Source organism: Rhodamnia argentea, chromosome 6 (genome assembly GCF_020921035.1).
Source record: "Rhodamnia argentea isolate NSW1041297 chromosome 6, ASM2092103v1, whole genome shotgun sequence".
Taxonomy (NCBI): domain Eukaryota; kingdom Viridiplantae; phylum Streptophyta; class Magnoliopsida; order Myrtales; family Myrtaceae; genus Rhodamnia; species Rhodamnia argentea.
In genome coordinates, this window is record NC_063155.1 from 16304052 (window position 1) to 16426520 (window position 122469).

General features: G+C 40.9%; 11 protein-coding genes and 2 long non-coding RNA genes across 13 annotated transcripts; 2 read left to right on the forward strand and 11 right to left on the reverse strand.

The window, feature by feature from the left end:
* Positions 1-17425: 17425 nt before the first annotated feature.
* Positions 17426-17727, reverse strand: LOC115733365. The gene is made up of 2 exons (XR_004014492.2): positions 17554-17727; positions 17426-17461 (listed from the first exon to the last, which is right to left on the reverse strand). It is a non-coding gene; the product is annotated as an uncharacterized LOC115733365 (long non-coding RNA).
* Positions 17728-18350: 623 nt separating this feature from the next.
* LOC115733476 (disease resistance protein RUN1-like) lies at positions 18351-22469 on the reverse strand. The gene is made up of 3 exons (XM_048280669.1): positions 22015-22469; positions 20600-21737; positions 18351-20075 (listed from the first exon to the last, which is right to left on the reverse strand). The coding sequence occupies exons 1-3, from the start codon at positions 22389-22391 to the stop codon at positions 18351-18353; spliced, it is 3240 nt and encodes a 1079-aa protein (XP_048136626.1). The 5' UTR covers positions 22392-22469.
* A 5582-nt stretch (positions 22470-28051) lies between these two features.
* LOC115733021 lies at positions 28052-29056 on the reverse strand. The gene has a single exon (XM_030663697.2). The coding sequence runs from the start codon at positions 29054-29056 to the stop codon at positions 28052-28054; it is 1005 nt and encodes a 334-aa protein (XP_030519557.2).
* A 1101-nt stretch (positions 29057-30157) lies between these two features.
* Positions 30158-31834, forward strand: LOC125315507 (glycine-rich cell wall structural protein-like). Its single transcript, XM_048280670.1, has 2 exons — positions 30158-30214; positions 31055-31834. The coding sequence occupies exons 1-2, from the start codon at positions 30158-30160 to the stop codon at positions 31832-31834; spliced, it is 837 nt and encodes a 278-aa protein (XP_048136627.1).
* Positions 31835-34450: 2616 nt separating this feature from the next.
* On the forward strand, positions 34451-45076 carry LOC125315384. Its single transcript, XR_007198624.1, has 3 exons — positions 34451-34476; positions 34568-34615; positions 45059-45076. It is a non-coding gene; the product is annotated as an uncharacterized LOC125315384 (long non-coding RNA).
* Positions 45077-46514: 1438 nt separating this feature from the next.
* On the reverse strand, positions 46515-48398 carry LOC115733471 (universal stress protein A-like protein). The gene is made up of 4 exons (XM_048280012.1): positions 47957-48398; positions 47740-47846; positions 47512-47630; positions 46515-46660 (listed from the first exon to the last, which is right to left on the reverse strand). The coding sequence occupies exons 1-4, from the start codon at positions 48132-48134 to the stop codon at positions 46567-46569; spliced, it is 498 nt and encodes a 165-aa protein (XP_048135969.1). The 5' UTR covers positions 48135-48398; the 3' UTR covers positions 46515-46566.
* Positions 48399-50009: 1611 nt separating this feature from the next.
* Positions 50010-54689, reverse strand: LOC115733868 (TMV resistance protein N-like). The gene is made up of 7 exons (XM_048280671.1): positions 54574-54689; positions 53913-54426; positions 52576-53713; positions 52189-52464; positions 50822-52089; positions 50650-50722; positions 50010-50129 (listed from the first exon to the last, which is right to left on the reverse strand). The coding sequence occupies exons 1-7, from the start codon at positions 54584-54586 to the stop codon at positions 50010-50012; spliced, it is 3402 nt and encodes a 1133-aa protein (XP_048136628.1). The 5' UTR covers positions 54587-54689.
* Positions 54690-78842: 24153 nt separating this feature from the next.
* LOC125315381 (putative adenylate cyclase regulatory protein) lies at positions 78843-79819 on the reverse strand. Its single transcript, XM_048280010.1, has 2 exons — positions 79060-79819; positions 78843-78964 (listed from the first exon to the last, which is right to left on the reverse strand). Exons 1-2 carry the CDS (start codon positions 79674-79676, stop codon positions 78961-78963), a joined length of 621 nt encoding a protein of 206 aa, XP_048135967.1. The 5' UTR covers positions 79677-79819; the 3' UTR covers positions 78843-78960.
* Positions 78895-109343, reverse strand: LOC125315378 (disease resistance protein RPV1-like). The gene is made up of 2 exons (XM_048280004.1): positions 107335-109343; positions 78895-78943 (listed from the first exon to the last, which is right to left on the reverse strand). Exon 1 carries the CDS (start codon positions 109095-109097, stop codon positions 107373-107375), a length of 1725 nt encoding a protein of 574 aa, XP_048135961.1. The 5' UTR covers positions 109098-109343; the 3' UTR covers positions 78895-78943; positions 107335-107372.
* Positions 79735-81823, reverse strand: LOC125315508 (disease resistance protein RPV1-like). Its single transcript, XM_048280672.1, has 4 exons — positions 81209-81823; positions 80792-81067; positions 79983-80687; positions 79735-79833 (listed from the first exon to the last, which is right to left on the reverse strand). The coding sequence occupies exons 1-4, from the start codon at positions 81821-81823 to the stop codon at positions 79735-79737; spliced, it is 1695 nt and encodes a 564-aa protein (XP_048136629.1).
* Positions 80928-83143, reverse strand: LOC125315379 (disease resistance protein L6-like). The gene is made up of 3 exons (XM_048280007.1): positions 82714-83143; positions 81209-82343; positions 80928-81067 (listed from the first exon to the last, which is right to left on the reverse strand). Exons 1-2 carry the CDS (start codon positions 83088-83090, stop codon positions 81953-81955), a joined length of 768 nt encoding a protein of 255 aa, XP_048135964.1. The 5' UTR covers positions 83091-83143; the 3' UTR covers positions 80928-81067; positions 81209-81952.
* On the reverse strand, positions 89408-94170 carry LOC115727853 (disease resistance protein L6-like). Its single transcript, XM_048280673.1, has 5 exons — positions 93479-94170; positions 92141-93278; positions 91754-92029; positions 90390-91654; positions 89408-89681 (listed from the first exon to the last, which is right to left on the reverse strand). The coding sequence occupies exons 1-5, from the start codon at positions 94150-94152 to the stop codon at positions 89408-89410; spliced, it is 3627 nt and encodes a 1208-aa protein (XP_048136630.1). The 5' UTR covers positions 94153-94170.
* A 150-nt stretch (positions 109344-109493) lies between the features above and the next one.
* LOC115727849 (disease resistance protein L6-like) lies at positions 109494-111558 on the reverse strand. The gene is made up of 2 exons (XM_048280006.1): positions 110995-111558; positions 109494-110624 (listed from the first exon to the last, which is right to left on the reverse strand). The coding sequence occupies exons 1-2, from the start codon at positions 111480-111482 to the stop codon at positions 110300-110302; spliced, it is 813 nt and encodes a 270-aa protein (XP_048135963.1). The 5' UTR covers positions 111483-111558; the 3' UTR covers positions 109494-110299.
* Between the last annotated feature and the right edge of the window lie 10911 nt (positions 111559-122469).

Below are 122469 nucleotides of genomic sequence, written 5' to 3' on the forward strand. Positions count from 1 at the left end.
CTTTAATTTGTCTATTGACATTAAAGAGCTCATATTGATCTGATGGCGCAGTGATAATGTTAATGTCCTATAATTCTCAAGGACTCATAAGTCAACAACAAACATGTTGTTGCCGCAGTGAAGCGCAACGTCAATTTGGGGTTCGTGGGATATTTCTCTTTACGTGGCATGCTCATGCTAGTATCTACATTTTGCAGGAAAAAAGGTCAACATCTATCATGATGTGCCCCCCAAAGAAAAAGGAAGGGAGGGAGAATAATTAGTTAAAACACGTAAGTTATGTAGTGCATGTTAGGTTTGAACTCAAAAAAAAAAAAAAACTTATATGATGGTGAGATTCTGTGAAATCATCTCTAACTGTTTTAAAAACTTAAATCATTCGATAAATGTGTGATGTTATATTTGAATATTATAACGATATTCCTCACGCATATGCTCCAATTTGGCATGTGCCTAAAATGTGAAAATATTTACTTGGGAGGCAGATATAAACTTGAAACATTTAAAATTAGGACCTTTTTTGCTTTGATACCATGTGAAATTTTGCCAAATATATTGTTAACTATTTTAAAAACTTAAGCTGTTAGATGAAGATATAATTTTTTTTTTTGGTAAATGTAAGTATTGTATTAGCTTTAACCAAACGCAGCTTTACAAAAGCGAAACCCGACACCAACAAGGAAACTTGCACTCAATGTGACACTATACAATGTCACTAAGTGTGCAAGGGTGTCGTGGGTTCAAAAGCACAGGTATATATACCCTAGTACAGCAAAAAGAAAGGCCAAAACAGTCAGCCAAATAAGCATCTAGGACGAACCTCCGATCACAAAAAAATAGTCGGATCGATGCCCCGACTAGCTTGCATCCTCCAGTTCCTAGAGGTGTCTTCAACATGCTCATACGTGAGTGCCTTGTCCCTAACCACCTTCTCAAGGTGTTTCTTGATAGCCGGCACAAACAGAGTTTGATTCCGAAAAAGAAAATGATTCCTTTCCTTCCATATAACGTGGCACAAGGCTCCAAAGGCGAAGCGGGCAATACACTGGTGAAAGCTCCGACCGGAGATGTATTTCATGACCCATTCTAGGTTTTCCTACCACGACCTATTGTACCAAGCAAGGTTACACTTCGCTGCCCAAAAAAGAGCAAGGCTTACGGTGGACCGGCAGCCAAAGAAAAGGTGGTCGATGGAGTCTGGTCTACATGAACAGAACGCACAAGTAGCATCTACAATTCGGCCATAGTTTAGTAGTAATACCTGGGTTGGTAGCCTATTCCGTGTGATCAGCCATAGATGAAAAGAGTGACGAGGCGCAAGGGCACGGTCCCATATAAAGGAATGCCAAGGCACTGTTTGCCCTCGAGGACGTATGTTATCCCAGGCTGATGCAATGGAAAATACTCCTAAGGGATGATCGATCCAAGTGAAGCGATCGTTGCTACGAGAGAACACGGGGAGAGGCTCCGGCCAAGCTGTAATAGTGGCCGAGACATAAGAGGGAGGGCCAGAATAAGACATGAAGTCTGCCACCGTAGCAAGTCGGGATATGCCTGATCGATAGATGTCTCTATCCGGGAAGATCTTATTGAGTGGTCCTCTAGGGTGCCAAGAGTCAAACCGGAAGGACACTTCACGACCATCGCCAATCCGCCATTTAAAGGATTGTTGGAAGTCCGCACGAAGGTGTAAGATCTTCTTCCATGCCCATGAACAAAAGGTTGGCTGCTTGGCAATCCAGAAATTTTTGTTCTTTAAAAAGGTAGAATGAATCCGTTTGGACCATAGGGACTCCTTGTCTGTAAATAGGACCCAATTATGTTTGAGCATGGTTGCCTTATTGCAATCCCGCAACCTGCGAATGCCAAGGCCCCCTTCCTTTTTTGGGAGACAAACATCGTCCCAAGAAACTTTCGCCCCACCTCTTCCGAGACCCGAGCCTCTCCACAAGAATTACCTAAGGATGCGCTCGATGCGGTCTAAGATCGATCTAGGTAAGATGAAAACACTTGCCCAATATACATGGATAGCATGAAGGATCGATCTTATGAGCTGCAGCCGTCCGGCCAAAGAGAGACAGCGTTGCGTCCAAGAGCGTGCTCGGGCCGTGATTGAGTTCACCAACATATTACAATCTGCTTTGCCAAGTCGTGATGCAATGACAGGCACCCCCAAGTACCGGAAGGGCAAGATGCCTTCATGAAAGCCAAGGATACCCATAATTTGATCCCGAGTATCAATAGACCCCCCGAGAAGAACGTCTCACTCTTGTTCATGTTCGGTTTCAAGCCCGACCAACTAGAGAACCTATCAATTCCAACCTTCAAAAGCATGATAGAGGCTACATTTGCCTTCGCAAAAAGAAGTACATCATCGGCGAAGAAAATGTGTGAGAGCCGAGTAGCCTTGCATCGCCGGAAGAACTTAAATTCCGGCTGCCGGGTCCGCACATTTAAGATGCTCGTGAATACCTCCATAACCAATGTGAATATATACGAGGACATAGGATCACCTTGCCGAATGCCTCTCCAACTAGAGAAAAAGCCGTGCAATTCCCCATTGATAGAGATGGAGAACTTGGGAGTGCGGATGCATACCATAACGAGTTTAATAAACTCTCCGGGAAAACCAAAGGCTACGAGGGTTAGCTCCACGAAATCCCAATCCACCGTATCGTATGCCTTTTGGAAATCAACTTTGATAGCATATTTGGGTAAGTAGGGCTCATGCTGAAAGCTACAAAAAAGTTCTTGGGCTAGCAGTATATTATCGCTAATACGACGACCTTTCACGAATGCATTTTGTGGGATGCTAATGAGGGTAGGCAGAACACTAGCCAACCGATTAGCTAAAATCTTCGTGATACACTTATAAATAGTATTGCAACATGCAATGGGTCTATAGTCATTCATGGTCGAAGCATTAGGAACCTTTGGCACAAGTGCTAAGATCGTGGTATTAATCTCACGAAGTAGCCTCCCCGACACAAAGAAATCCTTTACCGCCATTATAACCGACGGGCCCACAATATCCCACGTATTTTTGAAGAACTCAACATTAAAACAGTCCGGTCCAGGGGCTTTTCCAAAGGCAAGTGAAAACATAGTATTACGAATCTTCAAATCAGACACGGGCCGAGAGAGGAACGTTACCCGGTCATCATTGAGGAATCTCTCCATAACCGATTGGAGCTCCTGCACCGTAGGCCTAGCCGGAGGAGTCGTGTGTGAGAGCAAGCCTTCGAAGTGGGAGGTGATATGCCGCCGCACCAGAGTCGGGTCGGTGATAAGAGCACCCGAGCCGTCCGCCACGTAGAGTATTCCGTTTCGAAGGTTCCTCTTGTTAACCGAGAGGTGGAAGTATTTAGTGTTGATGTCTCCCTCCTTAAGCCATTACACCCGAGACTTTTGTTTATAAAATGATTCCTCTTGAAGACGGAGATCCGAGAAGTCACGTAGAAGGTCCCTCTCCCGATTGGCCAGAGATTGGTTATGAGGATCCAACACCAAGGCATTCTAGACAGCCATCAAGGCACTCCTAGCTTGAGCAGTTCTAGCTGAAATGTCCGAGAATGAGTCCTTGTTGAGCTGTTTAAGTCGTCCCTTCAGCATCTTTAACTTCCGGCACGGGGAGAACATAGGCATGCCGTCAATCCTTGTATCCCAAACCCGAGCCACCATTGTCAAGAATGATGGGTGAGTCATCCAAAAGTTGAAGAACTTGAAAGGCCTTCTAGATCTTGTCGGATTCAAAATCTTGATAACCATTGGAGTATGGTCGGATACTCCGGGAGCCAAAAATGTTGCCTCCGAGTAAGAGAACTTAACGCCCCATTTAGCATTTATAAGGACTCTATCAATCTTCCTCTGTTTCCGATTTTCCCCCGAGGAGGTAGCCCACGTGAATCTGTGCCCGACATACCTAAGATCCTCTAAACCTGGTTGAGCAAGGCATTGTCCGAATTCATCAAAAGCCGGGATCCAGTTGTTTGAACTCCCCAATCTATCCGTGGGGTCCCGAATGGCATTGAAGTCCCCAGCAACAAGCCGGGGTGAATCCACTAGAAGTCCACTATTACGGACCGGATCTATCCATAGGGACCGCCTCAATACAAAGGTATGCTCTGCATATATAACCGATAAGTAGCAGCTCTTATCAATAGCCATGAGTGTTAGGCGTCCATGTATAACCCGAGAAGAGGAGGACACCAAAACAAAATCTGCATGCACCGGGTTCCACCCAACCCATATTCTCCCACGGTGAGAATGATCATAGTTGGCATACCACTCCCAACCCGGCAAGAGGGTAGCCGTAATGATAGGAAATAAGGTAGCCGGTACTTTTGTTTCTAGTATGCCAATACAACAAAGATCGTTGGATCTAACCAAATTCCGAATTTCAGCCTGTTTAAGGGAGTCAACAAGACCCCTTATATTCCAAACACCTATATACATATGTACAAAGAGGGAACAGAGTTACCACTTTCGAGAGCCACCCCGCCTTTTCTTCTTAGCGGTCGGCTTAGCTTTCTTCACGATCTTTGGGGACCGCTATCCGAGATGGTATCCTGGTGAACAGTGTCGGTGGAGCCGGGGCTTGCATGTCTGCAGCTTTCTCCGGCCGATGAGGAGTTTCCATCTGCATATGAATGTTCGTGGTGGTTGGGGGGGCATGATCCTCATCATCGCTACCCATATTACTCACCTCATCATCAAGACCATCCTCCGAGTCGGATGAGGTTGTTAAGACATCCCGAGGTGCCACCCTAGTCTCATGGTTTGTAGGGGCCGGAGCAGAGGAGATTGTCAAGGCCCCTATCTTCTCGGTAGACTCAGCTACCTTCTCGGTTGTCATAGGCACATTGGAAACAACATTCATCGATTCACCAAGCCTAGTCAAGGCCGATTGAGCTGCCCGGTCCAGTATCTTAGAAATCATGGGCGTTCCCACGAGGTTGTCTTCGATCGCCAGCCACCTCATTTCCTCCGGACCCTAGTCGGGCGTGTTGACGTCCCTGCTTTTTCCCAACTTCCTCCCATCCATCAAGGGATTGAGCGGCTTGAGTGCTCACCGTGTCCGATGGGTTAGACGATGGCATAGCAGAGTTGATGGTAGTGACGCACTTATGCCCAAAGGTGCCACAAGATGGGCACGGGTTAGGCTTCTACTCATATTCCACTTTCATAGAATGAGCTTCATCATTAACGACAACATCAACCGATTCACACCGAGGCTGCTTTCCATTGATCTCTACACATACACGAGTATACGATATCATCTTCATTTGCTCTGTTTGGTGATCTACGTAAAGTGGTTTACCAATGCAACTTGCCACAGCACTAATTCACGGAGCGGACCACAAGGAGTAGGAGATATTCCTCAACCTCACCTACACCAGGATGGATTCATGACTATCTTTCTTAAGTTTCATTGATGGAAACCACTGTTGTAGGATTAGTAGCACTTTGGCAGCTGTTATAGGCCCCCCATCCAGCACCTTATGTCGAAATTCCGCATTAGGGATGTGAAAGAAATAGAACCCATCGTCATTAGCCATGACTTTCGACAAATGGGGACCCCATACATTTTTTACAGCCGCCTCGGTAAGCTTGAAAGGAAGCTTCTTTCCAATATAATACCCAACAAGGCACTCCGACCATTTCGGGTTAGTAGTTTCTAATATCTCATTCGGAATATGTGTTACCCCTTTTGTACCAATAGCGGAAGGAGGGATAAAAGTGAGGTCGTACCCCTTCACGGCCGACTTAGCAACTGCGCCGGGAACGACTTGGGGGTCGATTTGCTTCCTTGGAAGCACGGTTGGATGGCTGTGGAGTCTTGGGGAGCTCCTACTACGCTTCGCCCACGCCCCCGGTTTGCTAATCTTGGGTGGCTCGGCTCGATTCAACCCCAGGAGCATGTACCGCTTCGCAGCTTTTACCTTTCTCGGATGGGAGCATCACACCATTTGCCAACACCGGATTATCACTCACAACGTGCTTGGGAATCGGGGTTTTTCTCCCCCGGGACCGTCCCCATCTCTTCACGCGCGAGACTTGTGGCCCTTGGCTTGACTCAACACGAGTCGCAGCAGCCCCATGGATGCTTGCAGATTTTCCTTCCGGACGAACAGAAATTGCGGGCTGGTGCACAGCACCTTCGGCGAACACCAACCGAACGCCCTCACCTTAGTCGGAGGGTGTAGGAAGCATCGAACTCTTAGCCTTTGCCGCATCAGAAGGCTTAGCCGGGAGAGAATCCTCCCAGTTCAACATTTGGGCGGCCATGAAAACAACCTACCGTAGATCCGACATAGAGGCAACGGCTTCGATCCAACCGAAGATCCCAATGGTGAGGAAAGAGAGGATGGTGGGGCGACCTTTGACACCAAAGATCAGCTGAAATCGACGGTCGGATCGCCGGGAAACACCGAAATCCGAAACCGTGAACAGTAATAGTCGGGCAGAGGCTTGAGAGAAATCGATGAACAGTAACCCGCGAGAGGAAAACGCTTTTTTCCACTTTTCGATATGATTTAATATTTACATATTCCAACAATGACAAACGACTCTTTTTTCTCTTACCTTCTTTCCCGTAAGTCCGGTTTTATATCATTCTCCTTACTTTCTAAAGTGTTCATTTCTAGGCCAAGGATCATCTCTTTCCACACAGTTCAGAAAATAAAAGTCGATGATAACACTATTGTTCCTATCGCTATTCCATTGCGGTATGTGAGATGTTCACCTTATAAATGTTTTGGATGTCATTTACATATTCGTCTCAATTTTTGGAGGCATGTAAATGCGAATAATTTAGATTATCATTTAGATTAAATGTGTTGATAATTTGATTAAAGTTCCCACTACATCGGATATATTTGCCACATTTATTCGGACTTACGTACATCTTACTATTGTGCCTTATAATTTCCTCCAAACCAAAGACAAATAATAAAATTGTCAAATAATTGTCAAATAAATAGTTGTAACTCTATGGATGAATGATATTCTACATGTTATGTATAATTTCTCTTCAAATAGTTTAATGAATAGTTTTCGAATTTCACCCCGCTACCACCCAATAATGAATTGATTTGCAAAATTCTTGATAGAAACTACTTTACATAATTGTGATTTATCCGTAAGCAGCACCATATATTTTATCTGCCTGTGTACGCAATCCAAGACATACTCACCATAGAATGATTCGACGAAGGTATTCCACATCGAGACTGTACCTTCAGGGAAAATCTTTCCTTGTACGACTTCCCACCATGAACTAGCATCACCTTGTAGTTGGTGAGTGGCCAGCATCACTTTGTCCACTTCTGAGCATTTGAAGGAGGTGAATGTCTTTTCCATTTCCCTAATCCACATGGTTGCAGCCTCGGGATCTCCAACTTCCGTAAACTTCGGTGGACGGAGCCTCGAAAACTGCTTCACCAACTCAAGCATCGATGGCCCACTACTCCCGTTCCCAACCGATGGGCCTTTGCGGGAAGTGGCGGCGGCACTAGCAGCTTGATTCCCCCGTTAATGTATATCTATTTCCGAAGTTTCCAACATCGGTGGGGTCTCATCCACTCTGGGACCTTTTTGAATGGACCTCTCAAGAGGCAGCATCTCATTACTATTGCTCATTATACATGTGATTTACGGAGTCCTGTTCACCCCAAGCAACACGTAATGAAAACTCGGGCATATAGCCTTAAATCCCAAGCAACAAACACATGCATGGAATTTCAATTTTACTAACTATTCCAAAAACCCAATGCTCCTTATCGGGCCAATCTTGCTTTGATACCACTTTGGGCGGGGATGTTACGCCTCGATCCTCGAGCACGCAGCATCCCTACCTACTCATCCCTCGAGTTAAAAGGATAGCGTTCCGGGCACACTACCAACCCTTGATAGTAACTACGCATGCGTAAACGTATAATACTCTAGAACAATAATAGAAGATAGGGATAGGCAAGTAGGAAAACACATCAATTCAAAAACACAATTTCACTTACAAACACATCATAGGCCAATTGAGATGACATGCTAATCAGCCCCTCGGGCAAGGGAGGATCAACTTCGTATTTACTCCAAATAAGGCTACATCACCCTCGTCCTTATTAGTTTTTCAAAGAACTACTAGCTCTATCACTTAGAACCCGAAAATGGTTTAACAATGATGGAGTGAGATATAAATCTCAGTGGGTCAACGCCTAAACTTAGCTATGGCGTTGATTTGCTCAGAACCCCTACTAAGTAGTAATAGAATCATAGTATAAATTTTTGAGTTACATGCGAGCTTACCTACCGGAAGTCACATATAATATAATGCAAAACATGATGTAACAGTGATATCAATCAATTCACAGCCAAGCATCACATCAACTTGTCTAGAACGTCTTATCAACCAATCGCATACCTCAATGCGGATACCTTAACCACCCGCAACTCATTTACCAGATTACCACACAAAATGTAATGATAACTCGAACATGTGCAAATATGTGCCTTCGTCGTTCTACTCAATCCGTCCCATACCGGATTTCATAATTAAGATGCACACACAATCACCCATGAACAAGTCACAATTGCATACAGTTCAATTATTAATGGCCGTTTGGCCTTGCACACTAGGCGGTTGGTGCATAACACACTAGATAGTTGGTGCTCTACTAGTAGGATCAGGCTTTGTTCCTTATTTCTGGCGACGGCATCTAATAGTCCGTGTGATTCCGATCGACACGACACGGAATTACCATGAATCATTGTAAGGGCTTCGGTCCGTCATAAGCCGCGACGAGAATCCGCTCAATCCGACAAAACGGAAAGGCGTGCATTTAACAAGTTGTGAAACTCCATTCGACGCGGCATGATATTGTCGGGGAAAATCCATTATATGACCATTCAAACACACTTAGCAATTCATCGGTTCATAATTCTATTTTTAGCCATATGTTCATAAGATATATTCGTGACTCGGCCTATGATTGTTTTCATGCCAATACATGCAATTGATATCGGATGTGGTCATACGAATGCACAAAATTATCCACTCAACTCTGCGTGCGCAACGAGACGATTAACCCCCAAAATCGAACATCCAATCAATCGCCAGATAATCAATCTATTCAATCGGACAATCGATATGGACGATCGATTCAAGCAAAGCCAAGCATCTTCATATGAGAATTCAACCCAATCTCGCTTATTTAGGCTCTATTCATACATCAATTCATTATTAACCAATCCAATTCGTCAATTGAATGTACGCTCGTCCCTAACCTATTGCTCACTCGTAATCAAGCAATAATAATCATTAAATCAATCAAATTAATTCAGTCGACCATATAATCCTAGCTAACCAAGCTAGCCTAACCAATTAGGGCCATTTAACCTAAACCAAATTTCTAATCTAAACCGGTCCAATCGAACTAGCTAAACATCCAATAATCTAATTAAGCTAATCTATACGTAATTAGCGACCTAACCAAGGATTAGGGTCGACTCATAGTCAAATAGGCGAGGTTGGTGTGACAGCGATTCTTGAAAGCCTTCGGCCCGAACCTCGGGTTCGATTGGATCGTGGGCCTAAAACCTCGGATAATGGGTCTAAACTTTTGATCTACTAAACCTACGAGCCTAAGAAAAGGCCCAAGCTCTTAGCCCAACACCTTAGATCACGGCTCAAGTCGATTTGGGCCATGGCCCAACCCTTAAACCCACAAATCGGACCCAAAAACAGGGCAGGCCGGGTAAATAGGGCACGGCAAGGGGAGTCCAAGGTTGTGGTGGCTCTTTCGGTGGCCTATGAGCCGATGGCGGGTGGTGGGAGGCTTGGGGGACCTTTACGGATGTCGGGGGAGATGGTCGGAGGTTCACGGTGGTCGAAGTTATTGCGGCAAGGGCGGAATAAGCATGGCCGGAGCAGGGAAACAGAGAAGAGGCTATTCGAGGTTTTGGGCTGCCGCTTGGGACTCCACCGGTGTCGAGGCTTCGTGGGGTTGATGGTGGAGGTCTGTGGATGTGTGAGGGTCGTTAGAGACCGGCCGAGCTGGCCGGTAGGGGCCGGAGCAGCAAGCAACAACGGTAGGGGCGTAACCGGCATGAAACAGGGCGGACGGAGCGATGTCTTGGGTTTGAGCTATTCGGGTTCTCCGGCGGCTGCCAAAGGTCGACGGTGGTAGCTAGAGGTTGATGGAGGGGCTGAGGTGGTATCTGAGGTGGTGTTGGTGGTCGAGAGCCACTGCAGCAGTAGACGCAAAACAGGGGACTTCACTTGTGCGGCTGTCTAGCGGTTGTTCCGGGTTGCTACGGTGGCGACAGCAGTGGTGGTGATGGTCGTGAGGGGCCGATGGAATGGTGGCTGATGGCTGGAGGTGATGGCGGTGGCTGTGGTCGTACGAAGTAAAGGCGTAAGAAGAAAAGAAGAGAAGGAAGAAGAAAAAGAAGACCCGTCAGAGTAGTTAACATGAGAGAGAGAGAGAGAGAGAGAGAGAGAGAGAGAGAGAGAGAGAGCCAACATATTTGACTTGGGGGTCTCGGAGATAGATTGGGTCCCACCTTCATCAATGCACTTATCTTGTAGTTCATAAATCGTAGGGGCAAAATGGTAATTTTACAATTTGGCCGGGGGCATTTTGGTCATTTTGCAACCAAGGCTAATGCGAACATCCGACAATCCGACGGAGGGTAATTTAGTCCAATTTCAAGTCGTGTTGATCATAACGAGGCCCGGGCGCGAGAATTCTAATTCCAAGGCATGCGACTAATCGAACGAATCACAATCCAATTCGATCGACGATTTGAGGAAATTCCCAATTTTCGATTCCTAATTTATTGAAATTCAATTTCGAGCAATAAATTGGAATTCATAGTCATTTCATAAACCGAATTTTACTATTAAATAGAGGTTGAGTTTTTAGGGCGTCACAATATTAGTACAAATGAACTTCTAAGAATAAACCACAAATGCATAGTGTCGATAACTTCCATCAATAAATCCATAATTGTTGTACGATCTAAATATTAAAATAGCAAAGGAGCTCATGCAGCATTTCAAAGCCACATATTCGACTTTGACGGGAAATGTAGACAAGCTCATCAACGAGATAGATCAATCAGTGAATGTTGAATCGTTAGAGAGAAACCATTGTGATTCACCTTTGAAATTCTGAGAAGTATAATGCTTTGACACTCTCACCTACTTCATTTTATTAATTTTTTCTTTTTATTTCTTCTTTATTCCTTTCCATCATCCCTTAATAGTATTTATTAATTAATTAACTCTATTAATATACCTAAAATATGTAATACATATTCTAATTGTATATATAAAATATATAGTTTAGAATAGAAAGAAATTCAAATATATAAATAAAATAGGAATAAACAAAAATGAAAATTTTCGTTTTTTTTTCCCATACCCAAAAAAAAATTAGTTTTTTTTGTTATTTTGAATTTTCTTCTCTATATTAGAATTCAAATAACATTTAGATTTAATTATTACACTAATTTTATTAATTATTTTGAAAATATTTTTTTTATTAATTTTATTAATTGAAGAAGTTCATTATTGGAGAGAAATAGTTCTTATACAATGGATATGAAAAATCGTATCCACTATTATCCCACCTCCTCAATGGGATGTCTTTATATGGGTATACCCCTATTTTATTAGACTTTCATAAGATAAGATAAATTCTAGATTATTCTATCTAATCTAGAATTTTATCATGACTACTAAGCGTGACCCTAAGAGACAAGTAAGTTTTCTTTGATCTTTTACCTCAAAAAGTTGAACGAGAACCGCTTAAGTAAGGTATGATCATGTCAGTTTCATAGATTAGTAGCGAGATAATACCTTGATCAGACTATCGCAAAATGATGCAAAGTCATGAAAGTTGAATAGAGAACCAACTCTTCAATAGTTTACACAAAATGGCGTCGGTTTCAAACCGTATTAGACCTTGTGTAATGTCAGCCTTTCTTTCTGACCAGGTCAAAAGTGGTGGGACCTGTAAAAAAGGCAAACGTTACAATGGACCCGTCAAAGGCTAAAACATTACAATGGACGCTTCAATTAAAAGAGGTCGAAATGCCCGCATAAACAGAAAGGGAAAAGACGAGAAATATAAAAGAAATGAAAAATAATGGAAAGCTTGTAAGGAAACAAAATAACATAGCCAATTTGGACGCCCTGGAAAGCCGAATCAATTGCGCATTGCAACGCCGGGTAAGTAATCAAAGCCTCCATTCATTTGTTCAAAGGAATTTCCAAAATTAGAGCGTAAATTTAGATCTGTAGCGATTCTGAGTTGCTACGTCTAATTTAGGGGTTGCCGGGCTATGTATATTTATAGAAATGATAACTTAGGGTGCTGTGAAGGTATAACATTTTATTGAACTCAATTTGGGCTCACTATTTGTTTGGAAAGAATTTTATATCGGATGCACATGTTGCGACCAGCAACTTTTTGGGCTGAATTTCGTTAGTTTTCAACTTGATTTTGGGTCGGCCAAGCTGAAGATTTTGTAGTACGTCGAAGGAGCTTTAAATTGACTATAAGTTTGCTTGAATTGAAGTTTGGCGAAAGAAGTTACCGCACAAACAGATTTAGTGCCCGAGCTGTGCATTGCGATCATCAATGTGTGTCCGCTATGGGCAAGTCTTTCGTTAGCATGTAAGTATCGTTTTATCGATGAATAGGCACACTTTACGGAGTCTGCTTAGCAGGAAGTAAGCGGAGAAAAGCCTGAACCTGAAGCAAGTATGCTATCCCCAACGCCAGGTTCTCTTGGCCAATTTCAAGGGACTGTCTTTTAACTTTCAGGCTCAATCTTGAAGTTCAACCCTCAAGGTGTCAAAAATTTAATCGACGAGAAAGCTTGAAAAAACTAAAGTATTACGCTGAAATTTAATCGATGAGAAAGCTTGAAAAAACTAAAGTATTACACCGAAATTTAATCGACGACGCAACACCTAGGATAAAGACACTCACCAAAATATTATCGACTATGTAGATCTAGAAACTACAACTAAGAATCACCTCAGAATTTAGTCAACGACACGAATCTATAAAAGATAAAACTACAATGCAAGAAAGTAAAGATACTAAAAGATAGTGAATTTGTTTGATCTATGCGGGTTGGGGCTCCTCAGTAGATAAGCAATGGTATTTATTGTGATTGTGCCATAGCTGCTCCGCGAGCGGTTTCCAATTGTTGTGTCAATGTTCTTCTATCTTCGAAAATACCGTGACCATATTTTTATGATGCTATGATCCCGTTCCCAAAATAGTTGTTCCTCTAAAAACACACATCAGTTGTCCCACAATTGCAACTACTCTTGCTCTTTAGTGGCTTCAAACTTATAACCGTAACTTGATGCTCTCACCTCCCTTCTGGTACCTTGATTAACATGAACTGATTACCTCGAGGGCCAAGAAACAAAAGTTGTGTAACTAAAAAGATCATCCCATCTATTCTGGAATCTCGCAAGAGTCAATGGCCAAGCAACTACACCCTCAGCTTGACGTGATGGAACTTGAGCCCCCAATCGGCACTGCAGTGAAGTCCATTGTTGCCATGGCTTCCAACTCTTGAATTGCATCAACGAGGATATCAAACTAGTCAAGTGGGGCCTCAATACACCAACTGCTTCCTTGATCTTCGATTGCTACATAAAACATACATAATTAGAAGCAAAGGGTAGGGAAAGATTGTACAATGAACCTTTGTACAAAGCTACAAGCAGGTAATGCGCCCCCAACTACTCATCACAGTCAATTCATAGCATTCAAACAACTGACTCATATTTGCATTAGAAGCTATTGTTTCAATGTTAGAACACGAAACACTCATCATCAATAACCTTCCATTTTTGCGGTGTAGAAATAGCAATCGATTTCCATGTAATGCCCAAAACATAATCACAAGAACATGCATACTTCAGGCGTCAAATGCCCACACATGCCCCTGTATACTTCGTGTACTCTTACTCTTTGTTTGGTCGTACACAGAGTCAAACAAACTGTTAATCGATTGTTACATAACATCAATTTTTTTCTTTACATCGTTTGAGTTCTAAATGCAATAGCGAGCAAAGTTGAGCTTTTGATTAGGATTTTGCAATGACTGAGCTCGCCTCTTACTGAACTCAGTCTCATTGCATAATCCCAGTCAAACTCAGCCAAAACAAGAGACGTAGACTTTCACCTTCTTTTCAAAACCTCCATTGCAAATCCTGCAACTTGCGAGGGAAAACACACATGAAACAAAAGAGACGCATGTTCAAGTGATTCGGGTTTCTCTCTCTCTGTCGTCGCCCCCTCACACCGTCACAAACTTCCTACGTTAAACTCTTTTTATCTCCAGGAATTTCCTCTGTCCTCTCTGTGAACGCAAACCATCCAATTTTCTCATGCAATCCACTCTCTACACAACGCCCAACCCATGCCACTTCCGTTTCCTCGCCAGCTCAAGGAACCCGGAACACCCTTTTCGAAAAAACCCAGCATTGTCATCAACTCTCTGAGAACTCCCCTTCACTCCGACCAAGCGGGAGATATACTCCACGAAGAAGGCTTCGGAGCCAGCTCAAAGCCCTAGCTTCTACCCGAAAAATTTAAAAATAAAAAGAAACGAGCTCGCTCGACAAGCAAATTCATAGTGGGAAAAGGATATATCCAATTTGGCACAAATCCAAGCAATCGAACGCAGATCCACCAGAGAGAGGGAAACCTCCGGAGAGATGCGAAGATTGGAGGCGAGCGAAGCAACAAAGATCAGTCGAGCAGGAGCAAGGGAGAGCGAAGCAGTAAGGAGAAGTCAAGCAGGACAGAGGGAGAGCCAAGTGCGGGGTATATTCAAGAGGGGCAAATGTACACCTCTTGGGAAAGCTCAACGAAGCGTACTAACTTACAAATATCTTAAAATATAAGTAACCTCTTGTAAATTTTACAAGAAAGATAACAATATTTTAGAATGTCAACATTGTAAAGAATTAATTAATAACTTTAAGGAGTTATGAAGTCAAAATGCTGGAACTTTTCTTCGATTAAGTATACCAATTGCTTTTTCAATTATATACCCACATATACTGTTCGTTGTGAAATTACCAACCTAAATTTTTGGAATATATAAGTAACTTTGACTATTGAAGAAATTCCAACTCTAACTTGACTGAATCATTAACCTTTTTCCTGTAAGTTTCGAGTTTGTAGATCAATTCTTATTTGACTTCGCAATTACGAATTTATGTTAACAACTTTGGGGTGACCCTCCCGAAGGTGGTCTAGAGGAGCGGGGTTTAATGGTTTTTTCAATAGGACCGGGTGGTTTCTCTACTCAAGGTGCTTGCCCTTGTTTGGCACGGGTCCCCCCAACCTGTACCGCGTGTTGTGTTGAAATTAGATTTGACTAAACGATGAAGTTTCATCTAAATGGAGTCGTCACTAATTTATTAGTGAAAAGACATTTCACTTGCTATGTATGAGAGATTTAGGGTTGAGGACTTAGTTTTGCTACAGTTTAATTAGCACCTTTTCGGTTTTGAAACGTGTTTTGTTATGAAAGACATGAATCTTGCGGTTTGTCAAGTTTTAATCCTTTAAGTACGTTCTACTAAGTCACAATGCGTGATCTTTTTGCCGGAAAAAAAATGCACTTACATCAAGCACAACAGAAAAACGACGTAATATTAGACAAAGCATATGGCCTCATTATTGAGCTCGGGACATGAACCCCAAGAGCTAATTCAAAATTAAATCTGACTCTAAACAGAACTATTTATCATCTGCAAGCTTATCCGTTATTGAAAGTAAACTATGCTAAGCTATGCTAGAATGACATGGATTCAAACCTATGGTTAAGTAAGCTTAAGAACGATCCAATTAACATCTAAATCAGCCGAAGAGCCCCCAAAAATCACACTCAATCGTCTCTTACCAGCAATTTATGTCACGCGTTGCAGTTGATGATTAGCTATGTCATAAATTTCTAGGGAATCAACTGTGTTTTAGCACTTCATTACGGGCAACTGACAAGGTTCAAATGAGCCTGGGATCAATTGAAGTTATGTCCCAAAAATGACCTGCAAAGAAAGGGTAACAACGGCCCATGTCCCACAAATAAAGAGCACGCAGATACATCGCACAGCAAGATTTGGACATGGGCAAGATCGGACACACTCAATTAAGTCCAAATGCATTGACCGAAAAACTGAAGGTATTAAAACCCTAATCGAAGTCATACAATGTAAGCTCGACACACACATGCCTATCTTATCATGCAAATAGATGTGATAAGGTCAGCAAATTGAGTAGGAGAAGGCTCTTAGGCAAGCAAAATAACATGAACCAATCAAATGCAAATCCAAACTACATAGGAAACTCTCGGCCTACAATCAACATATCGGTACACCGATGCAAAACACTGAACGATTCGGTTCAGCTACATATATGCCATTTGCACAGATAACTATGACACTTCCCTAGGAAGCGAGAGCACACTAACAAGACTCAAAAGATGCCAAAATGATGTGCGAGAAAATTTAGAAATTCCATGTTCCGTCAATAGAATGGACATGATCAGTACGGGGCTTTAGCAAATTTTACAAAACCTTGGAATCAACTCAAGAACGTCTAAACAGAATCAGCTCAAAATTAAGCAAACAAATACAGGAATCAATTCAGTTTCATATGAACTCGGCAGAACACGCATATCAGGATCGATTCAATTTTATACAGGAGATTCTCGGCCAGTATTACACAATCGAACACACATGGATCTAGCTCAGAAATTTTATCAAACAAATGATAGGTACCTCGGCCAACATGATTTTTGATGAAGAACATCCTTCAAAATAGGCCTATAAGACAAAATTCAGTCGACAATTTAGTAGGGAAAGAAATTCTCCATCAAGGCCTGCATAGAAATACCCACTGACCTCGTTCAGGCATTTCATCAAACACATGATATACGGAAGAGGAGCTTAGATGCAACAGTAAAGCAATGATTCACACCCAGATTGTCACAAAGGAAACGCAGCAAGTTCAGATCATTAATAGAGCCTCATTCGCAGCCAATTTTCACACAAGCAGTAGCTAGAGCTCTCGGCCTCTGCATATGCTTTGTAATTGGGTGTAAAGCAATGATTCACACCCAGATTATCACAAAGGAAACGCAGCAAGTTCAGATCATTAATAGAGCCTCATTCGCAGCCAATTTTCACACAAGCAGTAGCTAGAGCTCTCGGCCTCTGCTTCATATAGAAAGTAAAACGAAAAAAACGCATATGTTTTGTAATTGAAGAGAGACTGATTACCTATGGTTATAACAAAGTCGTATCCATCCAGTTACGAGAATACTGTTGCAAATGGGCTTCCAACCTTCAAGGGTCGTACTTGTTAGTTGTTACCACCATTTGTCATGGGAAAACCTTCTTCAGACCCTCTGAATTCAACTTCAAAGGAAAAACAAACAAACAAACAGAATGAGCACAATAAGCCCAACAATCAAGTCTTGTTCTGACTCCCCTACAGACAAGATACGTACTTGCCAGACTTTCATCGGCTCAAAAATACCCAGCGTGGTCGAGTTCATTAACCACCGAATCTCTGTTATCATGACATCTACAATAACTTTTACGGTTGGGCAACCGCTCGCAATGTTCAATCGTGGAACATTCTAAATGCAAATCCGAAGTGTCGGCCAAACTCTCCAACTACCTGCAATGTTGAGTCCACGACTTCCGTAAAGATTCCATGTGGTTCACACCTCCCACTCTTCTTAGCTCTGGACATCTCCAACTCTGAGCTTCCTTAGCTTTCTCTATTTCTGGATAAATGGAATGCCACTGGCTCTTCGACTCGTCCGATACTTTGCTGTCAATATTAGAGAAAACGTGGATGGGCATCATTTCTCATAGGGGAGACATACTTACGTAAAGCAGGCACGTATTTCATTTCCTCCCAAACGTGAGAAAAATAGAAAGAAATGCAAATGCTGCCCTTTGTTTTTTTTGGGGGGGTGTGTGGAGAAGATTGTCCTTAGTTTCCTTTCAAGTGCTAATTGAACAAAGGATAATAAAGGTATTCACGAAACTTCCCCACAGGTCATTTACGTTCAACATGCATCCAATCACACGAAAAAAAAAAAAAATCTTTTTTCATCTCATTATTTACTTTCTCTCCTTTTAAATTCATTCCTTTCCATTATTAGATAACTAAAAAAAGTGGTCAGGAATGAACTGCTAAACAGCTTGTGCTTCGTTACCCAACTGTGACACACCTTATGTGGAGAGACTTCTTGGTTGCATCTTGGTGGGGCTGAAGTGACGAATTCACCACTCTCTAACTTTCAGGACATAATGCGTTGATTCCGTGAAACATATCATACGCGTGATTGCATCTACCATAGCTATCCTGGTTGTTCAACTGCTCGCTCAACTGCTCGCAACCGTAAACTGTGGAAAATTCTAAATCCAAATTTGAGGTGTCAGCCAAACTCTCCAACGAGCAGCAATCGTGAATCCACAACCCCTTTAAAGATTTCAAGTGGTTTAGACCTTCCACGCTTCTTAGCTTTGGACATTTTCCTATTCTGAGCTTCCTTAACTTTCTCAATTTCGATAGGTCTAGCATCCTTTCCATGGACTTGCAAGCCACGACCTCTAGGGAGCAAAGGGATCCCAATTCTTCAAGGCCTCGAATCTCGACTAACAACTTGCATCCATACAAATCTAACCTTTGCATATTCTTCATGCGCGACAGATCAAGCACTTTTGGGAGGAAGAACTCGCACCAAAGAATCTTTAAAGTTGTCAATCTTTTCATTTCCAACTGAAACAGGGGGTCCAATTTGCCGAACGAGCACCTCCGCATATGGAGGACCTCCAACTCCGCATCATGTATACCAGAAAATTCTGACAACGAACAACTGTAGAATTCCAGGGTAGACAAGCTTTTCAAATTGGAAAAATCCAGTGATTGCGTGGTCGTCAGATTTCGAAGTTCTAACTCTCTTACACTAGACGGAAGTTGGGGAAGGAATTTCACCCTTTCGCAGGACAATTTTAGTAATTTCAGCTGCTTCAGATTTCCTATTGAATCAGGTAGGTGATCGATGCTTGTCCCTAACAAATTCAACTCGACTAGTGATTGTAATTTCCCAATCGAGTCTGGAAGCTCCTTTATCTGCTCACAATTCGATAAATCCAACCGCCTAATTTTCACCAGCCCTCCAATTGAATATGGCAATTTGCTGATCTGCCTATTTGGTACATCAAAGGTCAACAATGACTTCAAATTACCAAATATCTCCGGAAGTTCATGTAGCGTATTAGGTAGGACAATTTTTGTCAAAGCTTGTAGACATCCTATTTCTTCAGGCAACTCTTGAAGAGATGTGCATCCGCCCAAGTTCAAAGCAATTAGGAGCTTTAATTTACCGATGGATGGGTCAATTTCAATTAACTTGGAACAGTCATGAGCGTCTAACTCTTCAAGCTTCTCCACCAGCCCAATCGCAGTTGGTATATTAGTTATCCCACTGTTACTCATCCTAAGTAATTTCAGCTGCTTCAAATTTCCTATTGAATCGGGTAGGTGATCGATGCTTGTCCCCGACAAATCCAACTCGACTAGTGATTGTAATTTCCCAACCGAGTCCGGAAGCTCCTTTATCTGCGCACAATTCGATAAATCCAATTGCCTAATTTTCACCAACCCTCCAATTGAATATGGCAATTTGCTGATCCGCCTATTTGGTACATCAAAGGTCAACAATGACTTCAAATTACCAAATATCTCCGGAAGTTCATGTAGCGTATTAGGTAGGTCAATTTTTGTCAAAGCTTGTAGACATCCTATTTCTTCAGGCAACTCTTGAAGAGATGTGCATCCGTCCAAGTTCAAAGCAATTAGGAGCTTTAATTTACCAATGGATGGGTCAATTTCAATTAACTCGGAACAACCACAAAGAATCAATATCTCTAAGGACACAAGCGTAGAAAATTCAGGTGTTCTCCTTAAGTTGTCGCAGTGGTTGAGATTTAGTACTTTTAGTTTCTTTGCCGCCTGCAAAACCATTTGATAAAATATTTATTTAGAAATGACCTACGAAAAAATGAAAAGAAATAATTTACCAATAAAAGGAGTGGGACTCGTATCGTACTCTCATCCATCCAATCGTTTCATCCGGAATGAGGGTCCATGAAAGGTCCAAAACGACTAATTTAGTCGGATGAAAGTTTGTTGCCTCTAACTCGGCAAAGCATTCTTCCAAAGAAAGCCATCTTAAACCGGAGAGAAGATTACTGAAGTCTCCAAAGAGGGACACCCTTTCCGCTTCAAAGAACCTCGGGTTTCGCAAATTAGGAAATTCCTCATCGTATAGGGTAATGAGTTCACTAAAAATTCCACGATCTCGCTACGACAATGCTTCTATTTTCCTATTTCCACGACAATGGGAACACCAAGAAGTCAACATGTGATGATCCAAAGCAAACAATTTCAAGCGCTAAAAGCAATTAATATTTTTCTTTCACAAGAATAGTCTATAACAAATCATAGGAAAATAAATTGTTGTTCCCTTTTTATACCTCTTTCGACTTCAAAATGCTCAGGGCTTCCTCACAATTCCATACTCTGCTACGCTCGCGAGGATCTTTGAGATTCTCTTGACGGACAATTTCCCTTCCAAGATGCTGCACTTGATCATGCATCCAAAATGTGTTGTTATCTCTAATTTTTACCAAGGACATGAGAAAGAGGACCTCGATGGCATTGTGTGGGCAGTATCCACAGTTATCCCACATGTAGAAAGGGTATGTTTTGTCGCGATTAACAAAAAAACAAGCTATGTCCAGAAATACTTGCCTTTGTGCATGATCTAACCTTTCAAAAGTCACCATCAATTTTCTTTGGACTTCCTTAGGAGGAGCTTCTTTTAGCTTCTTCAATGTGTCTTCCCAAAATGCTTCGGATTTGCCATTAAGAGATGAACCAGTAATCTCAACAGCTAAAGGAAGATTTCCCAACGTAGAGACAACTTCTGTTGAAAGGGAGAGATAATGACTTGGTGGAGACTCTCTTCTAAAGGCATGCCTACTGAAAAGATTAAGAGCATGGCTAAATTTCATCTCACCAACTTCGTAAGTTGAGATTTTTGTAGATTTTTCTACAAGACCTTCACCCGTTGCTTCTCCCTCAATCATTAGGACACTTTGGTCCCTGGTAGTTATGATAATCCTACTACCGGAACCGAACCAATTACCTTTTCCTGCTAAACCTTTGAGTTGCTCTTTCTCATCCACGTCGTCAAGAACAATTAGAACTTTTTTTTTGCTAAGTACTCTCTTAATCATGTTGGTCCCATCATCCACATCATCAATTTGGTCGAGAATAGAACGAGCATCGGGGAACTTGGATAGCAATTTTTTTTGCAAATGTACCATACCATGGCGTCGCGATGTCTCTCCAATGTCCGATAGGAAATTGCAACCTTCGAAGTGAGAAGACAATTGATTGAACATGACCTTGGCAAGTGTGGTTTTGCCAATCCCGCCCATTCCGTGGATCCCTAGAAATCGTACGTTATCGGATTCCACATGCAACATTTCGATCATAGCTTCTACCCGAGCATCAACTCCGACTAAATCTTCGGTCACATTCTTTTTAAATCCGACATTCAGCTTAGCCAACACAGTTTGAATTACGGATTGTACCACATCTACTTGGCTGCAACAACATAATAACCATGTTAGGGATATACAAGTTATTGTTAAACTACTCCCTAAGTTACAGAAAATCAAGCAACATAATCTAGACGACGAACCAATCGGGATTTTTCCCAATCTATCTCCGCTCCCCCAATTTGAGTCACTACACCGTCGGCCGCTACGGCCACGGCCACAATTTACACTACATAGGATCCAGCAATGCAGCAATTAAACGGAATAGGGAGGAAAAGGATATCTACATATAGACTTGTGAAAAGTTTAAGACATCTTATTACCTTTCATCTTTCTTCCAATTCCATCCCTTTATCCCATCCACCTCAAAAAGAGCTTTTTTCCATGATCCAACTTCAGTGTAAAACTTCTTCCGGTGCTTCGAAAGTGCTTTGTTGTATAAGTTTGTTTTGAGCTTGACATCATCGGGCTCCACATCCAAGAAAATGGGCAAAATCTCTTTATTCCCGTTCGATTTGGAGGTGCACTCAACCATGTGTCCGAGCTCTCGGAGGCACCAGTGACTTGAAGCATAATTCTTCGAGAAGATGGGAATGTAGATCTTGGAGCTCTCAATTGCTCGTAGAAGTTCATCGCCAATCCTTTTGCCGACATGGAGGGATTCACTGTCCCCGAAGACAAGTATCCCGGCCTCAATCATGCCACGGTAAAGAAAATCGGTGAACTCGTGACGGGTGTCTGCTCCTCGAAAACTCAGGAAAACCTCGTAGGAAGGCCCGGATTGTCACGCCCCGACTCTCGAGCTCGCGACATCCCTACCTTACTCGCCTCGGGTCATGAATGATAGCGTCCCGGGTAAGCTATCGACCTACGAAATTACGACGCATGTGGAACGTGCAAATCTCCCCAAACAATCAAAACAACGGGATAGCATAGTAGGAAACTCAACACCGTCAATTCACAAAAACAGTTTCATTAAACAATCAAAGCGGACGAATTTTAACCCTACTGAGCTACGTAAAATATATACAACCCCATACTTCGGGGCGGCTCACTAAGACCTCAAAAGACACGGGGTCGGGTAAGGTTAATCCTTCGTCTACTCCCAAAAATCCTACCACACTCCTCCAAGATCGGCGTCCACGGCTTCCATCACCGCCTGAAAATTGTTACCACGACGGGGTGAGAAATTAATCTCGGTGAGCCAACGCCTAAGCTCGGTTAGGACGTTGATTCGCTCGTACACCCTAATAAGCAGCCACATCAACACGGAATAGATATTTCAACCACATGCAAGCTTACCCTCCGGGCCACACATAATGCAATGCGGACTTGACTTAACAGTCAACCAACCAAACCGATTCAACACACTGCAAAGCATTACAGCACTTGCATGCACGGGACACCACACGTAGTCCATTTATTAATCAGTGACCCACGCGAATGGCGTGGTTGGCGCACACGACCGGTGTGGCCCCAACACTACGACCGGCAGTGTCTACCGCGGGGACCGTGCATCGTCCCTTACTTCCGGCGACGGCGACCGAAAGCTATGTATCCTGTGCAACCGGCACGGCATAGCAGACGTGCATTCCAAAAAGGAGCGTCGGTCCGTCACAAGCCGCGACCGGCATCCGAAAATTCGTGTGATCCGTACGACCGGCACGGGCACGAATTGACGTGCTTCTGACAAGTCGTGTGGTTCCGTACGACCGGCACGGTACGAACTTGTCGGGATCCCGTACGATCGGCACGGTTTACACCCATCATATGACCACTCAAGCACATCCGACAACCAGCCAGTTCATTTCTTGGATTTAGGTCGAATGCTCATACTCGCATGTTCAAATACTTGGCCCGAGGCCGTTTTCGTGCAAAAACATGCAATTTTATCTCATACGTGGTCACATGAATGTGCAATTTAAATCGACCGACACACCAGGCAATTTGGGGCGATTAACTTCTAATCGGACCCCCACGGCAATCAACAACCAAACCGGCACTCACGGCCAATAATTCAATAATTAAATTAATCAATTGCAGCCCGTCGATTATTAATCCCAATTTCAATTCCAATTGCGCACTCGTCTCTGACCTATCGCTCGCTCGCGATCAATCAATGCAAACGATCGGATCAATCAATCAATCTAATATAATTAGACATAGAATCCTAACTAATTAGACTAACTTAACCAATTAGGGCCATCGAACCTAAACCAAGTTTCTAACCTATACCGGCCCTAATCGAGCTACCTAAATACCTAATAATCTAATTAATCTAATCCGAACGCAATTAGCGTCCTAACCAAGAGTTAGAGGCTAACTCACAAATTTAAAAGCTCGGGCAGTCTCAACTCGAGTGGCGGCGACGCGAACTCGGCCCGGCCCGACGGCGACGACGAAACACGGCCCGATCCACTTAACTCCGGGCTTCTAATTTGGTCAAAGGCGGGCCAAAGACTTGGCGACACCTCGGGACAGCGGCACGGGGCTCGGGGTTGGCGGCCGGTTGCCGGAGCTGGCCGGAACAGTGACCGGCCGGCGTGAACAGTACCCGGGCAGAAAAAGGGCAGCAGTAACAACAGGGGAAACGGGCTGTTCCGAGGGGTTCCGGGCGTCCAAAGTTGGGGAAAAGCTTGGCCAACGTCGGGGGTCTCCGGGGGGAGCTGTGGGTGGCGCTGGTGGCGGCGATAGGTGGCCGGAGGCGGCGGTTCCAAGCTGCACAAAACCGGTGCAGTAAAACAAGGGCGGTCTCAAAAACAAGGGAGGTGATCTCCGGGCTGTTCGGAGCTCTACGGGCTGCGACCAACCTCCGGTGGCCTTGGGGGAAGATGTGGGGTCGAGGGTGGTCGCTCGGGGTGGTTTGGGGTGGCCGGAATCGGCCGGAGGGCGCCGGAACAGAGGCGGTGGTTGGGCGACGCAAAAACAGGGCAGGTGGGTCGCCGGGGCTGTTCTGGGGCTGAATCGCGGCTCTGCGGCGGCTCATGGCGGTGGGGTGGCTTCTGGAGGTAGAGAGGGAGATGGGATGGTGGTAGGTGGCGGTCGGAAGCGGCTCGGGGCGGCCGGCGCAGCTTGGGCAGCCCTGAACCCGAAACAGAGCAGGGACGCCGGGGGCTTCTGCTGGCTGCTCGCGGCGGCGAACGGCGGCTGAGGCGGAGGCGGAGCGGCGGGCGGAGGTGGCTGGAGGTCTGTGGTGGTGGTTGGGGTGTTGGTCGCACAAAAATGACCAAGGAAGAAGAGGATGTCTTCGGTTCTGGAGGGGGTCGCGCACAACACAGAGGAGAGAGAGGCAGACGGGAAAGAGAGGAGGGGAGGAGAGAGAGAAAAAGTCACGTGGGTTTGACTAGGGGCTGATCAGGTTTGAATGGGTGGGGCCCACATGTCACTCAAAATTAATGGTTTTTGGCTTATATGTATAATATCCAAGGGCGGTTCTGTATTTTGGCAAATCGGGACTGGTTGGATTTTTGGCTCAATCGATTAGGACTGAAATTTGGATTTTCACGGGCTAGGTTCGGTCCGGAAAATTTTAGGCGCGAGGATTAAAAATCCTAAGTCGCGGCGACCACGGTTTCGAGACCCAATCGAAACCGAACGACATTTCGGGACTCGTCCAAATTTGTCGTTTACGTCCTTGCGATCCAAAAATTTGCACCGACTAAAATTCAATTCTCTCCCTTTTTATTGAATTCGGGCAAATTTACATAGGCCAAATTTCCCGGGCGTCACAACTCTCCCCACCTTAGGAAATTTCGTCCCCGAAATTCAAGTACGATTACAACTCTTCAAAAAGATATAGATAGCTACTCTTCATAACTTCTTCGTTCTCCCATGTAGCTCCTTCGGTTCCATGGTGTTGTCAAACCACTTTGACTAGCGGAATAGTTTTACTCCGGAGCACTTGTTCTTTCCTATCCATGATCCCGATTGGCTGTTCCACGTACCCGGCTCGCTCATCTAGCTCGATTTCCTCATAACTCAGCACATGAGCAAGGTCCGGTTCATACTTTCTTAACATTGACACGTGTAATACCTTACGTACTTGAGCCGGTCTTGACGGCGGTGCAAAACGACATGCCAGATTTCCAATCCGCTCCAAAATCTTGAAAGGCCCAATATACCTAGGGCTCAACTTTCCTTTCTCGTTCCACGGATGCCAATTTCAATCAACACTAATGGCAATTTGAGCATTCTATTTAAATGGGCAAGGTCAAATACTAATTGGTTCTTTGTTAACACTCCAAGATTGGAACTGTCACTGGCAACCACTGGGATATTCATAGAATCATTGACTTCAGGTACCCATTTGAACCGAGGGTCGGACCACTCATTCTGCCATGACAGTTCGGCTCACGGACAATCGATGAGTCGAGGGCCACCTTGATTATCTCGATTTAGGGTTGGAATCACCCGTTCCTAGACCGATGGTAAAGTCGAGTACTATCGAGATCACCTCTCATGACCAATTCAAATTGATGCGGGATTGGTTTGTCTCGACCCGTATTCTTCCAACACGCGTCACTCGATCCAGGGTGATCAGTCCTTGACCGGTGCGCGGCTGGTACGGGGTTCTAGTACAATTCGTCCCTCACTGGATCAATGGTCTACTTGTCTGTCAATCAATGTTAGCTCGTAGCTCACACCACGGATCAATCCCTAGTGACTTCGGGGTGATCCTATGGGTGACTTACGCCTAAACAAGATTAACTCAAATCGATCCATGCTCGATTCAAGGTCGTCACACGGTCGAACCTCAATCAACGGCGCAACCGACTAGCACATTAAGCCATGATCCATGCCGAAGGTGACTTCTAACCTCTCGGTGGCCTCCCTCACTCTTGGCTGTCACTCGTGAATGGTCCGAGTGTATAGCAAAACTCTTGTAATCATCATCTCGTTCAGCTCCATGGTTTCACCTGACTTTCGCTGCGTATTCCAATCGGTTGTCTTCCCGAATTGTCACATCTCGCAATCTTAACCTTTTATCAGGTTGGCACCGATCCTAACGACTTATAGAGCTAGTTGGCAAATCTCATCCTACCGTCAACTCATAACTTGCCATTACGAACCTTTCCCGTTCGTTTCTACAATTTCTCATTCCTCATATTGCCCGAGGCTCCATTAGTTAAGGCATGCACGTAAAGCGGTTTGCAACATCTATAAAGCATAAGAAATATTTTCTCTTCGGCGACAACGGGGAATCGGTTACTAGTTGCAGACTTAGATTGTCACCATGTGAGCTCAACAACCGCATTTCTTACTGAAAAGAGTTTTACTATCTTGGCCTTTGCAGGTGCTGACTTGGGATAGAACGGGTGGATACAATCGCCGTCGAAGTCAATACTAAGAGCTGCACGGACCAAGGGATTTATCTTCACAGTATGATCATCGTGTACATAAACCAATATTGCTTGTAAAATGTACTTATGTGTGGCTGGCGGCCTATTGATAAACCCGATGTTCCCATCCATAATCCCGCAATGGACAGCTTGGCCAAGCCTCAAAGAGGTATGCCCTTTGGAATCCTCTCTAAGTGGATACATGGTTGAACCATCTTTGTGTGCTCGACATAGCTTCTTGTTGGCCAGATTCTGCATATAATTCATGTTACAAATAGTGACCTTCTTCTCAAATGTCATTCTCTGCGCCATCTTAGTAAGAACGCCTACTTCATTGACCTTCTTAAGGGCGTCACTAATGACCACCTTGCGAGAGAAAAATCCCGAGCCTTCTCTCGATCAATAGTGTCCTCATTTGCCAAGCCCCCGCTATGGTAGCGTAGTTATTAGCTCATTACCAATCCTATAACGTGTATCGATATCTCGAGATGCCCTCGCACTACTTACCTCATCAATCGAGGCTATCAACCAAAATCAATAACTTAAACTTATGGAGATGCCGCACCAATTTCGGACTCATACTCTACGAGTATCGGTTACTCCAATTCCATATCCATAATCCCTTCAAATGGGATACTCATTGATTCCCACGACTCAAGCTGAATCTTTGCCTTCCAAGGCTTGATCTATAACAACCCAAAATTTCAATCATAAAGTCCCGCTATTTTCCCATCCTTAAAAGAACTGTTCATCCCACTACTTCTATCGGCTTTAATTCAAGCTTAAAACTTCATGATTCTCGCTAGCTTTCTTGCGTAGCTTAATCATTTTACCAACCAGAAGTATTGACGGAAGTTGATAGCTGAAACCATCAAGATACAGCACGAGTTCAAACTTTCGTAATCCATAAAAGTACCAGTCACCTTATTACAACTCATATGCGTAAGTCGAGTTTAACAAAAGTTCTTCTTATCTCGACTAGTCCTAGCTAACCTATAGCCAGGATATTCTACCACGAACGTCATCCTATCTCTATGCTTGGGACCGATTCTGAAGATCCCGTGATACGTTTTCCTCCAGGCTGTTCCCCTTGTGGCCTATTCCGCTGTCTCTGCGGGCAGTCTCTCACTTGATGACCAAACCGGCCACATCCAAAACATGCCCCTCCTCTAAACGGGCACGGACCAGGTCCATGCCTTTGGCGGCATAAGTGACATGCTCCATCTTGGCGGAACATCGGCTTGCTGATCGCCCCTCTTCTGTTGGGCGGGATGTGGTGTCTACCACTAGGCATCGGCCTCTTTCCTTGCCGAATGTCCCTTCTGTGCGAGGGTACAAACCGCGATCCAGTTGCAGCAGCCCTTTCAGCCAGATCACGTTCTACCATCTGCGCCCTCTCATACAGGTCGTCATAATCCTTCGGGTTGAGCGGCACCAACACGCTCTTGATCTCCGGTTTCAGCCCATCCCGGAATCTTCTTGCCCTATCCACAGGGTCCTCTATCATTCTTGGGGTATACTTTGACAGCTCAGCAAATCTCGCCTCATATTCATCCACCGACAGGTGATTTCGACGCGGGCGAAGGAACTCAACCATCTTCTGTTCCCTCGCATTGTCCGAGAAGTACTTTCCGTTAAAGGTCTCCACGAAGGCATTCCACGCCGGAACCGTACCTTCGGGAAAGACTCTATCCTTAGAAGCTCTCCACCATGTACTCGCATTCCCCCGCAATTGATAAACGGCCAAAGTGACCTTATCCTCCTCGGTACACCTCGACGAGGCAAACGCCTTCTCTAACTCCTCGATCCACGAGGTAGCAGCTTCTGGGTCTCCGCTCCCAGAGAACTTGGGCGGCTTCAATTTCAGAAATTGTTCCACTAACTTATGTGCTTGATGTCCAACATTTGCTGCTCCAGCTGGCACGTTTCCCCGTGGTACTTCAGCAGCGGCGGTAGCATTCTGGTTTCTTACTTGCTGCCCCATAAGGTCTCCAATGGCTCCCAGTGCTTGGAGAATCCCAGCCATAGTCGGCTCTTGCCCAACCGGCTCTGCAGCGCGCGGCGCTCTTTCTTCCTCTAGAATCTCCCCTATCGGCCCGACGGGCCTAGTCCGGGGTCCTCGGGGTGCTCTTCTACCACGTGCGCTCATTTTGCAGGCAAATTACGGAGTCCCGCATACCCCAGAGCAAAGCGCGGTCGGAAGGCAGCCCCACAACTTAAATCCGTAAATCAACAATCACATGCACAACGTTTATTAACCCACTAACTATCCCAATCTCAATCGCTCCTTATCACTCCGGGCCAATGACCGGATGGATCAGGCCGACCTTGCTACGATACCACCTTGGGCGGGGATGTCACGCCCCGACTCTCGAGCTCGCGACATCCCTACCTTACTCGCCTCGGGTCATGAATGATAGCGTCCCGGGTAAGCTATCGACCTACGAAATTACGACGCATGCGGAACGTGCAAATCTCCCCAAACAATCAAAACAGCGGGATAGCATAGTAGGAAACTCAACACCGTCAATTCACAAAAACAGTTTCATTAAACAATCAAAGCGGACTAATTTTAACCCTACCGAGCTACGGAAAATATATACAACCCCATACTTAGGGGCGGCTCACTAAGACCTCAAAAGACACGGGGTCGGGTAAGGTTAATCCTTCGTCTACTCCCAAAAATCCTACCACACTCCTCCAAGATCGGCGTCCACGGCCTCCATCATCGCCCGAAAATTGTTACCACGACGGGGTGAGAAATTAATCTCGGTGAGCCAACGCCTAAGCTCGGTTAGGACGTTGATTCGCTCGTACACCCTAATAAGCAGCCACATCAACACGTAACGGATATTTCAACCACATGCAAGCTTACCCTCCAGGCCACACATAATGCAATGCAGACTTGACTTAACAATCAACCAACCAAACCGATTCAACACACTGCAAAGCATTACAAAGCACTTGCATGCACAGGACACCACACGTAGTCCATTTATTAATCAGTGACCCACGCGAATGGCGTGGTTGGCGCACACGACCGGTGTGGCCCCAACACTACGACCGGCAGTGTCTACCGGCGGGACCGTGCATCGTCCCTTACTTCCGGCGACGGCGACCGAAAGCTATGTATCCTGTGCAGCGGCACGGCATAGCAGACATGTGCATTCCAAAAGGAGCGTCGGTCCGTCACAAGCTGCGACCGGCATCCGAAAATTCGTGTGATCTCGTACGACCGGCACGGGCACGAAGTGACGTGCTTCTGACAAGTCGTGTGGTTCCGTACGACCGGCACGGTACGAACTTGTCGGGATCCCGTACGGCGGGCACGGTTTACACCCATCATATGACCACTCAAGCACATCCGACAACCGGCCGGTTCATTTCTTGGATTTAGGTCGAATGCTCATACTCGCATGTTCAAATACTTGGCCCAAGGCCGTTTTCGTGCAAAAACATGCAATTTTATCTCATACGTGGTCACATGAATGCGCAATTTAAATCGACCGACACACCAGGCAATTTGGGGCGATTAACTTCTAATCGGACCCCCACGGCAATCAACAGCCAAACCGGCACTCACGGCCAATAATTCAATAATTAAATTAATCAATTGCAGCCCGTCGATTATTAATCCCAATTTCAATTCCAATTGCGCACTCGTCTCTGACCTATCGCTCGCTCGCGATCAATCAATGCAAACGATCGGATCAATCAATCAATCTAATATAATTAGACATAGAATCCTAACTAATTAGACTAACTTAACCAATTAGGGCCATCGAACCTAAACCAAGTTTCTAACCTATACCGGCCCTAATCGAGCTACCTAAATACCTAATAATCTAATTAATCTAATCCGAACGCAATTAGCGTCCTAACCAAGAGTTAGAGGCTAACTCACAAATTTAAAAGCTCGGGCGGTCTCAACTCGAGCGGCGGCGACGCGAACTCGGCCCGGCCCGACGGCGACGACGAAACACGGCCCGATCCACTTAACTCCGGGCTTCTAATTTGGTCAAAGGCGGGCCAAAGACTTGGCGACACCTCGGGACAGCGGCACGGGGCTCGGGGTTGGCGGCCGGTTCCGGAGCTGGCCGGAACAGTGACCGGCCGGCGTGAATGCAGTACCTCGGCGGAAAAAGGGCAGCAAGTAACAACGGGGAAACGGGCTGTTCCGAGGGGTTCCGGGCGTCCCAAGTTGGGGAAAAGCTTGGCCAACGTCGGGGGTCTCCGGGGAGCTGTGGGTGGCGCTGGTGGCGGCGATAGGTGGCCGGAGGCGGCGGTTCCAAGCTGCACAAAACCGGTGCAAGAAAAACGGGGCGGTTTCAAAAACAGGGGAGGTGATCTCTCGGGCTGTTCGGAGCTCTACGGGCTGCGACCAACCTCCGGTGGCCTTGGGGGAAGATGTGTGGTCGAGGGTGGTCGCTCGGGGTGGTTTGGGGTGGCCGGAATCGGCGGAGGGCGCCGGAACAGAGGCGGTGGTTGGGCGACGCAAAAACAGGGCGGGTGGGTCGCCGGGGCTGTTCTGGGGCTGAATCGCGGCTCTGCGGCGGCTCACGGCGGTGGGGTGGCTTTCGGAGGTAGAGAGGGAGATGGGATGGTGGTAGGTGGCGGTCGGAAGCGGCTCGGGGCGGCCGGCGCAGCCTTGGGCAGCCCGAACCCGAAACAGAGCGGGGACGCGGGGGCTTCTGGTGGCTGCTCGCGGCGGCGAACGGCGGCGGGCGAGGCGGAGGCGGAGCGGCGGGCGGAGGTGGCTGGAGGTCTCGTGGTGGTGGTTGGGGTGTTGGTCGCACAAAAATGACCAAGGAAGAAGAGGATGTCTTCGGTTCGGAGGGGGTCGCGCACAACACGAGAGGAGAGAGAGGCGGACGGGAAAGAGAGGAGGGGAGGAGAGAGAGAAAAGTCACGTGGGTTTGACTAGGGGCTGATCGGGTTTGAATGGGTGGGGCCCACATATCACTCAAAATTAATGGTTTTTGGCTTATATGTATAATATCCAAGGGCGGTTACGTATTTTGACAAATCGGGACTGGTTGGATTTTTGGCTCAATCGATTAGGACTGAAATTTGGATTTTCACGGGCTAGGTTCGGTCCGGAAAATTTTAGGCGCGAGGATTAAAAATCCTAAGTCGCGGCGACCACGGTTTCGAGACCCAATCGAAACCGAACGACATTTCGGGACTCGTCCAAATTTGTCGTTTACGTCCTTGCGATCCAAAAATTTGCACCGACTAAAATTCAATTCTCTCCCTTTTTATTGAATTCGGGCAAATTTACATAGGCCAAATTTCCCGGGCGTCACACGGATGATGCCAGCGAGGTCGTCTCTTCCGCTAGCGTTTTGCGCCTCTCCATGGTCCGGGTGGCACGAAGGCGGCGTCGTGCGAAGAGAGCGACGGAGAGCGTGGAGAGGGTGAGGATTCCAACGAGGAGGTAGAGCTCGAGGCCGAGGAAGGGAGTCTCGGAGGTGAGCTCGTGAGGTAGAGAGCTGTCGAGAGGTTGGCGTTCGCCGGAAACCGCCGTGATTCCAGCGAAGCGAAGAGTGAGAGGGGTTGAAGAGGCTGAGGGAGTAGGTGAATGCGTGAGTATTGAAGAACGAGAGCTCCGCGCAGGATACGGAGGGAAAGGAAAGAGAGAGAGAGAGAGAGAGAGAGAGAGAAGGAGCGTCGGTGTCGTTGTTAAGAGTCTCGTTTGAAAATTTTATTACGAAAGTGCCATTTAGGTTGGATGAGTGGCTAGATGAATGGCATTATATTTCAACCCCATCCATTCAACAATAAAAACGCAACAAGAATTATATATATATAAAACCTAATAATTTCAAAGGCCCACTAATTAGTAAGTATTAACGTAAAATCCTAGCTATGCTCCTATTATGATTTTCTTAGTACATAGACAAACAATATAGAAGCGAATATTGTCATAACACTATGCATGATGAACTTAATTAGCCGATAAGGCGGATATGACATAGAGAAATATTTGGTTTACGACTCTGCTTGGTCTTAAAATGTCATGATACTATAGCGGGCCACATTCGTTACATAGCAAGAAAGGTTTGGTTTTATAGCAAGAATAATTAATAGTCAAGTCTTTAGTTTTTGCATGATGTAAAATGTAAGGTTCGAATAAAAAATGGCACGCGGGATACGAAATTGTTCGGGAAATTCTCATCCATTAATCTCGCTCAGAAAGTGCGTCGAGAAAATAAAACGCCTTCTACGAGCCATCCTAGAAGCTTCGTAGGAATTTCCGTTGGTCAATCGATGAGTTGTCGTCTTGGAAGTTTCTATGGCCCATACGTTTAACAACAAATTCTAACTCAAAGAGCCAAAGCCTTCAAGATAGAGGATACGAAGTGAAATCGGGATACAAAATGAAGATGATTTTTGAGCTTTTCTTTATTTTTATCATATAAAGGAATGATTTTTAAAAAAAAATCCAATCATTCTTTGCATCTTCATCAAGCACGGCTCTCCATGGAATCATCATCAGCCGTCCGATACGAATACCTGCTTCCAAGTCAAACCTCGTCACACAATCAGCGGGGCCCAGGAAAAAGCAATTTGAAACGAGGGTGTCACCATCATTGAGGACCACTCAAAACAACGAGAGAAAGCAAAGTCAAAAGGTCTTCCGCCATCTTTGCTTTTGCTTAATTGCAAAGAGAAAGGATGCAGTCAAAAGCCGACAAAGACCTACTCGAAACGACAAAGGGGGGAAAGAGAGGAAAAGACTTGGGAGCAAAAAGCAAGTCAAAGTCTTCCGCCACGTTGCTTTTCTAGACTTTCATCGGGGAACGAGAGATGAAGCGGTGAAAATCAATCACAATATCATAATTGTATCGAAACTTGTATTTTACGGTAGAACTCAGTATTAAGTTGCACAATTTTTATTTTTTTTTGGGGTCTAGTATCCTAAAAAATTAATTCAATCTTAATTTTATCATAACTATTTTTTGGACTTAAATTCACTCCAAATGCCAAAACTTTTAAATCATTCACTTCAGTATTAAATTTTTGTAAAATCGATCACTTGAGTGCTAATTTCGAAGAATATCGTGCACTTCAGTGTCATTCGGACCAAAATCCGGCCAAAGTTCAACGAAATAAATTACGTGAATTTTACAATTGATTTTTATTATCTTACATGGTAAATTTTTACAAGCGGCTACCATGGTGGAACTCTGACGTGTCTTAAACAAGTGCAGAAATGTAAAACGACATTGTTTATGTATAGATAATACATAAACGACGTCGCTGAGTCTATCTTCTTGGTCTCTGTCGTTCAAAGTTCCGATGCGAAGAAAGTAAGTTGCTTACTGAATGCTCTGGTTAGTTTTCGTTGGGCTATATGATGACCTACCCGGCTAATAATGTTGGCAGCCTGAAGACCGGAACGACAAAGAGTACATTCCCGATCCCGAAGACAAGAAGCCAGAGGTACTGATCCTTCATTCCTTAACACTACTAACCTCTTAAATGCAATATTCCCTGCAATTCTTTTCAAATGACATTGTGCATGTGACTACAGGGGTATGATAACATCCCAAAAGAAATACCGGATCCCTATGCCAAGAAGGTAAAACTCCTGAACGATGATTCTGATTTGAAGGCGATCTTCGACTATGCTTTCATGAAATTGATATAGACTAGTTAGTGTCGCGACCTAAAAAATAAACGAAGTTAATTTTCGGGCTAATGGATTATCGGGTTAATTAATTAACTAACCTAACTCGGACTCTCCCAAGTCCATACCAAATCACAACTTAAGATTCAAATAATTAACATGCAACGTGTTTTGAATTGGAGTCGCCACTAATCATTTTCGGTAGGTTGATTAGAAACCTAAATAAAATAGCGAGAGAAAACTATCTTATTTCCGCGAACCAGAGATTTTGAATTCGGGGATTTGGTTACGTCGGATTTCTCTAACGCCCTTTCGGTACCATTTTCATGAAAAATATTTGATTTGGCAATTTTGATGGATTTTACTTGAAATTCAAAGATGCAATTTTTTTTGGTTTTTTCTTCTTTTTTATGGGGATGTAAAACATTGAACTTTGTACGATATACACCATGGGTGATTTAGAAAGAAAGAAAACGCAGCCAATCACGAGTATTTATAGAAATAAATTAACATGTAATAATGCTAAAATTTGGAACACGTGGCGTGTCTAAAATAAACAAACGAATGTTCACACCAAACGATTACATTTTTGTAGATCGAGATGGAAAGGATTACCTTCTATTACACAAAATCTTACTCACATACACGTTATAGTTCCCTTTAAGATCTCGGAGCTGGAAGAACGCGGCTGTCGTCGAAAATGGCAAGCAATGGCGTTGTTGGGTTGCGAGGGGCGAAATATGTGTCGGGACTCGTCGAAGATGATGCTCGACTAAAACACTTTTCTTCACTCTCGAATTTTCTCTTCTGATTTTTCTCAAGAACTCTCTTTTCCTCTCTAAAAATTCCTCTCAAAAACTCTCTCAAAACTCTCTCAATTCTCTTCCACTCTTCCTAAAAAAAACTCTCTCAATTCTCTTCTACTCTCTCTCTCAATTCTCTTCCACTTCCCCCTTCTAAAACTCTTCTCAAGAGCTCTCTCTTTTATAGGCAAAGTTCTTCATCCTTCATTCTTCACCTTCATTTCTTCACCTTCCATCTTCATCTTCTCTTCTTCATCTTCATTTCTTCACCTTCCATTTTCATATTCCCTTCTTCATCTTCATTTCTTCACCTTCCATTTTCATCTTCCCTTCATTATCTTCCCTTCATCATCTTCCCTTCTTCATCTTCTTTTCATTATCTTCCCTTCATCATCTTCCCTTCTTCATCTTCTTTTCATTATCTTCCCTTCATCATCTTCCCTTCTTCATCTTCTTTTGGTATTTGCAATACAGTCCCTGAAATTTTAAGTATTTGCAATACAGTCCTTGAAGTTTCAAATCTTCTCGGTGTATTTTTCCATCCCGTGCCTAGTCTAGACGCATGCTAAATTAAGTGTTCTGCTTGCCCGATTATATGCCAATGCAATGTACGCTAAAAATAAATATGTGAGATGATTTTTTATAATTTTTATGCAAAAAATAGATTAATCAAAATTTAGGCGTCAACATTTGCCCCTCTTTGAGTGGAGGCTCGTAGAGGTTCCGCTCAAAGACAAAATTGAATCCTAAATTTTGACAGTGCAAATTATGGATGAACTTTTTGGCGGGAGTTTTAATCCCATTTTTTATGTAATGAAGTGATGCATGATATGCAAGACTGTAAATAACACGTGTCATAATTTCCCTTTTTCATGTTAGAGAAACCTGCACATGGATCGCATACAAGAATACCTGTTTTACCAAATTTCTCGTAAGCTAATGGTTCTCTTAATTTCCAAGCTTCTTTTTGCAGATGCAAGGATTTTAAGGTATTTGGCCTATCTGTTATCAGAGACTTCTCCCTAATGCAAGACAGCGCAAGATATGTGTGTCGTTTGAGATCACAAGAGCTACGTCGTTGTGAGTTGAAAGAAGTGAAATCAAGTTCACAAGAGCTACGTCGTTGTGAGTTAATTAAATGTTGAAATCGTCAGTGCATATGTCTTCACGATTCGACAAAGGGGAACCATAATCATAAGAGCTACGTCGTTATGATTTGGTTTGGATCAAAACCATGGGTGCTTATGTCTTCATGATTTGATAAAGGAGCCGAAAATCATAAGAGCTATGTCATTATGAGCCGACTAAAGGTCAAGATCACCGGTGCATACGTCTTCGTGATTCGAGATCGAAATCATAAGAGCTACGTCGTTATGATTTGATAAGATGTCAAGATCGACGGTGCATATGTCTTCACGACTCGACAGAAGAGGCATATTGCCCGAATTGAACAATATTTGATAGGAGCACCATCGAATGGAATCGATAAGTACAAAAGGGGCATATTGCACGAATTGAATCATAACAACTATCATCGGAAGAGTTGTTAATTTGAAAAGGGGTTCAGAAAACTTACATGGGTTTCTGAGACCGAAATCATAAGAGCTACGTCGTTATGATTTGATAAGATGTCAAGATCGCCAGTGCATATGTCTTCACGACACGATAGAAGAGGCATATTGCCCGAATTGAACAATATTTGATAGGAGCACCATCGAATGGAATCGATAAGTACAAAAGGGGCATATTGCTCGAATTGAATCATAACAACTATCATCAGAAGAGTTGTTAATTTGAAAAAGGGGTTCGTAAAACTTACCCGGGTTCTCCAAACGATTAATCAAGGAACGAAACAGATTGCTCGTATCGTACCTGGTAGGCATTTACCAGCAAAACTTGCTCATTCAATAATCCTTGGATGAATTTCGAGACCTTGGGAGGGAACTCGAACATCGGGAATGTATTACCAATTTTGTCCAGGGAGGTTCTCACATGACGAATACCTCGAATGTGAGCTGAATGGGGGACTTCGATCCGAAAGGGCTTTCTCTCACTCTCGAGAAAAGCTATTTATCCTGTCTCGTAGGATTCAAGAGAAATCACTCAATCTTTCCATTATCGCATTCGATAAGGATCCAAGTAATCTCGCAATTGATACGACCGAGCCGATCCGGGAGGTCTTGATTAGGACCGTAATGAGGGCTAGGTCAAAGGTTTACAAAGGGGACTCTAGTTGAGTCAAGGTCTTTGAAATGAATTTCTTCATCATCTGCTCCAGCATTTACAAGTCAAGAGCCCCGCAAAAATGAGAGAGAAATAATCTTGCTCGAACTTCTTCGAGTGATGCTTAAAATCATTTAACTCTACGTTAACTCAAGTGCCCTAATCGGAAGAGACTTTGGAGGGTTATAACGTAGGCTAGGATTGGGGACCGAGGAACGAAAAGGCTCGTTTTGGCTCAGAAATTAAATGAGAAGAGGCTTGACGTTGGTGATCATCGCCGACTAGTCACCGATCTTGGTCTTCCGGAAATGTCTTCGTAAAGAATACCATCATTGAATGAGGAATCGTAGTTTTCTACTGAAAATTGCACTTTGCAAACCGATTTCTTGGGGAGTCTTCTTCACAACAAGTGTCTGTCAAGGATTTGCAAGAGACACAATGCAAACATGTACATGGAATTTACAACTTAACATGCAAAAATGTACATTCAAAATTCAGAAGTACTTTACAAATGAATGTGCATTGGCCTTACTTTTGGTAGGCACTTTGCTTTTCCTATGCTTGAAATTTTCATATGAGATCGCCTTTGCTTTTCTTACTCCCGACTCTCATTTTTCTTTTTTCTTCTTTTTTTCGAGAAAAGATTTCTTTTCCTTTTTCTTTGAGAGCCCTTCGACATCTCTTTATTTTGTTTTTTTTTTTTTTTTTTTTTTTTTTTTTTTTAGAGCGGGCCCTTCTCCTTTAAGCCGAGTTTGCCTCTCCTTTTTTTACAATCCCATGACTTTGAACCAGGAATTACAACAAGCATAATGATCATTCGGGAATTCTCTGTTGACTCGACCATCTCCAATTCTAATCCTTGGGAAAATGCTATCTTCGCCTTTGGAATGAGCAAATGATCACCAACGGGGGTTTAAGAAATGAATTTGCAGGCTCAAGTGGGCTATGCAAAGAATGAAGTGTATAGGATAGAGAAGTGAATGATCTTCATCATCCTAAGGCACTTGAATTAAAATTCGAGTATAAATGCAAAGAAACACCCGCAGATTAATGTTAGTCCGAGCAAGAAAATTTCTAACCATTTACCTCGTGTTGCTGTTAGAATTAACTCGCCTGGGACCCCGATGTAGGGTGGTTCTTGACAGGGGTAAAGAAATGAAACCACCGCTCAAAAGGGGTAATCAATGGATAACCCGTAGTGTTTAGGATAGAGAAATGAACGCCTCCGTTACTTCAGTTATCGTACCTTTTGCGAGAAAACTCTTTACCTCGGGGAATGCGGAATTTGGCCACCGTTCATCTCGCCCGAAAAAATGGGACGTGTTTGGAAAAAGATTGCCTTTCATCATCCTGTCCCGCCCCATTCCATACATTCGATGTATCTTATGCGGTTCATGTTCCTTATTCAGAGTTGGTAAATTAAACATGAGGAACAGTCATGCGCAAACTATGCAATGTATAAGTGTTTTTGAGCATGTAAAATGCAGCAACTTTTTATCTTGGTGGACAGAATTCGCAAGCACATAAGAAACTTCTTAGGGCGTGGATCGTGAGTTGCCCCCGCTCATGCAAATAAGTTGCAAAACTTCATTATCCGGTTCGAGACATGAGATTGTCAAAGGCTCCAGGAATTTCTCATTTCATTAATTTTAGGGAGAAGGGATACTTCCCTATCTGGAAAGGCAGTGACCCAAGTAAAAATCAAAAGGGAAAGCATCAATGTACGTTCTCATGTTCTAAACGAGTTGAAACGATACCGCTTTACCCTTGTACGTATTCCTTGTAAATTTTGAATTTGAAAAGATCGATTCATCTGGATCGGATTGTATGTTTGTGATGTTATCTCTCCGGTTTTGTAACCATTTGGGCTGAGCTTCAATCGGCATTGAACTGCGAAGTAAAAAGATTTTTATTAATCTTTGTACATTGACGCCAAATCCTAGGATCAAACCCGAGACGCCTCGGACCACTATCATTCCCCCGACCACTAAGCTGTGGTGTTGGTGATTTTCAACTTGTCATTGACATTCATCGGGATCCGATTGTACCCGGAGAAACCGTCCATGAATGAGAACAATTCAAACCCCGCAGATCACCGAATACGCCCATCCTTCTTTATGATTGGGACTATATTGGCAACCAATCGAATATTCTCGTAGTCTCAAGGAATCCGACGTCAAGCACCTTCATGACTTCCTCTTTGATCTTCCGGACCAATTCTAGTCCGGCCCTCCTTGACTTTTGCACCACCGGCTTAGCCGAAAGATCCGTCGGCAAACAATGTTCGACAATGGAACGGTCAAGACCGGGCATATCCGCATAGGACCGAGGCGAAAATATCCTGGTAATCCTTCGGGAGCTTAGTCAAGCGCTCGGTCATCTCTTTGGAAAGGTTTGCCCCGATCTTAACATCTTTAGGGTTTTCCGCATCGCCTAGGTCGACCGAGACAGTTTGTTCACCGGTCAAGGGCTTGATCTCCTCATGTCGTTCGAAATCTTGACGAATTTCCTCATAATCTGGATTGGACTCATCTAGGTCGTATACTTCTGAATCCACTAAGTTCCCCTCCCCTTGAAACATAAAGTAACAAAATCAAAAGGACAAACAGGGCTTAATTGCGATATGATTTTTTTGAAGAACTTTTTTTTTTTTTTTTTTTTTTTTTTTTTTTTCAAAACCGTGGGACATGAATTCTTGAAGAAGCCCAACCCTCGGTTCTTACCATGATGACAAACTTGTTGGTCGTTGGTTATCGTCATCGGGTTGGTTTGGGATACTTCAACAAGATTCGAAAAAATGGTGCAATTTTATTGATATGAAATTACATCTTCTAGGAAAGAAAATCCAAGAGTGCAAGACAGAATAGAAATCCAAATGCGATCCAAAACCTAAAGGAAACAGAAAATGTCCCACGTAGGGGATTGCATAAACATAAAGATGTTACTCTGAATCTAAACCCTCCAGTGGATCATCACATATGGCATTAATGAATGATTTGGAAGGTTTAGGCGCCGGGTAAGGTTCCTCCTTATGCGCTCCGTCTTCGGATATAGCAGCAATGGTTACATCATCAAAACAACCGGCGATATCGAAGACTCCTTCATCCTTACTAGCACCAACCTGTCTGATTCCCAGCCCGAATACAGCATTAACTTTACCGGAATGATCCGGCAAAGGATTATTCTGGACATTTGGCTGTTTGTTGCCTTGGAATGAGAATGCTTTAGAATCCAGGAGATCTTGAATCGATGCTTCAAGACAAAACAGCCATCGTTGTCATGTCCAAGCTCCCCGCAGGTGGTAATCACATTTCTTCGATGGATCATATCTCGGCAAGCTCGTATCATCGGGTCGTAGAGGCTCGGAAGTCGGTAAACCTCTCTTACGCGTAACCGCAAGTACTGCGACGGGGTTCCTGGTAGAGGGGTAAACCGCCGAGGAGACCGTTGATTCCCTCTTTGTCGTTGCATGCCGAAATTAGCCTCGCTGCGATTAGGAATCTGACGACGGCGGCCTGGGTCGTGGGTTTTTGGCTGTAGGTCATGTTGACCTGTGGGGCCGACTCCTTGTCTTTCCTTACCACAAACCTCTTAGTCGTCATGGCGACATCACCGTACCAACCTTTCTTCATGCCGTTCTCGATTTCTTCACCATTGCGATGAGATGGCTGAATGACGTGGGACAGATCCCAAAATTCGAGTTCTCATAACGGCGGCGGGGTGGAAACAAACAATTTCATGAGTTCCCTTTCGGGAGGGACCGGTTTCAGGTGAGATGCCACGTTCCTCCACCCGGTGGCATATTGCTTGATTGTTTCTTCCTTTTTCATCTCAAGCTGCTCAAGGTCCTCTCCGGTGGTGAGCACGTCCAAGTTAAAGCTGAAATGTTTGATGAAAGCATTAGCTGCCTTCTCCCAATCATCCATCCGGTAGATCTCGTAGTCCGTATACCATCTCATGGCAGCTTCTTTTAAACTAGCCTGGAAGGTCTCGAACCATTAAGGGACCGTTGGTCGCATGCTTATTCATTCTTGCCTGGTACATCCGGACGTGCTGAACCGGGTTGGAAGTTCCATCATACTTCTCAAAGTCGGGCATCTTGAACTTCTCCGCACCGTGACCTTTGAAAAGACAGACAGTCAATCTGGGGTATGTTGTGAGTCCCCTCAACCTCTCGGATCCTCTGTTCCATTTGGGCCAACAGTTTGACCGTATCACCATTCAACCCGGGGGCCACAAGGTTGGCTTGAGGGATTGGGACTACGGGCGGCGTGCTCGAGTTCACGCCCGTGATGATCACATCCTCTAGCGGCATTGTCGGATATGGAGTAGCTTCTAGGGCTTTACCGACATTGTCCGTAGGAGGAATTAGAGCAGGAATGGTTAGCGACGGGCTGGAGGTGGATGATTGAAGTTTGGCGGCAAAGGCGGCCATCATTTCCTCCATCTTTCGGGACATCATCCCTTCAAAGCGCTCGGTCAAGGAGCCAAGTTTCTCATCCAGGGCAGCACTAACGGTGGCGTTGATGTCGGCCATCCTTTTTGCTGCGATCGGGTGATATGTGGAGGATCCGTGATAAATTACCTGCACATAGTAACAAACCAATATGAGTACAGTCAGCAAGAATAGCGAGCCGGCCCATGACATCCCTCTAGACTCAAATGAACAAAGTGATTATGACCAAAGGATTGAAACATGTAATTTTCAGTTTGTCCGCTTTTACGAAAAAATTCGTATTAATTCGCACGTTGATCAAAACATGTCCAAATTTTACGAGCTTATAGTTGAGAAGGTGATGAACAACTTTTATGTTGGCCAATCAGACTATAAATGCACGGATCAAATCAGTTTAATGTGTCTTTCCAAAAAAATCACGTTCAGAAAACTGTTATAACCGCATGTTGTTGAAAAAACGAAGGGCCATCTTAAATTATGAATTTAATTCTGAAATTTTGCAAGATATTAGTTGAAACATAGGTCTACAACTTTCGTGTTTGGCACTTACTCAAAGCTCGATCGTAGAATTTAGTAAAAATCGCACAACAGGAATAAGCCAAATCAGAATTGAGGACAACTGATGAAATTGTAAAAGCTACGGAAGCAAAGTGCGAAATTGGAAATAAGACAATGAAACTTCTAAACAATCAACCTAAACCATGGACCGGCCAAAATAAAAATGAGATAACAGGGTACAAGAGACAAGAAATTACCTCTCATACGAAGAAAATGCCAATCACAAAGACATGCGCATGAATTGTGAGTTTAAATCTTATTCTATCTATCCAAAAGGCTTTTGCAAAGTGAAATGATGAACGAAACGACATGTCGCAGCCTCGCGCACAGTCATCATGACTAGTCGCAACCTCGCGTACAATAGTCATCATGACTCTAGTCGGGTCCAATCACTTCGGCTTGGTTCGGTCGACAAGGGCAATTATCATGCATCGTAGCCTCACGTGCATGAGAACAACCCTTGAGCCATTTTTTGAAAAAATTTTCGGGATCCGGATGGGATAACCTTTAGCGAAACCTTACCACCAAGGTTAAAGAACCATCTAAATACCATCTTAAAACTATTAGTGTGACCCGAGTCCGGTCACGGGTTATGTGCGATGTAGTGCAAATACGATAAATCATGCACAACAATTAAAGGCAAACACCGCTTCAATGATTCAAAAGTTAAATCATAATTCCAATTCACCAAGCCTGCAAAACAAAGGGTTAGCCGATCACTCCTCCCCTTATAACTCCCAATCCGTAAAAACATTTAACACCTAAGAATGAGAATTCAACCAAAGTTTACCAAATCAAGTGATTTCTTTTTCATGAAATTATCCGGCCTAAGTCCTCTTCGGGTCCCCGGTGGAGTCGCTAAGCTGTCGCGACCTAAAAAATAAACGAAGTTAATTTTCGGGCTAATGGATTATCGGGTTAATTAATTAACTAACCTAACTCGGACTCTCCCAAGTCCATACCAAATCACAACTTAAGATTCAAATAATTAACATGCAACGTGTTTTGAATTGGAGTCGCCACTAATCATTTTCGGTAGGTTGATTAGAAACCTAAATAAAATAGCGGGAGAAAACTATCTTATTTCCGCGAACCGGAGATTTTGAATTCGGGGATTTGGTTACGTCGGATTTCTCTAACGCCCTTTCGGTACCATTTTCATGAAAAATATTTGATTTGGCAATTTTGATGGATTTTACTTGAAATTCAAAGATGCAATTTTTTTTGGTTTTTTCTTCTTTTTTATGGGGATGTAAAACATTGAACTTTGTACGATATACACCATGGGTGATTTAGAAAGAAAGAAAACGCAGCCAATCACGAGTATTTACGAAATAAATTAACATGTAATAATGCTAAAATTTGGAACACGTGGCGTGTCTAAAATAAACAAACGAATGTTCACACCAAACGATTACATTTTTGTAGATCGAGATGGAAAGGATTACCTTCTATTACACAAAATCTTACTCACATACACGTTATAGTTCCCTTTAAGATCTCGGAGCTGGAAGAACGCGGCTGTCGTCGAAAATGGCAAGCAATGGCGTTGTTGGGTTGCGAGGGGCGAAATATGTGTCGGGACTCGTCGAAGATGATGCTCGACTAAAACACTTTTCTTCACTCTCGAATTTTCTCTTCTGATTTTTCTCAAGAACTCTCTTTTTCCTCTCTAAAAATTCCTCTCAAAAACTCTCTCAAAACTCTCTCAATTCTCTTCCACTCTTCCTAAAAAAAACTCTCTCAATTCTCTTCTACTCTCTCTCTCAATTCTCTTCCACTTCCCCTTCTAAAACTCTTCTCAAGAGCTCTCTCTTTTATAGGCAAAGTTCTTCATCCTTCATTCTTCACCTTCATTTCTTCACCTTCCATCTTCATCTTCTCTTCTTCATCTTCATTTCTTCACCTTCCATTTTCATATTCCCTTCTTCATCTTCATTTCTTCACCTTCCATTTTCATCTTCCCTTCATTATCTTCCCTTCATCATCTTCCCTTCTTCATCTTCTTTTCATTATCTTCCCTTCATCATCTTCCCTTCTTCATCTTCTTTTCATTATCTTCCCTTCATCATCTTCCCTTCTTCATCTTCTTTTGGTATTTGCAATACAGTCCCCGAAATTTTAAGTATTTGCAATACAGTCCTTGAAGTTTCAAATCTTCTCGGTGTATTTTTCCATCCCGTGCCTAGTCTAGACGCATGCTAAATTAAGTGTTCCGCTTGCCCGATTATATGCCAATGCAATGTACGCTAAAAATAAATATGTGAGATGATTTTTTATAATTTTTATGCAAAAAATAGATTAATCAAAATTTAGGCGTCAACAGTTAGTAACTTATCAAGATCACGATTGCAGCCTCAAGACTGGGATGATAGACTATTTATGGTCTTGATTTTTCCTTTGCAGGCTGAGAAGGCAGCATTTGACGAGGCTGAGAAGAAAAGAGAGGAAGAGGTAACATAGAGCTGTCATAACTCAATACTTTTTGGGAAGTAGAAGCAATTGTAGAAGTTTTAAGATTAAATTTCTTCATTAGTTAGTGCTGCCTGAATTGTCTGACAATACTTTTCACAAACAAGCATGTGAATTCGTACTGAAAATCATTAAGTTGACAGGAGATCACTATGTATTTATTCTCTTGATGTTGGGTTTTATCCATACGCATATTTTTTTCTGCATAGCTTAGGGTTCTCGACCAGACCTGTAATGTACTTGTGTATGTGTGTGCACGCGCGAGCCCCATGTTTGCACGCTCGCAAGAGAGAGAGACAGATGTTTTATCCCCATTGGTTTGCTCTCTCTTTTTCTGATTTTTGTTTATCCCTTTTCCAGGAAGCCAAGGATGGGCCAGTAGATTCTGACATAAGCATTTTATTCCTGCTCGTTAAAGATTCTTGATACTATTTATTTGGATGGTTCTAACCGTGCATACCTTTTTTTTTTTTTTTCAGATTGAGGATGAAGATGATGATGCCGATGCTGATGATGCAGAAGACAATTCTGATTCCGAAATCAAAGCAGACGAGAGTGCTGAGTCTGCTGACTCCAAGGACGAAGTAAAGCTATCATTCTTCACTTGACATGGTCAGGAACTTCATTTTGCTACCCCTTTTTCCTTGTTTTTTGCATTCAATCATCTTCCATCATTTTTTTTCCTTTTCACAGGATGAGTTGTAGAGCAGCAGAGCAATAAAGCTGACCAGTTGGGTTCGAGATAAGCCTGGTGCCTGAAAAGATTTTCGTTTTCTATCTTGACAGTATAGATGTAGGGATATTTCTTTAGAGGTAGGGGGGCTGATCCCAAGACCGAGTGACTGATTTGCATCTATATTCTTTTTGACTGATTGAGTTTTTAGAGCAAAGGAAAATGTCCATTTTCGAAACAATCACGCTCGTTAAAATAGGCTGGATCTGCTGCAAATGGTTTTAGATATTGTCATCGATTCCTATCGGTCTTCTGCCTTTGATTTGGTCAGTCTGCATTGACAGCTGATAGAAGCTGTTGCTATGCTCGTTCACATTAGTTTACTAATTTCTGCAATCTGGGAACCGCAAGCTTCACATTCTTCTGCATGTTTTCAGCACTCATCTTTGTTACTAAGAGATTTAGCTTGGATATACGCCGCTTGATGATTATTAGGTCAAGCACCACCATATCCATTTCGATGATTAAATTCTACTAAGAAAAATCAATCCATTTTACAAGTCAGAAACTCATCAAGAATATGCATATGCAAACATAGTCTCGGTATGAGGACAAAGTGGCAGGTAGGCAATGTAGGAGTGAGTGTACACAATGAAACTTGACAAACCTAGGACTAGGACTAGGACACAACATGAGCACCAATTTCGCAGATTGAGTTTTAGTTGTTCTTGCTGGATTTGGGCCTCTTCACTATTAGTACAGGACACTTCACATTCTGAGCGCAGTGATTGCTCACGCTCCCCAGAAAGGCCCTGCCACATTTCACCAATCACAATTGAGCATCGATTAAGAGACCAAACCTCATTACTTTCCCATATTTTGTTTAGGGAACCTATTCTCCGTACTTGAAACTTATCCTATCACATGTTCCAGGTATTTGGAAGTTGCCAATTTCAATTTGTTATGTGTTTTTCCTTCATATTTTGTTAAGTAAAATGAGAGTCAGCGCAATGACAATAATGAAAGTGTCTCATCCCCATATCTTTCTTCGCATAGCATGATGAACAATTAGAAGCCGCACAAAGTCACAATTGAGAATCTGGGTGACTGAGGAATGACACAATGATTTATGTGCTAGAATATGGCTAATGTTTTCCAAATCATAAAATTTGTACCGACAACAAATTCATAAGCAATACCAAACATCCACACAGCGGCAAATATGAAATGCTACTGTCGGAGTAAAGAAAGGAGTTGTACTCTAGAAATCTGGGCCACTACCTGACGGCAAGCAAGCTATTACTGTTTTCCCGGGTCAGTCAAACTATTACCATTTTCAAGAGTCCGGTTCCTAGAAAAATAGAATCGAGAACGGGACCCTCACCCATCGAAACCTGGGGCCGGACCGAAAATTGGCGATTTAGCTCTCCGATTTCCGATTCTACCCTAGAATCATGCACCAAGCGCTCGAAGACTTCTTGATGGTGTCTCAAGATAAGACTACACAACACATGGCTTCTCTCCAAATTTATCAATTATCAGAGTCAATTTTAGGAGTTTTTTTAGGAGTTTTTTTAGGAGTTTTGAGCAATTTAAAGAAGAACGAGAAACGGGTACTTGAAGTACCTCTTGATATTCGACCCAAAAAAATAAAAAGTAGTACCTCTTGATAGGGCCGTAACCATGGCTTCCCATCACCAGGACATCAGGCACCAACTTCTGTGCCACGCGGCAGATCACATCTCTTGCATCCCCATTCTCGACTCTCGTCTCCACCTCAACCTGTCCCCCAAAACAAAAGCACCCCCGCCCAGGTCAACAAAGCCCATTGATCCTCAGATGTCTCTCTTATTGAAGATTACTAAATTTAATGCCCAGATTAGGAACTCACCTCACCAAAATCCTGGCAGATCTTCGTAGCCTTGGCCATAACGCAGTCGGCCATTTCGTTGTTGCACCTCTCCATGGTGGCCACTACGTCCGACGAAAACAAGTACCCTGTAAACAGAACCAAAAAGGAAAATAATAAAAAAATAAAATAAGAAGTTCGAAGCCAATCTTAGGTCTCGGAAGCAAAAGAAGACGACCGTCTCGACCCTTGTTCTTACCTGTGCTGTCGAGGGACGTGTAAGCAGAACGAATGGGCTTCGCGTAAAGGAGGACAAGGGCGTCTCTGGAGCTCTCGGAAACGAGGTTGCCGAGACACCACGACAAGGCGTACATGCTCTCCTCGCCCCCGTCCACAGCTACCAGTATCTTCCTCTCTTTAACTACGGTCTCAGCCATCCCCCCCTCTCAAGAACACCAAGAAAACAAGAAAATTCTCTCTCTCTCTCTCTCTTCTGGGTACGATGTATGAACAGAACGACGAACGAATATGATGTGCTGCTCGATTCAAGGTCTAGGCTCTATATATGTTATCTATTGGCTTTGTGCTGTTTAAGAGCAGATTGAGGTGAAGGGGCTTTTCCGGTTTCGACGGTCAGTGGTTTTCATTTTGGAAGACGGTGGGCTCTCCTGTTTCCCATTTTTCTGATGACTGGGAATAAGAGAAGAATGATATAATTAAGAAGCTGAACCGTTCTTTTTTTATTTTATTTTATGTTTTCTTGATTGGGAATTTTGCTGGATAAGCTCCGAATGACGTGTCTTGAGGATTTCGACCAACCGTGCCGGTCAAACCTAATGACACCAGAATTTGGATTCAATGGACCAATTCTATGTTCTCTTTTCTCTAGACCTATGGAATATCGAGTTTGATGAGAGAGAGAGATACATCTCGTGCAAAGATCTAGGTGCACGAATGTCAATCATTCTCTTTCCGAGCTCTAGATCTAACTAGAAATAAATTTTTTTCTATTTCTATTCCCTAGACGAATTTCTAAGTAGAGACACACCTTTGAAAAAGATACAAAAATTTTTATTCTTGGAATAGAAATTTGTTTGATAACAGCATAAAAATTTTTATGATTGGGTGACCGGCGGACGGCGACAGAGATGCTAGAGAGGCGATCGGTGTCGACGACAAGGGCACGAGAGAGGCTACTGACGGTCGGCGGACGGCAATAGGCAGCCGAGTGCCCGGCAAGGACCGGAGACGGCGATCGACGGTCGGTGGCGGGGACACAAGAGAGGCAACCAGCAGATGGCGACCGGTGGCCAACAACTAGAGACCAGTGGAGCGCAATCGGTGATCGGCTGATGGCTACAGGTGGCAGGGACGCGAGAGAGGGGAAGTGAGTAATGATAACAATTCTCATTTATATTTTTGTTCCACAAATAGAAAAGTAGAAATTTCTACTTCTCATTTTTATTTCCAACCTATTTATGGCGAAAAGATTTGTCCCGAAAATAGAAAATACGTTACCAAACAGATTTTTATTCCAAACTTGTTGTCCTGAACAAAAAAATAGAAAAAAAGGAAAATAGAACTATTTTCATGGGCGCCCCCTAGTTTAGGGACTTCTAGTTACCTTCTTATATTGGTGATTAAATTATATAAGAGCATGAAATGTTCTTATTTTCTTAAATAAGGGCATGATGTAACCATGGAAGTTTCAAGTAAAGGTCTCTCTCGCCGACTAGTCAAGGACATTTTCATCCAAAGATAATTTAAATTTTAATTATATATATTTAAATTTTATTATTCTCTTTTTTCTCATTTCTTTTTTTTTTTCCATTGCTGCAATCGGCGAGGGCTAGATGACCCTTACCCGCCACTGGGCAAGGGCCTAACAACCCTTGACGGGTGCTGGTGAGGGTCGTGGCCCTCGCTCCATGCCTTTGAGGGCAGCTTGGCCCAGGGCGAGGGTCACCTCACCTAAGTAAGGGTGGCCTTCGCAGGCTGCTTCAAGGGCGGCCTCACCTAGGAGGGGCTGTCCGGCGACTTTCTCCGAGCATCACTGAGATCAGCCATGTGCGAAAAAAGAAGGAAAAAAATAAAGAAAAAAAGTAAAAAAGGGAATATGCTTACTAATTTGAAATAAGGTCTATTTTAGATCCTTATTTAAAAAAATGATAGCACTTAAACAAAATTTATAACAACCAGCCTTCAGCAAACAATCATCAACAATTACCGCTGCTAACAGAGGTGTGGCATTCCGATCATCCACCAGCCTTCGAGTTAACGGGCCAGGATTCATGAAAGATACGCTTCTGATTTCATGGCGTATGGCTTCCAACTTCCAACTGGGCTGTCGTGTCCTGTAGCTCCTCGTGCACCTGATTGTCCAATTGAAGTTTGAGCGGAGAGAAATTCCAGTGGCAAGAATCTACGTTCTCCTGTTTGGGTTCAAAAGAACAGCTATGTTAATAGTCTCACATTGGGCGATAGATAAAAATTTGGGAAAACTAAACTAGGATACGTCAAAACTGAAGTGTTGACTTTTGTCGAGGTCCAAAGTTGGGATATATTTACTCAGAAGGTAAACTATATTCGAGAGTAGATGACAGACTTAGCAAAGAAAAAATGAAGGACGAAAGAGACATTCATGGATACCTTCCGTATCTATTCAAATAATACAATCTGAATCTGGTCCCCATAAAAAAAGAAAAATTCACAATCAAGACCCAACCCTATTGCTTCTTCTCATTCTATTAAAATCCAATAAATCATTGGATAGTCAACTAAATCACAGAGAGGCTTCTCGATTCCCCACATATAGGTGAGGACAACCTTGAACCGGGGTGAGCAACCGGACTCATTTTCATTTGTCCTTCGATTTCTTAACCACCATACCACAAATTGGTTCTCAAAATACTGCTGGCAGCTTTTCAAATTTTTGCCGTACGAAGAACTTACCTGACAAACGTCGTCGCGGCTGGGAATAGACAGCGGAGTTGGGGGGAATAATAATACGGGGCCCCCGAATTCCCTTAAGTGCGCCGAACAAAGAACAAAACGAGAAACAAAATGTTAAAACCACTCTGTAACTGCAAGAGATGGTCTCCAAAGCAGAAGAAAGAAGACCTACCACAAATATAGACAATCACTCCCACTTTCACAACAATTGCGGTCGGGCAACAGCGCGCAACGGAAGACATGGCCACATTCTAAATCCATATTTGAGGTGTCAGCCAAACACTCCAACAACCCGCAATCCCAAATCCACAACCTCTTTAAAGATTCCAAGTGGTTTAGACCACCTTCCAGGCCTCTTAGCTCCGGACAATTTTTTACTTGGAGCTTCTCTAGCTTTCTCAATTTCGATAGATCTGACATCCATTCAATCGAACTACAACTGTCGACCTCGAGGGAGGAAAGGGATCCCAATTCCTCAAGGCCATGAATCGCGACTTGCAGCTTGCATCCCCTCAGAATTACCTTTTGCAGATTCTTCATATGCGACAGATCAAGTATTTCTGGGAGGAACTCACACTTATCCAAAGTTAAAGATGTCATTCTTTTCATTTCCAACTGAAACAGTGCGTCCAGTCTTCCAAACGAGCATCCCTGCATGTATAGTTTCTCCAACCCCGGAACAAATATACCAGAGAATTCCAGAATCAAACAGCTACGGAATTCCAAGGTTGACAAGTTTACCAAATTGGAAAAATCTAGCGGTTGTGTGATCGCCAGATTTACAAGTTCTAACTCTCTTAAACTAGACGGAAGCTGGGGGAGGAATCGCACATTTGGGGAGCCCAATGTTAGTGTTTTCAGCTGAGATAGGGTACCGATGCTAGTAGGAAGAGGAATGAAACTCTCTAGCTTAATACCAGTCTCCCATGTCAGCCAAGTCAAACCAGGGGGAAGCTCCGGCAACTGTTTAATATCAGATCTGGCTAGCTTAAGTTCTTGGAGATTAGAGAGGCGATTCACCGTCGTGGGTAATCTAGATATTTTGGTCCATGACAAGTCTAGGATTCTCAAACAAGACAATCTCTCAATTTCTTCAGGTATTTCCCCGGTCAAGTTCTCACATTCTCTGGCGTCTAACACTACAAGCTTATCCAACTGCCAGATTGCACCTGGTAATTTTGTTATCCCCTGTGAGTTGCTGATCTTGAGTATTGTCAGTTGCTTCAAATTGCCGATTGAATCGGGTAGGTGACTAATATCTGTCTCTGACAAATCCAACTCGATCAATGATTGTAACTTCCCAATCGAGTTCGGAAGTTCCTTTATCCCGTCACAAGAACATAATATCAACTTCTCCAAAGACACCAATGTGGATAAATCCGGTGTTCTCGTTAAGCCTTTGCAGCCGATGAGATCTAGTACTTTTAGTTTACTTGCGACCTGCAAAACAATTTGATAAAATATTTATTGATAAACGACCTACAAAAAATAATGAAAAGAAATAATTTAGGAATACAAGGAGTGGGACTCATATCTTACTCTGATCCAGTCAATCCATTCGTTCGAAATATTGATACATGAAAGTTCAAGAACGGCTAAATTAGTCGGATGAAAGTTTTTCGCCTCAAACTTAGAAGAGCAATCATGGCAAGAAAGCCATGTTAAACTGGAGAAAAGACGATTGAAGTCTCCAGCAAGGGACACCCCTTCTCCTTGAAAGAACCTCAGCTTCTGTAGATTAGCAAACTCGTCACCCGTTACTGTTAGAATGCCGTGACGACGTCCAAGTGACAGTGCCTTAATTTTGGTACTCCCCTGACGATGGATACACCAAGAAGTCCACAAAAGTGAAGGTCAAAATAAAACAAATGCAAAAATAGTCCACAACAATCCCTAGGAAAATAAATTACTACTCCCTTTTTATACCTCTTTACCCTTTAGAATGCTCTGGGTTTCTTCAGGATTCCATACTCTGCTGCGTTCGCTGGGATCTTCGCAATTCTCTTGACGAACGATTTCCCTTCCAAGGTCCCGTACTTGGTCATGCATCCAAAAAGTATCGTCGTCTTTGATTTTTATCAAGGACTTGAGACAGAGGACCTTAATGGTAACGTGTGGGTGGTATCCACACGCATCCCACATGTAGAAAGGGTATGTCTTATCATCTTTAATAAAAAAACAAGCTATATCCAAAAACACTTGCTTTTGTTCATAATTCAACTTATCATAAGATATCATCAATTTTCTTTGGACTTCATCGGGAGGAGCATCTTTTAGCTTCTTCAATGTGGCTTTCCAGAATTCTTTCGGTTCATTGTTAAGGGATGAACCCGTAACTTCAAGGGCTAAAGGAAGCCTTCCCAAAGTGGAGACAATCTCATTTGAAAGGGAGAAAAATTGCTCCGGAGGAGAGTTTCTTCTAAAGGCGTGCTGACTGAAAAGCTTAAGAGCGTCATCGAACTCCATTTCACGTACTTCGTAAGGAGTAACTTTTGAAGATTTTTCTTCGAGGCCTTCACTACTTGCTTCTCCCTCAATCCTTAGGACACTTTGGTTCCTAGTAGTTATGATAATCCTACTCCCCGCACCGAACCAATCGCCTTTTCCTGCTAGATTTTTGAGTTGCTTTTCCTCATCCACATCATCTAGAACGATGAGAACTTTTTTACTGCCAAGAACTCTCTTGATCCTGTTGATCCCCTCATCCACGTCATCAATTCCCTCGAGGAAAGAATGAGATCTAAGAAACTTGGATAGCAATTGTTTCTGCAAATATACCATATCATGGCGTTGTGACAACTCTCGGACATCTGAAAGAAAATTGCGGTCTCTGAAGTCAGAAGACAGTTGGTTGAAGATGCACTTGGCAAGTGTTGTTTTGCCAATCCCGCCCATTCCGTGGATTACGAGAAATTGTACGTTGTCAGATCCCACATCCAACATTTTGATAAGAGCCTCTACACGATCATCAACTCCAACTAGATTTTCACTCACATTCTTTTTATTTCCGGCATTCAGCTTATCCAACACAGTTTTAATCACAGAGTTTGTCAAATCTGCTTGGCTGCAACAAAGTAACAACCACGTTAAGAATGTATTTCATATTGCAAAACTACTCCCCAGGAGACTCAATTGCTCATACAGTTTGCAGAGATTACACGAAATAGTCTAGCCGTTTATAAGTAACCGTTTCATTCTAATGTTCCTTGAATGGAGAGGATAGGAAATCTAAAGAGGACAATAGAAAAGTTTAGGACATTTACCCTTCATCTCTTTCCCAGTTCCATCCCTTGACCTTGTCCACCTCAATAAGAGCCTTTTTCCATGATTCAACTTCAGTGCAAAACTTCTTCTGGTGCTCCGAGAGTGCTTCGCTGTATAAGTTTGTTTTGAGTTTGACATCGTCAGGCTCCACGTCCAAGAAAATGGGCAAGATCTCTTTATTCCCATTCGATTTGGAGGCGCACTCAACCATATGCGCGAGCTCTCGGAGGCACCAGTGACTCGAAGCATAATTCTTGGAGAAGACGGGGATGTAGATCTTGGAGTTCTCGATTGCTCGTAGAAGTTCATCGCCGATCCTTTTACCAACGTGGAGGGATTCACTGTCTCTAAAGACGAGGATCCCGGCATTATGCATGCCATCGTAAAGAAAATCGGTGAATCCACGGCGGGTGTCCACTCCTCGAAAACTTAGAAAAACCTCATAGGAAGGTCCTGATGATGCCCTCGAATCCGTCTCTTTCGCTAGCATATTGCGCTTCTTCGAGGTCCGGCGGAGACGGATGCAGAGGCATATGAGGAGAGCGATGGAGAGCGCTGAGAGGCTGAGGATTCCGATGAGGACGTACAGCTTGAGGCTGGGGATGGGAGTGCTGGAGGTGAGCCCGTGAGGTAGAAAGCCGTCGAGAGGTCGGCGTTCACCGGAAACTGCCATGTTTCCAGCGGAGAGAAGAGCGACTCGGTCGAAAAGGCTTAAAGGGAGTACGTGAATGGGTGAGAATTGAAGAACGTGGGAGCTCTGCACAGGGAGAGTGAAAGGATCTTCTATGTCGTTGTTGATCTTAAATTCCAAGTTAAGAATTTACAAGAAGGTAATGAGAGGAGGTCATGAATAACTCAAAGTTCCAAGGGACAGCAAGTCAAAGTCTTCCACCATCTCGCTTGCTTCGCTGCATTTTACAAATTTTGTCCTTCCAACCAAAGAAAGGGATGAGGCAAAAGCCGACAAAATCTACGCAAAAGAAAAAGGGAGAAATAAAAAAAAAAAAAACTGCTGTGGGCAAGTCAAAGTCTTCCACCATCTCGCTGGCTTAGCTTTTCTTTTTCTTTTTTCTTTTTTCTTTTAAATCCAGCCTTGCAATGCAAAATATTGTATGAGATTAAATTGTAAGTGATGCGACAAAAAAAAAAAAAAACCAATCACAATGTATTATCGAAACTTGTGTTTCAAAGCGGGATTCAGTATCAGACTTGAATAGTTTCTCTCACTTATTTTAAGAAAGCTTGACAATGTTATTTGAATTAGGTATACATCAAACTCTTCACTGAATAGTAAGTATCAACTTAAAATCCTAGCCGTGCTCCTTTCCTATTATGATTGTACGAGAATCGCCCCACCTTGCAGACTTTTAAGGATATTAATCGGATCACGTGGCCACCCAAATCAATGTGAGGGACTTCTTGCGTCCATCCATATTTTTGTGCCCACTAGATGAAAGTCTCTCAGCACTCGCATTTTGTGTCCAGCTTGATGAGGACAGAATTCATGACTGAGGTTTTCGTCCAGCTTTCCCAGATAAATAATTGCGTATCGTACAAAGACTAACGAAACAAGGCGACAAAAGATCACAACTTTCTCAACACTCAGGCCCTCGGCCAAAACAGAGTCGATATTTAGATTAGATTCAAGGTGTTCATGCTAGAAATTCGTCTTAAATTGATGCTATTCTTTAATAGCAGCGTAATCTATCTTCTTTACTGGCAACTTCTTTGCAAGGTGTCGAACAGCATGCTTCGAATTATTTTGTTCAACTCGAATCAAAAGGATTTGATTGCACAGATAGCACATTTAACAACCATGTCGAAGAGCAACGTAAGTTCGAGAATATGTGTACACTTTTTTCATGGTACAAATAATTTTCAAAGAGAGATGATTACGCATGATGTCATCATAACAATCAGAAGAGGAAATGGGACTTGACCTTATCGGATCACTTGGTCAACTCGACAGCACGGTGTGCTTGCAGTTGCCCGCAAGTTATCTTGATATTATAAATATCCACTAAAGCTTAGATAAAAATCATTGTCCTTCGCATGTAAAATGATGCGTTCTTACTAAATGATTTTTAATTCTTTCACGTGCTCAATTAAATCACTTGTTGGATTTATATATGTCTCATGTACTTTAGCGAAACTCAACAAACGAATGCTCTACATTTAACTATTAGATGAATGCTACATAGTATATGCTATTTAACACCGACATGCACGTGTGAACAATCACGAGCAAGAGGGCGCTTTAGCAAAAATGATCACTATCCCACGTCAAATGTGACAAATTCGTACCCCATTTTAGGGTCTGCAGTTAACAATTTAAGAAAACAGTGATAGGGGCGACAATTTAAACATGTAAAATTTTGGAAATTGGAGAATTTGTGTTCATGGTTCCTAAAAATCAAACAAATCCACAGTATAATCTATCGATGGTAGAACGTGGAAAAAAACCTTAATTTCTGGAAACATTTTTAAAGTGCACGTAATATCAGCATTCATAAGAGAAAAACGGTTAATAATATGTCCTCAGTATGTAAGAAAGCCGTAATAAAGCTCTCTTAAATGAAGCTCGATGTGTTTGTACTTAGCTCAACAATTCAATTGTTAGAATAACTAAACACTAAATCCCCTCTCTTTCTCTCTTCCTCTGGACCACGTGGCCACTCAAACCAAAGTGGAGGATATTTAGGAATTGTGAGGACAGAATTCATCACTTGGTTATTGCCCAACTTGTCCAGACAAACAATGGCGAGCGACCATCGGGCGAAGACAGGATGAACCAGATGTCCAAAACAAGCCCTTCTTCCTCTAGACATCAAAGATATTTTCTTACTTCTCTTTGGTAATTGGACCACGTGGCCAATGCAAATCAAAAGTGACGGATATTCACAAAAATGATGAGGACAGGACTTTTTATCACGGGAACATGGTGCATCTGTCCAACTTTTCCAGGATCAATAATTGCTATTGACCAAGAATTTTCATTTTTTTACAAAGGTTTGGAAAGAGATTAACGTTTCCTTTCCTAAGTTACGATTCGTACACAGTAAAATAAGATCATTTATTAATTACTCTAGCTATATTATGATAGATTACAAGCCAAATTTATTGGGCGTCGTGGGTTCATGTGAAGCTTCTATTAGTTAGTTAGGCTGTTTTTGCAAGACATTTATTCCACTTGGATCATTTGAATGCTTGGTGTGATCGTTTCCTTTAAATCCTTTAAACTATAATAATAATAATAAAAAAGGCTTGAAAGTCAGTAATACAAACCAATCTCCGATACACCAAAGGTGTTTGCTTTTTTTTTTTTTCTTTAGAATAGGTAAGAATATTTTGAGGCATTCCTTTTTTAGTGCGCATTTAATGTGATTTTTTTTTTTTTATCAAATCTAACATTTGTTAAAAAAAGAAGTATTCAACGATTCTTGAAAGAGGAGGTCATGTATCAATTGCCATTGGTTGGCCCCGGTTTAATAGAGTCATACGTGAGAGAGAGAATATGTAGTGCACACCTAAAGCGGAAATTAAGAGAATCTCATACTAAAAATCTGGAGTGGGAACAATTGGAGCAATCAATAAAGCCTTATTAACTTAAAAAAATTTTCAAAAAGAGGTGCATGTGTAGTAGGATGAAAGATAGTCAACCAGAAAGAGTGGATCATGTGCGCAAATTAGATGGAATGATGACATCCAGCATTGTAAATTTCTGTTATTTCTTCCATATTAACTGGATAAGTCAAGATCTTGCTATCAGTCGTTTTAATAAAAATGGGCATGCTTCATAAGATTAAGCATAAGCGAAAGCCTCTAGACTTAGCTAGATTCTCCTAGGAACTCTTGGTCCTTTGGCTTTGAAGTATCCCATGAGATATTTGGATTGAACATTCCATCGAGATTTCTTCTACCTCACATGAAAAGACAAAAGGCAAATAGAAACCAATATAACTTGATAGGACTACCCGATATCTCCCCAATTAGCATGATTTCAAGTGTAATTTCAAGTCCTGATTACTTAATTTCAAAACGTCATGATACCATAGCGGGCCACATTGGTTACATAGCAATAAAATTTTGGTTTTATAGCAAGAACAATTAATAGTCATGCATTTGGTTTTCACACAATGTAAAATGAAGGTTTGAATAGAAAAATGGCACGCGGGGTACGAAATTGTTTAGGAAATTCTTATCCATTAGTCTCGCTAAGAAGGTGCGTCGAGAAAATAAAACGCCTTCTACGAGCCACCCTATAAACTTCCTAGAAGTTTCCCTTGGTCAATCGATGGGTTGTCGTCATGGAAGTTTCTATGTCGCATACATTTAACGATAAATTCAAACTCTGAGAGCCAAAGCCTTCAAGATAGAGGATACAAAGTGAAATCCGGATACAAAACGAAGATGATTTTTGAGCTTTTCTTTATTTTAATCATATAATTGAATGATTTTTTAAAAAATCCAATCATTCTTTGCATCTACATCAAGTACGACTCTCGATGGAATCATCATCAGCCGTCCGATGCGAATACCTGCTTCCAAGTGCAACCTCGTCATACAATCAGCGGGGCCCAGGAAAAAGCATATTAAACGAGGTGGGTGTCACCATCATTGAGAAATGTGGGAGGCAAAAAGCCAAAAAGTCCTCCGCCATCCTTGCTTTTGCTTAATTGCAAAGGAAAAAAAAAAAAAAAGGATGTAGGCAAAAGCCGACAAGACCAACTCGAAAGGAAAAGGGTAAAAAAGAGGAAAAGACTTGGGAGCAAAAAGCGAGTCAAAGTCTTCCACCGCGTTGCTTTGCTAGACTTTCATCGGGGGAGGCAGGGAAAATCAATCACAATATAACAATTGTATCGAAACTTGTATTTTACAGTGGAAATCAGCATTAAGTTGCACATTTTTTTTATATAGGCCTAGCATCCTCAAAAAACTCAATCCAGTCTCAATTCTATTGTAATTTTTTTTTGTCACATAAAAAAACTCAACTTTAGGTTTAATTACAATTCTACCCTGAATTTAGGCCCAGTCTTAATTCTACTCTTAAGTTTTTTTTTTCTCGTAGAAAAACTCTAGCTTTAAATCCAATTTCAATTTTATCTTAAATTCTCTTTATCTCTTAAAAAATCACAAATTTTTAGTTAATTGCTCCCATTAATGCTCCATCCAAAATCGTCGTTAGTGATCTTACGTGGAATTTTCACGTTATTGCTATAGTTTTCCGACAAAATTCAAATCCAAGAAAATGTTTTTTTAGAGATAAAGTTTCATATGAACCCAAACGTCTTCTTGGATCTGAAATTCGAGTAAAAACTAGAGCAATTAGTGTTGGCTTTCTTCAATTGCTCTTATTCTTAGGAGAGTCTTCCTTTCATCTCGCTGGGGAACTTCGATTTTGCACTTAGTCTTCAATCTCTCGTGCTCGGGAGTGCTCCATTTCTCGGGGCTCGGGATACTCAAACAACTCATGCTTGGGATCTTTTCATCTCTCCGTTGGAATTTTAGACATAAGGTTAATATGACATATTTGTGACTCAAGTAAAAATTGATATTTTTGCATGAGACTGAGAAACTTTTAGAGTAAAATTGAGACTGGATGATCAAATTGGGGACATAATCTAAAATTGAGGATTTTACATGTGACAAAAGAAAAGGTTTACGGTAGAGCTGGAGCTGAATATAAAATTGATGGTTTTTCATGGGACAAAATATTTTTGTTAGGGTAGAGTAGGGAAGCCATTTTTCTTAGGTGTTTTAAAAAATCTAGATGTCCAATAATAGTATTTAAATTCAGTATGCATCAAATTCATCAATTTGTCTATTGACATTAAATAGCTCATATTGATCTGATAGCGTAGTGATAATGTTATTGTTCTATAATTCTCAAGGACTCATAAGTCAACAACAAACATGTTGTTGCAGCAGTGAAGCGCAACGTCAAATTGGTCGTTCGTGGGATATTTATCCTTACGTAGCATCCTCATGCTAGTGCATCGATCATGATGCCCCCAAAGAAAAAGGAAGGGAGGGAGAACAATTACTTAAAACATGTAAGTTATGTGGTGCATATTACGTTTGAACTCAAAAAAAAAAAAAAATCCTTATATGATGATGAGATTTCGTGAAATCCTCGGTAATTATTTTAAAATTTTAAATCATTAAATAAATGTGTAATTTTATATTTGAATGATGTTCCTTACACATATGCTAGACTTTGCCCTATGCCTAAAATGTGAAAATACTTAATTGAGAGGTAAATATGGATCTGAAATATTTAAAATCAGGATCTTTTATTTTGATATCATGTGAAATTTTGCCTAGGGAGAGTGAAGGATGTTCTATGTCGTTGTTGATCTTAAATTCCAAATTAAGAATTTAAAAAGAAGGTAATGAGAGGAGGTCATGAATAACTCAAAGTTCCAAGGGAAAGCAAGTCAAAGTCTTCCACCATCTCGCTTGCTTCGCTACATTTTCCAAATTTTATCCTTCCTACCAAAGAAAGGGATGAGGCAAAAGCCGACAAAATCTACGCAAAAGAAAAAGGGAGAAAAAGAAAAAGAGTGCTGTGGGCAAGTCAAAGTCTTCCACCATCTCGCTGGCTTAGCTTTTCTTTTTCTTTTTTCCTTTTTTGTAAATCCAGCCTTGCAATGCAAAATATTGTATGAGATTAAATTGTAAGTGATGCGACAAAAAAGAAAAACCAATCACAATACATTACCGAAACTTATGTTTTTGAGCGGGATTCAATATCAGACTTGAACATTTTCTCTCAATTATTTTAAGAAAACTTGACAATGTTATTTGAATTAGGTATAAATCAAACTCTTCAGTGAATAATAAGTATCAACTTAAAATCCTAGCTATGCTCCTTTCCTATTACGATTTTGTTAGTACATAGACAAACAATATAGAAGTGAGTATTGTCATGATACTATGCATGATGAACTTAATTTGTTGATAACGCGGATCCGACATCTTAACTATGGGTGATCGAGAAATATTTGACGTATGACTCTGTCGGGTCTCAAAACGTTTTTCAAGGTACAAAAAATTTCAAAGAGAGAGATCATTAGACATGGTGTCTTCTTGCTCCGAAGGATGATGAACCACATGTGCTTGTTATATACGAAAATCTTGGGGTAGTTGCGTCTCTTTAATGAGGCCATTTACTCCTTCAACCATCACATCTGTGGGTTTGGTAGCTCATTAACACGTGATTGTACGAAAATCGCCCCACCTTGCAGACTTTTAAGGACATTAATTGGATCACGTGGCCACCCAAATCAATGTGAGGGGCATCTTGCGTCCATCCATATTTTTGTGCCCACTAGATGAAAGTCTCTCAGCACTCGCATTTTGTGTCCAGCTTGATGAGGACAGAATTCATGACTGAGGTTTTCGTCCAGCTTTCCCAGATAAATAATTGCGTATCGTACAAAGACCAACGAAACAAGGCGACAAAAGATCACAACTTTCTCAACACTCAGGCCTTCGGCCAAAACAGAGTCGATATTTAAATTAGATTCAAGGTGTTCATGCTAGAAATTCATCTTAAATTGATGTTGTTCTTTAATAGCAACGTAATCTATCTTCTTTACTGGCAACTTCTTTGCAAGGTGTTGAACAGCATGCTTCGAATTATTTTGCTCATCTCGAATCAAAAGGATTTGATTGCACAGATAGCACATTTAACAACCATGTCGAAGAGCATCGTAAGTTCGAGAATATGTGTATGCTTTTTTCATGGTATAAATAATTTTCGAAGAGAGATGATTACGCATGATATCATCATAACAATCAGAAGAGGAAATGGGACTTGACCTTATCGGATCACTTGGTCAACTCAGCGGCACGGTGTGCTCGCAGTTGCCCGCAAGTTATATTGATATTATAAATATCAACTAAAGCTTAGATAAAAGTCATTGTCCTTCGCATGTAAAATGATGCGTTCTTACTAAATGATTTTTAATTCTTTCACGTGCTCAATTAAATCACTTGTTGGATTTATATATGTCTCATGTACTTTAGCGAAACTCAACAAACGAATGCTCTACATTTAACTATTAGATGAATGCTACATAGTATATGCTATTTAACACCGACATGCACGTGTGAACAATCACGAGCAAGAGGGCGCTTTAGCAAAAATGATCACTATCCCACGTCAAATGTGACAAATTCGTACCCCATTTTAGGGTCTGCAGTTAACAATTTAAGAAAACAGTGATAGGGGCGACAATTTAAACATGTAAAATTTTGGAAATTGGAGAATTTGTGTTCATGGTTCCTAAAAATCAAACAAATCCACAGTATAATCTATCGATGGTAGAACGTGGAAAAAAACCTTAATTTCTGGAAACATTTTTAAAGTGCACGTAATATCAGCATTCATAAGAGAAAAACGGTTAATAATATGTCCTCAGTATGTAAGAAAGCCGTAATAAAGCTCTCTTAAATGAAGCTCGATGTGTTTGTACTTAGCTCAACAATTCAATTGTTAGAAGGGTTAATACCATGAAAAACCCTAAACTGGTACACCTGTGACAAATTTACCCTAAATTATTTTTTTGACCACGAAAAACCCCAACCTGGTACACCCGTGACAAATTTACCCCAAACTATTTTTTTGACCACCAAAAATCCTAAACTGGTATATCCGTGACAAATTTACCATAAACTAATTCTTTTGACCACGAAATACCCTAAACTGGTACACCTGTGACAAATTTACCCCAGTTAAATTGATTTAATATCACGAAAAATCTCAAATTGATAAATCTGTGACAAGCAGATGGTCAAAACTCCATACTGGTATACCTGTCAACTGTCACGTGTCACCAAATCAACAGTTTGACAGTTAAATTTAACGAAAATTAACGGAGGGTAAATTTGTCACATGTGTACCAGTTTAGGATAAATTTGTCACAGGTATACCAGTTTGGAGTTTTATGTGGTCAAAAAAATAATTTGGGGTAAATTTGTCACAAGTGTACCAGTTTGGGGTTTTCCGTGGTATTAACCCTCGTTAGAATAACTAAACACTAAATCCCCTCTCTTTCTCTCTTCCTCTGGACCACGTGGCCACTCAAACCAAAGTGGAGGATATTTAGGAATTGTGAGGACAGAATTCATCACTTGGTTACTGCCCAACTTGTCCAGACAAACAATGGCGAGCGACCATCGGGCGAAGACAGGATGAACCAGATATCCAAAACAAGCCCTTCTTCCTCTAGACATCAAAGATATTTTCTTACTTCTCTTTGGTAATTGGACCACGTGGCCAATGCAAATCAAAAGTGACGGATATTCACAAAAATGATGAGGACAGGACTTTTTATCACGGGAACATGGTGCATCTGTCCAACTTTTCCAGGATCAATAATTGCTATTGACCAAGAATTTTCATTTTTTTACAAAGGTTTGGAAAGATATTAACGTTTCCTTTCCTAAGTTACGATTCGTACACAGTAAAATAAGATCATTTATTAATTACTCTAGCTATATTATGATAGATTACAAGCCAAATTTATTGGGCGTCGTGGGTTCATGTGAAGCTTCTATTAGTTAGTTAGGCTGTTTTTGCAAGACATTTATTCCACTTGGATCATTTGAATGCTTGGTGTGATCGTTTCCTTTAAATCCTTTAAACTATAATAATAATAATAATAAAGGCTTGAAAGTCAGTAATACAAACCAATCTCCGATACACCAAAGGTGTTTGCTTTTTTTTTTTTTCTTTAGAATAGGTAAGAATATTTTGAGGCATTCCTTTTTTAGTGCGCATTTAATGTGATTTTTTTTTTTATCAAATCTAACATTTGTTAAAAAAAGAAGTATTCAACGATTCTTGAAAGAGGAGGTCATGTATCAATTGCCATTGGTTGGCCCCGGTTTAATAGAGTCATACGTGAGAGAGAGAATATGTAGTGCACACCTAAAGCGGAAATTAAGAGAATCTCATACTAAAAATCTGGAGTGGGAACAATTGGAGCAATCAATAAAGCCTTATTAACTTAAAAAAAATTTTCAAAAAGAGGTGCATGTGTAGTAGGATGAAAGATAGTCAACCAGAAAGAGTGGATCATGTGCGCAAATTAGATGGAATGATGACATCCAGCATTGTAAATTTCTGTTATTTCTTCCATATTAACTGGATAAGTCAAGATCTTGCTATCAGTCGTTTTAATAAAAATGGGCATGCTTCATAAGATTAAGCATAAGCGAAAGCCTCTAGACTTAGCTAGATTCTCCTAGGAACTCTTGGTCCTTTGGCTTTGAAGTATCCCATGAGATATCTGGATTGAACATTCCATCGAGATTTCTTCTACCTCACATGAAAAGACAAAAGGCAAATAGAAACCAATATAACTTGATAGGACTACCCGATATCTCCCCAATTAGCATGATTTCAAGTGTAATTTCAAGTCCTGATTACTTAATTTCAAAACGTCATGATACCATAGCGGGCCACATTGGTTACATAGCAATAAAATTTTGGTTTTATAGCAAGAACAATTAATAGTCATGCATTTGGTTTTCACACAATGTAAAATGAAGGTTTGAATAGAAAAATGGCACGCGGGGTACGAAATTGTTTAGGAAATTCTTATCCATTAGTCTCGCTAAGAAGGTGCGTCTAGAAAATAAAACGCCTTCTACGAGCCACCCTATAAACTTCCTAGAAGTTTCCCTTGGTCAATCGATGGGTTGTCGTCATGGAAGTTTCTATGTCGCATACATTTAACGATAAATTCAAACTCTGAGAGCCAAAGCCTTCAAGATAGAGGATACAAAGTGAAATCGGGATACAAAACGAAGATGATTTTTGAGCTTTTCTTTATTTTAATCATATAATTGAATGATTTTTAAAAAAATCCAATCATTCTTTGCATCTACATCAAGTACGACTCTCGATAGAATCATCATCAGCCGTCCGATGTGAATACCTGCTTCCAAGTGCAACCTCGTCATACAATCAGCGGGGCCCAGGAAAAAGCATATTAAACGAGGTGGGTGTCACCATCATTGAGAAATGTGGGAGGCAAAAAGCCAAAAAGTCCTCCGCCATCCTTGCTTTTGCTTAATTGCAAAGGAAAAAAAAAAAAAAAAAGGATGTAGGCAAAAGCCGACAAGACCAACTCGAAAGGAAAAGGGTAAAAAAGAGGAAAAGACTTGGGAGCAAAAAGCGAGTCAAAGTCTTCCACCGCGTTGCTTTGCTAGACTTTCATCGGGGGAGGCAGGGAAAATCAATCACAATATAACAATTGTATCGAAACTTGTATTTTACAGTGGAAATCAGCATTAAGTTGCACATTTTTTTTTATATAGGCCTAGCATCCTCAAAAACTCAATCCAGTCTCAATTCTATTGTAATTTTTTTTTGTCACATAAAAAAACTCAACTTTAGGTTTAATTACAATTCTACCCTGAATTTAGGCCCAGTCTTAATTCTACTCTTAAGTTTTTTTTTTCTCGTAGAAAAACTCTAGCTTTAAATCCAATTTCAATTTTATCTTAAATTCTCTTTATCTCTTAAAAAATCACAAATTTTTAGTTAATTGCTCCCATTAATGCTCCATCCAAAATCGTCGTTAGTGATCTTACGTGGAATTTTCACGTTATTGCTATAGTTTTCCGACAAAATTCAAATCCAAGAAAATGTTTTTTTAGAGATAAAGTTTCATATGAACCCAAACGTCTTCTTGGATCTGAAATTCGAGTAAAAACTAGAGCAATTAGTGTTGGCTTTCTTCAATTGCTCTTATTCTTAGGAGAGTCTTCCTTTCATCTCGCTGGGGGAACTTCGATTTTGCACTTAGTCTTCAATCTCTCGTGCTCGGGAGTGCTCCATTTCTCGGGGCTCGGGATACTCAAACAACTCATGCTTGGGATCTTTTCATCTCTCCGTTGGAATTTTAGACATAAGGTTAATATGACATATTTGTGACTCAAGTAAAAATTGATATTTTTGCATGAGACTGAGAAACTTTTAGAGTAAAATTGAGACTGGATGATCAAATTGGGGACATAATCTAAAATTGAGGATTTTACATGTGACAAAAGAAAAGGTTTACGGTAGAGCTGGAGCTGAATATAAAATTGATGGTTTTTCATGGGACAAAATATTTTTGTTAGGGTAGAGTAGGGAAGCCATTTTTCTTAGGTGTTTTAAAAAATCTAGATGTCCAATAATAGTATTTAAATTCAGTATGCATCAAATTCATCAATTTGTCTATTGACATTAAATAGCTCATATTGATCTGATAGCGTAGTGATAATGTTATTGTTCTATAATTCTCAAGGACTCATAAGTCAACAACAAACATGTTGTTGCAGCAGTGAAGCGCAACGTCAAATTGGTCGTTCGTGGGATATTTATCCTTACGTAGCATCCTCATGCTAGTGCATCGATCATGATGCCCCCAAAGAAAAAGGAAGGGAGGGAGAACAATTACTTAAAACATGTAAGTTATGTGGTGCATATTACGTTTGAACTCAAAAAAAAAAAAAATCCTTATATGATGATGAGATTTCGTGAAATCCTCGGTAATTATTTTAAAATTTTAAATCATTAAATAAATGTGTAATTTTATATTTGAATGATGTTCCTTACACATATGCTAGACTTTGCCCTATGCCTAAAATGTGAAAATACTTAATTGAGAGGTAAATATGGATCTGAAATATTTAAAATCAGGATCTTTTATTTTGATATCATGTGAAATTTTGCCTAGGGAGAGTGAAGGATGTTCTATGTCGTTGTTGATCTTAAATTCCAAATTAAGAATTTAAAAAGAAGGTAATGAGAGGAGGTCATGAATAACTCAAAGTTCCAAGGGAAAGCAAGTCAAAGTCTTCCACCATCTCGCTTGCTTCGCTACATTTTCCAAATTTTATCCTTCCTACCAAAGAAAGGGATGAGGCAAAAGCCGACAAAATCTACGCAAAAGAAAAAGGGAGAAAAAAGAAAAAGAGTGCTGTGGGCAAGTCAAAGTCTTCCACCATCTCGCTGGCTTAGCTTTTCTTTTTCTTTTTTCCTTTTTTGTAAATCCAGCCTTGCAATGCAAAATATTGTATGAGATTAAATTGTAAGTGATGCGACAAAAAAGAAAAACCAATCACAATACATTACCGAAACTTATGTTTTTGAGCGGGATTCAATATCAGACTTGAACATTTTCTCTCAATTATTTTAAGAAAACTTGACAATGTTATTTGAATTAGGTATAAATCAAACTCTTCAGTGAATAATAAGTATCAACTTAAAATCCTAGCTATGCTCCTTTCCTATTACGATTTTGTTAGTACATAGACAAACAATATAGAAGTGAGTATTGTCATGATACTATGCATGATGAACTTAATTTGTTGATAACGCCGATCCGACATCTTAGCTATGGTTGATCGAGAAATATTTGACGTATGACTCTGCCGGGTCTCAAAACGTTTTTCAAGGTACAAAAAATTTCAAAGAGAGATCATTAGACATGGTGTCTTCTTGCTCCGAAGGATGATGAACCACATGTGCTTGTTATATACGAAAATCTTGGGGTAGTTGCGTCTCTTTAATGAGGCCATTTACTCCTTCAACCATCACGTCTGTGGGTTTGGTAGCTCATTAACACGAGATTGTACGAGATTCGCCCCAGCTTGCAGACTTTTAGACTGCATTTGGTCGTCGGGATTTTTGGTCGGGATTGGATTGGATATGATAGAATAAAAAATCTAGGGATTTGGCCATATCCTATCCATCATTTGGTGAACTACAGATTTAAAGTCGGATATTCTCATATTCTATCCTATCCCGCATTTGGTAGAAACTGTATATCAATATAAAGGACGTATATGCCCTATGTGATGCTCATGAAATATTCCGATCTTATTACTATAAAAATAATGTTCTCATACACAAAAAAAAAACTTGAAAATATACACATTTTATTAGATTTTCAAAACTCTTTGCAAAAAAATAAAAATAAAATCAAAATAGAAACAAATGAGACAAGAAAGTTAGCTTTTATATGACGGATAAGAGAAATCCTATTCGACCTTATCCTACCCCCTCCCTTAGGATTTTTTTATCCGGGTTATATCCCCCTATATCCGACATTATATTATCCGGGATACTTACCAAACACGGGATAGGATAAAACATATCATATTCCGAATTTTATACGGGCTACCAAACGCAGCCTTAAGGATATTAATCGGATCACGTGGCCACCCAAATCAATGTGAGGGACATTTTGTGTCCATCCATATTTTTGTGCCCACTAGATGAAAGTCTCTCCCCACTCGCATTTTGTGCCCAGCTTGATGAGGACAGAATTCATGACTGAGGTTTTCGTCCAGCTTTCCCAGATAAATAATTGCGTATCGTACAAAGACTAACGAAACAAAGCGACAAAAGATCATAACTTTCTCAACACTCAGGCCCTTGGCCAAAACAGAGTCGATACTTAGATTAGATTCAAGGTGTTCATGCTTGAAATTCATCTTAAATTGATGCTATTCTTTAATAGCAGCGTAATCTATCTTCTTTACTGGCAACTTCTTTGCAAGGTGTTGAACAGCATGCTTCGAATTATTTTGTTCAACTCGAATCAAAAGAATTTGATTGCACAGATAGCACATTTAACAACCATGTCGAAGAGCAACGTAAGTTCGAGAATATGTGTGCACTTTTTTCATGGTACAAATAATTTTCAAAGAGAGACGATTAGGCATGATGTCATCATAACAATCAAAAGAGGAAATGGGACTTGACCTCATCGGATCACTTGGTCAACTCGGCAGCACGGTGTGCTCGCAGTTGCCCGCAAGTTATATTGATATTATAAATATCCACTAAAGCTTAGATAAAAATCATTGTCCTTCGCATGTAAAATGATGCGTTCTTACTAAATGATTTTTAATTCTTTCACGTGCTCAATTAAATCACTTGCTGGATTTACATATGTCTCATGTACTTTAGCGAAACTCAACAAACAAATGCTCTACATTTAACTATTAGATGAGTGCTACATAGTATATGCTATTTAACACCGACACGCACGTGTGCACAATCACGAGCAAGAGGGCGCTTTAGCAAAAATGATCACTACCCCACGTCAAATGTGACAAATTCGTACCCCGTTTTAGGGTCTGTAGTTAACAATTTAAGAAAACAGGGACAAGGGCAACAATTTAAACATGTAAAATTTTGGAAATTGGAGAATTTGTGTTCATGGTTCCTAAAAATCAAACAAATCCACAATATAATCTATCGATGGTAGAACGTGGAAAAAACCTTAATTTCTGGAAACATTTTTAAAGTGCACGTAATATCAGTATTCATAAGAGAAAAACGGTTAATAATATGTCCTCAGTATGTAAGAAAGCCGTAATAAAGCTGTCTTAAATGAAGCTCGATGTGTATGTACTTAGCTCAACAATTCAATTGTTAGAATAACCAAGTACTAAATCCCCTCTCTTTCTCTCTCCCTCTGGACCACGTGGCCACTCAAACGAAAGTGGAGGATATTTAGGAATTGTGAGGACAGAATTCATCACTTGGTTACTGCCCAACTTGTCCAGACAAACAATGGCGAGCGACCATCGGGCGAAGACAGGATGAACCAGATGTCCAAAACAGGCCCTCCTTCCTCTAGACATCAAAGATATTTTCTTACTTCTCTTTGGTAATTGGACCACGTGGCCAACGCAAATCAAAAGTGACGGATATTCACAGAATGATGAGGACAGGACTTTTTATCACGGGAGCATGGTGCTTCTGTCCAACTTTTCCAGGATCAATAATTGCTATTGACCAAGAATTTTCATTTTTTTACAAAGATTTGGAAAGAGATTAACTTTTCCTTTCCTAAGTTACGATTCGTACACAGTGAAATAAGATCATTTATTAATTACTCTAGCTATATTATGATAGATTACAAGCCAAATTTATTGGGCGTCGTGGGTTCATGTGAAGCTTCTATTAGTTAGTTAGGCTGTTTTTGCAAGACATTTATTCCACTTGGATCATTTGAATGCTTGGTGTGATCGTTTCCTTTAAATCCTTTAAACTATAATAATAATAATAAAAAGGCTTGAAAGTCGGTAATACAAACCAATCTCCGACACACCAAAGGTGTTTGCTTTTTTCTTTCTTTAGAATAGATAAGAATATTTTGAGGCATTCCTTTTTTAGTGCGCATTTAACATGAATTTTTTTTTTATCAAATCTAACATTTGTGATAGAAAGAAGTATTCAACGATTCTTGAAAGAGGAGGTCATGTATCAATTGCCAATGGTTGGCCCCGGTTTAATAGAGTCATACGTGAGAGAGAGAATATGTAGTGCACATCTAAAGCGGAAATTAAGAGAATCTCATACTAAAATGTGGAGTGGGAATAATTGGAGCAATCGATAAAGCCTTATTAACTTAAAAAACTTTCAAAAAGAGGTGCATGTTTAGTAGGATGAAAGATAGTCAACCAGAAAGAGTGTATCATGTGCGCCGGCCAAAATTAGATGGCATGATGACATCCAGCATTAGAAATTTCTATTATTTCTTCCATATTAACTGGATAAGTCAAGATCTTGCTATCAGTCGTTTTAATACAATGGGCATGCTTCATAAGATTAAGCAGAAGCGAAAGCCTCTAGACTTAGCTAGCTTCTCCTAGGAACTCTTGGTCCTTCGGCTTTAAAGTATCCAATGAGATCTTTGGATTGAACATTCGACGAGATTTCTTCTACCTCACACGAAAAGACAAAAGGCAAATAGAAACCAATGTAACTTGATAGGACTAGCCGATGTCTCCCAAATTAGCATGATTTCAAGTGTAATTTCAAGTCCTGATTACTTAATTTCAAAACGTCATGATACCACAGAGGACCACATTGGTTACATAGCAATAAAAATTTGATTTTATAGCAAGAACAATTAATAGTCATGCATTTGGTTTTCACACGATGTAAAATGAAGGCTTGAATAGAAAAATGGCACGCGGGGTACGAAATTGTTTAGGAAATTCTCGTCCATTAGTCTCGCTCAGAAGGTGCGTCGAGAAAATAGAACGCCTTCTACGAGCCACTCTAGAAGCTTCCTAGAAGTTTCTCTTGGTCAATCAATGGGTTCTCGTCATGAAAGTTTCTATGTCCCATACATTTAACGACAAATTCAAACTGAGAGCCAAAGCCTTTAAGACAGAGGAAACAAAGTGAAATCGGGATACAAAACGAAGATGATTTTTGAGCTTTTCTTTATTTTAATCATATAATTGAATGATTTTTAAAAAAATCCAATCATTCTTTGCATCTGTATCAAGTACAACTCTTGATGGAATCATCATCAGCCGTCCGATGCGAATACCTGCTTCCAAGGCAAACCTCGTCATACAATCAGCGGGGCCCAGGAAAAAGCATATTAAACGAGGTGGGTGTCACCATCATTCAGAAATGTGGAAGGCAAAAGCCAAAATGTCTTCCGCCATCTTTGCTTTTGGTTAATTGCAAAGGAAAAAAAAAAAAAAAGGACGAAGGCAAAAGCCGACAAGACGATGTAGAACAGCTGGCGTATAATTTTTTGAAAAAACGCGATCGCCAAAAATCAGGACGAACCCATCGCGAATGTGCACTTGGGGTTGGTGAGTTCAGAATGCACTCAAATTTAATCAGCTGCATGGAAATGGGTTGCTGTTCAATACTCATTGGTATACAGTGACTGACGTCGTATTTTCACATTTTGGATTCGTTTAGATGGGTTTTTAGGCATTTTTCAATTTTAGGTAACTTTGCGAGATATCTGATCGCAATATTTAATTTGATTTCTGTTTTGATTTGGTTCTCATTATATTATTTTATGATATTTTTAATTCCCTAAAGGAGTTCTCTCTAGATAAAAGACGTCCATCTTATGTAATGTTCTCGATTCATTCTATCAAATTTCAGTCAACTCTTTGAAAAAGCGTTTCAAATATTACTTCCCTGCGTCACAGGACCAACTCGAAAGGAAAAGGGGAAAAAGGAGGAAAAGACTTGGGAGCAAAAAGCAGTGAAAATCAATCACAATATAACAATTGTATCGAAACTTTTATTTCACAGTGGAACTCAGCATTAAGTTGCACATCTGTTTTTTTAGGCCTAGCATCCTAAAAAAAGTTAATCTAGTCTCAATTCTATTGTGATTTTTTTTGTCTCATAAAAAAAACTCAACTTTAGATTTAATTACAATTCTACCCTGAATTTAGGCCAGTCTTAAGTCTACTCTAACCTTTTTTTCTTTTTTCTCGTAGAAAAACTCCAGCTTTAAATTCAGTTTCAATTTTTTAGTTAATTGCTCCCATTAATCCTCCATCCAAAATCGTCATTAGTGATCTTATATGGAATTTTCACGTTATTGCTATAGTTTTCCAACAAAATTCAAATCCAAGAAAATGTTTTTTAGAGATAAAGTTTCATATGAGCCCAAACCTCTTATTGGATCTGAAATTCGGGTAAAAACTAGAGCAATTAGTGTTGGCTTTCTTCAATTGCTCTTATTTTTAGGAGAGTCTTCCTTTCATCTCGTAGGGAGAACTTCGATTTTGCACTTAGTCTTCAATATCTCGTGCTCAAGAGTGTTCCATTTCTCGGGGCTCGGGACGCTCAAACAACTCATGCTTGGGAGCTTTTCATCTCTTGGTTGGAATTTTGGACAGAAGGTTAATAGGACATATTTGTGACTAAAGTAAAGGTTGATATTTTTTCATGAGATTGAGAAACTTTTAGAGAAAAATTGAGACTGGATGATCAAATTGGGACATAATCTAAAATTGCGGAATTTTACATGGGACAACAAAAAAAAAAAACGTTTATGGTAGAGCTAGAACTAAATATAAAATTGATGATTTTTTGTGGGACAAAATATTTTTGTTAGAGTAGAGTTGGGAAGCCGTTTTTCTTAGGTGTTTTAAAAAATCTAGATGTCCGATAATAGTATTTAAATTCAGTATACATCAAATTCTTTAATTTGTCTATTGAAATTAAACAGGTCATATTGATCTGATGGCCGCAGCGAAAATGTTTATGTCCCATAATTCTCAAGGACTCATGAGTCAACAACAAACATGTTGTCGCCGCAGTGAAGCGCTCCATCAAATTGGTGGTTCGTGGGATATTTCTCTTTACGTAGCATGCTCATGCTAGTATCTACATTTTGCACGAAAACAGGTCAACATCTATCATGATGCCCCCAAAGACAAAGGAAGGGGGGGAGAACAATTAGTTAAAACACGTAAGTTATGTGGTGCATGTTAGGTTTGAACTTTAAAAAAAAAATCTTATATGACTGTGAGATTTCGTGAAATCATCGCTAACTGTTTTAAAAACTTAAATCATTAGATAAATGTGTGATTTTATATTTGAATATTATAACGATATTCCTCACGCATATGCTACAATTTGGCCTGTGCCTAAAATGTGAAAATATTTACTCGGGAGGCAGATATAAACCCGAAACATTTAAAATCAAGACCTTTTGCTTTGATACCATGTGAAATTTTGTGAAACACATTGCTTACTATTCTAAAAATTTAAGCTGTTAGATGAAGATATGATTTAATATTTATATATTCTAACAATAATAAACAACTCTTTTTTCTCTTACCTTCTTTCCTGTAAGTCCGGTTTTATATCATTCACCTTACTTTCTAAAGTGTTCATTTCTAGGCCAAGGATCATCTCTTTCTACACAGTTCAAAAAATAAAAGCCGATGATAACGCCATTGTTCCTATCGCTATTCCATAGCGGTACGTGAGATGTTCACCTTATATATGGTTTGGATGGCATTTACATATTCGTCTCAATTTTTGGAAGCATGTAAATGCTAATAATTTAGATTATTATTCAGATGAAATGTGCTGATAATTTGAATTGCTACGCAAAAGGAAAGGGGAAAAAAGAAGACTGGCGATGGAAAGCAAGTCGAAGTCTTCCACTATCTTGCTTTAGCTTAGTTGCATTGCAAGACTATACTAACCGTTGTTTTTCGTGAAAATATTGTATAAACTTAAAATTGTTAACTGATGCGACAACAAAAAGTCCAATTAAAGTATATCATCGTATCAAAACTTGCGTTTTATAGTGAAATTCATTCTCTAGGGTGTTTTAAGAAATCTAAATGTCTGACAATGTTATTTAAATTCGATATACATCAAACTCGTCACTTTGTCTATTGACTCTAAATGACATAAGTGGTAATGTTACTTTTCTATAAATTATACTTTTTCCCCTTCAAACTGATAAGAACGGGTCGATACAGGTCATTATCCATGAATGTGAACACAGGAATATACTACACATAACGCTAGTCTCATAAAGGGCTTGAGGCTAGTTGAAATTGATATGTGGAAGCCATATGTTGCTTGGAATATACATCAGCATAGCCAAGATCGGCCACCTAATAAAGTTCGTCAAATTTCCGTTTTTGTCCTAATTCGGAAAATCCGTTTTCTTCTCCTCTACTTGCTCTGCTTATGTTGATCATGAGTTTCTTGAGGTTTACATTATATCCTTCATTTTATGGTCCAAATTTAATGCCGCACATACATTAGATTTACGGAATAATTCCTTTGTGGCACGAGAGTTCTATTAAAAGGAGTAACATGGAAAGGTAGCTAGATTTTGCCTCCTGCTGAGGATCAATATTGTCATTTTCTGGTTTAACAAATAAATGGATCGACCCACCCATGGGTGGCTCGGTTGGTTAGGGCGCACTTGGGATTGTGTGGTTAGACGCATTAGTCCCAAGTTCGATTCCCCAGCTGAGCACTTGTGATTTAAGTGAGGGGCCATGGTGGTGGGTTACTATGCTAGTCTCTCTCGAGGAATAGTTGAGGTGCGCGCAAGTTGGCCCGGACACCTCGGTTATCAAAAAATAAATAAATGGACCATTAGACTAATATGAAAAATTCTGATTTTGTTTGTCGGCGATTTTCGATCAAAATTGGCTGGAATGACTTAATTGACAAATTGTTCATAGTTGAAAACTCAAATGGCCAAATTGAAAGGTTTGGGACTAAATTAGCATAAGTCCAATAAATTTAGGACTTTTTTTGCATAATTTTTCCATTTTTGATATTTACAGCAATGCTTATATTTAGACAAAAATTATCTAAAAGATTAAACTATCCTCAATTGTGGGAATGTGTTTTATGAGCCGGTCACATGATGTGTCCTAATCGATCAATCCTCATTACCCATGCAATATGGATGTCCATCACTATCGAGTGGTACAACTATCACTTGAAATACCTTCTCTCTCTCTCTCTCTCTCTCTCTCTCTCTCTCTCTCTCTCTCTCTCTCTCTCTCTCTCTCGTCTTTGCCAACGGCTTGACTCGAAAATATGGGCGTGGATGCTTGAGTATTTCTGGCATCTATCGACAATAGTTTGATGTCAAGTTTGATACCAGCCGTTGTCGACGCCAGAGAGAGAGAGAGAGAGAGAGACAGAGAGAGAGAGAGGTGTTTATTAGTTGAAAGATTTAAGGCGATGACTAATAAAGTTGGCCATCACGGAGCAGTTACAACTATGTTTCGAGCTTGCTGTTGATGAAATTCAGGTGTAAAAATTCGAGACGTGGAAAACGACTAAAGACTCCATGTTGGAGCTATGTTGGATTCCCGCTTGAGTTCCGCCGACGGCGAGATCGAGACTTGGTTGGTTGTTCCTGCAAAATCCAAATTCTCAATTGATAAAATAAAACTGTAATTCCTCAATTGATCAAGCAACTGTAATTTATTACTATGTTGTTGTGAGTTTTTCAATTTTACATCGAGTCGTCTCCTTTTCTTTGTTCTCTGTGTTTCTCTCCTTTCTTTGGTATCTTAACGAGAAAAAAAATGAAAGGTGGAAATTATTCGACAGTGAATGGCTATTGGCACCAGCACACGAGTTCTAATTGGAGAACCAATCATGGTTCTTGGTCGACTCCAGTTCCTTTTCACACACAAACACACCCACCAACCAAAAAAGAAACAGAAAACGAACGACGAACATTAGGAGAATTTAGTAACTTTTCATTTCAATTTATAAAAAGTAGCCAACTTATTTGCTGTGCATCTGCATCATAATCTAATGTACTTTGCACGGGCTGAATGGGAAATCATCTCAAAAAGGACCAGGATGTGATGCTTTTCACATGGGAAGTACAGTGAATACATGGGAAAAATAAAAACAATTCCATCATGCATAGGGAATACATGGGCCGTCATTACCATGTCCTTGCAAGCCTATCCGTTATTCAAGGTAAACTATGCTAAGCTATACTAAATGAAATAGACTACAACCTCTGTTTAAGCAAGCTTAAGAATCATCCAATTAACATCTAAATCAGCCCAAGACCCCCCAAATATCACAATCGTCTCTTACCAGCAATTTATTGCATGCGCTATCACCACTTCACCCGTGCAATTAATTACAAGAGACGTCCAAAATTACTAGGCAATCAACTGTATATTAGCACTTCATTGTGGGCAATTGACATAAGGTTCAATTGAGCCTGGGATCAATTCAACTTATGTCACAAATGACCAGCAATGAAACGGTAATAACGGCATAATTCCTGCAAATAAAGAGCACGTAGATACATCACACAGCAAGACTTAAAACATATACTGGCATTGCCCATCTATGTACCCACTTTTGGCTCGAAAGATGTGTGGGTGAGAATATCTAGCTGACCAATGGATAGCAGCAACGCATCGTGAGATATAAATCGTTTAAACACAGAAAATGATGGTCATCATGTATCAATGTGACTAATTAAGATATGAAGTAAATGAGCGAAGAACAAATTGACGTCGCAAATAGAGTTCTTCTCCGCTCGGGCATAAGGAAAGCAAGATTCAGACACGCTCCAACAAGTCCAAATTTCATTCACAGAACAAGTGTAGGGTGTTAAAACCCGAACCGAAATCATACAACGTAAGCGCATCTATATAAGGTCAGCAAATTGAGTAGGAGAAGGCTCTCAAGCAGGTGAAATAACATGAACCAACCAAAAGCAAATCCAAAATCATCATAGGAGATTCTCGGCCTAGAATTAACTAGATTTGTCAAATGGGTGGGTCGGGTCGGATTTGGATCGGGCCCTAAATAGTCTGACCCAAATTGACACATTAACTAGTTTATGACCCATTTATATGTAGTACAAATTTCCTAACCATATCCGACCCGTCTTGTACTCGAATTGATCCATATTACTAAAACACTTTTATATTTAATCCAATCTAAAATTATTTATTTCTTATAGTTTTTTAACACATGTATGTTGCTAATTGTGGACAGTTTTTTAAATTTATAAAAGTCTGAATTTTTCGTTATTTTTAGAAAAGTACAATTTTTTTTATTTTTATTTCTTTTTAAAATGAATATTTTTATCCAAATTTTTCTTTATTTTTATTTCTTTTTCTTCTTTTCTTGTTACTTTTCTTCCTTTTCTTCTCTTTTCCTTCTACCTCCTTCCTTAGCCGTTGCCATGCCTCAGCAACTAGACACCAGCGCAGCCGATCCTAGTGAACTCAAGCTCACCCAATGCCGATCCATGCGAGCTCGATTCTCGACGAGATCCAGGCAAGGATGAGTTCGCCGGGCTCGATTCTCGGCAAGATCTAGGCAAGGACGAGCTCGTCGAGCTCGATTCCCCGACAAGGATCAGGCAAGCACAAACTCACCGGTGGCCGTCACCGGCTAGTAGAGGTAGGATCAAAAAGAAAAAAGAAGAAAAGAAAGAGAAAAAGAAAAAGAATAATAATATAATAATAAAATAACAAAAATTCAAATTTTAAAATATTCGGAAAATCTGTCTATGAATCACTTAAGATAGTTATATTAATTAACCCATTTACTATCCGTAAGGTAACCATTTAAGATCCATTTAAAATTCGTGTAAGACCCATTAAGTTGTTAAGTGACCTATTTTTGACTCATGTAAGCTTGTTAAGCAATATATTTATCACTCACTCCCTTAAATGTGGGTTAATATATGGGTTCTTGACCCATTTTGACACCTCTAGAATCAACATATCAGTACATGCGCATATAATGAGGGTATCAGCAATGCTAATGCAATGCGCTAAACAATTCGGTTCAATCATGCATACGCCGTTTACACCGAGAACTATGACACTTTCCCATGAACGCAGACAAGAATCAAAAGATGCCAAAATGATATGCGAGCACATTCGGAAACTCCATGTTGCGCAATAGAATGAACATAATCAGTACGGGGCTTCAGCAAATGTTACAGAACATCGGAATCAATTCAAGCACATCTAAACCGGATCGGTTCGTAACTCGGCAGGAAACACATTAGGATCGAGTCAATTTCATACATGATGCTCTCGGCCAACATTATGTAATCGAACACGCAATGATCTAGATCAGAAATTCTATCAAACAAATGAAATGTATCTCGGCCACCATGATTTTTTTTATTTTGAACATCCTTCAAAATAGGCACATATGACAAAATTCGATCAACAATTTAGTAGGGAAGGAAATTTTCCGCCAAGGCCTGAATCGAAATACACACTGACCTAGCTCAGGCATTTTTATCAAACAGGTGATATACTATTTGGCAGGGGAGCTTAGATGTGAAGGCAAAGCGATGACTCACATCCGGATTTTTACAAAGGCAACGCAGTAAGTTCAAATAATTGATAGACCCTCCATCGCAGCGAGCTTTCACCCAGGCAGTAGATAGAGCTCTCGGCCTCTGCTTCATATCTAAAATCACAAGAAAACAGAGCATACGTTTCCTAATTGAAGGAGACTGATTACCTGTGGCTGCAAGGAAATGAAAAGCTCGAGGGAGTGTAGATGCTACGCCAGAACACGCTGGACGGAAACTCTATGGTTAAAACGAAGTCGTATCCACCCAATGACGTGGTCATTGTGCGGAGCTTCTCAACGTACTACTCTTTATGTCCTTCATCTCCAAATGGGCTTTCAATCTCCATGGGTCGCACTTGATACCACTACTGATCATGGGAAAACTTTCTGCACAGCATCCGGATTCAACTTCAGAGAGAACAAAACCAAAAACAAAAAACAAGAGGACCACAATAAGCCCAACAATCAACTCTTGTTCCGACTCCCTTACACGTAGTACTTACTTGCCAGACTTCATCAGGTCGGGTTCAGCATCACCGGCTAAAAAATACCCAGTGTGGTCGCGTTCAGCAAGCGCCGAATCTCTGTTATCGTGACATCTGCAATAGCTGTTCCGGTCGGCCAACCGCTCGCAACGTTCGACTGTGGAACATTCTAAATCCAGATTTGAGGTGTCGGCCAAACTCTCCAACGACCTGCAATCGTGAATCCATAGCTTCCGCAAAGATTTCAAGTGGTTTATATCTTCCAAGCTTCTTAGCTTTGGACATTCTCCAACCCTGAGCTTCCTTAGCTTTCTCAATTTCCATAAGTCTGACAACCTTCCCAAGGAGTTGCATTCCACGACAGATAGGGAGCAAAGGGATCCCAAATCTTCAAGGCCGCGGATCTCGACCAACCACTTGCATCCAAGCAAATGTACCTCTTGCAGATTCTTCATGCACGACAGATCAAGCACTTTTGAGGTGAACGCACACCTACGCATCTCTAAATGTCTCAAACTTTCCATTCTCAACTGAAACGGGGCGTCCAGCATTCTTTTTTGGGGCTTCAGCCTAACGGCACGAAATCTACCCGGCATCCAACAACTGTCTACTCGCAACGTCAACAAGTTCCCCATTCTGGAAAAATCGAATGATTCTCCAATCGCTAGATTTCCAAGTTCTAACTCTCTTAAACTAGACGGGAGCCAGGGGAGGAAATTCGTGGTTTTGGGGGACGATGATAGTTTTTCCAGCAGAGAAGGGAGAATGATGGGAGTGTGAAGAGCAGTGACACTCCCAAGCACAAATTGCACGCCTTCGAAGAACTTGACAGAATCAGTGGTCCATCTTACACAAGTCAAACTTGGGGGAAGCTCCGGCAATTGTTTAAGCTCAGGACATGCTTCTAGGTTAAGTATTTGGAGACTAGAGAGGCGACTCACCGTGGAGGGTAATCCAGATATACATGTGTATGACAAGTCTAGGATCCTCAAATGAGATAGAAGTACAATTTCTTCAGGGATTTTGCCGGTCAAGTTCCAGCAATAATTAGCGTATAGCTCTTCAAGCTTCTCCACCAGCCCAATCATACTGGGTAATTTTGTTATGCTACTTATGTGGCTCAATCTAAGTACTTTCAGTTGCTTTAGATTGCCAATTGAATCGGGTAGGTGACCCAAACTTGTAAATGACAAATCCAACTCAACCAATAATTGTAAGTTCCCAACTGTGTCCGGAAGTTCCTTTATCATCCTACACTTAGATATATTCAACCACCGAAGTTTCACCAGCCCTCCAATTGAGTATGGCAACTTGCTAATCTGCCTATGAGATACATCGAAGGTCAACAATGACTTCAAATTACCAAATGTTTCCGGAAGTTTAAACATACATGACGAACAAGGCATCATAATTTCTATCAAAGCTTCTAGACATCCAAGTTCTTCAGGCAACTCTTGAAGAGACTCACATCCATTCAAGTTCAAAGTAGTGAGGAGCTTTAATTTACCAATGGATGGGTCGATTTCATTTAAGTTGTGACAGCCTTCAAGAATCAATCTCTCCAAGGACTCCCACGCAGAAAAATCGGGTGTTTTCCTTAAGTAGTTGCGATTCTTGAGATCTAGTATTTTGAGTTTGCTCGCCACCTGCCAAACAATTTGATAATTTATATACATTAACAAACAATCTATCCAGAAAAAAAGCGGAAGAAATGATACAACATATGCAAGTAGTGATACTCGTAGCATACTTTGATTTGGTTCCAGCCAAGCCATTCCTCAGAAATACCGCTACATGAAAGGTTTAGAATGACTAAATTAGTCGGACGAAAGTTTGTTGCCACAAACTCGAAAGGGCAAAACCGCCAAGAAAGCCATGTTAAACCGGGGAGAAGGTTATTGAAGTCTCCGACAAGGAACGCCCCATTCGTTTCAAAGAACCTCAGCTTTTGCAAATTAGTAACTTCTTCATGCGTTACAATGTCTCCACGATTTCCTGTTGACAGTGCTTCTATTTTCCTACTTCCCTGACAATAAATGCCAAGAAGTCCACTTGTGAAGGTCCAAAGGAAACAATTTCAAGTGCTAATACGGATTATATTTTTCCTTTTACAAGAATAGTCTACAACAATTCACATGAAAATAAATTATTGTTCCCTTTTTTTTACCTCTTTCTGCTTCGGAATTCGCAAGGCCTCCCGATGATTCCAAACTCTGCTACACTCGAAGGGATATTTGGAATTCTCTTGACGGACGATTGCCCTTCCGAGGTCTCGCACTTGGTCATGCATCCAAAAAGTATTGTCATCTTTGATTTTTATCAAGGACATGAGAGAGAGGACTTCAATGGCATTGTGTGGGCAGTATTCACAGTCATCCCACATGTAGAAAGGGTAGGTTTTGTCCTTACCAACAAAAAAACAAGCTATATCAAGAAATATTTGCCTTTGTGCATCATCTAGCCTTTCATAAGTTATCTTTAATGTTTTTTGGATTTCCATGGGAGGAGCTTTTTCTAGCTTCTTCAAAGTGTCTGCCCAAAATGCTTCGGATTTACCGGAAAGGGATGAACCGGTAACTTCAAGAGCTAAAGGGAGCTTTTCCAGAGTAGAGACCATGTCTTCTGAAAGGGAGATATAATTCTCTGGTGGTGAGTCTCTTCTAAAGGCATGCCTACTAAAAAGTTTAAGAGCATGATCAAATTTCATTTCCTCTACTTCGTAAGTGGAAACATTTGCAGGCTTTGTTGCAAGGCCTTCACTTGTTGCTTCTCCCTCGATCATTAGGACACTTTGGTCCCTAGTAGTTATGATAATCCTACTACCATAACCGAACCAGTTACCTTTTCCTGCTAGACTTTTGAGTTGCTTTTTCTCATCTACATCATCAAGAACGATGAGAACTTTTCTATTTCAAAGTAGTCTCTTAATCATGTTGATCCCTTCGTCCACGTCATGAATTTGGTTGACACAACCAGAGTCAAGGAACTTGGATAACAACTTTTCTTGCAAATATACCAAACCGTGTCGTTCTGATGACTCTCGAACATCCGAAAGAAAATTGCAACATTGGAAGTGAGAAGACAGTTGGTTGAAGACAACCTTTGCAAGTGTTGTTTTTCCAACCCCGCCCATTCCGTAGATTCCGAGAAACTGGACACCATTTGATTCCACATCCAACAATCTGATTATTGCTTCTACACGATCATCAACTCCAACTAGATCTTCAGTTACATTCTTTTTACATCTGGCATTCAGCTTGGCCAATACAGTTTGAATTACAGACCGTAACAGATGTACTTGGCTGCCATAACGCAACAACCATGTTAAAGATAAATTTATATTGCTAAACTACGCCCTACGTGACCCAATTTTCATTGCAATTAGTAGAAATTACGTAAAATAATCTAGATGCCAAAAATACCAAGATTTTCCCAATCTACCTCCGCTCCCCCAATTTTAGTCACCATCACCGTCGGCCTCCACCACTGCAATAACTCCATTGACCGAAGGAGTGGCCACGATAGAGCTGACATCGGCCATTACCTGTGGCCAACAGCAGGAGTGGCCACGACCACAATTTACACTACATAGGATTGGTGAGATGAATAGACTATATTTTCACCAGCTATATCCCAATTAAACTGAATAGGTAAAAAGTCTAGGATATTTACCTTTCACCTTTCTTCCAATTCCATCCCTTTATCTCACCCACCTCATTGAGAGCGTTTTCCCATGACTCTACTTCAGTGGCGAACTTTTCCTGGTGCTTTGAAAGGGCTTCTCTATATAAGTTTGTTCTGAGCTTGACATCAAGAGGTTCCACGTTCAAGAAAATAGGCAGAATCTCTTTTTTCTCATTTGATCTCGAGGTGCACTCGACCATGTGTGCGAGCTCCCGGAGGCACCACCGGCTTGAAGCATATTTCCTGGAAAATATGGGGATGTAGATCTTGGACTGTTCTATTGCTTGTAGAAGCTCATCACCGATTTTATTACCAACGTGGAGCGATTCAGAATCCCTAAAGACATGGATCCCGGCATCAACCATGCCATGGTAAAGAAAATCGGTGAATTCATGGCGGGTGTCCAATCCTCGGAAATTGAGAAAAGCCTCGTATGGAGGTCCGACGGATGCCCGTGAATTCGTCCCTCTCTCCATTGTAGGATCTGAGGAAAGCTTGCTTTGGGTGTGCTTGGCTGTGAGCGTGGGCTGTCAATGTACTAAGCTCTGGAGATGAGAAAAATGAAGCCAGTTGCGCTAAAAACTCGGAAAGCAGTTTTTATGGAGATGGCCTGCCTAGTTCAGGCGACTGGCCATATATTGATATAAGGCTGAAAATATTTTTTTCAAAAGCATATTTTAAATTTATGACGGTTTGGATGGCGGAAAATATGTGATGAGCTTTGTAAAACTGGGAAACATGGAAATCATTTTCCCCGATCTTTGTCGCTGCTGCTTTCCTCTCCAGAACCCCTCGCTCACCATCATCATCATCAATCAAACACGTTCCTGAGCCTCATCGCCCTCGCTCTCCTCCTCCTCCTCCCACGGCCAAGCCTTGCGTCGACGAGCTCGCTTACCTCAGCACAGCAGCGTCTTCTCAATCTTCAACGCGTTCAGAATCATATCACTAAATTTTCTATCCTTAATCACACTTCGAGCTGTAGTTGCAGCTCATTTTATTTGAGAAAAATGTTGGGGGAAATCGAACAAGTGAGCATCCATAGGATCGAGCATACCTTGCGGCAATACATCCAGCAATCCGGTCGTCCCATTTGGACAAATTAGGCGTTCGTTGTAAAGCTCTTACGGTACACAACCCAATATCACCCTTTGATAATAATCTTAGTTTTTTTTTTTTAAGTGTTAATTAAACAAGAGAAAATCAGGCCTCTGCACGAAACTTCCCTACATAAACACGACGTGCAAGCAAAGAAACAGAGTGGTTATGTCGTGGAACATTATGCCTTCGACGTGCAAGCAAAGAAACAGGACGCGATCTCCGTTAAGAGTTTGGACAAGACGAACGAGGAAGACGAAGACGCAACCGCAAGAAATTAACCTGGTTTCGCGAAGTGAGGAACGACTCTTATGGCGTCTGAGATGGCCTTCAATGTTGGGTCTCTTCCATTCTCTGCTGCCAGCATCTCCTTCACTCTCTGTTTCACTGTGTGTGAATGGAGAGAGAGAGAGAGAGAGAGAGAGAGAGAGAGAGAGAGAGGGTGTCCAGCACTCAACCTGAACAATATCCAAATCGGTGTTGGTATTTATAGAATATTTCGAGCATATTAAGGCCACTTTCATAACTCCGATAAGTGCTCTAAATAAAAATTTAGTGTATTCAGTGCTTATTAAAATTAGGAAGCCCGCTAGCCCAACAGTTTAACAAGACTGTCATTATTTCTGACCCACAATGTTTCAATTAATAAGTGTTTTATACAAAACACATGGTGATAGCATGTGAGAAACATTTATCTTAAAATTATGTCGTTTGATATTTTAACTATCGTTGATTTAAATGATTGAAGTATGTCCCGAAATCATTTAACTCGATGAGTAAGGATGAGATTATTGTTTCATTCAAATAAAGATATTCGGACATAAAAGAAAAAATTTCCTATTACATTAGAAAATAAAAACCTACCAATAATATTCATTAATTCTCTATTTATCAAAAGAACATTATCTAAAAATCAAAATTCAACTATTATTGGACAACATTTTTTTCAATATTTCGACAGTTAAAACAATTGTCTCTTGAAATTCAGTACATATAATTTCAGCACTTAATTATCAAATTGCAAAATTATTACTAATCAAATAAACTTTTATTGATAACTCACTTATTTAAAAGGTCGTTTATAGTTGGTCTCATAGCTTAATATTTTGACTAATACTAATATTCTTAGCACTAATAATTTTTATAATTGGAAGAGCGCTTTTCCTTATTTCGATCGTTTCGCTACTTCTGATATTAGGCATGCATTTAAGATTAACATTAAACGACCTAACGCCGCGATATGTACATGTGAGAAAGAGAGAGAGAGAGAGAGTCAAGAGTGACTAGCTCTTTGGTAGCCCTTCGTGGCGGTAGTTTCGTCCCAGGTAGAGAAAGCGCCAACAGCCGTGGTGGTGGACGGCTACGACGGCATGGCGGCAGAAGTCAAGTGGATGACTGGTGTTTTTTTTTTTTTATCGAAAGGAAGATCTTTATTTCATATCAAAGAGAGATACATCACTTCAAAGTAAAAATGAAAATCCCACGAGATTAGTTGTTGGGTGCGAGAAAATTGACTGGAATCACGCCGGACGAAAATACAAAGGGCAATTACTAAAAATAAAATGGACGAAAGGGGTGGTTTCTCAATCCAAGTCGCCAACGATTTTATTTTTCCTTTTTGGCGTGGTGAGAATACTTGATAGGTTAGTTAGCAATTTAAAACTTGTTAGAGCATAATCTTCACTCATACTCTCTCGATATAGCTATTTTCACTCATACACTCAACACGCATCTAAACACGAGTGCTCCCTTTGGTGCTAATGGGCACACTTGAATATAACATAAAGAAAAATCAGATTTTTCAACTTTATCGACCGGGCAGTTCAAAGGGTGGTTCAACTTATTGACCCGCAAATCGGAGCCCAAACCAGTTTCATGACAGGTCACACGTTTGGATATATTACGTGACGTGATTACAAAACCCGATTATGACATGTAAACACAAATTACCAGCTCTAATGAGATGTTGTTAGGGTGATGTGGGGTGAATGGCATTAATGCGTGCGATGGTTGCTTGATGCTGACGTCATCTTCCTGAGGATGAAGCAAGGCCGGACAGAACCGTGAATCTGGCACGGATCAAAAGATGACTATTAACTCGTGAACTAGGTCAATTATGTGATCTTGACCAACCTGCGGCATATGGCGGCGATTCGAGTCTTGTCTCCGGTGTTCAACTTGAGTACGGTTATTTACGTCATGAGTAAGGGTGAGCAAGATGGACTGATCGAACTAGAAACTACCTAGGTCCGACCGAATTGGCTAATTCGATATGGTTCCCAAGGTGTTGATCCAATTGCCGATTCCTTGAAATCGAAACCGTGATTTTCGGTCTAGTTCCCGGTTCCTGGGGGGAACCAGACCACCCAAGCGGAACCGGACCGGTTATTTATTATTTATTTTATAATTTTTTGAATGTAAACTTAATAATTCATCGGTTTTTTTTTTCTTATATAAACGTAATTTTTAATGCATATTAAAACTAAAGTCCATGTTGCTCACCTCTACTAATGATTCACCAGTTTCATTAGACCGCCTTGGGACTTGTGTGACCTGGTCGCAGAAAATAAACATCGGCTCTTCCGGTCCGATCCCCGATTCGTAGATGGGACAGGACCGGGAATCGATTACCCCCACTGATGGGTGGTTCCTTGTGTAATATGCACCGACAGGCGGCGGGCTACGAAGGCAAAGATTTGGACTAGTTGTGCTGTCCCGGCACGTGAGGTTTTCGTCCATGGTGGAGATGAGTCGGCAGTTGGCGCCGATTCATCAACAAAGTGATTCTAGGATTCGAAGTCTTTCGTAGTGGATCGTGGCGGAGACTGTCTACGTAGCTGGTTATGAGATTCCATTGAAGGGTTATGTTGGCGAGAGACAGATGAACTCAAAGCCTTTAGAACATTACCGGAATGCACAACACAAGTAATTGCGAAATATCTTTGGTTGCTGTAGGTGTGAAAATGATAAAAATGTGGTCTTCGTCCTCTGGAGTATCGCTAGGTACTTGGATTTGATGGTTGAATGTGGAAACGAAGAAGGATTGAATGAGAAATGGCATGCGGTTACGAAATTGTTTGGGAATTTCTTGTCCATTCGTCACATTTAAAAGGTGTGCTAAAAAGTAGAAGGCGGTTCTAGAATGACAATTAGGGCGGGAATGATAATCATTATGTTTCTCTGTTTCTCTTCCAAATCTGTTTCTGGAACAGGTTTGGAACAGAAATCCGTTTGTTAATACAATTTCATTTTTCAATTTCTAGAACAAATTTTTTAGTCTTGAAATATTTCTAGAACATAAACAGAAATAAATAAAAAAAAATCTTCTCATTGTCTGTGCTCGGTTGCCTACCGCAGTCGGTCTCGAGTCGTCCATCGCCCGCCGTTCATCGGGCATGGACGGTTGGAAAAATATTCTCATTGTCGGTCCTCAGCCGTCCATCGCCCGCCATTCATCGGGAAACTGCATATTTTGCCTCTGTCGTTTTGACCTCCTTCACGAGAATCTACCTACTCTGTTTTTCTTTTCCTTTCTTTTCTTTTGCCGACCACTTCTCTGTTTTTTCTTTTTTCATTGAAGTCTTTTTTCATTTGTCTGCATAAAAATATTTTGGCGATAGTAACGAAAAAAAGACAAAATTCTTTGATGTAGTAAACTAGCAGAGTTGACTTATATTTTCTTGGAAATTTCTCTCTTTGACAAAACTTAATTCAAAATAAGTAAAATCTAAAAATAAAAAAGAAAACATAGTGCGTGTTTTTTTTTTTTTTTTGGTGTGAGGAACATAGTGCCCTCTAATATACATGAGGTACCCACAATATAAAATAGTTAAACATTTGAAATGCTGCATTTCAATCACGGCAACTGAAAATAGTGTGGACCAATATATTGTTCCTCTAGACAACTCTCCAAAGCTTCATCCTGGGAACTGAAAATGTGACCTACAAAATTATGTATAACCTCCATTTCTCACACGTGTTATTAGTGTCTGGGATCATATCAACATTAGTAGCTAAAGCATGGAAAATTCAGCAATTATTCTTAACGACCAAAAGACGAGATAGTGATATTACAAAGATTCATCCTCGTCATAACTAAAATGAAGATGATATTAAACATTTTAGAATAGGTTGGCAACATAATCAATTAAGAGATAAGGAATCACTGTGCACATTGGACAAAAATTTAAGGATCTTATTAAATCAATGGCTCAATGAGACGTCATGTCGACACATTCAAACAAAAGTTGAAGGACCGGCAGTTTCATTAAAAGATGAGTCTGGACAACAACTATACTTGTTTTCATATAAAAATGATGAAAGTATACCAGAGTTCTTCTCTGCCAGGTCAACAAGACACTCAAGTAAACGATTTTTTAAAATTATGGCACTTAAGTGAACGTTTTGAAAGTTATGGCACTCAAGTGAACGTCGTACAAAAGCTATGACACTTCTAGTGTACTTTTCCCGAAAAAATCAGAGCACTTAAAAGAAATTTATAACGACCAGCCTTCAGTAAACAATCATCAACAATTACCGCTGCTAACAGAAGTGTGGTATTCGGATCATCCACCGGCCTTCGAGTTAACGGGCCAGGATTCATGAAAGATACGCTTCTGATTTCATGGCGTATGGCTTCCAACTTCCAACTGGGCTATCGTGTCCTGTAGCTCCTTGTGCACCTGATTGTCCAATTGAAGTTGTAAGCGGAGAGAAAACCATCCTAGCCTAAGCAACAGCCCAACTACTCGACTAATGACAATCCGACATCTTCCAAATTGGTGTTTATTTTTTCAGCAACGTAGCTATTTTTCACAAGTTCCAGTTCATGTGCTCGATACCAAACTGAACGCCTCAAAACTCTGCCGTCCACTGCTCACATCAACAGATTGCCACTCCATTCCGAATCTTCATCACCGCTTGGATTGACAAATCTCCACCTTATCAAACCTCCCAATGACTATATACAATCGAACCGCAATCTAATGAACCGTTAAATTGATACAAAATTTCGCCGGAACGTGTGGCGGAGACAATGGTATGGACGAGGAAAAGGAACAACCTGACGGGCCCTTAGGGCCGGTCGGAAGGATTGTATTGATACAAATGCAAAAACTTTAGAACTTTTTTAATAATTTTCCTTGTATTCGTGCTATGATCTTTATCAACTTTCCAATGGTGTTTCATTGTGAAGCGGGATTATCATAAAAACGGATTCTCATTCTACATGTGGGCACAAGTTGAAACTTTCTGTAAAGGACAGTTATTGAGTCATTGCGAAGATCATGGTGCAAGATAGACTCATCCTAATCAACCATAATCTATCATTGTGCCAAAGATGGGTCATAAATGGAAAACTCATATGTAATAAGTTAATAACAAACCAAATGGAAAATAAAGAAACATTGACCGCGGTTAATGAAATTAGTGCTTTGTATATTTAAGAGGGTCGATAACCAAAACAAGAGACAACCGCGATCATCCTCTTATCTTATAAAGCCCAACAAAATCACTCCAATCCCAGTTAGCCCAGCAAATTGCACCTAATCCTACCACTTAATATTTGCCACCCCATGAAACTTCTTCACTTGCTAAGGGAAGCATCTCTTCCAAATCTGACCTTCACTTCTTCCAAAACTATGACCTTGCCTTTGTTCTTTCCAGGCTTCGGAACACCAACAACGTTAGCTTCAACCTTTGACATCTCTGTCTTCACGGCCCCTCCTTCTTTGGAGTACCATGGGTTCGGTCTATTGCGTCGCACGGCATGCCGGTCATTTGCGTTGCACATCATGAGGTTGATAACTTCGGCGTCGTGCATGATTTGGAGGGCAAATTTGAGGCTTACGCCATTGAGGCTTCACGAAAGTCAAGTGGCAATGTATCTACGTGGTCCTGTTTGGGTTCAAAAGAACAGCCATGTTAATAGTCTCACATTGGGCGACAGATAAAAATTTGGGAAAACTAAACTAGGATACGTCAAAACCGAATTGTTGACTTTTGTCATGGTCCGAAGTTGGGATATTTTTACTCAGAAGGTAAACTATATTTGAGAGTAGCGGACAAACTTGGCAAAGAAAAAATTTAAGGACGAAAGAGATATCCATGAATAACTTCCATATCGATTCAAATAATACAATCTGGTCACCATAAAAAAGAAAAATTTACAATCAAGACCCAACCCTATTGCTTCTTCTCTTTCTATTAAAATCCAATAAATCATTGGATAGTCAACTAAATCACAGAGAGGCTTCTCGATTCCCCACATATAGGTGAGGACAACCTTGAACCGGGGTGAGCAACCGGACTCATTTTCATTTGTCCTTCAATTTCTTTACCACCATATCACAAATTGGTTCTCAAAATGCTGCTGGCAGCTTTTCAAAATTTTGCCGTACGAAGAACTTACCTGACAAACGTCATCGCGGCCTATTCCGAGCCCCCACAAGGTGGTTGACTATTTCGCGGTTAAGTTCGCTGAACAAAGAATAAAACGAGAAACGAAATGTTAAAACCACTCTGTAACAGCAAGAGATGGTCTCCAAAGCGGAAGAAAGAAGACCTACCTCAAATATCGACAATTACTCCCATGTTCACAACAATGGCGGTCGGGCAACAGGTCGCAATGGACGACATGGCAACATCCTAAATCCATATTTGAGGTGTCAGCCAAACACTCCAACAACCCGCAATCGTGAATCCACATCCTCTTTAAAGATTCCAAGTGGTTTACACCTTCCAGGCTTCTTAGCTTCGGACAAATTTTTACTTGGAGCTTCTCTAGCTTTCTCAATTTCGATAGATCCGACATCCATTCAATCGAACTACAATTGACGACCATGAGGGAGGAAAGGGATCCCAATTCCTCAAGGCCGCGAATCGCGACTTGCAGCTTGCGTCCAAACAGAAATACCTCTTGCAGATTCTTCATATGCGACAGATCAAGTATTTCTGGGAGGAACTCACACATATCCAAAGTTAAAGATGGCAATCTTCTCATTTCCAACTGAAACAGTGCGTCCAGTCTTCCAAACGAGCATTTCCCCAAGTATAGTTTCTCCAACTCCGGACCAAATCTACCGGAGAATTCCAGAATCGAACAGCTATAGAATTCCAAGGTTGACAATTTTACCAAATTGGAAAAATCTAGCGGTTGTACGATCGCCAGATTTACAAGTTTTAACTCTCTTAAACTAGACGGAAGCTGGGGGAGGAGTCGCACATTTGGGGAGGCCAATGCTAGTGCTTTCAGCTGAGATAGGGTACCGATGCTAGTAGGAAGAGAACTGAAACTCTCCAGATAAATAGCAGCCTCCCATGTCGGACAAGTCAAACTAGGGGGAAGCTCCGGCAACTGTTTAATATCAGATCTGGCTAGCTTAAGTTCTTGGAGATTAGAGAGGCGATTCACCGTCGTGGGTAATCTAGATATTTTTGTCCATGACAAGTCTAGGATTCTCAAACAAGACAATCTCTCAATTTCTGCAGGTATTTCCCCAGTCAAGTTCTGACATCTTCCGGCGTCTAACACTACAAGCTTATCCAACTGCGCGATTGCACCTGGTAATTTTGTTATCCCTTGTGAGTTGCCGATCCCGAGTATTGTTAGTTGCTTCGGATTGCCGATTGAATCGGGTAGGTGACTAATACTTGTCCCCGACAAATCCAACTCGATCAATGATTGTAACTTCCCAATCGAGTTCGGAAGTTCCTTTATATTCCAACAAGACCGTAATATCAACTTCTCCAAAGACACCAACGTGGATAAATCCGGTGTTCTCGTTAATCGGTGGCAGTAGCCGAGATCTAGTACTTTTAGTTTACTTGCCACCTGCAAAACAATTTCATAAAACATTTATTGATAAACGACCTACAAAAAATAATGTAAAGAAATGATTTACGAATACAAGGAGTGGGACTCATATCATACTCTAATCCAATCAATCCTTTCCTCTGAAATATTGCTCCATGAAAGGTCAAGAACGGCTAAATTAGTCGGATGAAAGTTTTTCGCCTCAAACTCAAGAGAGAAATCACGGCAAGAAAGCCATGTCAAACTGGGGAAAAGACGATTGACGTCTCCAGCAAGGGACACACATCCTCCTTGAAAGAACCTCAGCTTCTGTAGATTAGCAAGCTCGTCACCTGTTACTGTTAGAATGCCTTTACGACGTCCAAGTGACAGTGCCTTAATTTTGGTACTCCCCTGACGATGGAAACACCAAGAAGTCCACAAAAGTGAAGGTCAAAATAGAACAAGTGCAAGAATAGTCTACCACAATCCCTAGGAAAATAAATTACTACTCCCTTTTTATACCTCTTTACCCTTTAGAATGCTCCGGGTTTCTTTAGGATTCCATACTCTGCTGCGTTTGCTGGGATCTTCGCAATTCTCTTGACGAATGATTTCCCTTCCAAGGTCCCGTACTTGGTCATGCATCCAAAAAGTATCATCGTCTTTGATTTTTATCAAGGACATGAGACAGAGGACCTTAATGGTAACGTGTGGGTGGTATCCACAGGCATCCCACATGTAGAAAGGGCATGTCTTATAGTCATCAATAAAAAAACAAGCTATATCCAAAAACACTTGCTTTTGTTTATCTTCCAACTTATCGTAAGATATCATCAATGTACTTTGGACTTCTTTGGGAGGAGCTTCTTTTAACTTCTTCAATGTGGCTTTCCAGAATTCTTCCGACTCATTGTTAAGGGATGAACCCGTAACTTCAAGGGCTAAAGGAAGCCTTCCCAAAGTGGAGACAATCTCATTTGAAAGGGAGAAAAATTGATCTCGAGGAGAGTCTCTTCTAAAGGCATGCTTACTGAAAAGCTTAAGAGCATCATCAAACTCCATTTCATGTACTTCGTAAGAAGTAACTTTTGAAGACTTTTCTACGGGGCCTTCACTGCTTGCTTCTCCCTCAATCCTTAGGATACTTTGATCCCTAGTAGTTATGATAATCCTACTTCCCATACAGAACCAATCGCCTTTTTCTGCTAGACTTTTAAGTTGCTCTTTCCCATCCACGTCATCCAGAACAATGAGAACTTTTTTACTGCCAAGAACTCTCTTGATCATGTTGATCCCCTCATTGACGTCATGAATTCGCTCAACGAAAGAACGAGAATCAAGAAACTCGGACAGCAATTGTTTCTGCAAATATACCATACCGTGGCGTTGTGATGACTCTCGGATGTTTGAAAGAAAATTGCGGTCTTTGAAGTCAGAAGACAGTTGGTTGAAGACGCACTTAGCAAGTGTTGTTTTGCCAATCCCGCCCATTCTGTGGATTATGAGAAATTGTACGTTGTCAGATCCCACATCCAACATTTTGATAAGAGCTTTTACACGATCATAAACTCCAACTAGATTTTCACTCACAATCTTTTTATTTCCAGCATTCAGCTTATCCAACACAGTTTCAATCACAGAGTTTCTCAAATCTGCTTGGCTGCAACAAAGTAACAACCACGTTAAGAATGTATTTCATATTGCAAAACTACTCCCCAGGAGACTCAATTGCCCATACAGTTTGCAGAGATTACACGAAATAGTCTAGCCGTTTATAAGTAACCGTTTCATTCTAATGTTCCTTGAATGGAGAGGATAGGAAATCTACAGAGGACAATAGAAAAGTTTTAAGACATTTACCCTTCATCTCTTTTCCAGTTCCATCCCTTGACCTTGTCCACCTCAATAAGAGCCTTTTTCCATGATTCAACTTCAGTGCAAAACTTCTTCTGGTGCTTCAAAAGTGCTTTGCTGTATAAGTTTGTTTTGAGTTTGACATCGTCAGGCTCCACATCCAAGAAAATCGGCAAGATCTCTTTATTCCCGTTCGATTTGGAGGTGCACTCAACCATGTGTGCGAGCTCTCGGAGGCACCAGTGACTCCAAGCATAATTCTTGGAGAAGACGGGGATGTAGATCTTAGAGTTCTCGATTGCTTGTAGAAGTTCATCGGCGATCCTTTTACCAACGTGGAGGGATTCACTGTCTCTAAAGACGAGGATCCCGGCATTATGCATGCCATCGTAAAGAAAATCGGTGAATTCATGGCGGGTGTCCACTCCTCGAAAACTTAGAAAAACCTCATAGGAAGGTCCTGATGATGCCCTCGAATCCGTCTCTTTTGCTAGCATATTGCGCTTCTTCGAGGTCCGGCGGAGACGGATGCAGAGGCATATGAGGAGAGCGATGGAGAGCGCGGAGAGGCTGAGGATTCCGATGAGGACAGACAGCTTGAGGCTGGGGAAGGGAGTGTTGGAGGTGAGCCCGTGAGGTAGAAAGCCGTCGAGAGGTCGGTGTTCGCCGGGCACCGCCATGTTTCCAGCGGAGAGAAGAGCGACTCGGTCGAAAAGCCTTAAGGGAGTACGTGAAAGGGTGAGAATTGAAGAATGAGGGAGCTCTGCGCAGGGAGAGTGAAAGGATGTTCTATGTCGTTGTTGATCTTAAATTCCAAGTTAAGAATTTAAAAAGGAGGTAATGAGAGGAGGTCATGAATACTCAAAGTTCCAAGGGAAAGCAAGTCAAAGTCTTCCACCATCTCCCTTGCTTCGCTGCATTTTCCAAATTTTGTTCTTCCAACCAAAGAAAGGGATGAGGCAAAAGCCGACAAAATCTACGTAAAATAAAAAGGGGGAAAGGAAAAAAAAGGACTGCTGTGGGCAAGTCAAAGTCTTCCACCATCTCGCTTGCATAGCTTTTCTTTTTCTTTTTTCTTTTTTTTTAAATCCAGTCTTGCAATGCAAAATATTGTATGAGATTAAATTGTAAGTGATGCAACAAAAAAGAAAAACCAATCACAATATATTATCGAAACTTGTGTTTTAGAGCGGGATTCAATATCAGACTTGAATAGTTTCTCTCAATTATTTTAAGAAAGCTTGACAATGCTATTTGAATTAGGTATACATCAAACTCTTCACTGAATAGTAAATATCAACTTAAAATCCTAGCTATGCTCCTTTCCTATCATGGTTTTGTTAGTACATAAACAAACAAGATGGAAGTGAGTATTGTCATGATACTATGCATGATGAACTTAATTTGTTGATAATGCGGATCCGACATCTTAACTATGGGTGATCGAGAAATATTTGACGTATGACTCTGCCAGGTCTCAAAACGTTTTTCACGGTACAAAAAATTTCAAAGAGAGATCATTAGACATGGTGTCTTCTTGCTCCGAAGGATGATGAACCACATGTGCTTGTTATATACGAAAATCTTGGGGTAGTTGCGTCTCTTTAATGAGGCCATTTACTCCTTCAACCATCACCTCTGTGGGTTTGGTAGCTCATTAACACGAGATTGTACGAGAATTGCCCCACCTTGCAGACTTTTAAGGATATTAATCGGATCACGTGGCCACCCAAATCAATGTGAGGGACATTTTGCGTCCATCCATATTTTTGTGCCCGCTAGATGAAAGTCTCTCACCGCTCGCATTTTGTGTCCAGCTTGATGAGGACAGAATTCATGACTGAGGTTTTCGTCCAGCTTTCCCAGATAAATAATTGCGTATCGTACAAAGACTAACGAAACAAGGCGACAAAAGATCACAACTTTCTCAACACTCAGGCCTTCGGCCAAAACAGAGTCGATATTTAGATTAGATTCAAGGTGTTCATGCTAGAAATTCATCTTAAATTGATGCTATTCTTTAATAGCAGCGCAATCTATCTTCTTCACTGGCAACTTCTTTGCAAGGTGTTGAACAGCATGCTTCGAATTATTTTGGTCAACTCGAATCAAAAGGATTTGATTGCACAAATAGCACATTTAACAACCACGTCGAAGAGCAATGTAAGTTCGAGAATATTTGTACACTTTTTTCATGGTCCAAATAATTTTCAAAGAGAGATGATTACGCATGATGTCATCATAACAATCAGAAGAGGAAATGAGACTTCACCTCATCGGATCACTTGGTCAACTCGGCGGCACGGTGTGCTCGCAGTTGCCCGCAAGTTATATTGATATTATAAATATCAACTAAAGCTTAGATAAAAATCATTGTCCTTTGTATATCAAATGATGCGTTCTTACTAAATGATTTTTAATTCTTTCACGTGCTCAATTAAATCACTTGCTGGATTTACATATGTCTCATGTACTTTAGCGAAACTCAACAGACAAATGCTCTACATTTAACTATTAGATGAGTGCTGCATAGTATATGCTATTTAACACCGACACGCGTGTGTGAACAATCACGAGCAAGAGGGCTCTTTAGCAAAAATGATCAATATCCCACGTCAAATGTGACAAATTCGTACCCCGTTTTAGGGTATGTAGTTAACAATTTAAGAAAACAGGGACAAGGGCGGCAATTTAAACATGCAAAATTTTGGAAATTGGAGAATTTGTGTTCATGGTTCCTAAAAATCGAACAAATCCACAGTATAATCTATCGATGGTAGAACGTGGAAAAATCCTTAATTTCTGGAAACATTTTTAAAGTGCACCTAATATCAATATTCATAAGAGAAAAACGGTTAATAATATGTCCTCGGTATGTAAGAAAGCCATAATAAAGCTCTCTTAAATGAAGCTCGATGTGTATGTATTGCGCGGAACAAACGATCGAACAATAAAATAAATCGGACACTAGATGTACGTGGTTCGGTCGTAGAGACCTACGTCCATAGGAAGAGCAGCAACGAATTTCACTATAAATCAAGCGATACACGGAGATTACAAACCACACTTGAGTTGCTCAAACACTCTCAGTATTTTCCAAGCTCCAATTACATCCAAGAACGCACATAGTGTTTAGCCCTCAATTCCTAACGAAATAATCTCTCAATCTCGCAAATGAATTAACACAAATCTTAGACTCGCAAGATTTGATCAGCTTTGACACTTGAATATTTGATGTAATTTCACGGAATAAATCCCACGAGCAAGCACTCGACAAACGGCGCTTCAAGTTCCTCTTCGTTGGATCAACAACCGGCGCTTCAAGACTTCATGCAATCTACAATGGCCAAGTTCACGAATGATAAATATACCTCCAAGAAGGGACGTTCGTTGGCCGACTCAACATGGACTAGGATTAGGAAATCCATGTACACGGTCAACATCCAAAACTTGGACTTTCTCCTTTCTTTTTTTTTTTGGTAAGGTAAGTATGTATAGACTTATCAAACTGCTAGGTAACAAAAGAGGCCGGACACAAAGACCTTGACCCAATTAGGACATAAGTTGTCCTAGGGGGGTCAAAGGTGATGCGGCGCAAAATATGTACATGGACTAGAGCTGAAAATCACAAAGGCCAAACATTCGGCCAAAAGACAAGCAAAACGGGCAAGAAACCAAAGGACTACCCGGCCAAAACAGTAGGCAACCCGGTACAAAAAGGACTAAGTAGCTAAGACCGAACCTCAAAGATGGTGGTGGAGAAGCCCCAGCTTTGCTGCAATCGCCAGTTGAGGGGGAGGTCGGCAATGCTTCCTAGAGAAGTAGCTTTGTCCCTAACGACCTTAATAAGGTGCTTGGTCATACCCGGTACAAAAAGAGGCTTACCACGGAATAATATGTCGTTCCTCGCCGTCCATATAATGTGGAGAAGGACCGCAAGAGAAAATCTGGAGATCCGATGGGCAAATGACTTTCTCCTTTCTTGCACGCAACCTTTTTCAAGAAAGCAAATCTTATCTTCTCTTTTTTTCTTCTTTATTTCTCTCATTGTCGTCATCTTCGAGGAGTCCACTGTGAACAAATATCCATATAATTCGATCAAAGTCAAAGATTGCACTTTCCCCTTTTCTCTTTCTTTCATGTGAACACATATCCACCGGCGAATACATGCGCCAATCTTTTTTTTCGTTCTTTCACGTGCTAGAGCATCCACACAATACATCGTCGGATTTCATTCGAGCTCAAAACTCGAGACATAATTTCAACAGCACGTACTTAGCTCAACAATTCAATTGTTAGAATAACTAAATACTAAATCCCCTCTCTTTCTCTCTTCCTCTGGACCACGTGGCCACTCAAACCAAAGTGGAGGATATTTAGGAATTGTGAGGACAGAATTCATCACTTGGTAATTGGACCACCTGGCCAACGCAAATCACAAGTGACGGATATTCACAAAAATGATGAGGACAGGACTTTTTATCACGGGAACATGGTGCTCCTGTCCAACTTTTCCAGGATCAGTAATTGCTATTGACCAAGAATTTTCATTTTTTTTTTACAAAGGTTTGGAAAGAGATTAACATTTCCTTTCCTAAGTTACGATTCGTAAACATTAAAATAAGATCATTTATTAATTACTCTAGCTATATTATAATAGATTACAAGCCAAATTTATTGGGCGTCGTGGGTTCATGTGAAGCTTCTATTAGTTAGTTAGGCTCTTTTTGCAAGACATTTATTCCACTTGGATCATTTGAATGCTCGGTGTGATCGTTTCCTTTAAATCATTTAAAGTATAATAACAATAATAAAAGGCTTGAAAGTCAGTAATACAAACCAATTTCTGACGCACCAAAGGTTTTTGCTTTTTTTTTTCTTTAGAATAGATAAGAATATTTTGAGGCATTCCTTTTTTAGTGCGCATTTAACGTGAATTTTTTTTTATCCAATCTAACATTTGTGATAAAAAGAAGTATTCAACGATTCTTGAAAGAGGAGGTCACGTATCAATTGCCAATGGTTGGCCCCGGTTTAATAGAGTCATACGTGAGAGAGAGAATATGTAGTGCACATCTAAAGCGGAAATTAAGAGAATCTCATACTAAAAATGTGGAGTGGGAATAATTGGAGCAATCAATAAAGCCTTATTAACTTAAAAAACTTTCAAAAAGAGGTGCATGTTTAGTAGGATGAAAGATAGTCAACCAGAAAGAGTGTATCATGTGCGCCGGCCAAAATTAGATGGCATGATGACATCCAGCATTGTAAATTTCTATTATTTCTTCCATATTAACTGGATAAGTCAAGATCTTGCTATCGGTCGTTTTAATAAAATGGGCATGCTTCATAAGATTAAGCAGAAGCGAAAGCCTCTAGACTTAGCTAGCTTCTCCTAGGAACTCTTGGTCCTTCGGCTTTAAAGTATCCAATGAGATCTTTGGATTGAACATTCGACGGGATTTCTTCTACCTCACACGAAAAGACAAAAGGCAAATAGAAACCAATGTAACTTGATAGGACTAGCCGATATCTCCCCAATTAGCATGATTTCAAGTGTAATTTCAAGTCCTGATTACTTAATTTCAAAACGTCATGATACCACAGAGGGCCACATTGGTTACATAGCAATAAAATTTTGGTTTTATAGCAAGAACAATTAATAGTCATGCATTTGGTTTTCACACGATGTAAAATGAAGGCTTGAATAGAAAAATGGCACGCGGGGTACGAAATTGTTTAGGAAATTCTCGTCCATTAGTCTCGCTCAGAAGGTGCGTCGAAAAAATAGAACGCCTTCTATGAGCCACTCTAGAAGCTTCCTAGAAGTTTCCCTTGGTCAATCAATGGGTTCTCGTCATGAAAGTTTCTATGTCCCATACATTTAACGACAAATTCAAACTGAGAGCCAAAGCCTTCAAGATAGAGGATACAAAGCGAAATCGGGATACAAAACGAAGATGATTTTTGAGCTTTTCTTTATTTTAATCATATAATTGAATGATTTTTAAAAAAATCCAATCATTCTTTGCATCTGCATCAAGTACAACTCTTGATGGAATCATCATCAGCCGTCCGATGCGAATACCTGCTTCCAAGGCAAACCTCGTCATACAATCAGCGGGGCCCAGGAAAAAGCATATTAAACGAGGTGGGTGTCACCATCATTCAGAAATGTGGAAGGCAAAAGCCAAAATGTCTTCCGCCATCTTTGCTTTTGGTTAATTGCAAAGGAAAAAAAAAGAAAAAAAAAAAAGATGAAGGCAAAAGCCGACAAGACGATGTAGAACAGTTGGCGTATAATTTTTTGAAAAAATGCGATCGCCAGAAATTAGGACGAACCCATCGCGAATGTGCACTTGGGGTTGGCGAGTTCAGAATGCACTCAAATTTAATCGGCTGCATGGAAATGGGTTGCTGTTCAATACTCATTTGTATACAGTGATCGACGTCGTATTTTCGCATTTTGGATTCGTTTAGATGGGTTTTTAGGCATTTTTCAATTTTAGGTAACTTTGCGAGATATCTGATTGCAATATTTAATTTGATTTCTGTTTTGATTTGGTTCTCATTATATTATTTTATGATATTTTTAATTCCCTAAAGGAGTTCTCTCTAGATAAAAGACGTCCATCTTATGTAATGTTCTCGATTCATTCTATCAAATTTCAGTCAACTCTTTGAAAAAGCGTTTCAAATATTGCTTCCCTGCGTCACAAGACCAACTCGAAAGGAAAAGGGGAAAAAGGAGGAAAAGACTTGGGAGCAAAAAGCAGTGAAAATCAATCACAATATAACAATTGTATCGAAACTTTTATTTCACAGTGGAACTCAGCATTAAGTTGCACATCTTTTTTTTAGGCCTAGCATCCTAAAAAAAACTTAATCTAGTGTCAATTCTATTGTGATTTTTTTTTGTCCCATAAAAAAAACTCAACTTTAGATTTAATTACAATTCTACCCTGAACTTAGGCCCAGTCTTAAGTCTACTCTAACCTTTTTTTCTTTTTTCTCGTAGAAAAACTCCAGCTTTAAATTCAGTTTCAATTTTTTAGTTAATTGCTCCCATTAATCCTCCATCCAAAATCGTCATTAGTGATCTTATATGGAATTTTCACGTTATTGCTATAGTTTTCCAACAAAATTCAAATCCAAGAAAACGTTTTTTAGAGATAAAGTTTCATATGAGCCCAAACCTCTTATTGGATCTGAAATTCGGGTAAAAACTAGAGCAATTAGTGTTGGCTTTCTTCAATTGCTCTTATTTTTAGGAGAGTCTTCCTTTCATCTCGCAGGGAGAACTTCGATTTTGCACTTAGTCTTCAATATCTCGTGCTCAAGAGTGTTCCATTTCTCGGGGCTCGGGACGCTCAAACAACTCATGCTTGGGAGCTTTTCATCTCTTGGTTGGAATTTTGGACAGAAGGTTAATAGGACATATTTGTGACTAAAGTAAAGGTTGATAATTTTTCATGAGATTGAGAAACTTTTAGAGAAAAATTGAGACTGGATTATCAAATTGGGACATAATCTAAAATTGCGGAATTTTACATGGGACAAAAAAAAAACGTTTACGGTAGAGCTAGAACTGAATATAAAATTGATGATTTTTTGTGGGACAAAATATTTTTGTTAGGGTAGAGTAGGGAAGCTGTTTTTCTTAAGTGTTTTAAAAAATCTAGATGTCCGATAATAGTATTTAAATTCAGTATACATCAAATTCTTTAATTTGTCTATTGACATTAAACAGGTCATATTGATCTGATGGCCGCAGTGAAAATGTTAATGTCCCATAATTCTCAAGGACTCATGAGTCAACAACAAACATGTTGTCGCCGCAGTGAAGCGCAACATCAAATTGGTGGTTCGTGGGATATTTCTCTTTACGTGGCATGCTCATGCTAGTATCTACGTTTTGAAGGAAAAAAGGTCAACATCTATCATGATGCCCCCAAAGACAAAGGAAGGGAGGGAGAACAATTAGTTCAAACACGTAAGTTATGTGGTGCATGTTACGTTTGAACTCAAAAAAAAAAAAAAAAAAAAAAAATATATATATATATATATATATATCTTATATGATGGTGAGATTTTGTGAAATCATCGCTAATTGTTTTAGAAATTTAAATGATTAGATAAACGTGTGATTTTATATTCGAATATTATAACGATATTCCTTACGCATATGCTTCAAGTTGGCCTGCGCCTAAAATGTGAAAATATTTATTTGGGAGGCGGATATAAACCTGGAACATTTAAATTAGGACTTTTTGCTTTGATACCCTGTGAAATTTTGCAAGACATATTGCTAACTATTCTAAAAGCTTAAGCTGTTAAATGAAGATATGATTTAATATTTATATATTCCAACAATGACAAACAACTCTTTTTTCTCTTACCTTCTTTCCCGTAAGTCCGGTTTTATATTATTCATCTTACTTTCTAAAGTGTTAATTTCTAGGCTAAGGATCATCTCTTTCTACATAGTTCAGAAAATAAAAGTCGATGATAACACTATTGTTCCTATCGCTATTCCATAGCAGTAAGTGAGATGTTCACCTTATATATGGTTTGGATGGCATTTACATATTCGTCTCAATTTTTAGAAGCATGTAAATGCTAATAATTTAGATTATCATTCAGATGAAATGTGCTGATAATTTGAATTGCTACGCAAAAGGAAAGGGGAAAAAAGAAGACTGGCGATGGAAAGCAAGTCGAAGTCTTCCACTATCTTGCTTTAGCTTAGTTGCATTGCAAGACTATACTAACCGTTGTTTTTCGTGAAAATATTGTATAAACTTAAAATTGTTAACTGATGCGACAACAAAAAGTCCAATTAAAGTATATCATCGTATCAAAACTTGCGTTTTATAGTGAAATTCATTCTCTGGGGTGTTTTAAGAAATCTAAATGTCTGACAATGTTATTTAAAATCGGTATACATCAAACTCGTCACTTTGTCTATTGACTCTAAATGACATACGTGGTAATGTTACTTTTCTATAAATTATACTTTTTCCCCTTCAAATTGATAAGAACGGGTCGATACAGGTCATTATCCATGAATGTGAACACAGGAATATACTACACGTAACGCTAGTCTCATAAAGGGCTTGAGGCTAGTTGAAATTGATATGTGGAAGCCATATGTTGCTTGGAATATACATCAGCATAGCCAAGATCGGCCACCTAATAAAGTTCGTCAAATTTCCGTTTTTGTCCTAATTCGGAAAATCCGTTTTCTTCTCCTCTACTTGCTCTGCTTATGTTGATCATGAGTTTCTTGAGGTTTACATTATATCCTTCATTTTATGGTCCAAATTTAATGCCGCACATACATTAGATTTACGGAATAATTCCTCCGTGGCACGAGAGTTCTATTAAAAGGAGTAACATGGAAAGGTAGCTAGATTTTGCCTCCTGCTGAGGATCAATATTGTCATTTTCTGGTTTAACAAATAAATGGATCGACCCAACCATGGGTGGCTCAGTTGGTTAGGGCGCACTTGGGATTGTGTGGTTAGACGCACTAGTCCCAAGTTCGATTCCCCAGCTGAGCACTTGTGATTTAAGTGAGGGGCCATGGTGGTGGGTTACTATGCTAGTCTCTCTCGAGGAATAGTTGAGGTGCGCGTAAGTTGGCCCGGACACCTCGGTTATCAAAAAATAAATAAATGGACCATTAGACTAATATGAAAAATTCTGATTTTGTTTGTCAACGATTTTCGATCAAAATTGGCTGGAATGACTTAATTGACAAATTGTTCATAGTTGAAAACTCGAATGGCCAAATTGAAAGGTTTGGGACTAAATTAGCATAAGTCCAATAAATTTAGGACTTTTTTTGCATAATTTTTCCATTTTTGACATTTACAGCAATGCTTATATTTAGACAAAAATTATCTAAAAGATTAAACTATCCTCAATTGTGGGAATGTGTTCTATGAGCCGGTCACATGATGTGTCCTAATCGATCAATCCTCATTACCCATGCAATATGGATGTCCATCACTATTGAGTGGTACAACTATCACTTGAAATGCCTTCTCTCTCTCTCGTCTTTGCCAATGGCTTGACTCGAAAATATGGGCGTGGATGCTTGAGTATTTCTGGCATCTATCGACAATAGTTTGATGTCAAGTTTGATACCAGCCGTCGACAATATGGGCGTGGATGCTTGAGAATTTCTGGCATCTATCGACAATAGTTTGATGTCAAGTTTGATACCAGCCGTTGTCGACGCAGAGAGAGAGAGAGAGAGAGAGAGAGAGAGAGAGAGAGAGAGAGAGAGAGAGAGAGAGAGAGAGGTGTTTATTAGTTGAAAGATTTAAGGCGATGACTAATAAAGCTGGCCATCACGAAGCAATTACAACCACGTTTCGAGCTTGCTGTTAATGAAATTCAGGTGTAAAAATACGAGACGTGGAAAGTGCCTAAAGATTCCATGTTGGAGCTATGTTGGATTCCCGACGCTTGAGCTCCACCGATGGCGAGATCGAGACCTGGTTGGTTGTTCCTGCAAAATCCAAATTCTCAATTGATAAAATAAAACTGTAATTCCTCAATTGATCAAGCAACTGTAATTTATTACTATGTTGTTGTGAGTTTTTCAATTTTACATCTTGTCCTCTCCTTTTCTTTGTTCTTTGTGTTTCTCTCCTTTCCTTGGTATCTTAACGAGAAAAAATTGAAAGGTGGAAATTATTCGACAGTGAAAGGCTATTGGCACCAGAACACATGAGTTCTAATTGGAGAACCAATCATGGTCCTTGGTTGACTCCAGTTCCTTTTCACACACAAACACACTCGCCAACCAAAAAGAAACAGAAAACGAACGACAAACATTAGCAGCATTTAGTAACTTTTCATTTCAATTTATACAAAGTGGCCAACTTATTTGCTGTGCATCTGCATCATAATCTAATCTACTTTGCACGGGCTGATTGGGAAATCATCTCAAAAAGGACCAGGATGTGATGCTTTTCACATGGGAAGTTCAGTGAATACATGGGAAAAAGAAAAACAATTCCATCATGCATAGGGAATACATGGGCCGTTATTACCATGTCCTTGCAAGCCTATCCGTTATTCAAAGTAAACTATGCTAAGCTATACTAAATGAAATAGACTACAACCTATGTTTAAGCAAGCTTAAGAATCATCCAATTAACATCTAAATCAGACCAAGACCCCCCAAATATCACAATCGTCTCTTACCAGCAATTTATTGCATGCGTTATCACCACTTCGCCCGTGCAATTAATTACAAGAGACGTCCAAAATTACTAGGCAATCAACTGTATATTAGCACTTCATTGTGGGCAATTGACATAAGGTTCATTGCCCATGTATATACCCACTTTTGGCTCGAAAGATGTGTGGGTGAGAATATCTAGCTGACCAATGCATAGCAGCAACGTATCGTGACATATAAATTGGTTAAACACAGAAAATGATGGTCATCATGTATCAATGTGACTAATTAAGATATGAAGTAAATGAGCGAAGAACAAATTGACGTCACAAATAGAGTTCTTCTCCGCTCGGGCATAAGGAAAGCAAGATTCAGACACGCTCCAACAAGTCCAAATTTCATTCACGGAAAAAGTGTAGGGTGTTAAAACCCGAATCGAAATCATACAACGTAAGCGCGCCTATATAAGGTCAGCAAATTGAGTAGGAGAAGGCTCTCAAGCAAGTGAAATAACATGAACCAACCAAAAGCAAATGCAAAATTATCATAGGAGACTTGGCCTAGAATCAACTAGACTTGTCGAATGGGTGAGTCGGGTTGGATTTGGATCGGGTCCTAAATGGTTCGACCCAAATTGACACATTAACCCGTTTATGATCTATTTATATGTAGTGCAAATTTCCTGACTCATATCCGACCCGTTTCATACTCAATCTGATCCATATTACTAAAGCACTTCTATATTTAATCCAATCTAAAATTATTTATTTCTTATAATTTTTTAACAAATATATGTTGCTAATTGTGGACTATTTTTTTAATTTATAAAAATCTGAATTTTTCGTTATTTTTAGAAAAGTACAATTTTTTTATTTCTTTTTTAAAATGAATATTTTTATCCGAATTTTTCTTTGTTTTTATTTCTTTTTCTTCTTTTTCTTGTTACTTTTCTTCTTTTTCTTCTCTTTTCCTTCTACCTCCTTCCTTAGCCATTGCCGTGCCTCAGCAACCAGCCACCAGCGCAACCGATCCTGATGAGCTCAAGCTTGCCCGATGCCAATCTAGATGAGCTCAATTCTTGACAAGATCCAGGCAAGGATGAGCTCGCCGAGCTCGATTCTCGGCAAAATCTAGGCGAGGACGAGCTCGATTCCCGACAATGATCAGGCAAGCACAAACTCATCGATGGCCGTCACCGGCTAGTAGAGGTAGGATCAAAAAGAAAAAAGAAGAAAAGAAAGAAAAAAAGAATAATATAATAATATAATAATAAAATAACAAAAATTCAAATTTTAAAATATTCAGAAAATCTATCTATGAATCACTTAAGATAGTTATATTAATGAACCCATTTACTATCCGTAAGGTAACCATTTAAGATCCATTTAAAATTCATGTAAAACCCATTAAGTTATTAAGTGACTTATTTATGACCCATATAAGCTTGTTAAGCAATCTATTTATGACTCACTCCCTTAAATGTGGATTAATATATGAGTCCTTGACCCATTTTGACACCTCTAGAATCAACATATCGGTACATGTGCATATAATGAGTGTATCAGTAATGCTAATGCAATGCGCTGAACAATTCGGTTCAATCATACATTCGCCGTTTACACCGAGAACTATGACACTTTCCTATGAACACACAGACAAGAATCAAAAGATGCCAAAATGATATGCGAGCATATTCAGAAACTCCATGTTGCGCAATAGAATGAACATGATCAGTACGGGGCTTCAGCATTTATTACGTAACAACGGAATCAATTTAAGCACATCTAAACCGGATCAGTTCAGAAATGAGAGTACAAATACAGAAATCAATTTGGATTGGTAAGAACTCGGCAGGAAACACATTAGGATCGATTCAATTTCATACGTGATGCTCTCGGCCAACATTACGTAATCGAACACGCATGGATCTAGATCAGAAATTCTATCAAACAAATGAAATGTATCTCGGCCACCATGATTTTTTTATTTTGAACATCCTTCAAAATAGGCATATATGACAAAATTCGATCAACAATTTAGTAGGGAAGGGAATTTTCCGCCAAGGCCTGAATCGAAAAACACACTGACCTAGCTCAGGCATTTCATCAAACAAGTGATAAACTATGTGGCAGGGGAGCTTAGGATGTGAAGGCAAAGCGATGACTCACATCCGGATTTTTACAGAGGCAACGCAGTAAGTTCAAATAATTAATAGACCCTCCATCGCAGCTAGCTTTCACCCAGGCAGTAGATAGAGCTCTCGGCCTCTGCTTCATATCTAAAATAACGAGAAAACAGAGCATACGTTTCCTAATTGAAGGAGACTGATTACCTGTGGGTGCAACGAAATGAAAAGTCCGAAGAATGCAGACGCTACACAAGAACATGCTGGACGGAAACTCTAGGATTACAACAAGGTGGTATCCGCCCAATGACGAGGTCATTGTTCGGAGCTTCTCAACGTACTACTCTTTGTCTCCTTCATCTCCAAATGGGCTTTCAATCTCCATGGGTCGCACTTGATACCACTATTTGTCATGGGAAAACCTTCTGCACACCATCCGGATTCAATTTCAAAGAAAACAAAAACAAAACCGAAAAACAAGAGGACCACACTAAGCCCAACAATCAAACTTGTTCCGACTCCCTTACACATCGTACTTACTTGCCAGACTTCATCAGGCCGGGTTCAGCATCACTGGCTCAAAAATACCCAGTGTGGTCGCGTTCGGCAAGCGCTGAATCTCTGTTATTGTGACATCTGCAATAACTGTTCCGGTCCCGGTCGGCCAACCGCTCGCAACGTTCGACTGTGGAACATTCTAAATCCAGATTTGAGGTGTTGGCCAAACTCTCCAACGACCTGCAATCGTGAATCCATAGCTTCCGCAAAGATTTCAAGTGGTTTATATCTTCCAAGCTTCTTAGCTTTGGACATTCTCCAACCCTGAGCTTCCTTAGCTTTCTCAATTTCCATAAGTCTGACAACCTTCCCAAGGAGTTGCATTCCACGACAGATAGGGAGCAAAGGGATCCCAAATCTTCAAGGCCGCGAATCTCGACCAACCACTTGCATCCAAGCAAATGTACCTCTTGCAGATTCTTCATGGACGACAGATCAAGTACTTTTGAGGTCAACGCACACCTACGCATCTCTAAATGTCTCAAACTTTCCATTCTCAACTGAAACGGGGCATCCAGCATTCTTTTTTGGGGCTTCAGCCTATTGGCACGAAATCTACCCGGCATCCAACAACTGTCTACTCGCAACATCAACAAGTTCTCCATTCTGGAAAAATCGAATGATTGTCCAATCGATAGATTTCCAAGTTCTAACTCTCTTAAACTAGAAGGGAGCCAGGGGAGGAAATACGTGGTTTTGGGGGACGATGATAGTTTTTCCAGCAGAGAAAGGAGAATGATGGTAGTGTGAAGAGCAGTGACACTCCCCAGCACAAATTGCACGCCTTCGAAGAACTTGACAGTATCAGTGGTCCATCTTACACAAGTCAAACTTGGGGGAAGCTCCGGCAATTGTTTAAGCTCAGGACATGCTTCTAGGTTAAGTATTTGGAGACTAGAGAGGCGACTCACCGTGGAGGGTAATCCAGATATACATGTGTATGACAAGTCTAGGATCCTCAAACGGGATAGAAGTCCAATTTCTTCGGGGATTTTGCCGGTCAAGTTCCAGCAATAATTAGCGTATAACTCTTCAAGCTTCTCCACCAGCCCAATCATACTGGGTAATTTTGTTATGCTACTTATGTGGCTCATTCTAAGTACTTTCAGTTGCTTTAGATTGCCAATTGAATCGGGTAGGTGACCCAAACATGTAAATGACAAATCCAACTCGACCAATGATTGTAAGTTCCCAACTGTGTCCGGAAGTTCCTTCATCATCCTACACTTAGATATATTCAACCGCCGAAGTTTCACCAGCCCTCCAATTGAGTATGGCAACTTGCTAATTTGCCTATGAGATACATCGAAGGTCAACAATGACTTCAAATTACCAAATGTCTCTGGAAGTTTAAACATACGTGGCGAACAAGGCATGAGAATTTCTATCAAAGCTTCTAGATATCCAAGTTCTTCGGGCAACTCTCGAAGAGACTCACATCCATTCAAGTTCAAAGTAGTGAGGAGCTTTAATTTACCAATGGATGGGTCGATTTCATTTAAGTTGTGACAGCCTTCAAGAATCAATCTCTCCAAGGACTCCCACGCAGAAAAATTAGGTGTTTTCCTTAAGTATTTGCGATTCTTGAGATCTAGTATTTTGAGCTTGCTCGCCACCTGCCAAACAATTTGATAATTTATATACATTAACAAACAATCTATCCAGAAAAAAAGCAGAAGAAATGATACAACATATGCAAGTAGTGATACTCGTAGCATACTTTGATTTGGTTCCAGCCAAGCCATTCCTCAGAAATACCGCTACATGAAAGGTTTAGAATGACTAAATTAGTCGGACGAAAGTTTGTTGCCACAAACTCGAAAGGGCAAAACCGCCAAGAAAGCCATGTTAAACTGGGGAGAAGGTTATTGAAGTCTCCGACAAGGAACGCCCCATTCGTTTCAAAGAACCTCAGCTTTTGCAAATTAGTAACTTCTTCATGCGTTACAATGTCTCCACGATTTCCTGTTGACAGTGCTTCTATTTTCCTACTTCCCCGACAATAAACGCCAAGAAGTCCACTTGTGACGGTCCAAAGGAAACAATTTCAAGTGCTAATACGGATTATATTTTTCCTTTTACAAGAATAGTCTACAACAATTCACATGAAAATAAATTATTGTTCCCTTTTTTTACCTCTTTTCGCTTTAGAATTCGCAGGGCCTCCCGATGATTCCAAACTCTGCTACACTCGAAGGGATATTTGGAATTCTCTTGACGGACGATTGCCCTTCCGAGGTCTCGCACTTGGTCATGCATCCAAAAAGTATTGTCATCTTTGATTTTTATCAAGGACATGAGAGAGAGGACTTCAATGGCATTGTGTGGGCAGTATTCACAGTCATCCCACATGTAGAAAGGGTAGGTTTTGTCCTTACCAACAAAAAAACAAGCTATATCAAGAAATATTTGCCTTTGTGCATCATCTAGCCTTTCATAAGTTATCTTTAATGTTTTTTGGATTTCCATGGGAGGAGCTTTTTCTAGCTTCTTCAAAGTGTCTGCCCAAAATGCTTCGGATTTACTGGAAAGGGATGAACCGGTAACTTCAAGAGCTAAAGGGAGCTTTCCCAGAGTAGAGACCATGTCTCCTGAAAGGAAGATATAATTCTCTGGTGGTGAGTCTCTTCTAAAGGCATGCCTACTAAAAATTTTAAGAGCATGATCAAATTTCATTTCCTCTACTTCGTAAGTGGAAACATTTGCAGGCTTTGTTGCAAGGCCTTCACTTGTTGCTTCTCCCTCGATCATTAGGACACTTTGGTCCCTAGTAGTTATGATAATCCTACTACCATAACCGAACCAGTTACCTTTTCCTGCTAGACTTTTGAGTTGCTTTTTCTCATCTACATCGTCAAGAACAATGAGAACTTTTCTATTGCAAAGTAGTCTCTTAATCATGTTGATCCCATCGTCCACGTCATGAATTTGGTTGACACAACCAGAGTCAAGGAACTTGGATAACAACTTTTCTTGCAAATATACCAAACCGTGTCGTTCTGATGACTCTCGAACATCCGAAAGAAAATTGCAACATTGGAAGTGAGAAGACAGTTGGTTGAAGACAACCTTTGCAAGTGTTTGTTTTTCCAATCCCGCCCATTCCGTAGATTCCGAGAAACTGGACACCATTTGATTCCACATCCAACAATTTGATTATAGCTTCTACATGATCATCAACTCCAACTAGATCTTCAGTCACATTCTTTTTATATCTGGCATTCAGCTTGGCCAATACAGTTTGAATTACAGACCGTAACAGATGTACTTGGCTGCCATAACGCAACAACCATGTTAAAGATAAATTTATATTGCTAAACTACACCCTACGTGACCCAATTTTCATTGCAATTAGTAGAAATTACGTAAAATAATCTAGATGCCAAAAATACCGAGATTTTCCCAATCTACCTCCGCTCCCCCAATTTTAGTCACCATCACCGTCGGCCTCCACCACTGCAATAACTCCATTGACCGAAGGAGTGGCCACGATAGAGCTGACATGGGCCATTACCTGTGGCCAACAGCAGGAGTGGCCACGACCACAATTTACACTACATAGGATTGGTGAGATGAATAGACTATATTTTCACCAGCTATATCGCAATTAAACTGAATAGGTAAAAAGTCTAGGATATTTACCTTTCACCTTTCTTCCAATTCCATCCCTTTTTCTCACCCACCTCATTGAGAGCGTTTTCCCATGACTCTACTTCAGCGGCGAACTTTTCCTGGTGCTTTGAAAGGGCTTCTCTATATAAGTTTGTTCTGAGGTTGACATCAAGAGGTTCCACCTTCAAGAAAATAGGCAGAATCTCTTTTTCCTCATTTGATCTCGAGGTGCACTCGACCATGTGTGCGAGCTCCCGGAGGCACCACCGGCTTGAAGCATATTTCCTGGAAAATATGGGGATGTAGATCTTGGACTGTTCTATTGCTTGTAGAAGCTCATCACCGATTTTATTACCAACGTGGAGGGATTCAGAGTCCCTAAAGACATGGATCCCGGCATCAACCATGCCATGGTAAAGAAAATCGGTGAATTCATGGCGGGTGTCCGATCCTCGGAAATTGAGAAAAACCTCGTATGGAGGTCCGACGGATGCCCGTGAATTCGTCCCTCTCTCCATTGTAGGATCTGAGGAAAGCTTGCTTTGGGTGTGCTTGGATGTGAGCGTGGGCTCTCAATATACTAAGCTCTGGAGATGAGAAAAATGAAGCCAGTTGCGCTAAAAACTGGGAAAGCGGTTTTTATGGAGATGGCCTGCCTAGTTCAGGCGACTGGCCATATATTGATATAAGGCTGAAAATATTTTTTTCAAAAGCATCATCTCAGCACAGCATCAGGAGGCTGAGAATCGTGGTTTGCCTCAGAAATCGGTCGCGTTCCGGCTCAATTCGAAGGGGTAATGGCATCCTTGGGAGGATTTGACTGTAGGGTTACGTCTGAGTGAAAGCGAGATTGGAGGTGAGGGGAATTTGGGTGGGGTTACGTGTGATTGAAGGAGAGATTTGGGGAAAATATTTTAGGAAATTTTCTTTCCAAATAACGGGAAATATATATATTTTTTTCATGTTTCAGCCAAACTTCAAAAAAAAAAAGTCATATTTTTTGCAAAAAAAAAATGGAGCTTTGAAGTGCTCTCATTTTTCAAATAATATCGTGAAATGAACTTTGTTTCAGATAAATACTTCAAGTGGCTTTTTTATTTCAAAGAAAATTGATCGAAGGACATTTTCGTTATTTATTTTTTAAAATTTTTATTTTTTATTTTTTATTTATTTTTTTTCCTCTCTCCTCTCCCCCAACCATTGTTGAGCCACAAACAGAGATCATGGCCCAGGCAAGGCCAGGGTTGCGTTCGCCGGATCTGGCAAGGGTCGCCCGACGCCGGCCCGGGCGAGGGCGAGCGTTGCCCTTGGCCGACACTAACCCAGGCGAGAGCGACCCTCGACCTCACCAGCCGTATCACGAAGAGCGTGATAACATCAAATTGGAGAGCTGCAAGCTAAGGAAGAAAGAGCATTGAGGATTATAGCGAAATGAACGAAAGAAGTGTACCGTGATATGCTCTTCAGCCAATCATCATATATGTTAGACGGAACCATTGTAGACATTGCTGCCTTCAAAATCATATCACTAAATTTTCTATCCTTAATCACACTTCGAGCTGTAGTTGCAGCTCATTTTATTTGAGAAAAATGTTGGGGGAAATCGAACAAGTGAGCATCCATAGGATCGAGCATACCTTGCGGCAATACATCCAGCAATCCGGTCGTCCCATTTGGACAAATTAGGCGTTCGTTGTAAAGCTCTTACGGTACACAACCCAATATCACCCTTTGATAATAATCTTAGTTTTTTTTTAAGTGTTAATTAAACAAGAGAAAATCAGGCCTCTGCACGAAACTTCCCTACATAAACACGACGTGCAAGCAAAGAAACAGAGTGGCTATGTCGTGGAACATTATGCCTTCGACGTGCAAGCAAAGAAACAGGACACGATCTCCGTTAAGAGTTTGGACAAGACGAATGAGGAAGACGAAGACGCAACCGCAAGAAATTAACCTGGTTTCGGGAAGTGAGGAACGACTCTTATGGCGTCTGAGATGGCCTTCAATCTTGGGTCTCTTCCATTCTCTGCTGCCAGCATCTCCTTCACTCTCTGTTTCACTATGTGTGTGAATAGAGAGAGAGAGAGAGAGAGAGAGAGAGAGAGAGAGAGAGAGAGAGGGGGTGTCCAGCACTCAACCTGAACAATATCCAAATCGGTGTTGGTATTTATAGAATATTTCGAGCATATTAAGGCCACTTTCATAACTCCAATAAGTGCTCTAAATAAAAATTTAGTGTATTTAGTGCTTATTAAAATTAGGAAGCCCGCTAGCCGGACAGTTTAACAAGACTTGTCATTATTTCGACCCACAATATTTCAATTAATAAGTGTTTTATACAAAACACGCGGTGCTAGCATGTGAGCAACATTTATCTTAAAATTATGTCTTTTGATGTTTTAACTATCGTTGATTTAAATGATTGAAGTATGTCCTGAAATCATTTAACTCGATGAGTAAGGATGAGATTATTGTTTCATTCAAATAAAGATATTCGGACATAAAAGAAAAAATTTCCTATTACATTAGAAAATAAAAACCTACCAATAATATTCACTAATTCTCTATTTATCAAAAGAACATTATCTAACACTCAAAATTCAACTATTATTGGACAACATTTTTTTCAATATTTTCGACAGTTAAAACAATTGTCTCTTGAAATTCAGTACATATAATTTCAGCACTTAATTATCAAATTGCAAAATTATTACTAATCAAATAAACTTTTCTTGATAACTCACTTATTTAAAAGGTCGTTTATAGTTGGTCTCATAGCTTAATATTTTGACTAATACTAATATTCTTAGCACTAATAATTTTTATAATTGGAAGAGCGCTTTTCCTTATTTCGATTGTTTCGCTACTTCTGATATTAGGCATGCGTTTAAGATTAACATTAAATGACCTAACGCCGCGATATGTACGTGTGAGAAAGATAGAGAGAGAGTGCAAGAGTGACTAGCTCTATGGTAGCCCTTCGTGGCGGTAGTTTCGTCCCAGTGAGAGAAAGCGCCAACAGCCGCGGTGGTGGACGGCTACGACGGCATGGCGGCGTAAGTCAAGTGGATGACTGGTGTTTTTTTTTTTTTTTAATCGAAAGGAAGATCTTTATTTCATATCAAAGAGAGATACATCACTTCAAAGTAAAAATGAAAATCCCACGAGATTAGTTGTCGAGTGCGAGAAAATTGATTGGAATCACGCTGGGCGAAAACACAAAGGGCAATTGCTAAAAATAAAATGGACGAAAGGGGTGGTTTCTCAATCCAAGTTGCCAACGATTTTATTTTTCCATTTTGGCGAGGTGAGAATACTTGATAGGTTAGTTAGCAATTTAAAACTTGTTAGAGCATAATCTTCACTCATACTCTCTCGATATAGCTATTTTCACTCATACACTCAACACGCATCTAAACACGAGTGCTCCCTTTGGTGCTGATGGGCACACTTGAATATAACATAAAGAAAAATCAGATTTTCCAACTTTATCGACCGGGCAGTTCAAAGGGTGGTTCAACTTATTGACCCGCAAATCGGAACCCAAACCAGTTTCATGACAGGTCACACGTTTGGATATATTACGTGACGTGATTACAAAACCCGATTATGACATGTAAACACAAATTACCAGCTCTAATGAGATGTTGTTAGGGTGATGTGGGGTGAATGGCATTAATGCGTGCGATGGTTGCTTGATGCTGACGTCATCTTCCCGAGGATGAAGCGAGGCCAGACAGAACCGTGAATCTGGCACGGATCAAAAGATGACTATTAATCGTGAACTAGGTCAATTATGTGATCTTGACCAACCTGCGGCATATGGCGGCGATTCGAGTCTTGTCTCCGGTGTTCAACTTGAGTACGCTTATTTATGCCATGAGTAAGGGTGAGCAAGATAGACCGATCGAACCGGAAACTACCTAGGTGTGACCGAATTGGCCGGTTCGATATGGTTCCCAAGGTGTTGATCCAATTGCCGATTCCTTGAAATCGAAACCGTGATTTTCGGTCTAATTCCCGGTTCCTGGGGGGAATCAGACCACCCGAGCGGAACCGGACCGGTTATTTATTATTTATTTTATAATTTTTTGAATGTAAACTTAATAATTCATTGATTTTTTTTCTTATATAAACGTAAAATTTTTTTTTTTGATAATCCGAGGATCCGCCGCCGTAATCGGGTCAACTCACCACCACCCGAAGAGCGGCGAAGACCCTTCCCGACGGCGACTATACCTGGAGGGAGGCAAGCCCCGCAGCCCACCAGCAAGGGCCCCCCACTTAAGTCCGAGAAACACGTTGGGATGAACCTTCGACCAGCTTACGCCTTAAGGCCAAAGAGCTCAAAGCTCACCAAACGCGCCATGCCCGTGGTGGGTTATAAACGTAATTTTTAATGCATATTAAAACTAAAGTCCATGTTGCTCACCTATGCTAATGATTCACCAGTTTCATTAGACCGCCTTGGGACTTGTGCGACCTGGTCGTAGAAAATGAACATTGGCTCTTCCGGTCCGATCCCCGATTCGTAGATGGGACAGGACCGGGAATCGATTACCCCCACTGATGGGTGGTTCCTTGTGTAATATGCACCGAAGGGCGGCGGGCTACGAAGGCAAAGATTTGGACTAGTTGTGCTGTCCCGGCACGTGAGGTTTTCGTCCATGGTGGAGATGAGTCAGCAGTTGGCGCCGATTCATCAACAAAGTGATTCTAGGATTCGAAGTCTTTCGTAGTGGATCGTGGCGGAGACTGTCTACGTAGCTGGTGATGAGATTCCATTGAAGGGTTACCTTGGCGAGAGAGATAAACTCAAAGCCTTTAGGACATTACCGGAATGCACTACACAAGTAATTGCGAAATATCTTTGGTTGCTGTAGGTGTGAAAACGATAAAAATGTGGTCTTCGTCCTCTGGAGGAGAAAAGTGCACTAGAAGTGCAATAACTTTTGTACGGCATTTACTTGAGTGCCATAACTTTCAAAACGTTCACTTAAGTGCCATAACTTTTAAAAATCGTTCACTTGAGTGCCATGTTGACATGGCAGTAGGAAAAGTTATTGTAGACACCGAAAAAGTTATTGTAGCATATCGGAAAAGTTACTCGTAGACGTCGAAAGATGACGTGACACGTCGGAAAAGTTACCGTAGCACTCAAGTGAACGATTTTGCTCCGACGTAGCACTCAAGTGAACGATTTTTGAAAGTTATGGCACTTAAGTGAACGTTTTGAAAGTTATGGCACTTCTAGTGTACTTTTCCCTTCTCCGGAGTATCGCTAGGTACTTGGATTTGATGGTTGAATGCGGAAACGAAGAAGGATCGAATGAGAAATGGCATGCGGTTACGAAATTGTTTGGGAAATTCTTGTCCATTCGTCACATTTAAAAGGTGCGCTAAAAAGCGTAAGGCGGTTCTAGAATGACAGTTAGGACTGGAATGATAATCATTATGTTTCTCTGTTTCTCTTCCAAATCTGTTTCTGGAACAGGTTTGGAACAGAAATCCGTTTGTTAATACAATTTCATTTTTCAATTTCTAGAACAAATTTTTTGGTCTTGAAATATTTCTAGAACATAAACAGATATATAAAAAAAAAAAATCTTCGCATTGTTTGTGCTCGGCTGCCTACCGCAGTCGGTGTCCAGCCGTCCATCGCCCGCCGTTCATCGGGCATTGACGGCAGGAAAAATAATCTCATTGTCGGTCCTCAGCCGTCCATCGCCCGCCATTCATCGGGAAACTGCATATTTTGCCTCTGTCATTTTGACCTCCTTCACGAGAATCTACCTACTCTGTTTTTCTTTTCCTTTCTTTTCTTTTGCCGACAACTTCTCTGTTTTTTTCTTTTTCATTGAAGTCTTTTTTTCATTTGTCTGCATAAAAATATTTTGGCGATAGTAACGAAAAAAGGACAAAATTCTTTGATGTAGTAAACTAGCAGAGTTGACTTATATTTTCTTGGAAATTTCTCTCTTTGACAAAACTTAATTCAAAATAAGCAAAATCTAAAAATAAAAAAGAAAAAAAAGTGCGTGTTTTTTTTTTTGGTGTGAGGAACATAGTGCCCTCTAATATACATGAGGTACCCACAGTACAAAATAGTTAAACATTTGAAATGCTGCATTTCAATCACGGCAACTGAAAATAGTGTGGACCAATATATTGTTCCTCTAGATAACTCTCCAAAGCTTCATCCTCGGAACTGAAAATGTGACCTACAAAATTATGTGTAACCTCCATTTCTCACACATGTTATTAGTGTTTGGGATCATATCAACATTAGTAGCTAAAGCATGGAAAATTCAGCAATTATTCTTAACAACCAAAAAGACGAGATAGTGATATTACAAAGATTCATCCTCGTCATAACTAAAATGAAGATGATATTGAACATTTTAGAATAGGTTGGCAACATAATCAATGAAGAGATAAGGAATCACTGTGCACATTGGACAAAAAATTAAGGATCTTATTAAATCAATGGCTCAACGAGACGTGATGTTGACACATTCAAACAAAAGTTGAAGGACCGGCAGTTTCATTAAAAGATGAGTCTGGACAACAACTGTACTTGTTTTCATATAAAAATGATGAAAGTATACCGGAGTTCTTCTCTGCCACGTCAACAAGACACTTAAGTGAACGATTTTTGAAAGTTAAGGCACTTAAGTAAACGTTTTGAAAGTTATGGCACTCAAGTGAACGCCGTACAAAAGTTATGACACTTCTAGTATACTTTTCTCGAAAAAATGAGAGCACTTAAAAGAAATTTATAACGACCAGCCTTCAGTAAACAATCATCAACAATTACCACTGCTGACAGAAGTGTGGTATTCGGATCATCCCCCAGCCTTCAAGTTAACGGGCCAGGATTCATGAAAGATATGCTTCTGATTTCATGGCGTATGGCTTCCAACTTCCAACTGGGCTATCGTGTCTTGTAGCTCCTTGTGCACCTGATTGTCCAATTGAAGTTGTGAGCGGAGAGAAAACCATCCTAGCCTAAGCAACAGCCCAACTACTCGACTAATGACAATCCGACATCTTCCAAATTGGTGTTTTTTTTTTTTTCAGCAACGTAGCTATTTTTCACAAGTTCCAATTCATGTGCTCGATACCAAACTGAACGCCTCAAAACTCTGCTGTCCACTGCTCACATCAACAGATTGCCACTCCATTCCGAATCTTCTTCACCGCTTGGATTGCCAAATCTCCACCTTATCAAGCCTCCCAATGACTATATACAATCGAACGGCAATCTAATGTACCGTTAAATTGATACAAAATTTTGCCGGAACGCGTGGCGGAGACAATGGTATGGACGAGGAAAAAGAACAGCCTGATGGGCCCCGAGGACTGGTCGGAAGGATTGTATTGGTACAAATGCAAAAAGTTTAGGACTTTTTTGGTAATTTTCCTTGTATTCGTGCTATGATCTTTATCAACTTTCCAATGGTGTTTCATTGTGAGGAGGGATTATCATAAAAACGAATTCTCATTCTACATGTAGGCACAAGTTTAAACTTTCTGTAAAGGAAAGTTATTGACTCATTGCGAAGATCATGGTGCAAAACATGTGGATAGACTCATCCTAATCAACCATAATCTATCATTGTGCCCAAGATAGGTCATAAATGGGAAACTCATATCAGTCATATGTAATAAGTTATCAACAAACCAAATGGAAAATAAAGAAACATTGACCGCGATTAATGAAATTAGTGCTATGTATATTTAAGAGGGTCGATAACCAAAACAAGAGACAACCACGATCATCCTCTTATCTTATAAAGCCCAACAAAATCACTCCAATCCCAATTAGCCCAGCAAAATGCACCTAATCCTACCACATAATATTTGCCACCCCATGAAACTTCTTCACTTGCTAAGGGAAGCATCACTTCCAAATCTGACCTTCACTTCTTCCACAACTATGACCTTGCCTTTGTTCTTTCCAGGCTTCGGAACACCAACCACGTTAGCTTCAACCTTTGACATCTCAGTCTTCACGGCCTCTCCTTCTTTGGAGTACCATGGGTTCGGTCTATTGCGTCGTACGGCATGTCGGTCTTCCGCGTCACACAGCATGAGGTTGACAACTTCGGTGTCATGCATGATTTGGAGGGCGAATTTGAGGCTTACGCCATCGAGGCTTCACTAAAGTCAAGTGGCAATGTATCTACGTGGTCCTGTTTGGGTTCAAAAGAACAGCTATGTTAATAGTCTCACATTGGGCGATAGATAAAAATTTGGGAAACTAAACTAGGATACATCAAAACTGAAGTATTGACTTTTGTCATGGTCTGAAGTTGGGATATATTTACTCAGAAGGTAAACTATAATCGAGAGTAGAGGACAGACTTAGCAAAGAAAAAATTTAAGGACGAAAGAGATATTCATGGATAACTTCCGTATAGATTCAAATAGTACAATCTGGTCACCATAAAAAAAAAAATTTACAATCAAGACCCAACCCTATTGCTTCCTCTCATTCTATTAAAATCCAGCAAATCATTGGATAGTCAACTAAAACACAGAGAGGCTTCTCGATTGCCCACATATAGGTGAGGACAAACTTGAACCGGGGTGAGCAACCGGACCCATTTTCATTTGTCCTTCGATTTCTTAACCACCATAACACAAATTGGTTCTCAAATGCTGCTCTCAACTTTACAAATTTATGCCGTAAGAAGAACCTACCTGACAAACGTCCTCGCAGCCTACCCGAGCCACAAGTTTGTTGACTATTTTGCTGCCATCGAAGTATCAAGTGGCCTGAACAAAGAACAAAAGGAAAAACAGAAGAAAGAAGACCTACCAGAAATATGGGCAATTACTCCCACATTCACAACAATTGCGGTCGGGCAACAGCTCGCAACGGACGACATGGCAACATTCTAAATCCATATCTGAGGTGTCAGCCAAACACTCCAACAATCCGCAATCGCGAATCCGCAACCTCTTTAAAGATTCCAAGTGGTTTAGACCTTTCAGGCTTCTTAGCTTCGGACAATTTCTTACTTGGAGCTCCTCTAGCTTTCTCAATTTCGATAGATCCGACATCCATTCAATCGAACTACAACTGACGACCGTGAGGGAGGAAAGGGATCCCAATTCCTTAAGGCCGCGAATTGCGACTTGCAGCTTGCATCCACATAGAAGTACCTTTTGCAGATTCTTCATATGCGACAGATCAAGTATTTCTGGGAGGAACTCACACATATTCAAAGCTAAAGATGTCAATCTTTTCATTTCCAACTGAAACAGTGCATCTAGTCTTCTAAACGAGCATTTCCCCATGTAAAGTTTCTCCAACTCCGGAACAAATATACCAGAGAATGCCGAAAGCGAACAGCTATAGAATTCCAAGGATGACAATTTTACCAAATTGAAAAAATCTAGCGGTTGTGGGATCGCCAGATTTACAAGTTTTAACTCTCTTAAACTAGACGGGAGCTGGGGGAGGAATCACACATTTGGGGAGGCCAATGTTAGTGTTTTCAGCTGAGATAGGGTACCGATGCTAGTAGGAAGAAGAATGAAACTCTCCAGCTTAATACCAGTCTCCCATGTTAGCCAAGTCAAACTAGGGGGAAGCTCCGGCAACTGTTTAATATCAGATGCTGCTAGCTTAAGTTCTTGGAGATTAGAGAGGAGATTCACCGTCGTGGGTAATCTAGATATTTGGGTCCATGACAAGTCTAAGATTCTCAAACAAGACAATCTCTCAATTTCTTCGGGTATTTCGCCGGTCAAGTTCCAACATCCTTCGGCATCTAACACTACAAGCTTCTCCAACCGCCAGATTGCACTTGGTAATTTTGTTATCCCCTTTATGCGTCCGATCCCGAGTATTGTCGGTTGCTTCAAATTGCCGATTGAATCGGGTAGGAGACTAATACTTGTCAATGACAAATCCAACTCGATCAATGATTGTAACTTTCCAATCGAGTTCGGAAGTTCCTTTATCCCACAAGAACATAATAACAACCTCTCCAAAGACACCAGCGTGGATAAATCCGGTGTTCTCGCTAATCGTTCGCAGCAGCTGAGATATAGTACTTTTAGTTTACTTGCGACCTGCAAAAAAATTTGATAAAACATTTATTGATAAACGACCTACAATAAATAATGAAAAGAAATGATTTACGAATACATGGAGTGGGACTCATATCTTACTCTGATCCGATCAATCCTTTCGTTCGAAATATCGCTCCATGAAAGGTCAAGAACGGCTAAATTAGTCGGATGAAAGTTTTTCGCCTCAAACTTAAAAGAGCAATCATGGCAAGAAAGCCATGTTAAACGGGAGAAAAGACGATTGAAGTCTCCAAGAAGGCACACCCTTTCTCCATGGAAGAACCTCGCCTTCTGTAGATTAGCAAACTCGTCACCTGTGACATCCCGTAATCCGGCTCGTTTTGAAGCCTTGAATAAATGAAAAGTCTCATCGATGTACTTCGGTTGAATCTCACTCGTAACCGATCCCTCTCGAGTAGACTAACCAAATGGGAATGGCTAGCTAGGAAAATCAAGTACGTGGACCTAAGAACTTGGTCATGGATCGACTCTTTGGCCATGAAAATTGTCGATGGAATATTTTGGACCAATATAGGCCGATCCTAGAATAATTAAGGAACGATTTGGATAATACCCAACGCTTGGATCACGGGTGATTCCGTTCGACCTCGTATGGGTTCCGAACGTCCCTGAATTATTTTCTAACGATCGTGTCCATCGGGACTAGTGATTGACCCTCGCAATTGATTGACAACCAAGGTCGCCATGGCTCGAGTAATTCTTAAACGTGATTTTAATCACGGGTCGATATGCGTAACTCCTAAAAGCCACCCGTTAGTTTGAGATACGCTGAAAATTCTATTGATCGAGATTGATCGCGAATCGAGCTTCGTAATTTGACGTCGGACCTTCAGGGGTTTCAATAAATAAAATTTTGGACGTTTCCTCATCCTGTGTGAAATTCCTTCGCGGTTCGCCCCAAAGAGGTTCAGGAAAAGTATATTTGGACTGGAATGGGAAAGGACCCATTTGCCCTCGAAAAATACCCCATTTTTCACTTGGAACTAAGGGTATTTTGGCCATTTTCCCTTTTGGCCGAGATTGACTAGTCAATGAGGGGAGATAATTATTTTTCTCTTGACTTTGGGAGCATAATTAATTATTATTAACCTATATTAATTATTATATTGGCATCTTCTTCTTCATTATCCAAAGACTCTCTCTCTCTCTCTAGCTCACTTTCTCTCTACCTCACGCTCCCTCTCCCTCACTTGGCCGAACACCCTCTCTCTCACCCTCCGTTGCCGAAAATTCTTCAAGCCTTCTTTGGTGTCGCTTTGGAGCGCTTGGAGTCGCTAGATCGTCGCCGAGTCGCCGGCCGTGCAAGGATCGCCGGAATCGCCGATTGGTTCAAGCTTTTCCTCAACCGTTCAACGGAGGTTTTTGCGAGTTTTTGAGGTAGGATTGTTTCTAAAC

Coding starts and splice junctions, on each gene's coding strand:
- LOC125315507 (XM_048280670.1), top strand. CDS start 30,158: ATGTATCCTGTGCAGCGGCACGGCATAGCAGACATGTGCATTCCAAAA. Junction 30,215..31,054: donor GCATTCCAAAAGGAGCGTCG/GTCCGTCACAAG, acceptor ATTTGGTCAAAG/GCGGGCCAAAGACTTGGCGA.
- LOC115733471 (XM_048280012.1), bottom strand. CDS start 48,134: ATGGCTGAGACCGTAGTTAAAGAGAGGAAGATACTGGTAGCTGTGGAC. Junction 47,847..47,956: donor CACGTCCCTCGACAGCACAG/GTAAGAACAAGG, acceptor TTCTGTTTACAG/GGTACTTGTTTTCGTCGGAC. Junction 47,631..47,739: donor TCTGCCAGGATTTTGGTGAG/GTGAGTTCCTAA, acceptor TTTGGGGGACAG/GTTGAGGTGGAGACGAGAGT.
- LOC125315508 (XM_048280672.1), bottom strand. CDS start 81,823: ATGATCGAGGGAGAAGCAACAAGTGAAGGCCTTGCAACAAAGCCTGCA. Junction 81,068..81,208: donor GAATTCCGAAGCAGAAAGAG/GTAAAAAAAAGG, acceptor ATTTATTGTCAG/GGAAGTAGGAAAATAGAAGC. Junction 80,688..80,791: donor TTGGCTGGAACCAAATCAAA/GTATGCTACGAG, acceptor ATTGTTTGGCAG/GTGGCGAGCAAACTCAAAAT.
- LOC125315381 (XM_048280010.1), bottom strand. CDS start 79,676: ATGGGGAACTTGTTGACGTTGCGAGTAGACAGTTGTTGGATGCCGGGT.
- LOC125315379 (XM_048280007.1), bottom strand. CDS start 83,090: ATGGTTGATGCCGGGATCCATGTCTTTAGGGATTCTGAATCGCTCCAC. Junction 82,344..82,713: donor AATTGGAAGAAAGGTGAAAG/GTAAATATCCTA, acceptor GCGTTATGGCAG/CCAAGTACATCTGTTACGGT.
- LOC115733476 (XM_048280669.1), bottom strand. CDS start 22,391: ATGATTGAGGCCGGGATACTTGTCTTCGGGGACAGTGAATCCCTCCAT. Junction 21,738..22,014: donor AATTGGAAGAAAGATGAAAG/GTAATAAGATGT, acceptor ATGTTGTTGCAG/CCAAGTAGATGTGGTACAAT. Junction 20,076..20,599: donor GCATTTTGAAGTCGAAAGAG/GTATAAAAAGGG, acceptor ATGGTTTTGCAG/GCGGCAAAGAAACTAAAAGT.
- LOC115727849 (XM_048280006.1), bottom strand. CDS start 111,482: ATGGAGAGAGGGACGAATTCACGGGCATCCGTCGGACCTCCATACGAG. Junction 110,625..110,994: donor AATTGGAAGAAAGGTGAAAG/GTAAATATCCTA, acceptor GCGTTATGGCAG/CCAAGTACATCTGTTACGGT.
- LOC115733021 (XM_030663697.2), bottom strand. CDS start 29,056: ATGGCTGGGATTCTCCAAGCACTGGGAGCCATTGGAGACCTTATGGGG.
- LOC115733868 (XM_048280671.1), bottom strand. Junction 53,714..53,912: donor AACTGGGAAAGAGATGAAGG/GTAAATGTCCTA, acceptor ACTTTGTTGCAG/CCAAGCAGATTTGACAAACT. Junction 50,130..50,649: donor GCCGCGACGACGTTTGTCAG/GTAAGTTCTTCG, acceptor GAACCCAAACAG/GAGAACGTAGATTCTTGCCA.
- LOC125315378 (XM_048280004.1), bottom strand. CDS start 109,097: ATGGCTTGGCTGGAACCAAATCAAAGTATGCTACGAGTATCACTACTT.
- LOC115727853 (XM_048280673.1), bottom strand. CDS start 94,152: ATGGCGGTGCCCGGCGAACACCGACCTCTCGACGGCTTTCTACCTCAC. Junction 93,279..93,478: donor AACTGGAAAAGAGATGAAGG/GTAAATGTCTTA, acceptor ACTTTGTTGCAG/CCAAGCAGATTTGAGAAACT. Junction 91,655..91,753: donor AAAGGATTGATTGGATTAGA/GTATGATATGAG, acceptor ATTGTTTTGCAG/GTGGCAAGTAAACTAAAAGT.